The sequence below is a fragment of the Papaver somniferum genome, chromosome 2, assembly GCF_003573695.1.
Source record: "Papaver somniferum cultivar HN1 chromosome 2, ASM357369v1, whole genome shotgun sequence".
Classification (NCBI taxonomy): Eukaryota; Viridiplantae; Streptophyta; class Magnoliopsida; order Ranunculales; family Papaveraceae; genus Papaver; species Papaver somniferum.
In genome coordinates this window covers 216260348-216404526 of record NC_039359.1, presented here as the reverse complement: position 1 = coordinate 216404526, position 144179 = coordinate 216260348, and the positions used below count along the sequence as shown (strand labels likewise).

At 37.3% G+C, this 144179-nt stretch overlaps 10 protein-coding genes and 9 pseudogenes across 10 annotated transcripts; 10 read left to right on the top strand and 9 right to left on the bottom strand.

Annotated features, from left to right (window-relative positions):
- Window positions 1-5324: 5324 nt before the first annotated feature.
- Window positions 5325-6322, bottom strand: LOC113352859 (isoflavone 2'-hydroxylase-like). Its single transcript, XM_026596619.1, has 3 exons — window positions 5981-6322; window positions 5725-5898; window positions 5325-5642 (listed from the first exon to the last, which is right to left on the bottom strand). Exons 1-3 carry the CDS (start codon window positions 6320-6322, stop codon window positions 5325-5327), a joined length of 834 nt encoding a protein of 277 aa, XP_026452404.1.
- Window positions 6323-8663: 2341 nt separating this feature from the next.
- On the top strand, window positions 8664-10014 carry LOC113354544. Its single transcript, XM_026597845.1, has 3 exons — window positions 8664-8786; window positions 8938-9468; window positions 9776-10014. Exons 1-3 carry the CDS (start codon window positions 8771-8773, stop codon window positions 9790-9792), a joined length of 564 nt encoding a protein of 187 aa, XP_026453630.1. The 5' UTR covers window positions 8664-8770; the 3' UTR covers window positions 9793-10014.
- Window positions 10015-15369: 5355 nt separating this feature from the next.
- Window positions 15370-37891, top strand: LOC113354543 (annotated as a pseudogene).
- A 20264-nt stretch (window positions 37892-58155) lies between these two features.
- On the bottom strand, window positions 58156-59722 carry LOC113352857 (protein bfr2-like). Its single transcript, XM_026596618.1, has 2 exons — window positions 59568-59722; window positions 58156-58687 (listed from the first exon to the last, which is right to left on the bottom strand). Exons 1-2 carry the CDS (start codon window positions 59720-59722, stop codon window positions 58156-58158), a joined length of 687 nt encoding a protein of 228 aa, XP_026452403.1.
- A 617-nt stretch (window positions 59723-60339) lies between these two features.
- On the top strand, window positions 60340-61443 carry LOC113350520 (uncharacterized protein PB18E9.04c-like). Its single transcript, XM_026594665.1, has 2 exons — window positions 60340-60495; window positions 60577-61443. The coding sequence occupies exons 1-2, from the start codon at window positions 60384-60386 to the stop codon at window positions 61083-61085; spliced, it is 621 nt and encodes a 206-aa protein (XP_026450450.1). The 5' UTR covers window positions 60340-60383; the 3' UTR covers window positions 61086-61443.
- Window positions 61444-62141: 698 nt separating this feature from the next.
- LOC113352856 (UPF0481 protein At3g47200-like) lies at window positions 62142-63887 on the bottom strand. The gene is made up of 3 exons (XM_026596617.1): window positions 63858-63887; window positions 63199-63813; window positions 62142-63106 (listed from the first exon to the last, which is right to left on the bottom strand). Exons 1-3 carry the CDS (start codon window positions 63885-63887, stop codon window positions 62336-62338), a joined length of 1416 nt encoding a protein of 471 aa, XP_026452402.1. The 3' UTR covers window positions 62142-62335.
- A 1071-nt stretch (window positions 63888-64958) lies between these two features.
- Window positions 64959-66108, top strand: LOC113350519 (annotated as a pseudogene).
- Window positions 65970-67831, bottom strand: LOC113352855 (annotated as a pseudogene).
- Window positions 67832-81472: 13641 nt separating this feature from the next.
- On the bottom strand, window positions 81473-83270 carry LOC113350515 (UPF0481 protein At3g47200-like). Its single transcript, XM_026594664.1, has 2 exons — window positions 82517-83270; window positions 81473-82424 (listed from the first exon to the last, which is right to left on the bottom strand). The coding sequence occupies exons 1-2, from the start codon at window positions 83204-83206 to the stop codon at window positions 81654-81656; spliced, it is 1461 nt and encodes a 486-aa protein (XP_026450449.1). The 5' UTR covers window positions 83207-83270; the 3' UTR covers window positions 81473-81653.
- A 1117-nt stretch (window positions 83271-84387) lies between these two features.
- On the top strand, window positions 84388-85465 carry LOC113350517 (annotated as a pseudogene).
- A 3-nt stretch (window positions 85466-85468) lies between these two features.
- Window positions 85469-87188, bottom strand: LOC113350516 (annotated as a pseudogene).
- Window positions 87189-98970: 11782 nt separating this feature from the next.
- On the top strand, window positions 98971-100079 carry LOC113350513 (uncharacterized protein PB18E9.04c-like). The gene is made up of 2 exons (XM_026594662.1): window positions 98971-99132; window positions 99214-100079. Exons 1-2 carry the CDS (start codon window positions 99021-99023, stop codon window positions 99720-99722), a joined length of 621 nt encoding a protein of 206 aa, XP_026450447.1. The 5' UTR covers window positions 98971-99020; the 3' UTR covers window positions 99723-100079.
- Window positions 100080-100816: 737 nt separating this feature from the next.
- On the bottom strand, window positions 100817-102622 carry LOC113350508 (annotated as a pseudogene).
- Window positions 102623-103600: 978 nt separating this feature from the next.
- On the top strand, window positions 103601-104794 carry LOC113350512 (annotated as a pseudogene).
- A 13-nt stretch (window positions 104795-104807) lies between these two features.
- Window positions 104808-106518, bottom strand: LOC113350510 (annotated as a pseudogene).
- A 12898-nt stretch (window positions 106519-119416) lies between these two features.
- On the top strand, window positions 119417-120165 carry LOC113350514 (uncharacterized protein PB18E9.04c-like). The gene is made up of 2 exons (XM_026594663.1): window positions 119417-119540; window positions 119622-120165. The coding sequence occupies exons 1-2, from the start codon at window positions 119429-119431 to the stop codon at window positions 120128-120130; spliced, it is 621 nt and encodes a 206-aa protein (XP_026450448.1). The 5' UTR covers window positions 119417-119428; the 3' UTR covers window positions 120131-120165.
- A 434-nt stretch (window positions 120166-120599) lies between these two features.
- LOC113350511 (chlorophyll a-b binding protein of LHCII type 1-like) lies at window positions 120600-121785 on the top strand. The gene has a single exon (XM_026594661.1). The coding sequence runs from the start codon at window positions 120799-120801 to the stop codon at window positions 121618-121620; it is 822 nt and encodes a 273-aa protein (XP_026450446.1). The 5' UTR covers window positions 120600-120798; the 3' UTR covers window positions 121621-121785.
- On the bottom strand, window positions 121735-128382 carry LOC113350509 (annotated as a pseudogene).
- A 7677-nt stretch (window positions 128383-136059) lies between these two features.
- On the top strand, window positions 136060-137133 carry LOC113350507 (chlorophyll a-b binding protein of LHCII type 1-like). The gene has a single exon (XM_026594660.1). The coding sequence runs from the start codon at window positions 136127-136129 to the stop codon at window positions 136946-136948; it is 822 nt and encodes a 273-aa protein (XP_026450445.1). The 5' UTR covers window positions 136060-136126; the 3' UTR covers window positions 136949-137133.
- The last annotated feature ends 7046 nt before the right edge of the window (window positions 137134-144179 follow it).

Genomic DNA, 144179 nt, shown 5'->3' with positions numbered 1-144179 from the left:
ATTGTGTACATCTTCAAATGCTCAACTGCGTCTCCCATGCCGTCGAACCTTGATGGGAAGGTGGGGATCGTGCACTTAGGTGGGAAGGCCCTTAGTTCTAGCTCTTGGGTGATATGGGTCCTATCGGCCTCGCTTATGACCTCGGAGAGCTTATCTTCTTCGCCGGTTCCTGACAACTTCCGTATCTTTTCCTCTAACTCTCTTATCTTGGATTCAGTCGCATTGTCGGACCTTGTGTTTCTCTGTTGATTATTTATCTCGTGCCTTTTGTCGTCTTTCGATGAATCCTCGGGTGGACCGTATCTTCCGATAGGTGGTGTTGGGGGTGGTCCTGATCGACCGGAATTGCTTGGTCCTACTGCAGGTGGTACCTGCCCGATTCGGCCTTGGTGTCCTGATGTCCCTCGGCTAGAAGATCCTCTCGACCTCGACCTTAAGTTCCGTAGTTGATAGTTCTCGAACTCTAGAGCTAGGTTCCTATGCTGAAGATCCCTTAAAGACGCCTCTTGCCTTCTTTGGCTTTCTAGAATTGCGAGTAGTGTTGGATCTGTACTCTCATGGCTAGAGTGACCATTTGTATGGCCTAAATGGGCAGGGGGTGGTGCCGTCATCACAGGTGGTGGTACTGTGGGGGGTATCTGAGTCGATGTCGCCGGATCGATTCCGATAGTTGTTTCTCGTCCTAGTTTTACTCGCCTTAGTCGTTCTTTCTCTCGCCCGAGGGCTTCTTGATATTCCGCTTGTCGTCTAATGTTTCGTCTCTGAGCATGCAATATTAATGCTTCCTCATCATCTTTCGTGTCTGACGCGGTAAGTCCATCTATTTGATCATCCCTCCTTGGGGGCAAGGCGATTCGCTCCAGAGGCGATGGGTCATCTTCTCATCCCAAATCGATCTCCTCGTCCACAGTTGCCATACCCCTTGCAGCAGCTCGTGATTCCTCTGGTGGTGGATGCCCGTCACTCCCTCACCTCGTTCCATTTACTCCTCCTTGCATGCTGTTACTAGGAATCGTGCGGTTCCTCAGAGTTCTTCCCATCCCTGACGTGCTAGCCATCGGACACAATTTGCTGTTAGTCCGAGAGTCGTCCCTACCTCGCCAATTTGCCATGTTCAGACTCTAAGTGTCTCATTTTAGACGGGTATCATGCTACGTCGCTTCAAAGTTGCACGATGTCGCTTTCAGTACCACGACTCTGCATTAACTACAATTTTTCCTACATTTTCTAGACTCCAAATCATTAACACCTAGGTCTCTGTGGGTAAAAGATCCAAATTTGTACTTTTATGAGGTCAGAACTCCACGATAAACATGACTAAGACTTATGCACTCCCTTGGAACTCTAAAGGGATGTCTTCCCTTGATTCCTTGGATTCCTTCACCAGAGACCAATAATCTCGTCGTGGTGTTGTTTTGGCATTTTCCCCACCCAACATGGAACCTCAAGCAACTTCAACCACACATCAAAGATGTTATTTGGGAGTTTATGGGTATTCCGTTGTTTAACTCGCAAGACAAAAACTAAGATCAAAATACGAAGACAAAAGCGAAAAATACTATGAAAACGAAGATTAAGACACGAAAACAGACTCGCCTATAAGCAAAACTAGTCGACTGTTCGGGATCGACCCAACTGAAAATGTTTGTTAATGACTCGATCATAACAACAAAAACTTAACTATATCAACAAACTTCAAACCAAACGATCATATACAGACTTTCACCGAGCAGAGTTCATCCCATAGCATCAACTAACACGCAAAGTGTTTTTAGGAGCTTTTGGATCGTCTCTGTCGGCACATGCAGTCAAGGTATCCGGAGAACTTAGACGCTCCCCTTAGTCGGCGCCAGAATGTAGTGGCATAAAACCACACACCACATCCAACGAAGTAGAAGATGATTTAACACAAAGTGAAGATACACAAAAAATGTAGACACAAGGCTATACGTGGTTCGGTATGATTACCTACGTCCACGGGGTGAAAGGATGAATGTTATTATTGCTCTTCTTTGATTAGAAGTTGTTCTCTCCCTCTCAAGTGGTGAAGCTCTCACAACTCAAGTATGATGACTTGTTACTCTCTCCTTTTTTAACCTTCTTCTCTCTCTCGACCTGCCCTTAAATTTATAAGCCAAGGTCGACATACAATAGAATTACAATGTTGGTCACATTACATCAATTTAGTTGTTCCCTATCGGACCTTCGCTGCTCGCCTGACTTTCTGGTTTGACTGATAGTTCTTCACTCGAGGCTGAGTCTTAATCGTCTGGTTAACACGATGTCGCCCTTCTTTCTTCTCGTTCCTTTGTTTTACCATCTTCCTTCGTCTGACCGAGTGCTTTATGATTGTTCGCCCGACCTGTCATAGGATAAGGGTCACGTCACATCCGACAACTATTGGGCCATCACATCCGACCCACGTGATACCTTGCTCTTTGCGCCGTTTGGTTCTATCTTGTGCTTCGCCGCTCTTTGTTCTTTGGTGTATCACAGCTTAGGATCTTGCCACCTAGCCCTGTGGATTATCTACACCTACACCTAAATAGAATCTCAGGTAAATCTTTGAAATACCCAAAATCAGCCATTGTAGGATCGAGCAAGAGAGAGGAGAGCACAACGCGGAAGCACAAAACGACTACATTGATAATCAAATTCGGTGTACATTGTCTCATGGCTTACTAGCCTACTTATAGTCTCACAAACTTGAGAATCACTCAAAGTAGTTTCCTAATAAAAACAAACTCTAAATAAAGCACACTTCTAGAAACACAAAGAAACTCTAAATATAGTAAAACTCTAAAACAAGGAACCGACACAACTTGCTCTTCTAATTAACTCGAACTTCCAAATATCGCATAGTGTGTCAACTGTTCCTGTTGATCCAACTTGACTGCGTCAACTGCAGCAGTTGATCCATTCAGACTGGATCAACATCATATGTTGATCCACGAACCAAAAACACCATATCTTGGTTTAACTTCTAACAGCCATGGCTTTGAGATTAAAAGCTAGGGTTTTAGGATGATTCTTATGAAGCCATAATGCAGCAGCATAAAAACCTTCTTTATCTGATTTACCAGTACCTCTGACACCTCTCAAATTGCATATCAACTTCAAAGCTGTCAACGGATCATGTTTCCATGCTGATTCTAATCTTTGGGTTAGGCTTTCGTGTGGCGTACCAGGGACTACATGGAAGAAGAAATCGAGTAACGTATTATTACTTGAAATATATGTTGCTGATTCGTTCTCTGTGAATCCTCTGAGATGTGATAGAGAGGGTGCAGAATTTGTGCTTAGCTTGTTGAAATTCGAAACTATTAGATCTATGAAAGTTGATGCAGAAGATGAATATTGTTTTGGTGATGGAGGAGGTAAAGTTGTCGGTGGATTGATGGAGGACCAATAAGTTGAAATTCAGAAACAGAGGATGATGAAGCCATTGATTGAGTGAGAAGAATTTGAGAAAGATGGAGAATTTTCTACTAGTGTTTGGGAAAGAAAGAAAGATGGGAATTTGCTACTAGAGTTTTGTAACTCTAGTTTAGTTCCTGTGTGATGTATAACGTGGAGTACTATGGTCTTTTATGTAGGAGAGGGGTTGGACATTACTTGTTATCCAAGGAAAGGTTTATTCGTTTTTAGAATTCAGAGAGGGGTTGGACATTACTTGTTATCCAAGGAAAGGTTTAGTCGTTTCTAGAATTGGGAGAGGGTTAGACATTACTTGGGATCCAAGGAAAGGTTTGGAAGTTTTACAACTGGAGGCGGTTTCGAATTTTCTTTTTTTGGTGGCGGTTATGAGACCCAAAAAGTCCAGCCTATTGACCAGTTTATTGGTCGGGAACATTATTTAAATGTCCCTCAAAATTCGCCCTTAAAATATACCCTTATTCAATTTTTGGAAATACCCCCGCCTTCTGAAAAGTGGAAACAACTAACACAAGTTGGTTTCAGAAGTGTACGCAACTAGCACAAGTTACTTCCATAAGTGGACGCAACTTTATACAAGTTGCTTACAAAAAGTGGAAGCAACTTTCTCAAATTGACTTCAAAAAAATTATTTTTTACCCTCGGGAGTATTTATGCAAGGTCATTAAAAATGGAGGGTATTTATAACACTCCCATTTATTATGGGCCAGTACGGAATGACCCAGGGTGATCAGCTGATATTGCTATCTATCTGACGGTACATACAGAGTTGTGTACCTGGTATTTTATTTATTTAAACGGATGACGAAGACATGATGGTGGTTTCATGACACATTTACATCTTTTACCCCAACTTTTTGTAAGAAACCGTATCCTCTCAAGTTTACTATACTAATTCTATGGTTGTGCAGATAAATGAACTCAATCAAAGTTGGTATTACCCCAACATTCAGGTCAGTGGCAATATTATTTAACGGGGTAATACCAAGCATTTCTCAATTACAATGACATGTACTCTTCCTTGTTACAAAACTAGAGACTGAATAACAAAACCATGAAACGGATCTAGCTTTTTGTAAAAGACTATTAAATAGACCTACCTCAACTTCTTGCAAGAATTCCGTTTATATTTTTCTCTTCCCAACATATTTTCTTTCGTGAATTTTTCCATTCCTGTCTATAAATATATGATTTTGGCATTGGAGAACTCATTCTTTACAATACTTCTTTGAGTTTTTGAATTGACAAACACAATAATTTTATCAACACGCATGACCCTTCCAATATGCCGTAGTGTATATAATCAAGTCCCTTGCAGAAGGGAACGATTCCCCTTTGTTGAACAGCTGAGGGCTGCTCAAACCAATCTGTCGTAGTTGTATATATCATGTCCCTTGCAGAAGGGAGCAATTCGATCCCCTTTGTTGAAGCGCTGAAGGCTTCTCAGAACCTTCAAAAAAGGAAAAACTAGAAAATTAAATTTACCAGAAATCTAATTAATCAGTTAGCACCTAAGGGTTATTGCAAGTTGGTAAATGTACGGTTTCCACTATATGCGGTGCAGCAAGCTAGTGCTCATTCTGAGTCCCTTATTTGACAAACCAGAAAAAGAAATAAAAATTAATGACTACAATTTTAAGAAAAATCATCCATTCATAAGAAGATTTTCCCTATCCACTGGAAAGCTCATTCCTATCAAGACTTCCAATTTTATGATAATTCAACATACAAGGAAGGATGTCTGGTTCGATAGTTTTACTTAACCTTTGTATTTCAACATGCAACAAAAAGAATACTAAAGAAAAGTAACGTGAAATTATTCTTATCAGTACTTCCACTTCAAACAAGCACTACTACGACCATAAGCGTTTAGTATATAATTCGAGCAGTCAAATTTGAGATAGAATATCCTTCTTAACCGACCGAGGTCTACACATAGCCCTTGATGAAGGTTCATCCCCTTTTTCCTCAATAATTTTATCATAATCGTCAGCCTTTTTCCACTCCAAGCACTGAATTAGACCATCAATGGCCAGTGAAGTGACTCGAAAATCCATCCCTGAACCAGGACATCCCCTCCGACCCTCCCCAAATGGAATCCACCGAAATCCATCCATTTTCCCTCCCTTCATAACGCTTTCACGGTCAAATCTCTCTGGTTTAAATTTAGTTGGTTCATCCCACCATTTAGGATGGAATGTCATAACCTGCGATAGTACAATCCTGTGAAGATATATGTGGTGCAGGAATTGGTGCCGGTGGGTGTAGTCGAAGTGATTCTCGGATTACACACCGAAGGTACCGTAACTTTGGAAGATCTGACTCGGATATAATACGACCTACTTCTACATGGAAGTCTATCTCGTCTCGTAACTTTATTAAAGCTTCAGGGTTTTTCACTAGAAGTGATACTGCTGCAACCATTGTGGCTCTTGTTGTTTCAATTCCAGCCATAAAAACTGCCTGAAAAACAAAAACATTCCCAAAATTATTAAAATTATTATTAACTCACAATATAGAGGATAAAAATTTGATGCACAAGTACCCCAAGGATGCCTTTAACAACTTCGTGATTGTACGTTTCTGGTTCATCTTGTTGTAGGGACATGAGAACTTCGATCAATGATTTATGTTCGGTCTTTCTTTCATCAACATCATGGTCTGCTCTGCTGCTACTATTTGGATACTCCTGTATCAACTCATCCAAAAAAGCATCTTTATTTTTCCTCACTTGCTTCAACTTCTTCTCAGTACCTTGATAATCAGTCCATTGTAAAACAGGTAAAAAATCAACTGTATGAACCAACATTTTAGGAAGAAAACTCTCTCTAATCAAACTATCAAAATTCCACTTCTTATCTCCATTGTGCCTCTTTCCACTTACCATCTTCATGATTATATATATTAAATCCCAACTCGAAAAACATAGACTTGAAGTCTACCTCATGGAATATACCTAAGGAAGAGGAGGACAAACTTCTTTGGTAAAGTTGGTGCATCATATATTGAACTTCTTCCTCGCGGATATTAGATGTTGTCTGAAGACTACTAGATGAAAAAATATACATGTTCATTACTCGACGGAGGTTTATCCTGTTTGGTCCATACGGTGACCATTCGACAGATTTATAGTTGTAACCTAGATGTTTTGCAGCTACAACAGGAGGGCGGTTAGCAAAAATGATGTCGTTTTTCGTGAGACATTCTGGATGACGGAGAACTAAGAGCTAGAACAGATTGGGAACCCAGACGGAGAAGTAAAACTGGTCCGTAACGGTCAGAAAGATCTTTCAGGGATTTATGTAGGGGTTTGTTGATCAGGTGAAGGTGGCCTATTATGGGAAGAGCGGGAGGAGTTGGTGGCTTGTTTTTGGTGCTTTTGTTAGTGAAAAGAATGGAGATGAGGAGCAAGGAAATGAAGAAAAGAAAGTAGTAGTAGTAGTAATTCGAGACAAAGAATAAGTCCAAACTCATCTTCATAGCCATGAATTAACTGCTGAATGTGGTGTAGGTACAGTAAATTGTTTGTGATATCTTCAAGTACGTACGGCTATATATAGTGGTTGCAAACTTTATCTATAGTTTATCCATCCAAAAAAATCGAATAAATAAATAAGAAAAATAAAATAAAATAATCAAATCAAGTGAATGAGACAGAAATACTAGCAAATATAGGTGAAATGGGGTAAGTATTAACTACGAACGGTGCACATAGATTAGTGCAGTTAGGCATATGCACTTCAACCGAATTTGATTATTCAAACTGAACTTGCTCATGTCATGACTCTCGAGGCTAAAACTATGATAATGTATCAACTTAATTATTTGCATAAGATGATAGTCAAGTCAATACCGTGTTTTAGAAAAATAAATAAGTCTAAATAATATAATGTTTACCATAACATATACTCAAATTGATACTATCATAAAATCTCATAATAAGAAAATTCAATAGATCAGAATTACACTTGCACATCCTTTGGCAAGTAGATTGTTGTACCCGAAGAGGAACATTACTAGACAACTTTTGGTCATTTGCAATAGTGATGCCATTCTTAGCTAGAGAATCTGCAATATTGTTTTACTCCTTATTATGAATGAACAACGGTATATAACCAGCTACCAAAACACGGAGTAACACTTAAACCATCGACTACCACATTCTAAGTAGTCCACTTTATTGACTCAAAACTACTTTTGACTACTGCAACGACATTAGAGCGGTCGCCTTCCAGGTGCAAATTCTCATTTCTTTTCTTTTTACCCATAATACTGCATCCCAAGAGAGCCAAAGTCTCCGCTTGTTCTGGATCTAACACTTTGTAATGACAGGATCTAGCTCGATCCATGGTAACTTCCTGCAGAATAACGCAATGTTAGTCCAAATGCAGTGGTAGATGTTCGCACCGCTTACACACTTCAAAGTACGCAAAAACCAATCGTCAATCGAAGTATATATAATAACTTGGTCACCGACCAATCCTAAATGATCAAAGTAAACGATCGAGTCTGGAAAAACCAATTCTAATTTATCGTATCCCTGTAGAAGGTGGGTGGCTCACATCATACCTTCCTACACAGGGTTACTATTAGACGTAATACTTGGAGTGTGCGGATACAACACACAACATCAGCACATGAAGCTACATTCTTATCCACATCAAGCCAAGTCCAAGTTCTTTCCTGTATATCAGTTGTAATTTGTTGTAAAGTCCTAGTCTTGTGCTATAACTTAGTCATGTAAACTTCCTAGTCTTCTGTTGTAGTCTTACCTGTAAACTCGTACAAGTTGTTGATTACTTCTTATGTAACAAGTATAAATAGCAGATGGAATATAACTCTGTCTACACAGTTGTGAGACAATAAAAACCCATAACCTAGAATTCTTGATTGTATCATCTTGATCCATCCTAGGACCTATTTCAATCTCTTCCGCTTATTCAAAACTCTGATTTCTCACAATGGTGGAACCTGTTGATCAATATCCTCCTCCCAGCCCAAATCACATCAACACAGAAACCCAACCTAACCAATTTTCAGGAAATTTTCGTTCACTAGATCCCTATGTTATTCAACCCAGTGATAATCCATCCACAGTTTTCTTTTCTCCTCTATTGCAGGGAGATAACTATGGCTCCTGGGTTCGAGGGATTTCTAAAGCCCTAAATGCCAAAGGAAAGCTCGGGTTTGTGGACGGTTATCTCCCTCCTCCAACAGATGAATTGCAGTATCAATGCTGGAAGCGTTGCGACGATCTCGTTGGCAGCTGGTTCCTAAATTCCTGCCAACCAGAAATCAGGGCTAGCTGCTTATATGCCCCTTCTTCTCATGCGATATGGAAAGATCTCCAGGTGAGATTCTGCATATCTAATGCACCTATATTGTTTCGACTCAAATCTGCTATAGCTGCTATTAGGAAAGAATCAATGTCTGTTTCTCTGTATTACACGAAAAAAAAAACTCTGTGGGATTAATATGACTCTCTTGTGGCTTCTGCCGAAGTCTGTATTTGTGGCGCTGGAAAGTCTCTTTTTGAACGGCTTGAGCGTGATAGAGCCATGGAGTATCTCCATGGCTTACATGATCGTTTTTCTAATCTACGAAGTCAGATCCTATCGATGGATCCTTTTCCCACTGCTTTGCGCATCTTCAACACGGTGCAGCAGGAAGAAGAACAACAACACATCACCTCCAGTCCTCTTCCTTCCATTGAAGCTGCTGCTCTCAACACCAACATACATCAGTCTCAGCCTTCTCGTGCATCACCTCTAACTTATCACAAACGTCCTCGACCACATTGTGATTACTGCAATCGCCATGGACATATCCGTGATCGGTGCTACCGCCTGCATGGTTTTCCATCATCCTCTACAACAAAACCTACTGCTGCCAACACTACTGCAACTCCGGAACATCAACTTATGCAACCTGCTACCATTCCAACGTTCTCAGCTGAACAATACAGCCTCTTTCTTTCCCTCATCAACCCTTCAGGAAAAGATACACCAATTGAACCTCGCGTGAATTTTGCTGGTAAGCTTTTTAATACTTTTTTTTTTCTGAACCATGGTTTGTTGACAGTGGTGCTACTCACCACATATGCAATTCATTATCATATTTTACATCGTATACTCCTGTTAATACTCTCATTCAGATGCAATTGCCTGATGGCACTCTCTCCACAGTAAAACATATTGGTGAAGTTGTCTTCTCACCAACTCTGAAGTTGTCAAATGTTCATCACATACCCAATTTTAAATTTAATCTTCTATCTGTCAGTCAGTTGACACGTTCTTTAAATTGTGTTGTCATTCTCACACACAATTCCTTTGCTTTTCAGGACCTTCTCACGAATAAAGTGATTGGTCAAGGTGATTTAAGTGGGGGTCTTTATCAGCTCCGAGTCTCTGCATCTCCAGCAGCATCACCCAAAGTTTTGTTTTTTAATAATAAGACGTCCTTCGACATTTGACACTGTCGTCTAGGACACCCTAGTTTAGAACGTTTCAAATTTCTATGTAATTCACATGATTATATTCAATCGTTTTTTTCCAGTACTTGCGATGTATGCCCTATGGAAAAGCAGACTCGTCTATCATTTAATAAAAATAGTATTTCTTCTACTCGATGTTTTGAACTTATACATTGTGACATATGGGTCCCTTTGTCACAACATCTACTACAGGTGCAAAATAGTTTATCACTATTGTTGATGATTTCTCTAGATGCACTTGGGTATATCTTATGCATACCAAGGGAGAAACTTGCAAGTTTATCAAATTCTTTTCTCGTCATGTTATTACTCAGTATTCTCACAAACTAAATATTATCTCAACTGGTAATGCTTTACCTTTTTTACCAGTTCTACAGCGTTTTCAATCAGATAATGGATCTGAATTTTTATCCAAGGAATTCCATACTTGGATCCATGATAATGGAATTCACCATCAGAGAAGTTGTGTCCATACTCCACAGCAAAACGGTATCGTCGAACGGAAACATCGACATTTGCTGCCTGTTGCCAGAGCACTTCGTTTTCAAGCAAATCTTCCCATCACCTACTGGGGTGAATGTGTTCTAACTCCATATTATCTTATCAACAAGATGCCCACTCCAGTTCTCTCCAAACGATCCCCTCATGAAGTTCTCTTAGGTACACCACCTAATTATCGTAACCATCGTGTTTTGGTTGTTTATGTTATGCTAGAAACACTAAAATTATGCATAAATTTGATCCTTGAGCCAAACCGGGTGTATTCCTTGGATATCCATATAATCATAAAGGTTTTATCGTATTAGATCTTGATACCAAATCTATATACGTTTCTCGTGATGTTATCTTTCATGGACATATTTTTCCTTTTAAAGATGCCAAAGTTTCTACTACTGATTTTTTAAAACCTGTAGATCAAGAAGAGTATTTTTTTGATGATATTAATCCTTCTTTTTCATAGTTGTCGGCAGCTCAACCACTGCCAAATCCTAGTATGGAACATATTCCACTTCTGGAATCTCCTTCGCACGTGAGTATTTCTTCACCTTTGTCGCATTCGTCAGATGCTGTTAACTTATCATATTCCAGTACTGACGCTCATTCTCATACATCTCCTGGTACTTCTGGTAATTCTCATGTTGATTTATCGTCAGATGCTGTCGACTATTCATTAATACCTACAATATATAACCTTCGGTTCCATTGCGTAGGTCGACTAGAGAACACCATCGTCCTAACCATCTAAAGGATTACATATGTTCAGTTCAACAATGCACATCTCAGTCTGCATATACCATCACAAATTATATTTCTTTTGATCAGTTCACTACGCAACATCGTGCATTCCTTTCGTCCGTTATTTCCAATGACGAACCACGCACTTTTACGGAGGCTATGAAAAATCCAAAATGGCGTGATGACATTGTAAAAGATCATACTGCTCTTCACGACAATGATACTTTCACTATCACTACTCTTCCACCTGGCAAATCTGTCGTTGGCTTCAAATGGGTATTTAAAATTAAATATCGTCCTGATGGTACAATTAAACGCTATAAAGCACGTCTTGTTGCCAAAGGTTACACACAACAAGAATGTATTGATTATCATGACACTTTTGCTCCTGTTTCTAAACTACGTATGGTTCGTGTTTTATTATGCATTGATGCCATTAATAATTGGCCTCTTCATCAACTTGATGTTAATAACGCTTTCCTACAAGGCGATCTCGTCGAAGATATTTACATGAAACTTCCTCCATGGTTCCAGAAAAAGGGGTATAATCGTGTTTACAAACTCAATAAGTCCTTATATGGACTAAAGCAAGCTTCTCGTCAATGGTTTGCTAAGTTTTCTACAGCCCTTTTTAAAGCTGGCTTCATTCAATCTCGGGATGACTATTCTCTCTTTACTTTTCATTCTGGTGCAGTTTCTGTTTATGTTTTAGTTTATGTTGACGATATTATTATCACAGGAAATAGTGATTCTACTATTCATGACCTCAAACATAAACTTGAATCTCAATTTTCTTTAAAGAATCTTGGTCGTTTACGATTTTTCTTGGGCACTAAGGTATCTCTCTCTCCCAAAGGTATTTTTCTTTGTCAACGCAAATATATTCTTGACATTGTTAATGATTCTGGTCTTTTAGGTGCTAAGATTTCTCCATCTCCGATGGAACAACATCTTAAACTTCTTCCATCTTCTGGTAAGCCTCTACCTGATCCTAGTGTTTATCGTCGACTTATTGGTCGACTTCTTTATTTCCAAGTGACTCGTCCTGACATCACTTTTTCTGTTAACTATTTAAGTCAATTTATGCAACAACCATGTTCTGATCACTTGGATGCTGCACATTGTGTAGTCCGTTACCTTAAAGGTACCATTTTCCATGGAATTTTTCTCTCTGCTTCAAGTTATTTATCTCTATCCGGCTATACTGACTCTGATTGGGCTGGCTGCCCAAAAACTCGCCGATCAACGACATGTTATTTTACCATGCTAGGAGATAGTCTTATTTCTTGGAAATCTAAGAAACAGCTGACAGTTTCTCTTTCTTCTGCTGAGGCTGAATATCGAGCTCTTGCAAGGCTTACTTCTGAACTACAATGGTTACATTATTTATTCAGTGATCTTCGTATCTCTATACCAAAACCTATTCCAATTTATTGCAATAATCAAGCTGCTATTCACATTTCTGAGGATCCAGTTTTTCATGAAAGAACAAAACATATTGAAATCGACTGTTATTTTATACGTGAAAAACTGCTATCTGGCCTCATCAAGCCTACTCATTTGCCATCTGCATTACAACTAGCTGATTTTTTCACAAAACCACTGGGAGTGGATCACTTTCGACGACTAGCTAGCAAGTTGGGTCTTCGTCCAGATTCTCCTCGGGCTCCAAATTGAGGGGGGGTGGGGGTGGGTGGGTATTTGACGTAATACTTGGAGTGTGCGGCTACAACACACAACATCAACACATGAAGCTACATTCAAGTCCACATCAAGCCAAGTCCAAGTTCTTTCCTGTATATCAGTTGTAATTTGTTGTAAAGTCCTAGTCTTGTGCTATAACTTAGTCATGTAAACTTCCTAGTCTTCTGTTGTAGTCTTACCTGTAAACTCGTACAAGTTGTTGATTACTTCTTAGCAGATGAAATATAACTCCGTCTACACGGTTGTGAGACAATAAAAACCCATAACCTAGAATTCCTGAGTTACGGTTGACGAGTGCCTAAGTTGCCTTTAGGTATTTTTAAAGCGTCGTGATGATCGATGAGGAACATGCACCAAAATTTCCAAGTAAACGCGAAGTCCAGATTATTATTATTAATGTTTGTAATTTCTGGCATAAGAATGATTGTCTAACCTAACAACTCTTCCAGTTTTATTATGATTCAACTTGCATTATAAGATTCTGTGAACCATTTAAATATTCTTTACGCTTAAATGGTACTGATACCACAATCTTGTACAGAAGCACTAACTAAAATTTAAATAGCTATACAGCATGAAAAAATAAACTAGCTATAAGACTACCTAATGGCGAAACTTCGTGCAGTACTTAGCAGTATAATTCACAACTAGAATGAGATTTAGTCTTGGTTATTACAAACTAGAGACCAAATAACAAAACCATGTGAAGTGTTGGGAAGATCAGTCAAGCAGTAATTATTTTTTTCTAAAGACACTTACCTTACTCGAAAAACTTGCGAGAATTTAGTTTATCCTTTTCTCCTCCAAGCATCTTTTCTTTTGTTAAATCTTCGGTTCATGTCTCTGAATATGTGTTTAGGGCATTGAGATGAATGAAAGACCTCATTCTTTACAATACTGCTTTGATTCTTTCGAGTCAACAAATCCAATAATTCATTGACCTCTTTGCAGAAGAGAACAATTTTCCTTGGCTGAACAGTTGAGGGCATCTCAAAACCTTCGGAAAAGAGAAACCGACAAAGATTCAATATCCAATACAAGAGGCCTCGACTTAAGATAACGCAAAAGAAGACACACTCTACTTCACAATACATCGTGCGGCATTCTCAGAAATCGAAAAAAACAAACCAGAAGAGGAAATTAAATGGAAGTCAATTAGAGGATTTACCGTGCGGATATAAGCTTCTGAAATGATACTCATGCATGACCATTCCAATCTGTAGTGTAAGTCTACTACTCAGTAACAACCCCTTGCAGAAGGGAAAAAATCCTCTTTGTTGAACAGCTGAGGGATGCTTCAAACCTTCAGACAAGATAAACCAAAAAAGATTCAGTATCGGATATAAAAGACCTTGAGTTGAGATAACAAAAAGATGACATGCTCAATTTCACATCACATTTTACAGCAAGCACAAACTTCAACATCATTTGACCATACAAATCCACTGCATCAGCCTTGAGTGAATTCTATTCCTAAGCATATGATAATCTATGAAAATTAGCCAGCTCGATAAGGAGATAAGCAGCATAGGCGATACACCTTGTTCAGAAAACTAAGCAGTAAATAAGCACAGAAGGTATGACGTGCATCAAGTGTTTATTATGAGTCCCTTATAAGAAATGGAATTTGAAAAATCATAAGAAGAAACAGAAGTTAATGAGAGGATTTACCATATGCATATATGCGCATCATAAGATTTTGTGGATGAGCCATTGCATCAGAGCTCTCAAAAACCTCACCGCATGAAGTATAGATATCTTGTCCTCCTTCAGTTTGAAGTCTGTGCACATCCAATTCATAAAATCAAGACAAATGGTGCGCAAAAGATCACAAGATGAAGTAAGAGGCACTGAATTCTCTAACAAAACTGCAAAGCAAACACATGGAATGGACAACTTACAGTTCCGACGTTTCGATACCATAGAGTCGAGCATCGAATTGTCTGCACACTCATACATCAATCAAATAAATAAGTATATATTAATCTCCAATGACAAAGAACTTATTTTATAAATAAAAACTAACAAACTTACAGCTCCGCCATTGCGTAATCATAGTGAGTGAACTTTGAACCAAGGATAGCTTCCCAAGTTGTGCATACACGTTTCGCCCGTAACGCAACTTCAATAGGTAATCGAAAAAGTATGTTTTCTATGATATCAGTGGGGAACTTCTCCATGTTCCTGTTGCTGCTTAACCTAATTAATGAAACCCTAGTTTTATATTTGTACCCGTGAGTAACTTTAGGGGAGACAAGGCTGACCGGATCGTCCGACCCAAAAAGCGAACCTACTCAGATCGTTAAGTACAGGCCGATCCAGCCAGTGAGTGCCTACGTACGTACCTCTTTATTTAGTATATATACACGTATTTAAGGAATTATAACTTCCCTAATTCAATTCGATTTAGGTTTTTGTTTCGATGTTATAATATATATTGTACATCTAACATTGTTATTATATTGATTGGTTTTAGTTTAGGTTTTGGATAAACGGAGAAGATGTTAGAACAACTACTGATTTTCACTAGAGCCTAGAGGAGGATTGATACTATGGATATGCAAAGAATTTGGAGTTGATCTTAAAGTATCTCCTATCAATGCATTGATTACATCGTGTTTTTTAGAAGAAAGGTCTTCTGAGTCTTCGTATAATTACGAAGCTCCTGGTGCTTCTTACACATTGAAGTGGACATTCAACAATGATCTTGGATTGATTTTTGTTGCTGTGTATCAGAAGATTCTTCATCTTCTTTATGTTGATGATCTTCTTGCTATGGTGAAGGAAAAGTTTTCCAAGATTTATGATCCTGAGAAGACAAATTATAATGATTTTGATAATGTTTTTTCTCAATTGAGGAAAGAGGTTGAAGATAGGGCTGAGTTATTGAAGATATCAAAGCAGGTTGAGAGGGCTTCCCCGGTACCTTTGGGTAAGAAACAAGGGAAGGCTGCAACTGGGAGGAGGTCAGGTGGTAAGAATGGAAAGCAGAATGGGAATGGCTCTAGCAAAGATGATGGGGAGGATAGTGATTCTGCCAAAGAACGTAAAGAAAATGGAAACCCTAATGGTCATGATCAAAAAGGGGTTCAAAAAACTGATGTTGTTAATAATAATAGTAAAGAGAATAAATATACTGGGGCTATTGATGTAGATAAACTGTTGTCTAAGTGCAGACCAAAAGGTGCAAAAAATAAACCAAAAAGTGATGTACCAAAGGTTCCTCCAAAGGCGGAACCAAAGAAAATGGCAACAAAGAATAAACCAACAGAGCTGGATTGTTCAGTTTCTGTTGATGAGACAGAGATTGAGAACATAGTTGTGCCAGTGAATCACGGTGAAAGTTTGATGGAAAAAGAGGATGTTGTTAGTAGTGACCCCAAGCTCAATGAAGAAAACAAAGGATGGTTTTCGTCAATTTTCCAGAGGTCAATTTCTATGCTTTCTCGACTGTATTTTGTTTTTCTTATGTTCTTTATAGATCTATTTACATGTTACTTTAATCTCTTTCACGCTGTCTTCTTGCTCAGTTAAACTCAGTCCACTTTTTATCACGTGGTTTCCCTCGATTAACGAGGTTTTAATATTCTCTCCAAGCATTATTTTATATATATCATTCTTACTAATTAAAGCATCTTGCGATTGTGTATCTTCAGTATTGCAGGAAAAGCAAATCTAGAGAAGTCAGACCTGGAACCAGCTCTTAAAGCTCTCAAAGATAGGCTCCTGACCAGGAATGTGGTATGTTTGTCTTTCCAATTCTGTTGCTTTCACATGGTTATGAAACCTACTTATGTCACTTATTTTCTTTGTCAGGCGGAAGAAATAGCTGAGAAGATTTGTGAATCCATTGCGGCTAGTCTTGTAGGAAAAAAGCAGGCTTCATTCACTACAGTATCATCAACAGCTCAGGTATGTGTGATCTTTTCTTTTCCTGCATAAATATTCTGAATCATGGACTACTTGCTCGTTTCTTCATATTTTACATGTAACAGGCTCATAACATAAATAAACAGCCTCATAACTTAAATAAATGGTGTCTGCAGGCAGCAATGGAAGTGGCACTTGTTCGCATTTTAACTCCCAAGCGTTCTATCGATGTATTAAGGGATGTATATGCTGCCAAGGAGCAAGGGAGGCCGTATGTGATCACTTTTGTTGGTGTAAATGGAGTCGGGAAGTCTACCAATCTTGCTAAGGTTCTGCAAGCTTTCGTACCGTAAATGGTGTAAATATAGAAGAAGTGCACTCGTACAAGAGATAATTTTTCCATAACTTTCTAGACAGTATTTGGCTAAAGGATTCCCAATTTAATAGTCCTCGCTTATCATATTGCAGATAGCATACTGGCTTCAAAAGAAAAGTATCAGGGTTATGATGGCTGCTTGCGATACATTCAGGTCTGGAGCAGTTGAACAGCTTCGAACTCATGCTCGTAAGCTCCAGGTATATATGTAGTGAAACTGCCCGAGTCTTTTGGTTTTGAACATTTCGTGATTAACAATGGGTTTTTGATGACTTAGTTGCAAATTCTGATGTGTTCTTTCTTTCTTATTCAGATTCCTATATTTGAGAAAGGCTACGAAAAAGATCCTGCTATTGTGGCAAAGCAAGCAATCTAAGAAGCAAGGAGAAACGGTTCTGATGTGGTGCTTGTTGATACAGCTGGACGTATGCAGGTAAACTATTAGCTTTCATTGTATACATGTTAGTTTTTGTTAGTTTTTAGTTCAGAACTACTATTTCGTCGCTTCTTAGAGATAATGTTGAAATGGGGTTTTGAACCCTGTCGACAAATGTGTATGATAAAGTGTATATTCCGCAGTTCACTAGTCATTGTGATCTTTATGAAGAATTTTAGGCTGATTGTATCGACTTCTTTGTGGTCAAGTTAAAGAAATATACTTTTTTTGTTATATCCAGGATAACGAGCCATTGATGAGGGCCCTCTCGAAGCTTGTATCCCTCAACAGTCCGGACCTAGTTCTATTTGTTGGAGAAGCACTGTTGGGAACGATGCTGTAGATCAACTTCAAAGTTCAATCAGGTTGGTTGATGCTGAAATATAGGTTATTGATTTATTCTGTTTTTTTTTTATAATCCTTCCTAGTAAATTAATGAACCAGTGATTCAGAAATCCCGCCTTAATATTTTCATATTTTTTTTTTTTGCAGAAATTGGCAGATCTCTCAAACTCACCTAGTTCCAGTGTGATTGATGGGATTGTGCTCTCAAAGTTCGATTGTATTGATGATAAGGTAAAATGAGATCACAATATTCAGTATAACTAAGTCATACCGGGGTTTTGGATTTAGTTTATCTTTTCTCTGATGATTCTATTCATGATGAATTTAGGTTGGAGCTGCACTTTCGATGGTGTATGTGTTGGAATCATTGCTGAATTATGCCTGCACAACAAATAAAAATCAAACACGAAACAATTGTTATGGCTGAGTCGCGGATTAGATCGCTTTATTTAAGACGTTTCGCGGCTCTGCCCAAAATTGTGCAAGCAGTTTTTCAATGGCGCGTCGTCCTCAGGATAAAACAGTCGAGATCAGTATCTCTTTCACAATCACTCTTGCACGATGAGAGGATGTGAAACTTCTACACTTCATTCTTGCTCTGAACTCTTTAGAAAAATTAAGGATGATCACACGCTTTGATTTTAAACTCATGAAACAAATTAGAAAACTCACTCATTAGAAAAGTCTTCTAAAATTCTCCTAATCCTTTTTATAAAAAAAAAATTGTGACTTTTCTGCTTAAAAGCCAAGGAGATAAATGTGAGTAAATGAAAGGCATTATTAGGATGTTAATTAGCTTAATTAACTCACTCAATAAAAATGTTTTTCGTATTAAAACAAAATAAATTCACTCTTTAAGGGAAAGAATAATGGTCATATTTAAAGTCATTTAAATGAGAGAATAAAAATTTGGAAATTAATTAATGTTTTTAAAAACATATATCTCAACAATCCCCCACTTGTATTTTTTCGAAACATTGAGCAAGAACATACAGAGTTGTGCATAAGCAAAGGTGTCTCGCGACTTGAACCTTTACGTAGTGTTAATAGGCTCTCTTATAATCTGACCATAGAGTGAACATAAGTCTTGAACTCTAGGAGATTAAAGATTACTTAACACACACGACTACACTAGTGTAAAGTCTAAAGCCAGCACATTATGGCCATGTGCTTGTATCCCAGTTTAATGAATGATCTTGAGAACTGCCCATATTCTCATAGAAAGCGGCCACACTTTCACATTCACATAGGTGAGTTTATCAAGAATACTCCTGAAATTACCCCACTTTAAATAGATATATAAACATCGTTAAGAGTTTAAAATTTTAAAATTAAAATTAAACTCAACCTTTTACTCGCTTTAGGATATCATGATGTGGGATGAACTGCCCATATTCTCATAGAAAGCGGCCACACTTTGAACCTATTTCTAGGTAGGGTATCCATCATAGATGACTCAATCTCAATGGGCATCAACCTCATCCCTAAGATGTATTCGCATCTTCTTATCAATCCTTTCGTCAAAGGACTAATGAAAGCTCTTTCCAGACACTATATAATCCATTCTCATAACATCACTCTTGTAGTTGTCATTACATTCTCAATTCTTGCAATAGCCGCGGTATTATCACATTGGATTAATATATCCGTTCCTCTTTCCACTATAGAGGATCGAATCACTCCATCCCTTAGAGGATTCAACTGAAAGGATGTCCAATCAGCTTCGCAGTATCCTTAAAGGATTGCGGTAACCATTTAGATAGTGTATTTCTAGGATAAGATGTGTTTGAAACACCGCATAACCTTCTCAATATTTTACCAATTTTTCATACTAGCATTGGTAAATATGAATATAAAACCCCACTATGGAAGCAATATATTACACCCCCACTAAAAAATACTTATATATATATATATATATATATAGTCAAGAACATAGCAAAGAAGCATACTTAGCTACCATACTCATGTCTAGTGCAATCACACACAATCTCAAAAGCATTAACACTAAACCAAATGAGTGAAAACTTGTTACAGTCAGACTATATATATTTATGTCTCTTTTAAAAATTCTATTTTCATTGAAATGAAAATTGATCCAAAGAAAGAAATAAAAATCATTTCAAAAATATACACCAGCTTCGTTCAAGTCTTTCATGCCAAATAGTAAATTAAGCATGTTCTCAATTTCATTTTCATCTCATAAGTTAGAATAAAAATTCAACAAATCACCTATGCATACAAAACAAAGAGTATTGTGCATTTCACTTTCATCAATTCTGAAATCATTCAAATGAATCAAGAAAACAATTTTTATTTTATAAATTGTTTTAAAGTTGTTTTTTAGAATATAAATGATAACTTATATGCTTTTTTTTTATTGTAGAAACTACACAGCTTTCTATTCTTGGTTTACATAGATTCTCATCTTTAATTTGCATATTTCTACTATGACTATAACAGATCATACATCGTACAAAAAACATGATAAAACAAGCATGTAAGTTATTTAGTCACATCAATGCAAGAGTCAACGATTTTCTGTTTGCTTGTCTAAAAACAATAGGATCATAAAAACTTTTTGCCAAAGATTTAATAGTTTGAAGAACAAAGTTACTCTTTATAAGAAGTTATCTTTCATATTATAAGCAACAAAATATTCATGACTAAAATTTAGTCTCACAATACTACATGCTTTTCTAGTTTCACTCTTAGTGAATTACTCGTCACCTTCATTTTTCTAGTTCCTCTAATTTAAATCAAAGTTTGTAAAACATAGGGTATGGAACCCCCACTATTTTTGACTCAAACAAGAATTTCAAAACAATATCCAAAGACTCCAAAAATTGTGAAAAACTAATGAGCCAATGATCAAAACCCAAAACGTTACACAATATAGAGAATAAAAATCCAAACAATTTTTGTAAAGTCAATATCGCCTAACTCACGACTCAAATGATCATATTTAATACAAGCTACTAGAAGCATCAAGCAGTATTTATAAAATTCTCAAATATTTTATTTCATTAAAAAACATTGCAAGTTGCGTAAGATTTCAAAGTGTACATGCTTTTATGAGTTAGGTAAGATTACATACATGTTACTCAAAAAATTCACCAAGTTTATAAGAAAATACAACATGCTCATATTCATCACTAACTCATTGATTTCTTAAAAAGCGTGACAAAATCTAATATTTCAAATATTGAAAATTCAATTTATGTTATGATAAAATTGCAATATTATGCTCAAACATTTTATCCATAACATATCATTTGTGGTAGTGCTATGATCAAATTCAAAAAATTTCTAATCTCAACCAGAATTCTTTCTCATTTCGGAAGAATGAACATCTGTAGATGGGGAAAACGATTTGCTGGTTTTTAAGGAATTGAGGAGACGACCGTACGGAGGAGACTCCTCGAACCGAGCGAAATGTTAAACCTCACACAGATGCACCGCTGCAAAGGGGGTGCTTTAGATTGGAGAGATCAATCTGTAGTACTCCGGCCTAAATCAAGACAATGACCGTTCCAGAGTAAATTCGGTCACAAGAGAGGATGGGCTGATCTGTAGGAGGGAATCTTGGAAATGTGTGGAATCAATGGTAATCAAAGATTGTGGGTGTGTGAATTCTGAATATGATAAGCTCTGAGTGATTGAAATTGCTCAATTGAGAGTAGTTGCTCAATTGATGAGTTGATGATCTCGTGTTATCGATGAGACATGGGATTGATGACACTGTTGATGCCCATCTCTCAATCATGATTCAGAGACTTATTTATATTGATGGAATTTTAGACACCATGACCCCATGAAGTGTGACAGTGGATGGAATCAAGGAGTGGGGAAGTGGAGATCGTGTTTGAAACCAGTTTCTCAACGTGTGGAGACTTGGTCGATTTTCCACCCACTACCTCGTGAATTCCTTCAACTGATTGCACGACTTGCTCACATTCCATCGTGTGTTTGAACACACATGTCGTAGACCGCCAGATCAAAACCCTAAGTGATATTCCCCCAAAGTGACACGATTGACGTCTCGTGGTATGTTAATCAATTGATGACTTCATGGTTTGATGGGACGATGAGTCCATATAGTTGCTGAGTTGAATATGATGCTATGAAACTCATGAATTGAACATGTCATGAGACAGAAGTATAGTTCTTACGATGAAGTGAGCAAGTATTTCTCATTCGATGGATCGTTGAATATTGATTGTTGAACCAATATTCCTTGGTTTGAGAAAATATTTATCATCTGAGCAAGTGTTGCTCATGTGATGAATTGTTGAATATTTGATCGTCTGAGCATGTGTTGCTCATCTGATGGATTATTGGCAGTGTACCAAAAATATTAATTAGAATACTGGTCGTTGAACCGAGCATAATTAATAAAATTAATGACCATGAGGTCGTCGTAAAATTATTAAGGTTGGAATATGGAATGATGATCCTTGGATTCAGAAACCCTAATTTGATCAATTGATGATCAACTCATGGTTCGTCAGAAGTTTAACCATGGGACGAAGGAGGGAGCGACTACATGGGACTGTGGATCAACCATGTAGTGTCCATATGCTCACGTGAGCATATACAAAGAACTCCTGAAGAGTTGACGATTTGTTGGTGAAAGAATGATTAAATGTTGGTTTAATCATTTATTCTAAAATGCTCGTCTGAGCCTTAGGTGAGAAAACCTAATTAATTATGACGGAGTGATGCACTGACCATGGGGTCATGAAACCGTCCCTGGGTAGTCACGTGATCGCCTGATGATCACTTCATGAAAATCCAAAGTGTTTGGAAGGGTCTTGGACCTAATACGTGCAGTTGTGCAAATTAGGTCAAAACTGTGAAACTTAATGGGACCGGATTCTGTAATCCAAAGACCCAATCTTGGTCGGTCAAGATAGCATGCTCGTGTCCCCAAGGTGTCCGTGTTTCAGTCCTGAGAATTTTGATATTTTCTGGCGTGCAATTGAGCATCCATTCGAGAAAATATGCCCAAATTAGGGTTTCGACGAAACTGAGGAAAACACCATGAGATGATGGAAAATAATTATAAAATAAGGAATAAGGAGGCGTGGGACCGCCGAGGACAAGGCATGGTTGGCCGGTCGTGACCACGGTCCCGCGGTGCCATTTTCCTTAATTTTATAATATTTTTTATGATTTTATGAAGAATTCATGAATTTTAAGAAATTTGATGAATTTAGGGAGTTCCCATGAATTGAAGGAGTTTTCATGAGTTCAAGGAAGCAAAAAATATTAAAATAATAAAAACATGGGCGTGTGGGACCGTGGGGGCGTGGCCGGCCGGCTAGGGGCCCGGTCCCACGAGTTTTCATAATTTTTTATATTTTTTTAAGAATTTTTTATCATTTGAGGGAATTTTTCCTAATTTGAAAGAAATACCATGAAATCAAGGAATTTGATGAATTCAAGGAAAAATAAAATAAAATAATAAAACAAGGGGCGTGTGGGACCGGCTAGGGCATGGCCGGCCGGCTAGTGGCCCGGTCCCACAAGTTTTCATAATTTTATTTATTATTTGATGATTTGTGCAAAATACCATGAAATCAAGGAGTTTTTTCATGAAATTAGAGAAATAATAATAATAATAATAAAATAATGAGGAACCGTGAGGTGTGGGGCCGGCTGGGACCAAGGCATGGCTAGTTGGCCAACGGTAACGCCCCACACTTCTTTCCTTAATTTTATATTATTTTTTACGAATTTATGAAAATACCATGAAACCGAGGAGTTTCCCCGAGACGAAGGAGATTTGATAAAATGAGAGAATTTTCATCAAATCATGGAAAATAATAAAAATGCATTAAAAATATAAAACTGGCGTGGTATTGACCACGACACGGTCGGTCGGTCGTGTGTCCGTTCTCCCAGCACCCTGGTCAATATTTTTAATTATTTATTATTTTCTTCCCTATTTTGCATAGGTTCATCGTTTCGTTGTATTTTGAAATACTCGTTCGTGCGGTGACTGTTAGTGTGTCGTCGTTGAGTACACCTTCACCATTTGAATCGGGGATTACTTAGTGGTAGCTCGGACGCCCGGTTGTTGATTATTTATTACTAATTGTGGAATTCAGTGGAGAATAATTCACAAAAATGAGTAATAAAATGTTTATTATTAATTCATAGGATCAGCTGAGGATTCGACTACGAATTCAGAATAATAAAGTGAGCATTACCATTCCATGGGATCGTAGATTCGACCATAGAATCGGAGTAATTAAGATTTATCTATTACCATTTATGAGACCAGTTGTGGATTCGATCATGAAATCGGAGTAATGAGATAATATAGTTATTGCTATTCTATGAGATCAAGCTGTGGATTCGATCACAGAATCAGAACAATTGTTCATTGCCATTCCATGGGACCAGTCGTGGATTCGACCATGGAATAGGATCAATTGTTATTGCCATTCCATGGGACCAGTCGTGGATTCGACCATGGAATAGGAGCAATAATAGATTATTCTGGGAATTCAGTAGTGAATGTCACGGCAGAATTAATCTTAATTAGGAATAATTAACTTTGTGGATCTATACTAGCAGAGCAAGCTGTCTAGGAGCATTAATTATCCCGATATGAGCTTGTCGGTAAGTCATATCCTTTATATAGTCAGGGTAAACTCGTTGTTTGTTCCTGAAGACGTTATCGCTCTATACTAGCAGAGCAAGATGTCTAGGAGCCGTCCATCTCGTGATACTATATAGAAATAATCACTGAAAATGTTCAGTATTCATGAGATATGCCGTTGTCCAGTTGTGAGACTACATATCTACATGTACTCTGAGAGAAAGTACTCTCCGTTGAGAATTCGATGAGAGACCCGTGTCTCAATACTCACGTCTGATTGTTGGATCAGAGCTTCGTATAATTATGAGTTTACGATTTTATCCATTGTCGAAAATCCACCATTTACATTAAGTCCCCTGCTTACTGAGGAAAGCTATGTTCCTCAGTCAGCATTAAATGGTGATTTTCCGTCCATAAATAATAATACCAGTAATTGAACTTAGTCGTAAGTTGAGACCTTACCGGGTTTAAAGAGCATGAGCAAACCACGACTTGATGAAGGATCCAATGTCATGATTAGAGCGTCGTTTGATGAGCATAAATTGGTGTTGAACCGCTGGTTTTTGGACGACGAGTCCGTGGTCGGTTAGGATTCGCGGGCCGGGCCCAATAAGGAAATCCTTGGAAAATTAGGTTTTGGAAATTAAAAAGAAAATTGTATAAAAGGAATTAATCCCTTTTTTTTTTAATTTTTCCACCTCCAGCTCTCCATCGCCTCTCCTCCTTCACGCCAGTAGGAGAAGCTTGAAGTTGCGCCGCCAACTGATTGCCGCCGCCAGTCGCCGTTGCCGCCGGCCAACTTCCGGGCGACCAGGTGCGTGCGCTTTTTTTTTTTTTTTTTTTTTTTTTATGTATTGTGTTGTGACCTTCATGATTTGTTCATGTTAATGATGAAACCATATACATGTTTGTTTATATTTGTGTGAGTTTTATGAAAAACCCTCGTTTTTGAAAACATATGTTCGTTCGATCGTTAGTTTTGAAAACTAACTATAATCCCTGATTTAGGAGAGATTTTTTTTTAATATATGAACTTAGGTCCAGTGATAAAACTTAGTGTATGTGCTTTCATGTGTACCACGGTTTTATCATAAAAGGAGTAAATTTTCACGAAATCGAAATAATCCTTCGTTTTAAAGACAAATTACGACGACTCGAAGGAAAATTCATATGATGAACTTGTGTCCAGTGATAAAATTTTTCTTATGAGATTTCATGTAAATACAAAAATTTATCATATGTATGAGATGTGAGCTTTCAAAGTATTTTGAAATAAACCTTCGTTTTAAAGACAAATAACGACGATACGAAGGAAAAATAGTTTTTTTTTATATGCAGCCGTGACATATATTGTGTAAAATATGATGGTATATTTTATTTGCATGAATTTGTTTTCATTAGATAAAATCCTTGAGAATTTATGTATGCGAGTTGCATTAATTGCTGTTTTTTTCGAAAAATCAAAGCGTGTGTTTTGAGGAACCTTCGAAGATAGAAAATATATTTATGATGAAATATTTTATTATTATAAACTTCATAAGTCAGTTGTGTGAATGTTCACATTATGAAAATTGTGTCCGTGATTTCATGAAAAATCAGTTTCGGAAATTAAATAAAGTTTCGTTTGTTTTTGCAGTTTTCGAAGAGACGAACGATTTTGAGGTGTTAACTCTAGCATTACTATCACTGTTGTTAGTGGAAGTATAAAAGGTAAGAGTTAAGAGTTACCATTTTTGCTTGTATTTCCTTGATTTATATCTGGACAACATACTGAAGTAGAATGTAGTGTGAACCTTTTCAGCTACTCAGCAAAGATGACCAATTCCCAAGCTGACAACGCCTCGAGGGAAGAGATGTGCGTTGATCGTGGCATCTCTAGAGATGAGACATGCATGGATGAAACTTCCTTTGGGGGATACGAAGATGAAATCCCTGGGATTAAGAATGTCCCGAACGTAGATGATGCATTCTTTGAAAAAGATATTCCAGGAGCTGAGAAACATTTGAAATCCCCAGTGTATCGTCTTTTGATAAATCCCAAAACTGTTACTCGGAAGAAATTGGTGACTCCTAAGACAGTGATTCGATTTTGTCTTAAAAGAGGGATCTTCACCTCATCAATCATAGAGTTTAAGCTTTCTCGATGACCTTTGGAGAAATTTGCCGGCTGGGAGAGGCATATGTTGGGTTTTCCTCATGTGAGGACTATGCTCGACCAGGCGCAGGTGACGAGAGCTATTCAAGCTTCTGGATATTTGTTCATTTATCATGACGCAAGTGGTATTGTGTCTCTGTTTGCTCGCTGATGCATTCCCACTCACACTTTCATATGTATATGGGGAGAGTTTACCATTACCTTGGAAGACGTGGCAGCTCTGATGCATCTCCCAATCACGGGCAATCTTCTTGGGGATCTTTCAGATGAGGAGACCGCCGTTTCTCATGTCTTGACAGCTGCAATGGAGAAAGCGAATAAGGCTGGTAGTAAAGGAAGCTATGCTTCCTGGTTGACACACTGGTGGCCCAAAGACGAGGTTTCTGATAAACCCATCGACGGTATGTTACCCATTGCTGCTTTCTTATGTTTATGGTTGTCCAGAGACGTTTTTGAAGACAGTGGAAACTTGTTGAAGCCTATTGTGATTCCCTTTGCTATTAAGATGGCTCAAGGTGAGCAACTTCCGATAGGTAGTTTATTCTTAGGCTCCTTGTATTACAACCTGGACTCCAGTGTGTCGAACGGATCTATGAAGATTGAGTGTTATGCCAACACGATGTTTCTTCAAGCTTTAATGTGGGAGCACTTTAAGAATTATGCACCTATTCCACGTAATGTTCTGCAAGGACCGAATACTGATGCGCGCCATACTTTCCCTGAGAAAGATAATGCTAGGATCATGCGTTGGTCTACAAAGCAGCCTCGTTCAAAAATACACTTCATTGATGTGTTAGACGAAGAATCTGAGTTCAATTTTCGTCCGTGGGTGTCAGTCCCGGATTATGTTTCTCGGACGATGACTTTAAATACTATAGAAAGCACGAGTCTGACGTCTAGTGCGCATCTGAGTGATGGCGAAAGATCTTTCATGTTGAGTTGCACCCCTGGTCATTTGCTATCAGCCACGTTTGGAGATCTTTCAGTAGAGGAGTATAATATTGATAGAGCAGCTCGACAAATGGGTATGGATCAGTGTGTTCCAACCATACGGAGAAGGAAGCCATCAGTTGAGCAACTTAGGACTCATTTGGATCATACTCACATGGAAGGGAGTAGCTACTGGTTTCCTGGTTCCGATAGATTCGCATATGTAACCCCAGGTCAACAACTTGGGAGTTTGCGTGGATTTTTAAGATTTCCCAGACCTCCATTCAAGGATCTTCCTTCGGCTGCGATGATTTCCAGTCGACCAAGATTGAAGTATCTTTCTAGTGATAAACGAAAGTCTTCTCCAGGATGCTCTCAGGTATGTTTCTTCATATAATCTTCATGAAACTATGAGAACTGAATTCTGATTATATTACTGAATTTTACCACAGGACGGTCGTAACATACGACCTCGAATCGGTGTAGATTTCTCAGAGACTGAGGCTGTTATTCATGGCGGAGAAGGCAGGCATAAAGGTTATAAGTTGTTACCTAATACCGTAAAGTCCCCAGTTGGTGCTTTGGTGAGTTTCCAATATTTTCCTCGTTGTGACTCTTTCTCGCCCATATTATTAGGATCTTGAAACCGATATTGTTATTCCGTTGCAGAATTTTGCTCCATAAAGTATTGATGGTCTTCGGTTCTCCGCCTCTGAGCAAGAAATTCCTGACTTGAGCGATGAAGAAGAAGCTGTAAGTATCTCTTCACATGTTCGATTATGATGCTTTATTGATGAAACGCTAATTGTTTGAGAATATGTCCAGGAGGATGTCGTTATGGAAATGGAGAGTGCTGCTACTCGACCGTCTCTTGAGAATAGAGACACAGGCGATGCCAAGTATTTGGAGCCGAATGAAAGTAATGATCCTCCCATCGTTGACACGGACAATCCCAACTCCTTGAACGCTTTGGATACCTCTCAAGTAAGCATATACCCTGTACCTTCTTCATAGAAGTATAAAAGTGCTGATTTTTGAATGAATGAATGTGAATCCATGTGTGTATATGAAAACTTAGTCAAATTTCGTCGTCAGAAAATTCGGAACCCAGCTTTTTAGTAGAAATGCCGTAGAATCTTCGTCCGGAATCGTATTTTGATGATCTGCATGTGCAAATTCAAGCCCGGAAAATTTCAAAGCTTTAGCAAAGAATCTTTTTAAGTTTTGAGCAGGTTCAGAGCCAGAAAAAGGCGAAATAGTAAACTTCCAGGACTTTTTCAGATTGCACATCACTTGATATTTTGGCCACATCTACTTGCTCGTTCATCGGATTGTCATGCAAAACATGTCGTATAGGACATCCATACGAAGAGAATGATATATGTCCCATCCTAATATTCCTTATAGATTGATCCCAGTTCGTATCTTAGTACAGAGCAGAGTTCAGTTTCTTCAGACGGACTCATCGTAAAACGTGTTTTCATGACTTTTATGTTATTTGATCGTGCCTTGAATGTATTATGATGAACCTTGATGATGTTGCCTTTCTGGTATAATGTGTTTCATAATCTCCTTTGGATTCGTGACTCTAACCTCATGTAATCTTCGTATTAGGTGCTAAATACCGAAGTTGAGGATACTAGAGCCAACGATGATAACTCTAACCATTATGGAGTTATTGATGAAGAGAAAACCATCCCTGCACTTCAAGGTCATGAGAAGGTCGCTACTGATGTTACGGAAACCCAGATGGTTGTTGCCTCATTGATAGAAGAAACCGAGACAGCAACGGAGAATACCGAAGGAATTATTGCTTTGGTTGTGGAAGCCGCTCCCGTGACTGAGAACTGTATAATAGTGTATGAATATCCAACTGCAGGAGTTGCTTTCGATCCTCCATATCATGAACTGATCGGTGGATTCAACGTTCCCATTGGATATGCATGCTTGTACGAGACAATATGGAAGAAGTTTGGCCACATGATCGTTGACAGGAATCCTGGGAGTGCTTATGCTTTAACCATGCAAGTAGGCGTTATCTTGCGTGTCGTGAGTGATATGCTTGCTAGACCTAGGAATACTTTGAATCAAGATATACTCTTTGATTGGGAGTTTAACTTGGAGAATTCAGAGAGACTTGGCCTCAACATGAAATGGCTTCGCAAGCAAATAAACGTTATCAAGGATTCATGTGAGAAGAACATACCCTTTCCCAATGATGCTGTGAAGGAGAAGGAGGAAAAGATTTCCAAGCTGACCGAGGAGTTGAACAAGGAGAGGGAGGCTTTGCAAATCTTGAAGGATGCTGATGAGAGAAAGCCTTTTCTTGCTGATTTCCTTTGATTATCTCTTGAACTTCTGAACTTCTGAGAGATGTGAGGTTTATACTTGGGTTTTAATATTTAGATGGTTTTGGATTGACTGATGGTTAAGGATTTTCTTGTAGATTTGATAGAGATTTTGTTTTACGAAATATGAACTGAATTTTGATAAATTGCTGAATTCAAATACTAATTGCAAGTATTGCAAACGTTTTGGAGGAATTGAAATACAAATGAAAGAAAATCCTAAATGTTAAATCCAAACGCCATGAATGCTTTGAACGCTCAATACCTCAAATGTCCAATAATTTCAGATAAACTCCTTGAGACAATTTTTGTGAATTACTGGAAGGGTTCTGCCATCTGTGTTGATCAATTTGTAGTATCCTTCGCCCACGGACTTAGCGACCATGAATGGTCCTTCCCAATTGGAGTTCCTTGTAGAATGAAGACCGCGCTGAACTGCTTTGAGAACCAGGTCCCCTTTATGATACTTGTTAGTCTTGGTCGATCGTGCCTTGAATATCTTCCGCTGATTCGGAATTCCCTGTTTTACATAATTCCACGATTTTGGAACATATGGACACTCGCGCGGAAGAGAGTATCCAGCATAGTGTTGATCATTCTTAGCCAGGTCTTCAACAATAAACCTCTCGATGGAGTGACCGATTTGAAGAAGTTCTGAACCCAACCATTGGATGTAATATTGCTGAGGTGAAGTTACCCACTCGTAGCTTTTGATGACTGCTAAATTGTTAATGGGGAGAAGCCCCTGGACCATAGTAGCGTATCTGAACATTGGTAATATTGGAGCATGAGGAGGAATTAGACTTGCCTGAGCACGAAACCTTCTGACAAAGGTGTGCGGATTTTCTCCAAGTTCCTGCGTAAGTCCCATCATAGTTTTTAATTCTTCCAGATGCTCAAACGGTGGTGCGTCCTCTGCTTCGTCTTCCGACTCGGAATCCTTGTCGATGACAGGATGTGTTGAAGGCATTGTTATCCTTCCAGCATGAATCCAAGTTCTTCCAAGGACCATGTCGTATCCAGGGTCTTCCCGGATTATGAAAAACTTGGCCTCAGTGCAGATCAATCTTTCCGTAACTTTGAGAGTGATGAAGCCGTATGCGTCTCTGGAGATTCCTTCATGGTCCCTGATTGCTATGGGAGCGTGGGTGGCTTCCTGTCGAGTAATACCAGCAGCTCTGGGAGTTTTCAAAAGGATGAAGTTGACAGCGGTACCAACATCGACGAACGCCCTCTTGAACTCATTTCCTTTAATGTGCACTGTGGTGAGCAGTCCCCAGTCATACATTTCTTTGTCGGTGGATGAAGGTTCGGTGGTGGTCTCTTGGATCAGCAGACGTTTTCCGAACACGATGTGGTTCAGTGCAACAAACATGTCTTTCCTTTGAGCTTTCGAAAGATACAATAACTCGCAGACATGTTCGATCAGAGATTGGACCGCTTCCTTGACAGGAGGTTCAGAGATGGTAAAAGTTCTGACTGGGAGGGGTTTTTTGTGTACTCCCTCAGTCCCCAGGTTGATCTCTCCTGATTTAACATTTTCTTTGAATATGCGCTTCAAAATTTTGCAATCACTTGTGGGATGGCTGACGTATCTATGGAAGCGGAAATACCGAGGATTTTCCATGGCTTCTTCAGTTGGTTCCTTCTTGACATAAGGAAATTTGATTGCACCATCTTGGATCCAGGCCTCGAGTAGTTCATTAAATTCTTCCATTGAACAGGGAAAATCAGGTGCTTCTGGATCTTCCGTATGCTGAGGAGGGACTTTAGAATTCTCCTTATTGTGTAAAGGGGTGGAAGAAGTCTGCTTATGCTGTGGTTCTGCTTTTCGTTTCCTCCCTTCAGCGACAACATTTGTTGAAGGTTGCAGGTTGTACTGCTTGTTGATCAAACGCCTGCTTCCTCGAGTGTCTTTTGAATCCTCAGTCTTTGTAGACTTTGCTCTTTCTAAAAGAGTGGGTGCCGTGGTTGCCGACCTCTTCGCAGTTTCGTGAAGCTCTGAGAAAGTCTGGAATCGAAGGTTCTCCAGCAAGGCCCTGTAGACCGGGAGCATGCCATTGATGCACAAGTCCACCAGTTGTTGCTCCGTGACGTTTGGGTCATGAAAATCCAGGGATTAGACTCTAAACCTTTTCACATAATCATTTGGATTTTCACTGACCCTCTGAAACATTCTTCCAAGGTCGGAGAGGGTGACTTGTTGTGACACGAAGAAGTATTTCCTGTAGAATGCGTTAACCATTTCTCCCAAATTGTTGATAGTCCCTGGTGCGATGTTGTTATACCAAGTGTATGCTCTGCCTTTCAGAGACTTTGAGAATTCCTTGAGACGAACGACATGATTATGTTCATGTTCTCCCAGGGCTTCGAGAAAACGAGGGACATGTTCCCGAGCATTGCTAGTTCCATCATATAAGGTGAAGGTTGGATAAACGTAACCTTTGTGGAGTGGAATCCTCTGCGTAGCGGAAGGATAAGGAGGTTGATGACGATGGACATGCGATGTTTTATCTTTTCCACGGTTCTCCAAGAGGTGCTCCAGATCCTCGCGAGTGATGAAATTCGATGATCCCTTCGCTGATGAGTTGTCTACAGCAGTTTTGCGGACTTCACCGTCTTCTACTGTATGGATTGGAATTACTTCAGGATCGTCCTCTGAGGATTTCTCCTTCTCTTTTCCCTTCTCTTAAGTTTTCTATGACATCCTGTCAGTAAGAGTTTTGAGATAATTACCCAACTACTTCTGTGTAGCAGCCATGTCAGTCTGATTCTTTGCAAGAGTCTCCTCGGCTTTGATAAGACCAGCAATAATAGGTGGTGGATCTCCTCTGACTTTTTCAGGGTATCGTCTGGACAGTGGATGACCTTCGACGTGAGGAGGAGTAATGTTACCACCATCAGTGTTGGAGGTCGGAATTATCTCCGGGATATTATGATTGTTGTTGTTGCTAGTGCTAGCACGGTTTGTGCTAGGATTCGTAACTAAACCTGACCTCAGATCAACCATCTTGTGAAATTGTGAGATTGCAACCGAGAGAATGATCTCCCACTGTGGTCGCCAATCTGTAGATGGGGAAAAATGATTTGCTGGTTTTTGAGGAATTGAGGAGACGACCGTACGGAGGAGACTCCTCGAACCGAGCGAAATGTTAAACCTTACACAGATGCACCGCTGCAAATGGGGTGCTTTAGATTCGAGAGATCAATCTGTAGTACTCCGGCCTAAATCAAGATAATGACCGTTCCAGAGTAAATTCGGTCACAAGAGAGGATGGGCTGATTTGTAGGAGGGAAGATGGGAAATGTGTGGAATCAATGGTAATCAAAGATTGTGGGTGTGTGAATTCTGAATATGATAAGCTCTGAATGATTGAAATTGCTCAATTGAGAGTAGTTGCTCAATTGATGAGTTGATTATCTCGTGTTGTCGATGAGACGTGAGATTGATGACACTGTTGATGCCCATCTCTCAATCATGATTCAGAGACTTATTTATATTGCTGGAATTTTAGACACCATGACCCCATGAAGTGTGACAGTTGATGGAATCAAGGAGTGGGGAAGTGGAGATCGTGTTTGAAACCAGTTGCTCAACGTGTGGAGACTTGGTCGATTTTCCACCCACTACCTCGTGAATTCCTTCAACTGATTGCACGACTTGCTCACATTCCATCGTGTGTTTGAACACACGTGTCGTAGACCGCCAGACCACAACCCTAAGTGATATCCCCCCAAAGTGACACGATTGACGTCTCGTGGTATGTTAATCAATTGATTACTTCGTGGTTTGATGGGACGATGAGTCCATATAGTTGTTGAGTTGAATATGATGCTCTGAAACTCATGAATTGAACATGTCATGAGACAGAGGTATAGTTCTTACGATGAAGTGAGCAAGTATTGCTCATTCGATGGATCGTTGAATATTGATTGTTGAACCAATATTCCTTGGTTTGAGAAAATATTTATCATCTGAGCAAGTGTTGCTTATGTGATGAATTGTTGAATATTTGATCTTCTGAGCATGTGTTGCTCATCTGATGGATTATTGGCAGTGTACCAAAAATATTAATTAGAATACTGGTCGTTGAATCGAGCATAATTAATAAAATTAATGACCATGAGGTCGTCGTAAAATTATTAAGGTTGGAATCTAGAATGATGATCCTTGGATTCAGAAATCCTAATTTGATCAATTGATGATCAATTCATGGTTCGTCAGAAGTTTAACCATGGGAAGAAGGAGGGAGCGACTACATGGGACCATGGATCAACCATGTAGTTTCCAACTCCTGAAGAGTTGAAGATTTGTTGGTGAAAGAATGATTAAATGCTGGTTTAATCATTTATTCGAAAATGCTTGTCTGAGCCTTAAGTGAGAAAACCTAATTAATTATGACGGAGTGAGGGACCAACCATGGGGTCATGAAACCGGCCCTGGGTAGTCACGTGACCGCCTGATGATCACTTCATGAAAATCCAAAGTGTTTGGAAGGGTCTTGGACCTAATACGTGCAATTGTGCAAATTAGGTCAAAACTGTGAAACTTGATGGTACCGGCTTCTGTAAGCCAAAGAGCCAATCTTGGTCGGTAAGGATATCGTGCTCGTGTCCTCAAGGCGTCCGCGTCTCATTCCTGAGAATTTTGATATTTACTGGCGTGCAATTGAGCATCCATTCGAGAAAATGTGCCAAAATTAGGGTTTCGACGAAATTAAGGAAAACACCATGAGATGATGGAAAATAATTATAAAATAAGGAATAAGGAGGCGTGGGACCGCCGAAGCCTAGGCATGGTCGGCCGGTCGTGACCACGGTCCCGTGGTGCCATTTTCTTAATTTTATAATATTTTTGATGATTTTATGAAGAATTCATGAATTTTAAGAAATTTGATGAATTTAGGGAGTTTCCATGAATTGAAGGAGTTTTCATGAGTTCAAGGAAGCAAAAAATATTAAAATAATTAAAACACGGGCGTGTGGGACCGTGGGGGCGTGGCCGACCGGCTAGGTGCCCGGTCCCACGAGTTTTCATAATTTTTTATATTTTTTTAATTATTTTTCATGATTTGAGTGAATTTTTCCTAATTTCAGAGAAATACCATGAAATCAAGGAATTCGATGAATTCAAGGAAAAATAAAATAAAATAATAAAACAAGGGGCGTGTGGGACCAGCTAGGGCATGGCCGGCCGGCTAGTGGCCCGGTCGCACAAGTTTTCATAATGATTTGTGCAAAATACCATGAAATCAAGGAGTTTTTTCATGAAATTAGAGAAATAATAATAAAAATAATAATAATAATAACAAAATAATGAGGAACCGTGAGGTGTGGGCCGGCTGGGACCAAAGCATGGTCGGTTGGCCAACGGTCACGCCTCACACTTCTTTCCTTAATTTTATATTATTTTTTACGAATTTATGAAAATACCATGAAACCGAGGAGTTTCCCCGAGATGAAGGAGATTTGATAGAATGAGAGAATTTTAATCAAATCATGGAAAATAATAAAAATGCATTAAAAATATAAAACTGGCGTGGGATTGATCACGATACGGTCGGTCGGTCGTGTGTCTGTGCTCCCATCACCCTGGTCAATATTTTTAATTATTTATTATTTTCTTCCCTATTTTGCATAGGTTCATCGTTTCGTTGTATTTTGAAATACTCGTTCGTGCGGTGACTGTTAGTGTATCGTCGTTGAATACACCTTCACCATTTGAATCGGGGCTTACTTAGAGGTAGCTCAGACGCCCGGTTGTTGATTATTTATTACTAATTGTGGAATTCAGTGTAGAATAATTCACAAAAATGAGTAATAAGATGTTTATTATTAATTCATAGGATCAGCTGAGGATTCGACTACGAATTCAGAATAATAAAGTGAGCATTACCATTCCATGGGATCGTAGATTCGACCATAGAATCGGAGTAATTAAGATTTATCTATTACCATTTATGAGACCAGTTGTGGATTCGATCATGAAATCGGAGTAATGAGATAATATAGTTATTGTTATTCTATGAGATCAAGTGTTTATTATCATACACAATAATTCTCAATATCTTGTTTCCCTAAAATTTATTCTAAGATTAAACAATCAATTTATTCAATTGAGAATGCCATTATTTGATCACTACAATTACTACAAATAGTTCATCAAACATACCTCAATTTCTTTTAAAGCTCAATTGGTTATAAACCATTTTTCATTCTTTGCACATCAACAAAGAAATCAGCAACCTCATTGCTCCTCACATCGATTAATCTCCCGCAATCATTTACATGTGAGTATTTGAAGCCAAAAAATAAGTAAGGCATGCACTCACATAATTACTTAAAAATCAAATGAAACATATCACTTCAAGTGTCTCTTAAATTTCAAACAAAGATTCAAAGTTATATAGTCATAACATTATAATGTAGTTATAACTTTCTACTAAGCATATTATCAAACACCTGTGGTGCAATAGTTTGATTTCTAACAATAATCTCCTTTTACATTACAAAAACTAGACTATGAAGTATTAGAATCAAAACATGAGTTTTTAATGTAATTTCTTATATCTCTAATCTTTAATCTCAAGTGTCAAATCCCCTATTTTGGATAGACATACATAACGATTTTAAAATCACCACATTTCTCAAACCAAAAATATAAATGGGAAATTTCAAAATGGATTTTGAAAATAAAATCCTGATCTACAAGTTTCATGTTCCACAAATTCAAAATAGTTATACAAAGATTGGGACATACGAATTCTATTAGGGATAAATTTTTGCCCGTCAAAAATTTCATCAAAGTTATGCGGTTTTATAAAATATCTTAAAAATACTTTTTGGTATCCAAATATTCTGAAATTTAACTTGGATTATCCTCATGATGTCTAGTATATCTAGTAAAAATTTCTAGACCCAATTCATTTTCTTGTAGGAGATAAAAATAAAACTCTACAACATCTTAAAAACATTTGTTTATCATCAATTTTTTTTTTAAATATTAATGAAGAAAAATATTTAACCATGAAATTCCTAGTCCATTAATTTAACATCAGTCGTAAATTTACTTTAGGTACCAAGTAACCTAATTCCAAGCATCATGCTAAATCGTTAAAGAAAAAATTATACCATTCATATAATTCTATAAAACAAATTAAACAATGATACTTATCGTGTTTGAGCAATTGTTTTCCTTTGATATCCATAGCAGAATAAACGTCTTAAAATTGTTGGAATCATTGCTGAATTATGCCTGCACAAAAAAATAAAAATCAAACACGAAACAATTGTTAAGGCTGAGTCGCGGACTAGGTCGATTTCTTTAAGACGTTTCGCGGCTCTGCCCAAAATTGTGCAATCAGTTCTTCAATGGCGCGTCGTCCCCAAGATAAAACAGCCGAGATCAGTATCTCTTTCACAATCACTCTTGCACGATGAGAGGATGTGAAACTTCTATACTTCATTCTTGATCAGAACTTTTTAGAAAAACCAAGGATGATCAGACGCTTGTTTTTCTTTCTCACAAGACATTTATTTTGATTTTAAACTCATGAAACAAATAAAAAACTCACTCATTAGAAAAGTCTTCTAAAATTCTCCTAATCCTTTTTATAAAAACAATTCTGATTTTTTTCCTTAAAAGCCAAGGAGATAAAAGTGAGTAAATGAAAGACATTATTAGGATGTTAATTAGCTTAATTAACTCACTCAAAAAAAACTATTTGTGGTATTAAAATAAAATATATTCACTCCTTAAGGGAAAGAATAATGGTCACATTTAAAATCATTTAAATGAAAGAATAAAAATTTAGAAATTAATTAATGTTTTTAAAAACATATATCCCAACATTGTGTATCGGGAGCACAGTGATGTTTGTTGGTTGCGGACAGTCCTACAAAGACTTGACTTCGCTAAAAGTCGAAAACATTGTCAAGACTTTCCTCAAGTAGAAGAACAAATTTGGAGCTTAAAAGAATAAATAGAGTGTTTCCATCTTTTCAAGCTAGTATGAGAACTTATGGCTTCTGCTGCCGCAATTATGTTTTTTCGTTCTTGCTCGTTTTTCCCTACGACCTCATGGAATTGAATATATCCAACATTATATATATAATCTGATACCGCTGGTTATAATTACTTTACGCACCTCGGAAAAATTTATGTGAGGGTTTCGTCGCATGCATCTTTATTGGAATCACCCATAGAAAACGTAACTTGATTTGTCAAAAGATAATATAACGAGTGTATTTTTTTGAATAAAAGTTCCAAGAACGTTAGAAGATCAAACAACTAGACGATCCTAAGAAACATTCTTTAACTTTAACTGAAGCCTAAAAGTAATGTTACCACAATCTTTTAAAGAAGCATGTATCGAAAAAGAAACTAATAATAAGTTGCAGAAACTCATACACTTCACAGTGTAATTCCAAGGGAAATTCTCAATTACAATGAGTTGCAGCTTCCTCATTGCAAAACTAGAGACTGAAAAACAAAACCATGAGTGAAGATTTATGAAGCGGTAAAATACTTTTATAGATACTTACCCCGACATCTTGCAAGAATCTCGTTTATAACTTTCTCTTCCAAACATCTTTTCTTTTGTTAACTCTTCTGTTCCTGTCTCTAAATATATGTTTATGGCATTGAGATGAATGGGAGACCTCATACTTTACAATACTGCTTTGGGGTTTTTCAGTTGGCAAACCCTATAATTCTTCGACATGCAAGACTCTTCCATTTTGTGCAAGTTCGATTGCATCAAGCTCCTGGAAGAAGGGAACAATTCCTCTTTGTTGAACAGCCGAGGGCTTCCGAGAACCTTCAATAAAGAAAAACTAAAAAGCCTTGAGTTGAGATGCACAAATGACGCTTACGTACTCTGCATGCCTAATATATGCATGTGAGTGAATTCCATGCCTAATTATGATCCAATAAAATTAGTCATGCTGCAGCTAAGATAACAAATATACTAATTGTTAAATTTTATTAGAAATGTAAGCAGTGAGCAGCAAAGTTGATTGTAGATTGATATATGGTTTCGACCGTATGCAGTGCTACAATTGCTCATTTCAAGTCCCTTATCTGACAAACCAGAAGAACTAATAAAGCTAATGAGAGGATTTACCGTATGCATATATATTCCCCTCCAAAGATTCTCTTGCAAGCCGATTACATCAAAGCTCTCGTAAAGATCATCGTATGAATATGAAATAAAGAAATCTTGTCCTGCTTCAGCTTGAAGTCTGTGCACATCCAATTCATAAAACCAAGTAAGGTATTAAAGTCCATATATACGACAAATGGTGCTCAAAAGATCACAAATGAGGCTCTAAAGTTCCTAACCGTGCAGTATAACATAAAATACAGGGGAGAGAAAAACTGTATATCAGACGCATGGAATGGAAAACTTACATTTCGGACATTTTGGAGTCACAGTGACGAGCATCGAATTGAATTGAGCCTCCGTTAGTTTGAAGTCTGTGCACACCCCAATAGACAAAATCAAGAACGATATTATGGTCTATGTGACAAATAATGCTCAAAAGATCACAAGATGGGGCGCTAAAGTTTGTGACGAATGGAGTTAAGGAAAAAAAAACTTACGTCTTTGCCATCATGTAATCATGGCCAGTGAATTTAGAGCCAAGGATAGCTTCCCAAGTTGTGCATACACGTTTTGCCTGTAACGCTACCTCGACAGATAATCGAAAAAGTATGTCTTCCAAGACATCAACGATAAGATTCTCCATGTCGCTGTTCCTAATCAACCTATTGAGGCTAGTAAATTCAATCCCTAATTTCTGTTTTCTAGAAGAGATCTGCTAAAATTCTATAAAGAAGAGACCTAACTATTGCAAAATCAGCTAAATCCAGCAGGTTTTAGATAAGGTTCAATACGAATTGGCCGATCCATCTAAGATATCTTTGGGGGAAATATTCCGGGGGTGATCTTAAGCTTTGGGGTAAAGTGAACGGTACCGGCCGGTAAGCGCTTGCGGGCCAATAAGTGGTCCGGGTATTCCCCGGCTGGTGTTAAAACTCTTGCATTGATTTTGGATTATGGGTTTTTTTTTCGCCCTGCACTTGCGATGAAAATTTATGTTAAGTGGTCTGCAGGGATTTTGGATTAATTAACTTTACACTAGTGACCTTGACAGTATGCCACGCTCAAGTCTTCTTCTATACCAAGGCTTGTTTCGCATTTCGTGAGCACGTGAAAGCCAATACTGTGCTTCTCTATCTAAACTTTGTTTTTTGTTGATCAGAAATGATTTTCTACCAATGGTTGTATAATTTATGATTTCAGATACTAATACATTAATCACCGAATGGTATCCATATAATGTATGTATCTGCACAGTTACAAAAACGAAACAAGTTTATATTAATTAGGTAGATAGCTTGTCAATTAACCTTGAACATGAATTTCATTAAGTATATATCGATACAAATTCTACTATTACTCCTACTACCGAAACAAACTGTCCTACTACCACTGCCGATACAAATACGACTACTACTACTAGTACCACGGATACAAACAGTACTACTACAACTCCTAGAGAATTTTGGCCTTGTCTACCAATGAAAAAAATATCTTCCATTGATTGTGTCACACTTGCACAGGTATATCCTACCGATTCTGTAGCACTCCCATATCTCAATTCTGTTTCGTGTAGCCTACCTGCAGTGCTTTGTATTTCACTTGCAGATATTATGAAGCTTTCTTGTTTACCATGCACCTCAAGATTCATTAAACAGGTCATGATATCACTTAGAAATGTTCCAAACGTTTGTTCACCAAACCAACACGTTAACTACGCACCACTAGTGCATGAAGCAGCAACAACAACTACTTATGTATCTGCACAGTAACAAAAAAGGTGAAAAAGAGAGACAATTGTATCATAAATCATAAATGTGAGATTAATAATTAGCTAGATAGCTAGTCAATTTACCTGAAATATTATTGGCATTAAGTATCTTTATAGTTGTTGGATTTATTGTAAAAATGGGAAATAGAACTGATAGATTGCATAGATACGAGAATTAACTACACCAATAACAATCCCTATTACATTTTTGTGCATGTTTATTAAATTTCTAGCACATCAATCAGTAATTAGAGATTCTGGTACATGTCAACAGCTAGTAGACCCAGTAATTAAATATAGAACCATTGCAATAGCCTATATAAATAAGTGTTAAACAAGCCAAAACTCATCATCCCACGACAAATTCTGTTCATCAGTTTCTCCATCTTTTTTTTCTATCTAACCTAAAATGGGTTCTTCGCAACTATTTCTATCTGTCTTATGTCTGATCATCATAACATTTTCCTCGTCCAATGTTGCGGTAGCGCGTTCTTATTTTGGGCCAGCAGTTCAAGATTCAAACAGTACTACCAATACTACTACCGATACAAGTTGCCCTACTGTTTCTATTACTGATACTACCAATACTACTACCGATACAAATAGTACTACTGTTCATACTACAGGTTCAAGCTGTCCTGCAATTACTATTACCGATACAAACAGTACTACTACTCCTACAAACTGTCCTACAATTTCCACCACCGATACAAATAGTACTAGTGCTCCTAATACAACTCCAACTTCCGGTACCAACAGTACTACTACTCCTGAAACTAGTGCTCCTAATACAACTCCAACATCCGATACCAACACTACTACTACTACTACTACTACTCCTGAAACAATTCCAACTACCGATACAAACAGTACCACTACTATTCCAACTCCCAGCGAAACCTTTCCATGTCTGTCAAAGAAAAAGATCTCTTCCATTAATTGCTTAACAATGGCACAAGGATATTCTACCGACTGTGTAGCGCTCCCAAATGTTGATTCCGTTTCATGTAGCCTACCTGCAATGCCTTGTCTTTCACTTTCAGATATTAGGAAGCTTCCTTGTATGCCACCTCAAGATTCATCAAGCGGTTCTTGTATTTCACTTACGAATGTCCCCAACGTTTGTTCACCAAATAATATGCCAACACGTTAAGCACATATACCACTACTGCTACAGAAGCAACTCACTGAACTAATAAAAAGAAGGAATGAATAATAGTACTTGGCGGTAAGTGCGAGTTACTTATTATCAAAATAAAGAAAGTTGTTGATGAGATGATCATATCACTGCTCAGTTTGTATCAGAGGATGTGATTTCGTTTTATCTTGTTGTAATTGAAGCGTTCTACTAATGGTTTTGTTTCAGTCGGTTACAGCTCAATACGAAGTCTGTAATTGTAAATGCCTTTGGTTATCTTTCAATAATAGAAAATCCTTCTTTCTACTTAGTCTTACCATTTCTCAGTTGGATATCACTTTCAATTTTTGTGAATCGAGTCGAAGTGTCAAATAATATCTAAAACACATAAGGACTTGTACTGTTAGAGCGACGTGCATATATAGTATAGGAATGAATCAAAAATTTGGTCGAAGTAGAGGAAAGCCCGAGAGTAAACTCATGACTTGTAATGAGCTGACTGAGTTGATGATGAGATTTGCTCTAACAACATATCGTAACATTTCAAACCAAATATGAATATTAACATTTATTAACAAACAACATATATTAACATTTCAGACCAAACATATGAATGTTTATGAAGTTCTACACTTTACTGGTCAACTCATTGTAAACTGACTTAAGGCCATCACCAGACAAATTTACGGATCAAACATTGAACAAGCAGGCATTCTCATTTCCTCGTAAAAATAATCTTCAGAAATGTCAGACCAGGTTACTTCCAGAGTAGATTCCTATAGGAGTACGTACTGAAGAGCCGGACTAGTTCAATTATCGATAGTATTGACGTTATTCACAACCTAAGTAGTTAAAATCGAGGCCAATTTTTAAGCGAGTACTTGCTACTCGCTGCTTTGCTGAGGCGATCTTCAATTCTTTTCCGAATTTGGCTATTTCCAATTGTCCCCGAATATGGCTCCTTAAAGGGGAGTTTGTATGTTCTACCATATGTAGCATAACTTCCCCTGTAAATTCTAGGATAAAATGTCTTAAAGGGTCTGGGATTAATTAGACTGATGGGCTAGTTTTTTTCCTATTATGAGCGAGGCCTTCTCAAAACTTTCACTACGATTCCGGATGCTAATACCTTAATCACGGATTCACGGGATGATATCTTTCTTCTTCTTTTTTTAAATAAAAAAGGAATAAAATCATATGAGCAGATATATCTGCTTGAACAATGTTTTGAATCCAATGAGGTATATTTTGACCCCATTCGTATATTGATGCCATACTTTGCAATCGCATATCTGCAACATGATTGGCATATCAAGACCAACTATCATAATTAACTACAAGTCTTAAAATATCTTCTATCACATTAGAAGTAGTCCATTTAACAACATTTACACATCCATTTACTGCGTCAATCACATTTTGGCAGTCACCTTCGAACTGAATCATCTTAATCCCTTTATTGGTCGCCCAATGCACAGATTCCAGAAGAGCTAGTGCACAGCTTCCAGAAAAGCTAGTGCCTCCGCTTTTTCAGCATCCACATCCTTTATTCACTTTGATCTAGCTCCATTAGGTAGGTACCTGCAGAATATCTCAATTCTCAAAATTAGTCCCGCTACTGCATGTTTAGTAATTTCATGAAATGAGGCATCGAAGTTAATTTTCATAAACTGATTAGTTGGTTTTTCCAGGCACCTAATAGTATTACTACTCAATACCTGTCTATTCATAGACAATCTAGATATACTATTTAACCAATCAGTTTGATGATTTGTGAAAAATCTAACAGCAGCTTAAGCATTTATCTGCACAGTAACAAAAAAGAAGAAAAAGAAAAAAGAAAAAAATTGTATCATAAATGCGAGATTAATTAGCAGAGCTTAATTGGGGTCGTGGAAAATAATTAGGGGTCCCTAGCTACATGACAAAAAAAAAGTCATGAAATAGTAATTGGGGGTATCCCTTATCCCTTTTTTTAAAAATGGCTAAACTACCCCAAATCATTAGTGTTAATTGAGTTGATTAGTTGTTAATTAGTTTAGGTAGATTAAAATCAGATTTCAGGATAAAATTTTGATAAAAGAAAAATTGTGTTTTTGTGTTGTGGAGAAGAAGGAGGTGAGTTTTTGGGGGAAAAGTTAGGGTTATTTGAAATGAGTAATTCTAGTGGAGGAAGTGATGTTGGTGAAGGTTTAAACAAGATACATGATTGTGTTGATGGGGAGGTTGTATCAACTAATCCTATGGATTGGATGTTTGATGAAGAGATGTTAATAGAGGAAGCTTTGATAAATGATGCAAATGAAGAACCTATTGCTCAAAATCAAGGAACCAATCCTCCAAATGAAGAACCCGGAGCTCAAAACAATCAGGTAAACTTCCTATACTCTTGAAATCGCATGAATGGTGCTCCAAGTGGTCGATTCATGGTCACCATGCAACAGCTCAGTGTGTGAATCGTTAGGTCGAGAGTATAATAAACTAACGACCCTTGTGATTCGTCAGTGATTTGGCACAGAATTAAACGACTCTAATATGTAAATTTTGCAGGTTATGAAAAATCGTCAACCAAGTTTGATAAATTTGAAGACTCCAACTTTTAGGTCATCTAGAGTCGTTAACTCAATATGTTTAGAACCCAACGACTTGAAAACTTTTTACTCTCTGTAGCTGTTACTCTAAGGGTCGTCAGTTTGGCATTACTATAGAATGACGACCCTAACAATCCATTTCATATTTACATGAGAGTCGTTATTCTCTACATCTCTAAATACTAACGACTCTACCTTTTTTTTTTTTAATTTCTGATTTCATAGAATCATTTCGTTGAATCGTAAAAGGAATACATCTTGCATAACGTTGCATTGAAGGAAATGAAATACAATAGATAATAACGGTGCACTTGTACACTTAACCATAAATGGCGTAATTATACATAGTTCCTTCCAAGATAAAGTAGCAATGGTCGAACTCAAACTTTTTCCCACGAAGCACCTCATATCGCGCATACGCCCTCACTAACTGAAAACACAAAACAAAAACTTAGTTAGTATTGTTCAAATCTTTTGATAAATTTTACCTCTTGTTTAAATACTTACTCTTATAGCACCCAACATATTGGGCATGGCTTCCCTTACGGACTTCATTTCTCTTTTGAAAGCATCACATTCCAATTTTATCTCCTCGAACCGTTCCTTGACGAGTTTCAAAGACCTTGAGTTACAATTTCCGTCTAAAGCCACAAAAACAATGAATACACGGTTCCACCAAGAATCCGATGTTTTATCAATGTATTTTTCTAGATCTTCAAAGTGGTTTTTGACTATCAACCAAGCTCTCACAATGGCGCAATTCTCTTTGGAAGTGTATGGAGTAGTCATGGTGTTTCCTCTACTTTTTTCTCTTGGATGATAAATGAATGAGAATGAATGTGAAGGTTTATACTATCATGAGTTCAATTCTATTTATAGAATAAAAAGATCCAACTGCCTCAACCACATTTGGTGGAGTTCAATTCTACAATAAATGCAAATACTATCATGAGTTGTTAATATATTACGTTTACAACTAAACGACTCTAGGACTCTATATCATCCGTCGTCAGGTTTTGAAAAAGCGGGGGTACAACAACCACACCGAACAATTCGATCAGTAATCTGTATGGACAAACTCCAATATACTTTCTAGAGAATCAACTAGACAGTCAGACTCAATCTAGATAAAAAGTATATCAAAGAGTTTATATCTCAATCTCTCGATTTGATCTTTACTCAAGCAAATAGAAATATGCAAGTCTTTATCAAAGAGAGATTACTTGGATGGTACCAAAGACCAATATCCAAGTGTCAATCAATTTAAATGAACAACCAAAAGGTCGGATATTCTAATTGATTGAACAACGCACAACCTGTGATATTTCAATTATATAAACAATATAATGCGGAAAAGAAATAACACAGACACCAGAATTTTGTTAACGAGGAAACCGCAAATGCAGAAAAACTCAGGGACCTAGTCCAGATTGAACTCACATTGTATTAAGCCGCTACAGACACTAGCCTACTCCAAACTAACTTCGGTCTGGACTGTAGTTGAACCCCAATCAATCTCACACTGATCCAAGGTATAGTTATGCCCCTACGCCTCTGATCCCAGCAGGATGCTACGTACTTGAATACCTTAGCTGATCTCACCCACAACTAAGAGTTGCTACGACCCAAATTCGAAGACTTTAATAAACAAATTTTTATCGCACATAAAAGTCTACGGTAATAGATAAATCTATCTCCCATGAATATACCCACGAGTTTTTGTTCCGTCTTTTGATAAATCAAGGTAAACAGGAACCAATTGATAAACCAGACTTATATTCCCGAAGAAAAGCCTAGTATTATCAATCACCTCACAATAATCTTAATCGACGCAACGAAAAAAAATATTGTGGAATCACAAACGATGAGACGAAGTGTTTGTGATTACTTTTCTATCTTGCCTATCGGAGATATAAATCTCGAGCCAATTATTACAATCGTACTCGTAACGATAGAAACAACAAGATCAGATCACACAACTACAAGAAAAGTAGTATCGGTCTGGCTTCATAATCCCAATGAAATCTTTAAGTCGTTAACCTGGTTTAGAAGAAGAAACCAAAGGTTAAAGGAGAATCGTCTCTAGCTATGCAACTAGTATCACACATAAGATATAGGGATTAGGTTTCCCAGTTGCTAGAGTTCTCCCTTATATAGTCTTTCAAATCAGGGTTTGCAATCAATATTAGCTTGGTAACAAAGCATTCACTATTCACCGTTAGATGAAAACCTGATTATATTCAAGCTAATATTTCTCAACCGGTTGATCGAAAACTTAGCTTGTTACACACAAATGAAATCTTGATAGGATCCGGAGATATCTATTTATATAAACCGCAATTGCACGGTGTCTAACTAGTAGAACAATGGCTAGTACAGGTCGTTCCCACGAGGAGCGGTGGAAATACGTAATCAATATCTCTAATGGACTAACAAATAAAGATGTTTTTGGATTTTTGAAAAAATAAAGACAATCAGAAGAATAAACTCAAGTAACATAACGAATCAAATGGGAGATTTGGTAACCAGGGTTTAATGTATCCACCACTATTTCTATTCAAATACTGAAATTAAACATAATTCATGAATTATTTATTGTTCGTTCTATTGACATAACCTATTATATATATTAGAGTCGCAAATATCACTGGGACGCCTTAAGCATGGCACATCAAAAGACTAAAGCAAAGCATGCACCATCAAATTTCATTAGCGAGAAATTTATATGAAACTAAATACAGGTTCTCAAATAATACCTGGCTATTCTAAGCATACCCCATCAAAGGATTTAACCCAAGCATGAAATATCAAATAAGTAGACAAATATATTTTCGATCCTAACAATTATGCACAAAGGTTATACGAAACCGGTGAAGCAACAACTCAAATTATCATTAAATCAATATATAAAATCATGGAATTATTTATTCAATTCAAAATGGTTTATTGTTATATAATCCAATCAATCAAAAATGGCCTAATACCCATGTAGTTTCGACCAAGAAAACCCTAGTTACAAAGTAATTAGCAAGCCATCGCTTTCTCAAAAGCCATAAATAAATATATTAGATATTCACTAGCTAATCGAAATGGAATTGGAAATACGAAAGAACGCAAACCCTTCTTCGTCTCTCCTTCACGGCTCTGTATCCTCCTCCCTTCTATTTGTCTCCCAAAACCGGCCTCAGAACCCCCCCTTGTGTATCATCCCTTCTCTATCTGGCTTTGGTGTCTCGAGTAACCTTGCTGTTTTTTTGTGGCAAGCACTGTTTTAGCTTCACATTTCGTCATTTATTCTTGGATGATTGGATTTACTTCTACTTTCTACAAAAGCATTAAAATAGTATTATTAGCAACAATATCGAGTCCTAGGTAATATAAATATGGGTACAAAATGTAGCACATACGTGCTTATCAACACCCCCACACTTATATATTGCTAGTCCTCGAGCAAAACAAAGAATTGACCCGCTACACAGCTGGTCATATCATAAGAGAGTGTTAGACCCGCTACACAGCTGGTCATAACCCCTAAAATCATAATGATAATATTTTTTTTTATTTTTTTAAGACCCGCTACACAGCTGATCATTTTTTTTTTAGACTCGCTACACAGCTGGTCCTAAATATGCAATTTTTCTTTTTTCTTTATTTTTTAAAGCCTAACGAAAATGCCACTTCCCCACACTTAACGTTACATTTTCCTCAATGTAATTGAGTCAACCAACGTAGAAATTAAGATGGGAAATTCAAGCAAACAAATAAAAGATAGAGGAAAGAAAACAAATCTGATGGATTGACCCCCATGAAGCGAAATTGTATGGGTTGACTCCCATAAAGCATAATCTTCGTATCCATGTTTGCGCACATAAATAACCCCAAATAAGGTGAGCTTGCACCAATGTAAGCAGCAAAGCATATATATAAAGTCTGAAATTTGGGGATCAGTCCAAAAAATCAGGTCAGCTGCGAATATGAACCTGCAAACACTATAAACCTCCAAAAATATATGTAAATCCATTTCCAATTGAAAACATTCCTTGGTCGAGATAAATAAATCATTTACATAGAATGTATATTAGTTTCTATTTGGGAAGCACGCTGTAAATCGGGTTCTAAATCAGCTGAAATACATTCGGTCGACACATTATCTTAACTAGAAATCATAGGAAGCAATGTATTGACAATGTGAAAGGGAGAAGAATTATCAAACTCAGCACAATAGTTTAAACTTGTATCTAATGGTTCAAGTTTATGAAAATCAGTAACTCCTAAATCTGGTTCTAAGTCCGCGGAAATAACTTCCGTTTTTGAGTTACCTTGATTAACCATTGGAGGGCACAATGCATTGACAATGTCAATAAGCATAGGATCATCAGAATCTGCAAAGTGCGCTAAACAAACTGAGATTGGTTCAAAATCAGTAGTTACCTGACTAGTACCAATCGTCTCCACATTCACATCATCAATCAGGAAATCACAAGATGAGTCAGCAAAGCAGGAGCTCAATGGAGCAATAATATCATGAATAATCGCTTCATCGACTAAGTGATTTATAGAAATCTCACTATTCAAATGACTAGAAGGTACCTTAGTATGAATGGCTACTGTCTCTAAGTCGTTAGACTCAACAATAGTATCTTTTGTACAAACATGTTCCTCTAAATCATCATCTGCATATAACTCTTGGCATGATACAACTCTCAACCTTTGCTCCAAACTAGGCGGTGTATGTTTATAATACTTCTCATATATTGTCAAAGGTGATTCGTCACTTACCATAGGTGGGGCAAAAACTCCATATTTTTGCCTCTGCATATATTCCCCAAGCGTCATATCAGAAGACGTCTCATGAAAATGTGAACTTCTACGCATATATTATGCAAGTGTCACCTTAGATGACATCTCGTGCAAATAATTCATCATCCTCAAAAAGGTACCTGAAACAAAATTCTAAAACACAAAAAGAGTCAAAAGGAAAAAGAAATCCTAAAACAAAATAAAAAATACTGTACAAAAATAAAATAAAAACCTAACTATTTACAAAATCAAAAATACTAATTACAATATTCCACATCCTCCCGGCAGCGGCGCCAAAAATTGATAGGATCCGGAGATACCTATTTATATAAACCGCAATGGCACGGTATCTAACTAGTAGAACAATGGCAAGTACAGGTCGTTCCCACGAGGAGCGGTGGAGATACGTAATCAATATCTCTAATGGACTAACAAATAAAGATGTTTTTGGATTTTTGAAAGAATAAATACAATGAGAAGAATAAACTCAAGTAACAAAACGAATCAAATGGGAGAGTTGGTAACCATGGTTTAATGTATCCACCACTATTTCTATTCAAATACTGAAATGAAACATAATTCATGAATTATTTATTGTTCGTTCTATTGACATCACCTATTATATATATTAGAGTCGCAAATATTACTGGGACGCCTTAAGCATGGCACATCAAAAGACTAAACCAAAGCATGCACCATCAAATTGTATTAGCGAGAAATTTATACGAAACTGAATACAGGTCCTCAAATAATACCTGGCTATTCTAAGCATACCCCATCAAAGAATTTAACCCAAGCATGAAATATCAAATAAGTAGACAAATATATTTTCGATACTAACAATTATGCACAAAGGTTATACGAAACCGGTGAAGCAACAACTCAAATTATCATTAAATCAATATATAAAATCATGGAATTATTTATTCAATTCAAAATGGTCTATTGTTATATAATCCAATCAATCAAAAATGGCCTAATACCCATGTAGTTTCGACCATAAAAATCCTAGTTACAAAGTAATTAGCAAGCCATTGCTTTCTCAAAATCCATAAATAAATATATTAGATATTCACTAGATAATCGAAATGGAATTGGAAAAACGAAAGAACGCAAACCCTTCTCCGTCTCTCCTTCACGGCTCTGTATCCTCCTCCCTTCTATTCGTCTCCCAAAACCAGCCTCAGAACCCCCCCTATGTATCATCGCTTCTCTGTCTGGATTTGGTGTCTCGAGTAACCTTGCTGTTTTGTTTTGTGGAAAGCACTGTTTTAGCTTCACATTTCGTCATTTATTCTTGGATGATTGGATTTACTTCTACTTTCTACAAAAGCATTAAAATAGTATTATTAGCAACAATATCGAGTCCTAGGTAATATAAATATGAGTACAAAATGTAGCACATACGTGCTTATCAAATGTCCAATTTTGGGTTTATGTAGTCGTTCCCAAACATTAATATTTTTTGGTTCAACAAAAGTTAAGCAAATGGTTATCCATATGATCACTTTCATATCCACCATATTCATATTCACCATAACTAGTCCAAATGACTCAAATGAACTAGTTAGAGAGTTGTTCAATTGCTTAGATCTTATGTAACTACACAAGACACAATCGAAGCAAAAACGGTTTGATTCACTTGAATCGGTCCATGAAATTTATAGCCATGGTTTGAAAAAGCATTCCTTAGTTTATATAAACATGAGTTCAAGAACAACCGATTTTAGATATAACCTGCTCAAGTCCGCGGACTGGGTTCACGGACTTAATCTCACGGAAGGAGTTCACAAACGCCAGCAGAAATTCTCGGGTCTAGAACTTCCGCCAGTTCGCGGACTTGGCTCACGCCACATTCCATTTCTCTTGATCAACAAAGTTCGCAAACTTTGGTTCAAGGAATAAGGACTTATACATATATGTGTTTCCACAACAATGCTTATATCCTACCAATGGTTATGTAATCTAAACTATCATTTCAATCATTGAAACATTCTCAGAGGACGTTATATTGCCGTTATTCACAGATCATTTTTCGTCAGAGCAATATCCAAAGTGATTGAAACATAACATGAATTTATTCACTAGGTAAAAATGAATTTGGCTAAAGCGAAAGCTTACCAACACATATTTCGAGAAATAGATAGGCGAGTTATACTTGGCTCGAGATAGCAAATGTGTATAATTAAAGTTTATATATCAGTACGACTTTTGTCTCAAGAGTAGGAGATAGATTAGATAGACTTTTGAGTGACAGATAAGTTCAAGTCTCCACATACTTTTTAGTCGATGAAGATCCACCAGTTCGTTGAGTAGTCATTCGTCTTTTATGGTGATTGCCATGGAGTCTTTATCTCAACTAAACTTTATATCCTAGTCCGAGACCTTTAGCTATATAGGCTAGAAATCAAGACTTATAGTTTTGATCACTAACATTGATAAACATGCTTGAGATAGAAATGCATGCGAGTTCGACCAGCAATGCTCTAACAATCTCCCCCTTTGTCAATTTTAGTGGCAAAACTATTAATACATACGAAATACAAAAAATAAATAAATAAACTTTTGTAGATCATATTCCACATGTCTAATCTTCAACATTACTCGAAATCTTCGTCCCTTCCAAGTACTCCAATGATCCCAAAGGTTGTAAGTTTAGCATCATCGTTGTTGAAAATCCATAGCTATAACAACAAGAAAATAATAGTTCTCAATCATTTTTATACAGTGTCATAGTATCATTACACAGTGTCAAAGTCCAATTGTATCACAAATTCAACAACAATACTATGGTGATATGTATCACTCCCCCTTAGTCAATACTCCATCTCACATGGAAACCACCCCCCTTACATAATGATCCGAAAATCACATGTATTTGTAATGTGAACTACATATTAATTCTCCCCCTTTTTGTCAATAAAATTGGCAAAGGTACAAGAACGGGATCCTAATGAAATTTCCGAAAGAGACATTTCTTGACCAAAAAAACGCAATAATATCAACTTGTTCTTTGGATGCAATCATAAAGCTGAAGCTAAATGCATTCATCAAGGATTTTAAAGATACAAGATAACCCCTATAATATTCCACAGCCGCACTCCCCACAAGGATTTGGAAATTAAGCGCAAGTCCAAAAGAACTCTCCCTCATTAAATGTCATTCCCGAAAGAACAACAAGAGCGACCTTAATTTTGAAAGAAAAGAAGGATTTCTTTGGACATAAAAAATCACATACAAGTATGAATTTGAATCCAAAATACTCAATTAAATTAACTACAAGAGAACCCATGATTAATTTAATCGAAAATGCTCAAACATAAGTGAACTTGTGGAGACTCAAAAATATACAATTAGATTAATCGCAAGAAAACCCATAATTAATCTAATCGAAATACACAACCAAACTAATCACAAAAGTAATCAATTTAATTGGTCATGCTCGACATAAGAAAACTTACGGAGCAACAACTAAATAACCAAACAAGATGATTAATTTAGTTGAAAATGCTCGACATAAAGTACCTCACGGAACAACAACATAGCTAATCATAAGAATAATCAACTTGGTTGTATATTGCTCAACATAATACACTTTACGGATCCTCACAATAATACATAAAATATGGATCAGGGAAGATCAATTACTGCGGAATACACAAGGATTCATTTTATTTTCCATCACTATTCGCATAACAACATTCAATAGACATAATCCTTGCAAACAAAAGATTTTAACCTATCTTCCATCAATAATTGACAATATAGGCATAACTTTTGTATTTGTCAAAAGTCCATTCATTCTTTTCTCAATACATGAATATCGACGTACGAAAGACTTTAGTTTTGACAATATATGGGACAGTCAAGTTCACGGACGTAAACACACAAATCCTATAACAATATTGCAATCTATAAAACCATAAAGATTAATACTTCAAAAATCATCTTCCAAACAAATTTAGAATTTAAACCAATAAATCTAAAACATGAAGATGAAAACGTTGGAATAGCTATGTGTAATCACAATAATGGCTATTCCAAACACTAGTTATTCTTCTAATAAAAAACAAATAAAATATAAGATTTACTAGGCAATAAGACCTTTAAAGAATTCTTTATCGTCCCTGAACTCCTTGTCGTCAACAACCATTGGGATATAAGGTTCATTAAGGTAGGAGTTTATATCAATAAACCTTCTCGGCTGATGTTGTCAAACCTGGGCCTTATGAATCTCATGAGTCTTATATACAAAAGCCTTTATTTGTTGAATCTCCTTTCGCATCTCCTTCAACTCTTCAAGAACACCAAAAAATTTCTGAGAGTTTGAAGGAACGGCTCTTGGATTCCTCACATTCCTTCTTTTTCTTTTCAAGGTAGGAGCTAACGGAGATTTTTTTTTCCTTCATGATTGATGGATTAACAATCATATTAACAACTTTTCTATCAGAAGACATCATGCTTGTAGTATCCATACGTATGGGTTTCTGAGAGGAAATCACAAATTGTACTCCACAAGTAGTCTTGAGATAAAAAGAGGTTTTGAGAAAGGAAAAAGGAATGTAGGGTTTCGGAACCTTTAAACAGGTTCGTACTCGTCCAACTCATAACCCTATAAATATTCTAATTGTCGATAATAACCCTCCTTTGTTGATAGACAGGGAAGAACAAAAAAACTAAGAAAAAGAAAGAAAACTTTTCCTAACGCCTGAGAGGTACAAAATCATTGTCTCTTTTGATCAGGCACATGAGACAAGATTTTCATGAATCAACACAATTAAATTGCGTTATGGTGAACATCAATTTGTCCACCGTTTTCCTCATGAGAGGAATCCTCAGACTTTTGTCTATCAAACTGACTCGACCATACTTTCTTCTCTAATGGTCTTGGTTTATCCTTGGAAACTAACTTATCAGACAAAGATAAGATCCTACATACCTTATCGGTCTTCTGAGCAAGCTTAAGCTTCCTTGGTAAATGATTTGATCTTCGTTGAAGTTTGTTGACGTGCCTCAATTGGTGTTTGTACTTGTAACACCTTGAAAGTTCATGACCCTTCAGAGAACACTACGAGCACGTCAAACTAGGATAAAAGTCATGATTCTGAGATGTGCACGTAGCTAAACACATGGTGGAACCTGAAACATTACAAACAGAGTTTCCAAGAACTGGGTCAATTTTTTCTTCCAGATTAGTTGGGTTCTCTTCTGAAAGAATATTGAGATTGATGTATGTATTGCTATAGTTATCAAAATCAATATTTTCACAAAGTAGTGCAACACTTGATTTCTCGTCTTCATTAGAATCATAGTTATCAGACATTTCATCAAGAGTTGCAGCAAGACTTTTGTTCCCAGTGTATTTTCTACGATTTGGGCACTCATTTGCAAAATGACCGAATCCTTTACACTTAAAGCACTGAGGCATATCCTCATCATCAGTTTCATATGTTTCCCTGTTTTTAGGAGGAATACATTTATGAGGTTTAACTGATGCTTTAGGCTTATCTCTGGAGAACCGTTTACTTCTCTTCAACAGAAGATCCCTAAACTGTCTTGTGATCATGGAGACTGACTTGTCAAGATCTTCATCTGATGAATCTGTCTCAGATTGATCATCTTCAGAGATATACACTTTTGTACTCTTATCAAGTAATTTAGTGTCCTTTTGTGCTTTGAATGCAACATCCTTGGTTTTGGATGAATGTTCGTGATCAAAGATCTTAAGCTTCCCAACCAGCGTATTTCTGGATAGATTATCAATGTTATTTCCCTCAACGATGCCATGCTTCCTAGAATCGTATCTGGATGGCAGCGATCTGAGAATTTTCATCACAATGTCCTTTTCAGGAATAGTCTTACCCAATGCAAAAGATACATTAACAATTTCAGACACTTAAAATGTTTCTTCATATGCTATACGAAGCTTTTCCCAATCGGAATTAAGGTTTTGAAGCCTAACTTCCTTTTCACTGGCATACCTTCAAAAACGGTTTCTAAGATATCCCAAGCTTCTTGCGACTTAGTGCAATTTGACACATAGTGCTGAAGATTTGGGGTAATGTCATGTATAATTACATTCAGACCGTCGGAGTTTTGATTTGCAGCATTTATCTCGGCAGGGGTGTATTCACCAATAGGTTTGGGAACGTTTACATCTCCAACTGCCACAACGGGAGGATTACAGCCATTAACAACATATACCCATGATTGAAAATCACGCGCTTGAAGAAAAGCTCGCATAGAAATTTTCCACCATAAGTAATTAGATCCATAGAAGACTATTGGTACGTTAATAGAGATAGCACCTCTGTCCATAGAGTCAAATCGCTATAAACACAAACTTATAAGATCTTAAACGTGTTTTCCTACTCTAATACCAATTGAAAAAGCAAGGGTACAACAGACACACACAACAATTCGATTATCAATCTGTATGGACAAACTCGATTAGAAATTTGTATGGACAAACTCCAATATACTTTCTAGAGAATCAACTAGACAATCAGACTCAATCTAGATAAAAAGTATATCAAAGAGTTTATATCTCAATCTCTCGATTTGATCTTTACTCAAGCAAATAGAAGTCTGCAAGTCTTTATCAAAGAGAGATAACTTGGATGGTACCAAAGACCAATATCCAAGTGTCAATCAATTTAAATGAACAACCAAAAGGTCGGATATTCTAATTGATTGAACAACGCACAACCTGTGATATTTCAATTACATAAACAAATATAATTCGGAAAAGAAATAATACAGACACCAGAATTTTGTTAACGAGGAAACCGCAAATGCAGAAAAATCCCGGGACCTAGTCCAGCAGGATGCTACGTACTTGATTCCCTTAGCTGATCTCACCCACAACTAAGAGTTGCTACGACCCAAAGTCGAAGACTTAATAAAAAAATCTGTATCACACAGAAAAGTCTACGGTAATAGATAAATCCTTCTCCCACAGATATACCTACGAGTTTTTGTTCCGTATTTTGATAAATCAAGGTGAACAGGAACCAATTGATAAACCGGACTTATATTCCCGAAGAACAACCTAGTATTATCAATAACCTCACAATAATCTTAATCGACGCAGCGAAAAAAGATATTGTGGAATGACAAACGATGAGATGAAGTGTTTGTGATTACTTTTCTATCTTGCCTATTAGAGATATAAATCTCGAGCCAATTATTACAATCATACTCGTAACGATAAAAACAGCAAGATCATATCACACAACTACAAGAAAAGTAGTATCGGTCTGGCTTTACAATCCCAATGAAGTCTTTAAGTCGTTAACCTGGTTTAGAAGAAGAAACCAAAGGTTAAAGGAGAATCGACTCTAGCTATGCAACTAGTATCACACGTAAGGTGTGGGGATTAGGTTTCCCAGTTGCTAAAGTTCTCCCTTATATAGTCTTTTAAATTAGGATTTGCAATCAATGTTAGATTGATAACAAAGCATTCAATATTCACCGTTAGATGAAAACCTGATTAGATTCAAGCTAATATTTCTCAATCGTTGGATTGAAAACTTAGCTTGTTATACACAAATGAAATGTCCAATTTTGGGTTTATGTCGCCGTTCCCAAACATTAACATATGTTGGTTCAACAATAGTTAACCAAATGGTTAGCCATATGATCACTTTCGTATCCACCATATTCTTCTTCACCATAACTAGTCCAACTGACTCAAATGAACTAGTTAGAGAGTTGTTCAATTGCTTAGATCTTATGTGACTACACAAGAAACAATCGAAGCAAAAATGGTTTGATTCACTCAAATCGGTTCATGAACTTTATAGCCACGGTTTGCAAAAGCATTCCTTAGTTTATGTAAAGATGAGTTCAAGAACAACCGATTTTAGATATAACCTGGTCAAGTTCGCGGACTGGGTTCAAGGAATAAGGACTTATACATATATGTATTTCCACAACAATGCTTATACCCTACAGATGGTTATGTAATCTAAACTCTCATTTCAATCATTGAAACATTCTCAGAGGACGTTATATAGCAGTTATTCACAGACCATTTTACGTCAGAGCAATTTCCAAAGTGATTGAAACATAACATGACATTCGTCACTAGGTAAAGATGAATTTGGCTAAAGCGAAAGATTACTAACACATATTTCTAGAAATAGATATGCGAGTTATACTCGGCTCGAAATAGAAAATGTGTATAATGAAAGTTTATATATCAATACGATTTTTGTCTCAAGAGTAGGAGATAGAGTAGATAGACTTTTGAGTGACAGATAAGTTCAAGTCTCCACATACCTTTTAGTCGATGAAGATCCACCAGTTCCTTGTGTAGTCCTTCGTCTTGCATGATGATTTCCATGATGATCAAGACTTATAGTTTTGATCACTAACATTGCCAAACATGCTTGAGATAGCAACACATGCGAGTTCGACCGAGCAACGCTCTAACAAGTTTGCCATATATAATCGATCGACTCTAGAAGGAAACCGAGCAGAATGGTGTATATATATTTTTCAAGAGTCGTTAGTTTACATGGAGAGTCGTCAACTTTTCTTAAAGTGTCGGTATTGTTAAATTTTACATGTTGACGACCCTTGTTTTACATTTTTTGTTAGGAAAGAGTCGTCAACTGTCATTTTAGCAGATTGATGACTCTATTAAAAGATGAATCCCCATAATTTCACTCTTGCACATTCACCTTTTAGGGGCCATTTTTCCATCTTTGCATAAGAAGATTGGTGTCTAAAAAGACGCGTGGCATTCTTATGATCCTACGAAAGACAAACAAATAGAATTAAAATATAAGAAATTAAATATCAACAAATTATATGAAAAACAAAGTTGAGAATGTTACAATTGTCTCGTTGATGGTACGGGCCCACGAGCTATCATATCCAAATAGAACTTTGCCGCCGTCTTTAGGTTCACCTCCGTCTTTTCCATTGCTAAGACGAGTAAGCTGCAAACGCGTGGGTGGAATGTGTCGCGCGCAGGGTGCATTTGGAACTTTCTTCTTAGGTTGTGGTTGTGGATGTGGTTGCGCCGCAACCTCCTCATCCTCCTGAATCTCCTCCTCCTCCTCATCATCATCACCACTACTACCATCAGTTCTTTCCTTACCATTTCCATCATTACCATCATCCTCATCCCTCTCTTCATCACCGCTAGCACCACCATTTCCATCCTCATCCTCATCATCATCATCATTACCTTCATCCTCCTCTTCCTCAATATCTGCCTCCTCATTTCCACGATTACCACCATTCCCATCATCACCGCCATTACCATCATCATCATCCTCATAAGCAACATATTCACCTCCTAAAGGAATTTCGCATGTTTTGAGACTTCTTCTTCTTCGCTTCCAGTTGCAGATAAAACATGAGAGGATGAACATGAAAATTCTGACGAATCATCACATGGGTCTCTGGGTTCGCGGATAAGTAAGACTACCTCACTCGGTGTTTTTCCTCAAAATAGACCGACATTTAGGTATTTTCTGTTGCGGGGAGGTCTGGATGGAGGAGTTACCATGGAAAGCTTCTCTTTTTTATTCTTGCTACTATAGGCCAAAGACAACAAAATATCAAACGGTCGTCAGAAAAAAGTATCAAAAGAAACGACCCTTAGAAATACAAACGACTACATGTACTTTGTTAACGATTCTCAATTTATGCTTGACGATTGAAGCGTGATTCCTTAACGAGCCTTCCAATTTTTTGACAGAGGAGCTACATATGTTTGTTACTGACTCGTTAACTTCCTAATTTAATCATCAAACGAGAATCGTTAACCAGTATAATTTATGTGCACGACTCTTCATTATTTGGGACAGAGATATGGTTTGGCATATCATAGAGTCGTTGATGAATAAAAATGGTCGTCCAAAGAATCTAGCACACAACCACACTAGAGTCGTTTTCACATATTACTAATGGTTAACGATTTTTGATGAACTTCACGTGCAGATCAAAAATCGTTAAGAAATAAAAAATGGTTAACGATTCTAACCTAGAAAATTTTAACTACACCAGAGATCGTTTTCTCCGCCACCCTAATGGTTGACGATTTCTCAAAATTCTAACATGCAAAGGAAAAATCGTGAACCAAACAACCCTCGTCATTAACGACTCGAGTTCTGAGAATCTAATTTTTCCGATTCAAACCCTAATTTTTCAGTAGAACATGAAATTAAACTCAAACCCAAGTTAGAGTTGGGGGGTTTAGTGGACATACCTTCTGATTGGAACCATTTTCTTCTCCGGATGATTTGATTTTTCCGGCTGATTTGATTTATTGCTCAGTCGCGAATGCGCCTTCGCTGCATTAACAGAATCGACGAGATTAGATATTTGATTTGCCTTTCTAGCGGTCTGCTTTGTACGAACCATGTTTGTAGAAGAAGTTAATCGTCGATTAAAATTAATCGACGATTACGCGATGAGTCGTTTGAAGAAAAAAAAATTCTCCTCCACTCATTAATGGAGAAAATGGACGACCAGGGAGAGGGGGAGAGGAGGACAAAAAGAAGAATTTTGTTTGAAAAAAAATTGGGGCCTCGCTCAATTAGTAATAGGATTTTAGGATTAGATATTAGACAAGGATAAAATAGTTATTTCACCATCATTTTAGAAGCCCCATATATTTGGTGTGGGTATAAATTGTGACCTGGTCCCCAATTATTTTTCATGACCCCCAATTAAACAGTGTTCATTAGCTAGATAGATAGTCAATTTACCTTGAATATTATTGGCATTAAGTATCTTCTTGGATGTATGTTAGAAATGAGAAATAGAACTGACAGATTGCATAGATATGAATATTAGTTAACTACACCAGTAACAATCCCTATTACATTTTTGTGCATATTTATTAAATTGCTCGCACATCAATCAGTAATTAGAGATGGTCCCTTAACATTTACATGTCAACAGCTAGGTCCAATAGTTAAATCCTAAACCATTGCAATTGCCTATATAAATAAGTGTTAAAGAAGCCAAAACTCATCATCCCACAAATCCCTTTTTTCTATCTAACCTAAACGAAATAACCATGGGTTCTTCGCAACTATTTCCATCTGTCTTGTGTCTGATCATCATAACATTTTCCTCCACCAACATTGCGGTAGCGCGTTCTCATTTTGGGAAAGCAGTTCAAGATTCAGGTAATACTGCCACTACTACTATCGATGCAAGTTGCCCTACTACTGAAACAAACAGTACTACTGATACTATTCCTACTACAGGTACAAGCTGTCCTATCACGGATACAAACAGTACTACTACTACAGGTACGAGCTGTCCTATAATTCCCACAACCGATACAAACAGTACTAGTGCTCCTAATACAACTCCAACTTCCGATACCAATAGTAGTACTACTACTCCTAATACAACTCCAACTTCCGATACCAACAGTACCACTACTACTACTACTACTCCTGAAACAATTCCACCTACCGAAACAAACAGTACCGCTACTATTCCAACTCCTACCGAAACTTTCCCATGTCTGTCGAAGAAAAAGATTTCTTCCATTAATTGCTTAACGATGGCACAAGGATATTCTACCGACTGTGTAGCGCTCCCAAATGTTGATTCCGTTTCATGTAGCCTACCTGCAATGCCTTGTCTTTCACTTTCAGATATTAGGAAGCTTCCTTGTATGCCACCTCAAGATTCATCAAGCGGTTCTTGTATTTCACTTACAAATGTCCCCAACGTTTGTTCACCAAATAATATGCCAACACGTTAAGCACGTATACCACCACTACTGCTGCAGCAGCAACATGTGCTACTGCTCTTATATATATATATATATATATATTTATAAGTACAATCACTAAATAAAAGGTATGGATAATACTTGGAGGGGTCTCTTGATATCTGCGAGTTACTTATTATCTACAATTTCAAAATAAAGCAAGGAGTTGATGAGATCATATCACTGCTCATATGATTTCTTTTTTATCTTGTTGTAATCGAAAGCATTCTAATGATGGCTTTGTGATCAGTTGGTTACGTTACAGTTATAGCTTAATATGAAGTCTGTAATTCTAATTGCTTTTGATTATCTTTCAATAATAGAACCCTTCTTTCAACTTAATTAATCTTACCATATCTCAGTTTGATATCACTTTCAATGTTTGTGAATCTGAGTCGAAGTGTAAAATCGTGAAATTTGGTTAGAGCGACGTGCATATATAGTGTATGAATGAATCTAAAACTTTGGTCAAAGTAGAAGCACGCCCGAGAGAGGTGAACTCATGACTTGTAATGAACTGACCGAGTTGATGATGATTCTGTTAGTTCAGAGGTACACCTCGTAGTATTTTTTTCTCATCTGAATCGTGAATCAGACGATTGTACATTTTAACCAGGGCTACACCATCACTTATGTATATAAACTTACTAAATCTTGGCAACCCATGTTATTCGAATTGTGTCTATGTTATTCCAATTGTGTGCCAGAATTTGTTTTGATAACCTGAATGCAGCAAAAATAATAATTCGTATCTCAACTATCTTTTTCATCGGTATGCTATTCCAAGGAGGAGTTGAAAGTTCACGTGAAATGGTGCCTACTATTTTCAATGTTGTTACCATGGTTCATCAACCATGAAGGAGCTTATAGAAGCTCGTCACTTGGATTTTGATGGCGCTGGTATGTTTTTACCTTGGGCAAATGAGTCCATAGAAATGTGTTTTTTCTTCCATAAATCGTCTTTCCCAAAAAAAACCAAGCACATATGTGCAGTTATGCTTAGGCATGGAATTCACAAGTTGGTGTTAGATCTCTGGACCAAGTATATCTTTCATCGGAATTTTAAAAAACAAGAAGAATACAATTCAATTCATTCAATATATCTCAAGCAAATCACAAATCACCAACTAAAACTGATAACTTTAAATGAAACATCGATCAAGAAGCTCATTATAACTGGGTAATTCACACACAAAAACACACAAAAATATGGTTTAAGAAATTAAAAAAGAATAAGGTTACTAACCAAGTCTGGATGGAGGAGGAGGTGGTGCATCACGAGGGTGATAATAAGGATATAAGGTGTATATTGTCTGAGCAAAGGTGAGTGCCATTAGGACAATAGCCGCGACAAGAGAAATAATAGTCCACGGGCTCCTAAAGTAGGTTTGAATAAGGTTAGCACGCCATTTATTCCTCCTCCTCTCACAATAATCATTCACCTCCTGGTGCAGCTTGCCTAGCCTACTATCAGGATCAGGTGCCACATACATGGACAGCTCGTCGAACAGCTTCGCAGCTGCCTTGTCACTCCCAAGCGCATTCTGTAGTATCCCTTTAGAGTGGAGGAGAGTAACATCTTTGGCCGAATCGATGATGTTGGCCATGAAAAAGATGCAAGCAGTAACATCATTTCCTTCTCCATCATGGAACCTTTCGTAGGCCATTAGGTTCAAAAAAGTGGATTCAGTTGTGTCATCCACCACAATCATCGGTAGTCGGAGAACTCCACCAGAAAAGGAGATGTCTTTGAGACTCAAGGTCTTACTAGTCTGGAGATGTATGCCAGCCTCGTAAAGCTCCCTTGCTGAACGGATGATATCAAAACTGTATTCACTGTGACCATTTTTACCGTGAAGTCCGTGACCATGTGGTTTATGAGGTTTATTGTGTGGCTCTTGAAGAAGGTTTTTCCTATATACGTCTAGTACATGTCGACATCTGCCAACGATATGGGTAGGTCTGTTTGGGGTAAAGAACCTAATTATGATACTGTTTAGGTACTCCTCGTTCTGTTTATCAAGGAGTAGTAAAATCAATTAGAAGTTACAAATGAATACCAGAAAATTGGAGGAATATATACTGTAGTGACGCTATTACGTACCTTCGGTTCGTGGTCTCCATTAGTATTTCCGGCTCCACTATCTTCAACATTGAGTAAGGTGTCCAGAAGAAGCATTGGGAGTTGGTTTTGGAGCAGAAGCATATCTCTCCTAATATAAGGCATTAAGTTTAGTTTACAATGATAACTAAAGATTGGGTCATTAGAAGCATAATCATCAATAATTCGTGTGGCTGTTCGTAAAATTTCGAGCATGAATGAGCCATCCAGCATCATGAGCTCCAAGAACTTGTCAGTGTAGTTGCCGTGTTGATCTCGGTAATCATTATTTGTTGCTTCATCAAGCCAATCATAAGAGTCTATGAGGTTCTTACCAACCCGATGAAGTGCGTCCATGTATGACTCAATGGGTTTATTTGATCTTTTAACGAATTGGAGGAGTGCTCTATGCTTGTGTTCCTCCATCGGAATCAAGTGATCATCCCCATGGTGGAAGGGGCCGAAAGACACCGCTTGAGCCTTGAAAGCTTTCTTGTTCAGATCTTTGACACATGCCGGTATCTCGTAAATGCATTTCTTCATCCAGTGATCCAGTTTCCTCCATTCTTCCAGCTTATCTAGGTTTTCTTTCACATCGATTATCCATTTACTATGCGGCTACTGCTTTCGTGATGATGCTCATCAGCTTCGTGACCACTAACTTGATCATAGGCTGATACCGAGGACGACATGGTCGAATGATGATAACAAGAAAATGATATCGACGAGGACGACAAAGACCGGCAGCACGTAATTTAATAATATCTAAAACTGATGAGTGAGGTAAAAGAGACAAAAGACTAGGTATTATCTATATATGTCGAATCGGGTTCCATTTCGCGGGGAGACGCTTCTTTAGTATGTTCACATGCCAATTGAGAGAGTCTTAAATCATTCCAAGTGCTTTTTGTTTCTTTTTTTTTTTTAAAACGTGAAAACGGAACTAGGAAGCAATAGTAATGCTTTCCCTTCCAAAGAGGCTTTGGAAAAAGAAAAAGCAACATTAAGGTACAGCAAAATCCTATATATATGGACAATAAATAAAGAGCTTTTGCGTTTCTGTAGATGCCTAAAGCAAGTACATGCATGGCGAATATTAGGAAATCAAGGTAATATCTTGTAATGGATAATGGTTAGTTCAATGTGTGGACAGTCAACAAACTTTTACAGGCACTTAACTCGACTGGCCTCTTGTGAGAATTTCGTTTAGGATTTTCTCTTCCCAAGTTATGCATGTATAACGCTTCCCCGATAGAAGATGGGTTTCTCCGTAGTTTACACTTTCTAAAATATCTATGGGAAGAGTCTCCATGCTGCGGTTGGTTAACCTTTTAAAAACTTCAGTAAATTGAAAAACCCTAAATATTGGCTATTTATATCTGTCTGGTGAGTCATGGTTGGCCTCATCAGCCCGAATATCTTTTAACTGGCCGATCTAGCACGGATATACATCACTAATGAACACATTTTTGACAAATGGTCTGGGGTTCGATCCTCAGAGACTACAACAAACACAATTTGAAAGATTTATCTAAACAAAATCTCAGACAACCAACAACTGGGGGTATTATTCCCTGGCTGATGTTAAAACTTATAGATTTCTATAAGCTAGTGGATGAGAGAGTGCAAACTCTTCAGCAATTGAGCATAGCCATGGAACTTTATTAGCCAATCACAATATGGATACAGATATCTCTAGATAAGCTAACGGTTGATTTTCCCTTGCTGGTGTTAAAATTATTTGATTTTCACAAACTTGTGGATGGAAGGGTTGCTACTGTTCAACCGTTGAGCAGAGCCATGGAAGTTCATTAGCCAATTACAATGTGGATACAGATATCCGTAGATAAAGTTGCCGTTTGATGCATGCTCCCTTTTAATACAACCAAGCATCAACAGTCTGAAAACACAAACTCATCCTTCATTTCCTTTCACTGCTTCTTTCTAGATCTTATTTCAGTCACATCCTTCAATGGCTGCTTCAACAATGGCTCTCTCTTCTCCCTCTCTTGCCGGAAAGGCAGTGAAAGTAACACCATCCGTTCCAAAGGGTGAAGGAAGAATCACCATGCTCTTCCAGAAAAAGACAGTGGCAAAGCCTGCTAAATCATCCAAACCCGCAGTTTCATCTGACAGCCCATGGTACGGTCCCGACAGAGTTAAGTACTTGGGTCCCTTCTCAGGCGAGGCTCCATCGTATCTCAACGGTGAATTCCCTGGTGATTATGGTTGGGACACTGCCGGACTTTCTGCTGATCCTGAAACTTTCGCCAAAACCGTGAGCTTGAAGTGATTCACTGTAGATGGGCTATGCTCGGAGCTCTAGGATGCATCTTCCCTGAATTGCTCTCACGTAATGGCGTTAAATTCGGTGAAGCCGTTTGGTTCAAAGCCGGAGCACAAATCTTCAGTGAGGGAGGATTGGACTACTTGGGTAACTCAAGCTTAGTACATGCTCAAAGCATTTTGGCCATTTGGGCTACACAAGTTATCTTGATGGGTGCAGTTGAAGGTTACCGTGTTGCCGGTGGACCTCTTGGTGAGATTGTCGACCCACTTTACCCCGGTGGAAGTTTCGACCCTCTTGGACTTGCTGACGACCCAGAGGCTTTTGCTGAGTTGAAAGTGAAAGAAATCAAGAACGGAAGATTAGCAATGTTTTCCATGTTTGGATACTTTGTTCAGGCGATTGTTACTGGTAAAGGACCTCTAGAAAACTTGGCTGACCATCTTGCTGATCCTGTTAGCAACAACGCTTGGGCTTTCGCCACAAATTTTGCCCCCGGAAACTAAGTGTACATTCTATGAAAAATGTCGATTCATTAATTACCTGGTTATTCAAATACATTGTTGTTACTTATGTAATTGAGATAACTTCTGACACCTCTAAATTTTATGCCATTTTTTTTGTAATTTGAGTTCATTTCATCATAATAAATCTCTTCATCTGGGTTTCACAAATTGATCTGCATTGCACAATCATAATTGACCCTGTGATGAGTTCTTTACAAGCTACTGCAATGTAATAATTGTTGCACCCTGCTAAGAATCTGGTTGGTAAATTAAATAAAATAAGAAAATATTTATTTAGTTCAATACAACGAATGATAGCTAGTATGATACTACTAGCTAGATTACTAGCTATATTTCTTTGCGAGCCTTGAGCCATCCAAAAGCATTCGACAGTAATTAAATATACGAGTTAGCAATGGCTCTTTCATAATGCCATCGTTTGCAATGAATTCAAGAGCCGTCGACATCTTAGGAAGAGAAGGAATTGCTCCTTTCTATGTTGTTGACAATGCTCCGTATGAACTAGCTAACGTAAGCGTCTTCCTTAGTTTATCTTCGTCCTAATCAAAATACGCAAGTAACCCATATTAAAAGAATTGTTTGGGAAATTATTCGAGCTAGTTTTTTCGTTAAAATGGAAATGTATGAACAAAGGATTGCCTCAATGAGAGAAGGGTCTTGGGCAATTGAGTGAAGAAGTGCCCCCATGAATGCATCACCAGCTCCTGTGTATCAACTTTCTTAAGTGAATAGCCTTTCACTTTGCCTCCTTTGAATTTCTACACATAAAATGCCAATCGATCAACACAAACTTATTAACTACGTACAACTTCCAAAAATTGAAAGATTGGTAACGCGTCAAGCAAGGGAGGCCGATAGGTCCAACATCCAGGCGGTTCAGGATAATAGGGTAAATGAGAAGTGTAAAACCTTGGTGTAGTATGTAACACCGTCCTTTCCTTAGGTGACAACCAGCAATTTCAAGCCGTCAAACCAGAATGTTTTGAGAATATCATCTTCGTTTAATGGATCTCCGTTTTCCATAAGAAACTAGACTTCGTTGTCGCTAACCTACAGGTGAAACATTCATGCATAAGTCTATATATGTTAAGCTAGCTTAACGAGTCCATTTATGATATGATAATAAGTAATTAATATGGTGATCACTTCATAAACCTTGATAATATCAGCTTCTTTCCAAATGCTCATAATGGCTTCTTTAGCACTCTCGGCTGACGGCCATAGTGGCAACCGAAGATTCGGATCGTATGAGAGTAGTGCACCGGCTTGTTTAGCTATTTTCATGGCAGCCAAATGAGTGGAACGACATGGCTCTGATATCTAACTTATGGAACCATAATGAAAGATCTTTGCTTGCTTTATCTGTCTGGTGTTTAGTTCAGATTCTCTGAACATCATATCTGCACTAGGATTCCTGTAAAACATAACCCCCTTTCACCACCCTTTGTTAATGTTACAAACGCCAAACCCGTTCTGGCATCATCGTCAAAACACACTCCGTCACTATTTACGCCGTTCTGTTTCAATATATCGACAAGCATCTTCCCGAACTCATCGTTTCCTACCTGTTCATTTACATATTAAAGCTAAGGAGAATAGAGAAAAGTGAGAGTGAGAGTGAAAGATGAAATTAACCTTGCCCATGAAAGCGGAGGTACCATCAAGTCTGGCAATGGCACAAGCAACATTAGCAGGAGCACCACCAGCAGCCTTGACGAAAGTCCTTGTATCTGCGAGAAACACCGGCAATCTCAGGAACAAAATCTATAAGCATTTCGCCGAATGACACAACTAGTCGAGAATTAGTCGATGAAATAGTCATTTTATTCTCTTAAACTATCGAACTAATTGCACAATCCTAAAATCAGAACTAGTGATATTAATAGCAATGTTCACATTGAGAGACAAGGGGTCTTAAATAGGTTGTCTAACGGACAAAACATTGCCGTACAATTTACGTAAAAAATATGCATCAACGGACAGCTATTTTGATATCATACTCAAACTATACCTAAGCTCTCCTCAGTGATATAAGTATATACCGCAAAAAAGCCAAAAACGAATGGTGCATATATATAATAAAGTGTTTGCTTTTTTATATAAAATTAAGTTATCTGCAGAAAAGAATGGTGCATATACAGATAGACACTCTTCAATATTTTATGATCAACCAAAAGAAATGAATGGAACAATTTTACTTTGGAAACTTAACATTCTTACAAGTATAACTTGATACAAAAGGAAAGAACACTAACATTTGGCATTTTTCACGCGCCTTATAACCTTATTCAAGACATAGAGATTATAGGAGGAGGCAAACCAAAATCCTATATAGCCTATATTCTCCCTGTAGACAGAAACCAAAATCCTCCCAATATTTACATTACGTCTTGCACTATTATTATTAGTTCATTCTTGAGTTCAGCATTATTACACTGTGGAGTTGAGCTTGTAGCACAAGGCTGTTTGGATGAGTGTAGTCTAAGAGTCTAAAGACTCTAAACACATTCTAGTGAAACGTTGCTTCAAATTTCCACACAAGGAAGGCATGTTTAAAGATAGAGACGAATCGGGACGAAAATGAATTGGATTTCAGATGAAGGCATATTTTTTTTGATCCTCGATCTTGTGACTATGTAGTTACCATGTTCTTCTGTTTTACTGGATGATTCCTGAAGTTGCCGACGTTACAAATAAACACAGAGGCCAGCTGTTTGGATGAGTATGGTTTAACCTTATCTTTTCACATGGTCCAGGAAAAATCTAAGAAAACAACAAGTGGGGTATTTCCTGGTTGGTGTTGAAACTCTTAGATTTTTACCAGCTGGTGGATGAAAGAGAATATCATGAAACCGTGGAGTTTCATCAAATCATGGAAAATAATAAAAATGCATTAAAAATATAAAACTGACGTGTGATTGACCACGACACGATCGATCGGTCGTGTGTCTGTGCTCCCAGCACCCTGGTCAATATTTTTAATTATTTATTATTTTCTTCCCTATTTTGCATAGGTTCATCGTTTCGTTGTATTTTGAAATACTCGTTCGTGCGGTGACTGTTAGTGTATCGTCGTTGAATACACCTTCACCGTTTGAATCGGGGCTTACTTATAGGTAGCTCAGACGCCCGTGTTGATTATTTATTACTAATTGTGGAATTCAGTGGAGAATAATTCACAAAAATGAGTAATAAGATGTTTATTATTAATTCATAGGATCAGCTGAGGATTCAACTACGAATTCAGAATAATAAAGTGAGCATTACCATTCCATGGGATCGTAGATTCGACCATAGAATCGGAGTAATTAAGATTTATCTATTACCGTTTATGAGACCAGTTGTGTATTCGATCATGAAATCGGAGTAATGAGATAATATAGTTATTGTTATTCTATGATATCAAGCCGTGGATTCGATCATAGAATCAGAACAATTGTTCATTGCCATTCCATGGGACCAGTCGTGGATTCGACCATGGAATAGGAGCAATTGTTATTTCCATTCCATGGGACCAGTCGTGGTTTCGACCATGGAATATGAGCAATAATAGATTATTCTGGGAATTCAGTAGTGAATGTCACGGCAGAATTAATCTTAATTAGGAATAATTAACTTTGTGGCTCTATACTAGCAGAGCAAGCTGTCTAGGAGCATTAATTATCCCGATATGTGCTTGTCGGTAAGTCATATCCTTTATATAGTCAGGGTAAACTCGTTGTTTGTTCCTGAAGACGTTTTCGCTCTGTACTCGCACAGCAAGCTGTCTAGGAGCCGTCCATCTCGTGATACTATATAGAAATAATCACTAAAAGTGTTCAGTATTCATGATATATGCCGTTGTCCAGTCGTGAGACTACATATCTACATGTACTCTGAGAGAAAGTACTCTCCGTTGAGAATTCGATGAGTGACCCGTGTCTCAATACTCACGTCTGATTGCTGGATTAGAACTTCGTATAATTATGAGTTTACGATTTTAGCCTTGTCGAAAATCCACCATCTACAACATCTTTAACAAGATTGTTCTTCCCAAAGTAAACTTTGAGATCATACCAATACCGAAAATCCTAGTGATGTGAGTATATCTCAACACCAATTTCTTTCAAAACGATTAGGTTCCACTTTTGAACCATAACCTATCAAAACAAACATGGTGTAAAACACCAATATATACCAACCTTTCACCGTATCCACAATTCGCATTAACTAAGCTTGAAAAGCATTGCTAATAACATTTGATATCCTTGCAATGCCATGCAAGAATTGCAAATAATCTCATAATCAATATTATCTTCATTTCTTGGTGAGAGTTGATATTCACATTTGTTTTGACTAGGTCTCTAATTATTTCGATTTTGGGTTCGTATAAAATTACATATCATAAGTTCCAAACTTATATGAGTCACATGTTTATTGTCATACACAATAATTCTCAATATCTTGTTTCCCTAAAATTTATTCTAAGATTGAACAATCAATTTAGAATAAATTGAGAATGCCATTATTTGATCACTACAATTACTACAAATAGTTCATCAAACATACCTCAATTGCTTTTAAAGCTCAATTGGTTATAAACCATTTTTCATTCTTTGCGCATCAACAAAGAAATCAACAACCTCATTGCTCCACACATCGATTAATCTCCCGCAAATTTTATTTCATTGGAAAATAAAAACTTTCTCAAGTAAGTGAATTTTCACCTGCCACAATCATTTACATGTGAGCATTTGAAGCCAAAAAATAAGTAAGGTATGCACTCACATAATTACTTAAAAATCAAATGAAACATATCACTTCAAGTGTCTCTTAAATTTCAAACAAAGATTCAAAGTTATATAGTCATAACATTATACATGTAGTTATAACTCTCTACTAAGCATATTATCAAATACCTGTGGTGGAATAGTTTGATTTCTAACAATGATCTCCTTTTACATTACAAAAACTAGACTATGAAGTACTAGAATCAAAACATGATTTTTTAATGTAATTTCTTATATCTCTAATCTCTAATCTCAAGTGTCAAATCCCCTATTTTGGATAGATATACATAACGATTTTAAAATCATCACATTTCTCAAACCAAAAATATAAATGGGAAATTTCAAAATGATTTTGAAAAAAAAAAATGATCTACAAGTTTCATGTTCCGCAAATTTAAAATAGGTATACAAAGATTGGGACATAAGAATTCTATTAGGGATAAATTTCTGCCCGTTAAAAATTTCAGCAAAGTTATGCGGTTTTATAAAATATCTTAAAAATACTTTTTGGTATCCAAATATTTTGAAATTTAACTTGCATTATCCTCATGATGTCTAGTATATCTAATAAAAATTTCTAGACCCAATTCATTTTCTTGTAGGAGATAAAAATAAAACTCTACAACATCTTAAAGTCATTTGTTTATCATCAATTTTTTTTTAAATATTAATGAAGAAAAATATTTAACCATGAAATTCCTAGTCCATTAACATCAGTCATAAATTTACTTTAGGTACCAAGTAACCTAATTCCAAGCATTATGCTAAATCGTTAAAGAAAAAATTATACCGTTCATATAATTCTATAAAACAAATTAAACAATGATACTTATCGTGTTTGAGCAATTGTTTTCCTTTGATATCCATAGCAGAACAAACGTCTTAAAATTGTTGGAATCATTGTTGAATTATGCCTGCATAACAAATAAAAATCAAACACGAAACAATTGTTAAGGCTGAGTCGCGGACTAGGTCGCTTTCTTTATGATGTTTCGCGGCTCTGCCAAAAATTGTGCAAGCAGTTCTTCAATGGCGCGTCGTTCCCAGGATAAAACAGCCGAGATCAGTATCTCTTTCACAATTAGTCTTGCACGATGAGAGGATGTGAAACTTCTACACTTTATTCTTGATCAGAACTCTTTAGAAAAACCAAGGATGATCACACGCTTGTTTTTCTTTCTCACAAGACATTCATTTTGATTTTAAACTCATGAAACAAATTAGAAAACTTACTCATTAGAAAAGTCTTCTAAAATTCTCCTAATCCTTTTTATAAAAAAATTCTGATTTTTTTGCTTAAAAGCCAAGGAGATAAATGTGAGTAAATGAAAGACATTATTAGATGTTAATTAGCTTAATTAACTCACTCAATAAAAAGCTGGTTTTGGTATTAAAACAAAATACATTCATTCTTTAAAGGAAAGAATAATGGTCACACTTAAAATCATTTAAATGAGAGAATAAAAATTTGGAAATTAATTAATTTTTAAAAACATATATCCCAACGATATGTATGGGGAGCACCGGTGATGTTTGTTGGTTGCGGACAGTCCTACAAAGACTTGACTTCGCTAAAAGTCGAAAACATTGTCAGGACTTTCCTCGAGTAGAAGAACAAATTTGGAGCTTAAAAGAATAAATAGAGTGTTTCCATCTTTTCAAGCTAGTATGAGAACTTATGGCTTCTGCTGCCGCAATTATGTTTTTTCGTTCTTGCTCATTTTTCCCTACGACCTCATGGAATTGAATATATCCAACATTATATATATAATCTGGTACCGCTGGTTATAATTACTTTACGCACCTCGGAAAAATTTATGTGAGGGTTTCGTCGCATGCATCTTTATTGAAATCACCCATAGAAAACGTAACTTGATTTGTCAAAAGATAATATAATGAGTGTATTTTTTTGAATAAAAGTTCCAAGAACGTTAGAAGATCAAACAACTAGACGAACCTAAGAAACATTCTTTAACTTTAACTGAAGCCTAAAAGTAATGTTACCACAATCTTTTAAAGAAGCATGTATCGAAAAAGAAACTAGTAATAAGTTGCAGAAACTCATACACTTCACAGTGTAATTCCAAGGGAAATTCTCAATTACAATGAGTTGCAGCTTCCTTATTGCAAAACTAGAGACTGAAAAACAAAACCATGAGTGAAGATTTATGAAGCGGTAAAATACTTTTATAGATACTTACCCCGATATCTTGCAAGAATCTCGTTTATAACTTTCTCTTCCAAACATCTTTTCTTTTGTTAACTCTTCTGTTCCTGTCTCTAAATATATGTTTATGGCATTGAGATGAATGGGAGACCTCATACTTTACAATACTGCTTTGGGTTTTTTCAGTTGGCAAACCCAATAATTCTTCGACATGCAAGACTCTTCCATTTTGTGCAAGTTCGATTGCATCAAGCCCCTGGAAGAAGGGAACAATTCCCCTTTGTTGAACAGCCGAGGGCTTCCGAGAACCTTCAATAAAGAAAAACTAATAAGCCTTGAGTTGAGATGCACAAATGACGCTTACGTACTCTGCATGCCTAATATATGCATGCGAGTGAATTCCATGCCTAATTATGATCCAATAAAATTAGTCATGCTGCAGCTAGGATAACATATATACTAATTGTTAAATTTTACTAGAAATGTAAGCAGTGAGCAGCAAAGTTTATTGTAGATTGATATATGGTTTCGACCGTATGCAGTGCTACAATTGCTCATTTCAAGTCCCTTATCTGACAAACCCAGGGGCGGATCCAAGGGTTGACTAACCCCGGTTCTAGCCCCCTAAAATCAAGAAAGTCAATAAAAAAATCCTTGCATTTATCTTATTTTTTATTTAGTCTTCCTGAAATTTTGAATTTAGTCCACATATTTGTACAAAAATATTTTTAGCACCCCTTACACAACAAAACAAGTAGCTTATAGGGACGGCTGTTTTGAAAAAACCGTCCCTAAAGAAGGATATTTGGGACGTTGATGACCTGACCGTCCCTAATAGTCATAAAATATTTAAATCAAGGCTAAAATATGTCCGTCCCAAAAAGAAAACATGGCCAAATAGTATTAGTGACGATGGAACAGGGGACGGTACATAAACCGTCCCTAATACCTCTTGGGACGGTTTTTTGTCCTCTTGGAACGTTTTATGGCCGTCCCAAAAGGCCTTCTGTTTTGCAGTGTTAAACATTTTTCTTGCTCCGCCACTGGACAAACCAGAAGAACTAATAAAGCTAATGAGAAGATTTACCGTATGCATATATGCCCCTCCAAAGATTCTCTTGCAAGCCCATTACATCAAAGCTCTCGTAAAGATCATCGTATGAATATGAAATAAAGAAATCTTATAATTTCTGATTTCATAGAATCATTTCATTGAATCGTAAAAGGCATACATCTTGCATAGCGTTGCATTGAAGGAAATGAAATACAATAGATAATAACGGTGCACTTATACACTTAACCATAAATGGCGTAATTATACATAGTGCCTTCCAAGATAAAGTAGCAATGGTCGAACTCAAAATTTTTCCCACGAAGCACCTCATATCGCGCATACGCCTTCACCAACTGAAAACACAAAACAAAAACTTAGTTAGTATTGTTCAAAGCTTTTGATAAATTTTACCTCTTGTTTAAATACTTACTCTTATATCACCCAAATATTGGGAATGGCTTCCCTTACGGACTTCATTTCTCTTTTGAAAGCATCACATTCCAATTTTATCTCCTCGAACCGTTCCTTGACGAGTTTCAAAGACCTTGAGTTACAATTTCCGTCTAATGCCACAAAACGATGAATACACGGTTCCACCAATAATCCGATATTTGATCAATGTCTTTTTCTAGATCTTCAAATTGGTTTTTGACTGTCAGCCAAGATCTCAGAATGGCGCAATTCTCTTTGGAAGTGTTTGGAGTAGTCATGGTGTTTCCTCTACTTTTTGCTCTTGGACGATAAATGAATGAGAATGAATGTGAAGGTTTATAATTATGGTTTTGGTAAGGAAGAGGTGAGGTATAGGTCTCTATTTATAGAATTGAAAGACCTAACTACCTCAACCACATTTGGTGGAGTTCAATTCTCCAATAAATGCAAATACTATCATGAGTTGTTAATATATTAAGTTTACAACTAAACGACTCTAGGACTCTATATCATCCGTCGTCAGGTTTTGAAAAAGCGGGGGTACAACAACCATACCCAACAATTCGATTAGCAATCTGTATGGACAAACTTAAATATACTTTCTAGAGAATCAACTAGACAGTAGACTCAATCTAGATAAAAAGTATATCAAAGAGTTTATATCTCAATCTCTCGATTTGATCTTTACTCAAGCAAATAGAAGTCTGCAAGTCTTTATCAAAGAGAGATAACTTGGATGGTACCAAAGACCAATATCCAAGTGTCAATCAATTTAAATGAACAACCAAAAGGTCGGATATTCTAATTGATTGAACAACGCACAACTGTGATATTTCAATTACATAAACAAATATAATTCGGAAAAGAAATAATACAGACACCAGAATTTTGTTAACGAGGAAACCCAAATGCAGAAAAATCCCGGGACCTAGTCCAGCAGGATGCTACGTACTTGATTCCCTTAGCTGATCTCACCCACAACTAAGAGTTGCTACGACCCAAAGTCGAAGACTTAATAAAAAAATTTGTATCACACAGAAAAGTCTACGGTAATAGATAAATCCTTCTCCCACAGATATACCTACGAGTTTTTGTTCCGTATTTTGATAAATCAAGGTGAACAGGAACCAATTGATAAACCGGACTTATATTCCCGAAGAACAACCTAGTATTATCAATAACCTCACAATAATCTTAATCGACGCAGCGAAAAAAGATATTGTGGAATGACAAACGATGAGATGAAGTGTTTGTGATTACTTTTCTATCTTGCCTATTAGAGATATAAATCTCGAGCCAATTATTACAATCATACTCGTAACGATAAAAACAGCAAGATCATATCACACAACTACAAGAAAAGTAGTATCGGTCTGGCTTTACAATCCCAATGAAGTCTTTAAGTCGTTAACCTGGTTTAGAAGAAGAAACCAAAGGTTAAAGGAGAATCGACTCTAGCTATGCAACTAGTATCACACGTAAGGTGTGGGGATTAGGTTTCCCACTTGCTAAAGTTCTCCCTTATATAGTCTTTTAAATTAGGATTTGCAATCAATGTTAGATTGATAACAAAGCATTCAATATTCACCGTTAGATGAAAACCTGATTAGATTCAAGCTAATATTTCTCAATCGTTGGATTGAAAACTTAGCTTGTTATACACAAATGAAATGTCCAATTTTGGGTTTATGTCGCCGTTCCCAAACATTAACATATGTTGGTTCAACAATAGTTAACCAAATGGTTAGCCATATGATCACTTTCATATCCACCATATTCTTCTTCACCATAACTAGTCCAACTGACTCAAATGAACAAGTTAGAGAGTTGTTCAATTGCTTAGATCTTATGTGACTACACAAGAAACAATCGAAGCAAAAATGGTTTGATTCACTCAAATCGGTTCATGAACTTTATAGCCACGGTTTGCAAAAGCATTCCTTAGTTTATGTAAAGATGAGTTCAAGAACAACCGATTTTAGATATAACCTGGTCAAGTTCGCGGACTGGGTTCGCGGACTTAAGTTCACAAACTCCAACAGAAATTCTCGGATCGAGAACTTCCGGCAGTTCGCGGACTTGGCTCACGCCACATTCCGTTTCTCTTGATCAACAAAGTTCGCAAACTTTGGTTCAAGGAATAAGGACTTATACATATATGTATTTCCACAACAATGCTTATACCCTACAGATGGTTATGTAATCTAAACTCTCATTTCAATCATTGAAACATTCTCAGAGGACGTTATATAGCAGTTATTCACAGACCATTTTACGTCAGAGCAATTTCCAAAGTGATTGAAACATAACATGACATTCGTCACTAGGTAAAGATGAATTTGGCTAAAGCGAAAGCTTACTAACACATATTTCTAGAAATAGATATGCGAGTTATACTCGGCTCGAAATAGAAAATGTGTATAATGAAAGTTTATATATCAATACGATTTTTGTCTCAAGAGTAGGAGATAGAGTAGATAGACTTTTGAGTGACAGATAAGTTCAAGTCTCCACATACCTTTTAGTCGATGAAGATCCACCAGTTCCTTGAGTAGTCCTTCGTCTTGCATGATGATTTCCATGATGATCAAGACTTATAGTTTTGATCACTAACATTGCCAAACATGCTTGAGATAGCAACACATGCGAGTTCGACCGAGCAACGCTCTAACAAGTTTGCCATATATAATCGATCGACTCTAGAAGGAAACCGAGCAGAATGGTGTATATATATTTTTCAAGAGTCGTTAGTTTACATGGAGAGTCGTCAACTTTTCTTAAAGTGTCGGTATTGTTAAATTTTACATGTTGACGACCCTTGTTTTACATTTTTTGTTAGGAAAGAGTCGTCAATTGTCATTTTAGCAGATTGATGACTCTATTAAAAGATGAATCCCCATAATTTCACTCTTGCACATTCACCTTTTAGGGGCCATTTTTCCATCTTTGCATAAGAAGATTGGTGTCTAAAAAGACGCGTGGCATTCTTATGATCCTACGAAAGACAAACAAATAAAATTAAAATATAAGAAATTAAATATCAACAAATTATATGAAAAACAAAGTTGAGAATGTTACAATTGTCTCGTTGATGGTACGGGCCCACGAGCTATCATATCCAAATAGAACTTTGCCGCCGTCTTTAGGTTCACCTCCGTCTTTTCCATTGCTAAGACGAGTAAGCTGCAAACGCGTGGGTGGAATGTGTCGCGCGCTGGGTGCATTTGGAACTTTCTTCTTAGGTTGTGGTTGTGGATGTGGTTGCGCCTCAACCTCCTCATCCTCCTGAATCTCCTCCTCCTCCTCATCATCATCACCACTACTACCATCAGTTCTTTCCTTACCATTTCCATCATTACCATCATCCTCATCCCTCTCTTCATCACCGCTAGCACCACCATTTCCATCCTCATCCTCATCATCATCATCATCACCTTCATCCTCCTCTTCCTCAATATCTGCCTCCTCATTTCCACGATTACCACCATTCCCATCATCACCGCCATTACCATCATCATCATCCTCATAAGCAACATATTCACCTCCTAAAGGAATTTCGCATGTTTTGAGACTTCTTCTTCTTCGCTTCCAGTTGCAGATAAAACATGAGAGGATGAACATGAAAATTCTGACGAATCATCACATGGGTCTCTGGGTTCGCGGATAAGTAAGACTACCTCACTCGGTGTTTTTCCTCAAAATAGACCGACATTTAGGTATTTTCTGTTGCGGGGAGGTCTGGATGGAGGAGTTACCATGGAAAGCTTCTCTTTTTTATTCTTGCTACTATAGGCCAAAGACAACAAAATATCAAACGGTCGTCAGAAAAAAGTATCAAAAGAAACGACCCTTAGAAATACAAACGACTACATGTACTTTGTTAACGATTCTCAATTTATGCTTGACGATTGAAGCGTGATTCCTTAACGAGCCTTCCAATTTTTTGACAGAGGAGCTACATATGTTTGTTACTGACTCGTTAACTTCCTAATTTAATCATCAAACGAGAATCGTTAACCAGTATAATTTATGTGCACGACTCTTCATTATTTGGGACAGAGATATGGTTTGGCATATCATAGAGTCGTTGATGAATAAAAATGGTCGTCTAAAGAATCTAGCACACAACCACACTAGAGTCGTTTTCACATATTACTAATGGTTAACGATTTTTGATGAACTTCACGTGCAGATCAAAAATCGTTAAGAAATAAAAAATGGTTAACGATTCTAACCTAGAAAATTTTAACTACACCAGAGATCGTTTTCTCCGCCACCCTAATGGTTGACGATTTCTCAAAATTCTAACATGCAAAGGAAAAATCGTGAACCAAACAACCCTCGTCATTAACGACTCGAGTTCTGAGAATCTAATTTTTCCGATTCAAACCCTAATTTTTCAGTAGAACATCAAATTAAACTCAAACCCAAGTTAGAGTTGGGGGGTTTAGTGGACATACCTTCTGATTGGAGCCATTTTCTTCTCCGGATGATTTGATTTTTCCGGCTGATTTGATTTATTGCTCAGTCGCGAATGCGCCTTCGCTGCATTAACAGAATCGACGAGATTAGATATTTGATTTGCCTTTCTAGCGGTCTGCTTTGTACGAACCATGTTTGTAGAAGAAGTTAATCGTCGATTAAAATTAATCGACGATTACGCGATGAGTCGTTTGAAGAAAAAAAAATTCTCCTCCACTCATTAATGGAGAAAATGGACGACCAGGGAGAAGGGGAGAGGAGGACAAAAAGAAGAATTTTGTTTGAAAAAAAATTGGGGCCTCACTCAATTAGTAATAGGATTTTAGGATTAGATATTGGACAAGGATAAAATAGTTATTTCACCATCATTTTAGAAGCCCCATATATTTGGTGTGGGTATAAATTGTGACCTGGTCCCCAATTATTTTTCATGACCCCCAATTAAACAGTGTTCATTAGCTAGATAGATAGTCAATTTACCTTGAATATTATTGGCATTAAGTATCTTCTTGGATGTATGTTAGAAATGAGAAATAGAACTGACAGATTGCATAGATATGATATTAGTTAACTACACCAGTAACAATCCCTATTACATTTTTGTGCATATTTATTAAATTGCTCGCACATCAATCAGTAATTAGAGATGGTCCCTTAACATTTACATGTCAACAGCTAGGTCCAATAGTTAAATCCTAAACCATTGCAATTGCCTATATAAATAAGTGTTAAAGAAGCCAAAACTCATCATCCCACAAATCCCTTTTTTCTATCTAACCTAAACGAAATAACCATGGGTTCTTCGCAACTATTTCCATCTGTCTTGTGTCTGATCATCAACATTTTCCTCCACCAACATTGCGGTAGCGCGTTCTCATTTTGGGAAAGCAGTTCAAGATTCAGGTAATACTGCCACTACTACTATCGATGCAAGTTGCCCTACTACTGAAACAAACAGTACTACTGATACTATTCCTACTACAGGTACAAGCTGTCCTATCACGGATACAAACAGTACTACTACTACAGGTACGAGCTGTCCTATAATTCCCACAACCGATACAAACAGTACTAGTGCTCCTAATACAACTCCAACTTCCGATACCAATAGTAGTACTACTACTCCTAATACAACTCCAACTTCCGATACCAACAGTACCACTACTACTACTACTACTCCTGAAACAATTCCACCTACCGAAACAAACAGTACCGCTACTATTCCAACTCCTACCGAAACTTTCCCATGTCTGTCGAAGAAAAAGATTTCTTCCATTAATTGCTTAACGATGGCACAAGGATATTCTACCGACTGTGTAGCTCTCCCAAATGTTGATTCCGTTTCATGTAGCCTACCTGCAATGCCTTGTCTTTCACTTTCAGATATTAGGAAGCTTCCTTGTATGCCACCTCAAGATTCATCAAGCGGTTCTTGTATTTCACTTACAAATGTCCCCAACGTTTGTTCACCAAATAATATGCCAACACGTTAAGCACGTATACCACCACTACTGCTGCAGCAGCAACATGTGCTACTGCTCTTATATATATATATATATATATTTATAAGTACAATCACTAAATAAAAGGTATGGATAATACTTGGAGGGGTCTCTTGATATCTGCGAGTTACTTATTATCTACAATTTCAAAATAAAGCAAGGAGTTGATGAGATCATATCACTGCTCATATGATTTCTTTTTTATCTTGTTGTAATCGAAAGCATTCTAATGATGGCTTTGTGATCAGTTGGTTACGTTACAGTTATAGCTTAATATGAAGTCTGTAATTCTAATTGCTTTTGATTATCTTTCAATAATAGAACCCTTCTTTCAACTTAATTAATCTTACCATATCTCAGTTTGATATCACTTTCAATGTTTGTGAATCTGAGTCGAAGTGTAAAATCGTGAAATTTGGTTAGAGCGACGTGCATATATAGTGTATGAATGAATCTAAAACTTTGGTCAAAGTAGAAGCACGCCCGAGAGAGGTGAACTCATGACTTGTAATGAACTGACCGAGTTGATGATGATTCTGTTAGTTCAGAGGTACACCTCGTAGTATTTTTTTCTCATCTGAATCGTGAATCAGACGATTGTACATTTTAACCAGGGCTACACCATCACTTATGTATATAACTTACTAAATCTTGGCAACCCATGTTATTCGAATTGTGTCTATGTTATTCCAATTGTGTGCCAGAATTTGTTTTGATAACCTGAATGCAGCAAAAATAATAATTCGTATCTCAACTATCTTTTTCATCGGTATGCTATTCCAAGGAGGAGTTGAAAGTTCACGTGAAATGGTGCCTACTATTTTCAATGTTGTTACCATGGTTCATCAACCATGAAGGAGCTTATAGAAGCTCGTCACTTGGATTTTGATGGCGCTGGTATGTTTTTACCTTGGGCAAATGAGTCCATAGAAATGTGTTTTTTCTTCCATAAATCGTCTTTCCCAAAAAAAACCAAGCACATATGTGCAGTTATGCTTAGGCATGGAATTCACAAGTTGGTGTTAGATCTCTGGACCAAGTATATCTTTCATCGGAATTTTAAAAAACAAGAAGAATACAATTCAATTCATTCAATATATCTCAAGCAAATCACAAATCACCAACTAAAACTGATAACTTTAAATGAAACATCGATCAAGAAGCTCATTATAACTGGGTAATTCACACACAAAAACACACAAAAATATGGTTTAAGAAATTAAAAAAGAATAAGGTTACTAACCAAGTCTGGATGGAGGAGGAGGTGGTGCATCACGAGGGTGATAATAAGGATATAAGGTGTATATTGTCTGAGCAAAGGTGAGTGCCATTAGGACAATAGCCGCGACAAGAGAAATAATAGTCCACGGGCTCCTAAAGTAGGTTTGAATAAGGTTAGCACGCCATTTATTCCTCCTCCTCTCACAATAATCATTCACCTCCTGGTGCAGCTTGCCTAGCCTACTATCAGGATCAGGTGCCACATACATGGACAGCTCGTCGAACAGCTTCGCAGCTGCCTTGTCACTCCCAAGCGCATTCTGTAGTATCCCTTTAGAGTGGAGGAGAGTAACATCTTTGGCCGAATCGATGATGTTGGCCATGAAAAAGATGCAAGCAGTAACATCATTTCCTTCTCCATCATGGAACCTTTCGTAGGCCATTAGGTTCAAAAAAGTGGATTCAGTTGTGTCATCCACCACAATCATCGGTAGTCGGAGAACTCCACCAGAAAAGGAGATGTCTTTGAGACTCAAGGTCTTACTAGTCTGGAGATGTATGCCAGCCTCGTAAAGCTCCCTTGCTGAACGGATGATATCAAAACTGTATTCACTGTGACCATTTTTACCGTGAAGTCCGTGACCATGTGGTTTATGAGGTTTATTGTGTGGCTCTTGAAGAAGGTTTTTCCTATATACGTCTAGTACATGTCGACATCTGCCAACGATATGGGTAGGTCTGTTTGGGGTAAAGAACCTAATTATGATACTGTTTAGGTACTCCTCGTTCTGTTTATCAAGGAGTAGTAAAATCAATTAGAAGTTACAAATGAATACCAGAAAATTGGAGGAATATATACTGTAGTGACGCTATTACGTACCTTCGGTTCGTGGTCTCCATTAGTATTTCCGGCTCCACTATCTTCAACATTGAGTAAGGTGTCCAGAAGAAGCATTGGGAGTTGGTTTTGGAGCAGAAGCATATCTCTCCTAATATAAGGCATTAAGTTTAGTTTACAATGATAACTAAAGATTGGGTCATTAGAAGCATAATCATCAATAATTCGTGTGGCTGTTCGTAAAATTTCGAGCATGAATGAGCCATCCAGCATCATGAGCTCCAAGAACTTGTCAGTGTAGTTGCCGTGTTGATCTCGGTAATCATTATTTGTTGCTTCATCAAGCCAATCATAAGAGTCTATGAGGTTCTTACCAACCCGATGAAGTGCGTCCATGTATGACTCAATGGGTTTATTTGATCTTTTAACGAATTGGAGGAGTGCTCTATGCTTGTGTTCCTCCATCGGAATCAAGTGATCATCCCCATGGTGGAAGGGGCCGAAAGACACCGCTTGAGCCTTGAAAGCTTTCTTGTTCAGATCTTTGACACATGCCGGTATCTCGTAAATGCATTTCTTCATCCAGTGATCCAGTTTCCTCCATTCTTCCAGCTTATCTAGGTTTTCTTTCACATCGATTATCCATTTACTACTGCGGCTACTGCTTTCGTGATGATGCTCATCAGCTTCATGACCACTAACTTGATCATAGGCTGATACCGAGGACGACATGGTCGAATGATGATAACAAGAAAATGATATCGACGAGGACGACAAAGACCGGCAGCACGTAATTTAATAATATCTAAAACTGATGAGTGAGGTAAAAGGACAAAAGACTAGGTATTATCTATATGTCGAATCGGGTTCCATTTCGCGGGGAGACGCTTCTTTAGTATGTTCACATGCCAATTGAGAGAGTCTTAAATCATTCCAAGTGCTTTTTGTTTCTTTTTTTTTTTTAAAACGTGAAAACGGAACTAGGAAGCAATAGTAATGCTTTCCCTTCCAAAGAGGCTTTGGAAAAAGAAAAAGCAACATTAAGGTACAGCAAAATCCTATATATATGGACAATAAATAAAGAGCTTTTGCGTTTCTGTAGATGCCTAAAGCAAGTACATGCATGGCGAATATTAGGAAATCAAGGTAATATCTTGTAATGGATAATGGTTAGTTCAATGTGTGGACAGTCAACAAACTTTTACAGGCACTTAACTCGACTGGCCTCTTGTGAGAATTTCGTTTAGGATTTTCTCTTCCCAAGTTATGCATGTATAACGCTTCCCCGATAGAAGATGGGTTTCTCCGTAGTTTACACTTTCTAAATATCTATGGGAAGAGTCTCCATGCTGCGGTTGGTTAACCTTTTAAAAACTTCAGTAAATTGAAAAACCCTAAATATTGCTATTATATCTGTCTGGTGAGTCATGGTTGGCCTCATCAGCCCGAATATCTTTTAACTGGCCGATCTAGCACGGATATACATCACTAATGAACACATTTTTGACAAATGGTCTGGGGTTCGATCCTCAGAGACTACAACAAACACAATTTGAAAGATTTATCTAAACAAAATCTCAGACAACCAACAACTGGGGGTATTATTCCCTGGCTGATGTTAAAACTTATAGATTTCTATAAGCTAGTGGATGAGAGAGTGCAAACTCTTCAGCAATTGAGCATAGCCATGGAACTTTATTAGCCAATCACAATATGGATACAGATATCTCTAGATAAGCTAACGGTTGATTTTCCCTTGCTGGTGTTAAAATTATTTGATTTTCACAAACTTGTGGATGGAAGGGTTGCTACTGTTCAACCGTTGAGCAGAGCCATGGAAGTTCATTAGCCAATTACAATGTGGATACAGATATCCGTAGATAAAGTTGCCGTTTGATGCATGCTCCCTTTAATACAACCAAGCATCAACAGTCTGAAAACACAAACTCATCCTTCATTTCCTTTCACTGCTTCTTTCTAGATCTTATTTCAGTCACATCCTTCAATGGCTGCTTCAACAATGGCTCTCTCTTCTCCCTCTCTTGCCGGAAAGGCAGTGAAAGTAACACCATCCGTTCCAAAGGGTGAAGGAAGAATCACCATGCTCTTCCAGAAAAAGACAGTGGCAAAGCCTGCTAAATCATCCAAACCCGCAGTTTCATCTGACAGCCCATGGTACGGTCCCGACAGAGTTAAGTACTTGGGTCCCTTCTCAGGCGAGGCTCCATCGTATCTCAACGGTGAATTCCCTGGTGATTATGGTTGGGACACTGCCGGACTTTCTGCTGATCCTGAAACTTTCGCCAAAACCGTGAGCTTGAAGTGATTCACTGTAGATGGGCTATGCTCGGAGCTCTAGGATGCATCTTCCCTGAATTGCTCTCACGTAATGGCGTTAAATTCGGTGAAGCCGTTTGGTTCAAAGCCGGAGCACAAATCTTCAGTGAGGGAGGATTGGACTACTTGGGTAACTCAAGCTTAGTACATGCTCAAAGCATTTTGGCCATTTGGGCTACACAAGTTATCTTGATGGGTGCAGTTGAAGGTTACCGTGTTGCCGGTGGACCTCTTGGTGAGATTGTCGACCCACTTTACCCCGGTGGAAGTTTCGACCCTCTTGGACTTGCTGACGACCCAGAGGCTTTTGCTGAGTTGAAAGTGAAAGAAATCAAGAACGGAAGATTAGCAATGTTTTCCATGTTTGGATACTTTGTTCAGGCGATTGTTACTGGTAAAGGACCTCTAGAAAACTTGGCTGACCATCTTGCTGATCCTGTTAGCAACAACGCTTGGGCTTTCGCCACAAATTTTGCCCCCGGAAACTAAGTGTACATTCTATGAAAAATGTCGATTCATTAATTACCTGGTTATTCAAATACATTGTTGTTACTTATGTAATTGAGATAACTTCTGACACCTCTAAATTTTATGCCATTTTTTTTTGTAATTTGAGTTCATTTCATCATAATAAATCTCTTCATCTGGGTTTCACAAATTGATCTGCATTGCACAATCATAATTGACCCTGTGATGAGTTCTTTACAAGCTACTGCAATGTAATAATTGTTGCACCCTGCTAAGAATCTGGTTGGTAAATTAAATAAAATAAGAAAATATTTATTTAGTTCAATACAACGAATGATAGCTAGTATGATACTACTAGCTAGATTACTAGCTATATTTCTTTGCGAGCCTTGAGCCATCCAAAAGCATTCGACAGTAATTAAATATACGAGTTAGCAATGGCTCTTTCATAATGCCATCGTTTGCAATGAATTCAAGAGCCGTCGACATCTTAGGAAGAGAAGGAATTGCTCCTTTCTATGTTGTTGACAATGCTCCGTATGAACTAGCTAACGTAAGCGTCTTCCTTGGTTTATCTTCGTCCTAATCAAAATACGCAAGTAACCCATATTAAAAGAATTGTTTGGGAAATTATTCGAGCTAGTTTTTTCGTTAAAATGGAAATGTATGAACAAAGGATTGCCTCAATGAGAGAAGGGTCTTGGGCAATTGAGTGAAGAAGTGCCCCCATGAATGCATCACCAGCTCCTGTGTATCAACTTTCTTAAGTGAATAGCCTTTCACTTTGCCTCCTTTGAATTTCTACACATAAAATGCCAATCGATCAACACAAACTTATTAACTACGTACAACTTCCAAAAATTGAAAGATTGGTAACGCGTCAAGCAAGGGAGGCCGATAGGTCCAACATCCAGGCGGTTCAGGATAATAGGGTAAATGAGAAGTGTAAAACCTTGGTGTAGTATGTAACACCGTCCTTTCCTTAGGTGACAACCAGCAATTTCAAGCCGTCAAACCAGAATGTTTTGAGAATATCATCTTCGTTTAATGGATCTCCGTTTTCCATAAGAAACTAGACTTCGTTGTCGCTAACCTACAGGTGAAACATTCATGCATAAGTCTATATATGTTAAGCTAGCTTAACGAGTCCATTTATGATATGATAATAAGTAATTAATATGGTGATCACTTCATAAACCTTGATAATATCAGCTTCTTTCCAAATGCTCATAATGGCTTCTTTAGCACTCTCGGCTGACGGCCATAGTGGCAACCGAAGATTCGGATCGTATGAGAGTAGTGCACCGGCTTGTTTAGCTATTTTCATGGCAGCCAAATGAGTGGAACGACATGGCTCTGATATCTAACTTATGGAACCATAATGAAAGATCTTTGCTTGCTTTATCTGTCTGGTGTTTAGTTCAGATTCTCTGAACATCATATCTGCACTAGGATTCCTGTAAAACATAACCCCCTTTCACCACCCTTTGTTAATGTTACAAACGCCAAACCCGTTCTGGCATCATCGTCAAAACACACTCCGTCACTATTTACGCCGTTCTGTTTCAATATATCGACAAGCATCTTCCCGAACTCATCGTTTCCTACCTGTTCATTTACATATTAAAGCTAAGGAGAATAGAGAAAAGTGAGAGTGAGAGTGAAAGATGAAATTAACCTTGCCCATGAAAGCGGAGGTACCATCAAGTCTGGCAATGGCACAAGCAACATTAGCAGGAGCACCACCAGCAGCCTTGACGAAAGTCCTTGTATCTGCTAGAGAAACACCGGCAATCTCAGGAACAAAATCTATAAGCATTTCGCCGAATGACACAACTAGTCGAGAATTAGTCGATGAAATAGTCATTTTATTCTCTTAAACTATCGAACTAATTGCACAATCCTAAAATCAGAACTAGTGATATTAATAGCAATGTTCACATTGAGAGACAAGGGGTCTTAAATAGGTTGTCTAACGGACAAAACATTGCCGTACAATTTACGTAAAAAATATGCATCAACGGACAGCTATTTTGATATCATACTCAAACTATACCTAAGCTCTCCTCAGTGATATAAGTATATACCGCAAAAAAGCCAAAAACGAATGGTGCATATATATAAAAAGTGTTTGCTTTTTTATATAAAATTAAGTTATCTGCAGAAAAGAATGGTGCATATACAGATAGACACTCTTCAATATTTTATGATCAACCAAAAGAAATGAATGGAACAATTTTACTTTGGAAACTTAACATTCTTACAAGTATAACTTGATACAAAAGGAAAGAACACTAACATTTGGCATTTTTCACGCGCCTTATAACCTTATTCAAGACATAGAGATTATAGGAGGAGGCAAACCAAAATCCTATATAGCCTATATTCTCCCTGTAGACAGAAACCAAAATCCTCCCAATATTTACATTACGTCTTGCACTATTATTATTAGTTCATTCTTGAGTTCAGCATTATTACACTGTGGAGTTGAGCTTGTAGCACAAGGCTGTTTGGATGAGTGTAGTCTAAGAGTCTAAAGACTCTAAACACATTCTAGTGAAACGTTGCTTCAAATTTCCACACAAGGAAGGCATGTTTAAAGATAGAGACGAATCGGGACGAAAATGAATTGGATTTCAGATGAAGGCATATTTTTTTGATCCTCGATCTTGTGACTATGTAGTTACCATGTTCTTCTGTTTTACTGGATGATTCCTGAAGTTGCCGACGTTACAAATAAACACAGAGGCCAGCTGTTTGGATGAGTATGGTTTAACCTTATCTTTTCACATGGTCCAGGAAAAATCTAAGAAAACAACAAGTGGGGTATTTCCTGGTTGGTGTTGAAACTCTTAGATTTTTACCAGCTGGTGGATGAAAGAGAATATCATGAAACCGTGGAGTTTCATAAATCATGGAAAATAATAAAAATGCATTAAAAATATAAAACTGACGTGTGATTGACCACGACACGATCGATCGGTCGTGTGTCTGTGCTCCCAGCACCCTGGTCAATATTTTTAATTATTTATTATTTTCTTCCCTATTTTGCATAGGTTCATCGTTTCGTTGTATTTTGAAATACTCGTTCGTGCGGTGACTGTTAGTGTATCGTCGTTGAATACACCTTCACCGTTTGAATCGGGGCTTACTTATAGGTAGCTCAGACGCCCGGTTGTTGATTATTTATTACTAATTGTGGAATTCAGTGGAGAATAATTCACAAAAATGAGTAATAAGATGTTTATTATTAATTCATAGGATCAGCTGAGGATTCAACTACGAATTCAGAATAATAAAGTGAGCATTACCATTCCATGGGATCGTAGATTCGACCATAGAATCGGAGTAATTAAGATTTATCTATTACCGTTTATGAGACCAGTTGTGTATTCGATCATGAAATCGGAGTAATGAGATAATATAGTTATTGTTATTCTATGATATCAAGCCGTGGATTCGATCATAGAATCAGAACAATTGTTCATTGCCATTCCATGGGACCAGTCGTGGATTCGACCATGGAATAGGAGCAATTGTTATTTCCATTCCATGGGACCAGTCGTGGTTTCGACCATGGAATATGAGCAATAATAGATTATTCTGGGAATTCAGTAGTGAATGTCAGCAGAATTAATCTTAATTAGGAATAATTAACTTTGTGGCTCTATACTAGCAGAGCAAGCTGTCTAGGAGCATTAATTATCCCGATATGTGCTTGTCGGTAAGTCATATCCTTTATATAGTCAGGGTAAACTCGTTGTTTGTTCCTGAAGACGTTTTCGCTCTGTACTCGCACAGCAAGCTGTCTAGGAGCCGTCCATCTCGTGATACTATATAGAAATAATCACTAAAAGTGTTCAGTATTCATGATATATGCCGTTGTCCAGTCGTGAGACTACATATCTACATGTACTCTGAGAGAAAGTACTCTCCGTTGAGAATTCGATGAGTGACCCGTGTCTCAATACTCACGTCTGATTGCTGGATTAGAACTTCGTATAATTATGAGTTTACGATTTTAGCCCTTGTCGAAAATCCACCATCTACAACATCTTTAACAAGATTTCTTCCCAAAGTAAACTTTGAGATCATACCAATACCGAAAATCCTAGTGATGTGAGTATATCTCAACACCAATTTCTTTCAAAACGATTAGGTTCCACTTTTGAACCATAACCTATCAAAACAAACATGGTGTAAAACACCAATATATACCAACCTTTCACCGTATCCACAATTCGCATTAACTAAGCTTGAAAAGCATTGCTAATAACATTTGATATCCTTGCAATGCCATGCAAGAATTGCAAAATCTCATAATCAATATTATCTTCATTTCTTGGTGAGAGTTGATATTCACATTTGTTTTGACTAGGTCTCTAATTATTTCGATTTTGGGTTCGTATAAAATTACATATCATAAGTTCCAAACTTATATGAGTCACATGTTTATTGTCATACACAATAATTCTCAATATCTTGTTTCCCTAAAATTTATTCTAAGATTGAACAATCAATTTAGAATAAATTGAGAATGCCATTATTTGATCACTACAATTACTACAAATAGTTCATCAAACATACCTCAATTGCTTTTAAAGCTCAATTGGTTATAAACCATTTTTCATTCTTTGCGCATCAACAAAGAAATCAACAACCTCATTGCTCCACACATCGATTAATCTCCCGCAAATTTTATTTCATTGGAAAATAAAAACTTTCTCAAGTAAGTGAATTTTCACCTGCCACAATCATTTACATGTGAGCATTTGAAGCCAAAAAATAAGTAAGGTATGCACTCACATAATTACTTAAAAATCAAATGAAACATATCACTTCAAGTGTCTCTTAAATTTCAAACAAAGATTCAAAGTTATATAGTCATAACATTATACATGTAGTTATAACTCTCTACTAAGCATATTATCAAACACCTGTGGTGGAATAGTTTGATTTCTAACAATGATCTCCTTTTACATTACAAAAACTAGACTATGAAGTACTAGAATCAAAACATGATTTTTTAATGTAATTTCTTATATCTCTAATCTCTAATCTCAAGTGTCAAATCCCCTATTTTGGATAGATATACATAACGATTTTAAAATCATCACATTTCTCAAACCAAAAATATAAATGGGAAATTTCAAAATGGATTTTGAAAAAAAAAAATGATCTACAAGTTTCATGTTCCGCAAATTTAAAATAGGTATACAAAGATTGGGACATAAGAATTCTATTAGGGATAAATTTCTGCCCGTTAAAAATTTCAGCAAAGTTATGCGGTTTTATAAAATATCTTAAAAATACTTTTTGGTATCCAAATATTTTGAAATTTAACTTGCATTATCCTCATGATGTCTAGTATATCTAATAAAAATTTCTAGACCCAATTCATTTTCTTGTAGGAGATAAAAATAAAACTCTACAACATCTTAAAGTCATTTGTTTATCATCAATTTTTTTTTAAATATTAATGAAGAAAAATATTTAACCATGAAATTCCTAGTCCATTAACATCAGTCATAAATTTACTTTAGGTACCAAGTAACCTAATTCCAAGCATTATGCTAAATCGTTAAAGAAAAAATTATACCGTTCATATAATTCTATAAAACAAATTAAACAATGATACTTATCGTGTTTGAGCAATTGTTTTCCTTTGATATCCATAGCAGAACAAACGTCTTAAAATTGTTGGAATCATTGTTGAATTATGCCTGCATAACAAATAAAAATCAAACACGAAACAATTGTTAAGGCTGAGTCGCGGACTAGGTCGCTTTCTTTATGATGTTTCGCGGCTCTGCCAAAAATTGTGCAAGCAGTTCTTCAATGGCGCGTCGTTCCCAGGATAAAACAGCCGAGATCAGTATCTCTTTCACAATTAGTCTTGCACGATGAGAGGATGTGAAACTTCTACACTTTATTCTTGATCAGAACTCTTTAGAAAAACCAAGGATGATCACACGCTTGTTTTTCTTTCTCACAAGACATTCATTTTGATTTTAAACTCATGAAACAAATTAGAAAACTTACTCATTAGAAAAGTCTTCTAAAATTCTCCTAATCCTTTTTATAAAAAAAATTCTGATTTTTTTGCTTAAAAGCCAAGGAGATAAATGTGAGTAAATGAAAGACATTATTAGAATGTTAATTAGCTTAATTAACTCACTCAATAAAAAGCTGGTTTTGGTATTAAAACAAAATACATTCATTCTTTAAAGGAAAGAATAATGGTCACACTTAAAATCATTTAAATGAGAGAATAAAAATTTGGAAATTAATTAATGTTTTTAAAAACATATATCCCAACGATATGTATGGGGAGCACCGGTGATGTTTGTTGGTTGCGGACAGTCCTACAAAGACTTGACTTCGCTAAAAGTCGAAAACATTGTCAGGACTTTCCTCGAGTAGAAGAACAAATTTGGAGCTTAAAAGAATAAATAGAGTGTTTCCATCTTTTCAAGCTAGTATGAGAACTTATGGCTTCTGCTGCCGCAATTATGTTTTTTCGTTCTTGCTCATTTTTCCCTACGACCTCATGGAATTGAATATATCCAACATTATATATATAATCTGGTACCGCTGGTTATAATTACTTTACGCACCTCGGAAAAATTTATGTGAGGGTTTCGTCGCATGCATCTTTATTGAAATCACCCATAGAAAACGTAACTTGATTTGTCAAAAGATAATATAATGAGTGTATTTTTTTGAATAAAAGTTCCAAGAACGTTAGAAGATCAAACAACTAGACGAACCTAAGAAACATTCTTTAACTTTAACTGAAGCCTAAAAGTAATGTTACCACAATCTTTTAAAGAAGCATGTATCGAAAAAGAAACTAGTAATAAGTTGCAGAAACTCATACACTTCACAGTGTAATTCCAAGGGAAATTCTCAATTACAATGAGTTGCAGCTTCCTTATTGCAAAACTAGAGACTGAAAAACAAAACCATGAGTGAAGATTTATGAAGCGGTAAAATACTTTTATAGATACTTACCCCGATATCTTGCAAGAATCTCGTTTATAACTTTCTCTTCCAAACATCTTTTCTTTTGTTAACTCTTCTGTTCCTGTCTCTAAATATATGTTTATGGCATTGAGATGAATGGGAGACCTCATACTTTACAATACTGCTTTGGGTTTTTTCAGTTGGCAAACCCAATAATTCTTCGACATGCAAGACTCTTCCATTTTGTGCAAGTTCGATTGCATCAAGCCCCTGGAAGAAGGGAACAATTCCCCTTTGTTGAACAGCCGAGGGCTTCCGAGAACCTTCAATAAAGAAAAACTAATAAGCCTTGAGTTGAGATGCACAAATGACGCTTACGTACTCTGCATGCCTAATATATGCATGCGAGTGAATTCCATGCCTAATTATGATCCAATAAAATTAGTCATGCTGCAGCTAGGATAACATATATACTAATTGTTAAATTTTACTAGAAATGTAAGCAGTGAGCAGCAAAGTTTATTGTAGATTGATATATGGTTTCGACCGTATGCAGTGCTACAATTGCTCATTTCAAGTCCCTTATCTGACAAACCCAGGGGCGGATCCAAGGGTTGACTAACCCCGGTTCTAGCCCCCTAAAATCAAGAAAGTCAATAAAAAAATCCTTGCATTTATCTTATATTTTTTATTTAGTCTTCCTGAAATTTTGAATTTAGTCCACATATTTGTACAAAAATATTTTTAGCACCCCTTACACAACAAAACAAGTAGCTTATAGGGACGGCTGTTTTGAAAAAACCGTCCCTAAAGAAGGATATTTGGGACGTTGATGACCTGACCGTCCCTAATAGTCATAAAATATTTAAATCAAGGCTAAAATATGTCCGTCCCAAAAAGAAAACATGGCCAAATAGTATTAGTGACGATGGAACAGGGGACGGTACATAAACCGTCCCTAATACCTCTTGGGACGGTTTTTTGTCCTCTTGGAACGTTTTATGGCCGTCCCAAAAGGCCTTCTGTTTTGCAGTGTTAAACATTTTTCTTGCTCCGCCACTGGACAAACCAGAAGAACTAATAAAGCTAATGAGAAGATTTACCGTATGCATATATGCCCCTCCAAAGATTCTCTTGCAAGCCCATTACATCAAAGCTCTCGTAAAGATCATCGTATGAATATGAAATAAAGAAATCTTATAATTTCTGATTTCATAGAATCATTTCATTGAATCGTAAAAGGCATACATCTTGCATAGCGTTGCATTGAAGGAAATGAAATACAATAGATAATAACGGTGCACTTATACACTTAACCATAAATGGCGTAATTATACATAGTGCCTTCCAAGATAAAGTAGCAATGGTCGAACTCAAAATTTTTCCCACGAAGCACCTCATATCGCGCATACGCCTTCACCAACTGAAAACACAAAACAAAAACTTAGTTAGTATTGTTCAAAGCTTTTGATAAATTTTACCTCTTGTTTAAATACTTACTCTTATATCACCCAACATATTGGGAATGGCTTCCCTTACGGACTTCATTTCTCTTTTGAAAGCATCACATTCCAATTTTATCTCCTCGAACCGTTCCTTGACGAGTTTCAAAGACCTTGAGTTACAATTTCCGTCTAATGCCACAAAACGATGAATACACGGTTCCACCAATAATCCGATATTTGATCAATGTCTTTTTCTAGATCTTCAAATTGGTTTTTGACTGTCAGCCAAGATCTCAGAATGGCGCAATTCTCTTTGGAAGTGTTTGGAGTAGTCATGGTGTTTCCTCTACTTTTTGCTCTTGGACGATAAATGAATGAGAATGAATGTGAAGGTTTATAATTATGGTTTTGGTAAGGAAGAGGTGAGGTATAGGTCTCTATTTATAGAATTGAAAGACCTAACTACCTCAACCACATTTGGTGGAGTTCAATTCTCCAATAAATGCAAATACTATCATGAGTTGTTAATATATTAAGTTTACAACTAAACGACTCTAGGACTCTATATCATCCGTCGTCAGGTTTTGAAAAAGCGGGGGTACAACAACCATACCCAACAATTCGATTAGCAATCTGTATGGACAAACTTAAATATACTTTCTAGAGAATCAACTAGACAGTCAGACTCAATCTAGATAAAAAGTATATCAAAGAGTTTATATCTCAATCTCTCGATTTGATCTTTACTCAAGCAAATAGAAGTCTGCAAGTCTTTATCAAAGAGAGATAACTTGGATGGTACCAAAGACCAATATCCAAGTGTCAATCAATTTAAATGAACAACCAAAAGGTCGGATATTCTAATTGATTGAACAACGCACAACCTGTGATATTTCAATTACATAAACAAATATAATTCGGAAAAGAAATAATACAGACACCAGAATTTTGTTAACGAGGAAACCGCAAATGCAGAAAAATCCCGGGACCTAGTCCAGCAGGATGCTACGTACTTGATTCCCTTAGCTGATCTCACCCACAACTAAGAGTTGCTACGACCCAAAGTCGAAGACTTAATAAAAAAATTTGTATCACACAGAAAAGTCTACGGTAATAGATAAATCCTTCTCCCACAGATATACCTACGAGTTTTTGTTCCGTATTTTGATAAATCAAGGTGAACAGGAACCAATTGATAAACCGGACTTATATTCCCGAAGAACAACCTAGTATTATCAATAACCTCACAATAATCTTAATCGACGCAGCGAAAAAAGATATTGTGGAATGACAAACGATGAGATGAAGTGTTTGTGATTACTTTTCTATCTTGCCTATTAGAGATATAAATCTCGAGCCAATTATTACAATCATACTCGTAACGATAAAAACAGCAAGATCATATCACACAACTACAAGAAAAGTAGTATCGGTCTGGCTTTACAATCCCAATGAAGTCTTTAAGTCGTTAACCTGGTTTAGAAGAAGAAACCAAAGGTTAAAGGAGAATCGACTCTAGCTATGCAACTAGTATCACACGTAAGGTGTGGGGATTAGGTTTCCCACTTGCTAAAGTTCTCCCTTATATAGTCTTTTAAATTAGGATTTGCAATCAATGTTAGATTGATAACAAAGCATTCAATATTCACCGTTAGATGAAAACCTGATTAGATTCAAGCTAATATTTCTCAATCGTTGGATTGAAAACTTAGCTTGTTATACACAAATGAAATGTCCAATTTTGGGTTTATGTCGCCGTTCCCAAACATTAACATATGTTGGTTCAACAATAGTTAACCAAATGGTTAGCCATATGATCACTTTCATATCCACCATATTCTTCTTCACCATAACTAGTCCAACTGACTCAAATGAACAAGTTAGAGAGTTGTTCAATTGCTTAGATCTTATGTGACTACACAAGAAACAATCGAAGCAAAAATGGTTTGATTCACTCAAATCGGTTCATGAACTTTATAGCCACGGTTTGCAAAAGCATTCCTTAGTTTATGTAAAGATGAGTTCAAGAACAACCGATTTTAGATATAACCTGGTCAAGTTCGCGGACTGGGTTCGCGGACTTAAGTTCACAAACTCCAACAGAAATTCTCGGATCGAGAACTTCCGGCAGTTCGCGGACTTGGCTCACGCCACATTCCGTTTCTCTTGATCAACAAAGTTCGCAAACTTTGGTTCAAGGAATAAGGACTTATACATATATGTATTTCCACAACAATGCTTATACCCTACAGATGGTTATGTAATCTAAACTCTCATTTCAATCATTGAAACATTCTCAGAGGACGTTATATAGCAGTTATTCACAGACCATTTTACGTCAGAGCAATTTCCAAAGTGATTGAAACATAACATGACATTCGTCACTAGGTAAAGATGAATTTGGCTAAAGCGAAAGCTTACTAACACATATTTCTAGAAATAGATATGCGAGTTATACTCGGCTCGAAATAGAAAATGTGTATAATGAAAGTTTATATATCAATACGATTTTTGTCTCAAGAGTAGGAGATAGAGTAGATAGACTTTTGAGTGACAGATAAGTTCAAGTCTCCACATACCTTTTAGTCGATGAAGATCCACCAGTTCCTTGAGTAGTCCTTCGTCTTGCATGATGATTTCCATGATGATCAAGACTTATAGTTTTGATCACTAACATTGCCAAACATGCTTGAGATAGCAACACATGCGAGTTCGACCGAGCAACGCTCTAACAAGTTTGCCATATATAATCGATCGACTCTAGAAGGAAACCGAGCAGAATGGTGTATATATTTTTCAAGAGTCGTTAGTTTACATGGAGAGTCGTCAACTTTTCTTAAAGTGTCGGTATTGTTAAATTTTACATGTTGACGACCCTTGTTTTACATTTTTTGTTAGGAAAGAGTCGTCAATTGTCATTTTAGCAGATTGATGACTCTATTAAAAGATGAATCCCCATAATTTCACTCTTGCACATTCACCTTTTAGGGGCCATTTTTCCATCTTTGCATAAGAAGATTGGTGTCTAAAAAGACGCGTGGCATTCTTATGATCCTACGAAAGACAAACAAATAAAATTAAAATATAAGAAATTAAATATCAACAAATTATATGAAAAACAAAGTTGAGAATGTTACAATTGTCTCGTTGATGGTACGGGCCCACGAGCTATCATATCCAAATAGAACTTTGCCGCCGTCTTTAGGTTCACCTCCGTCTTTTCCATTGCTAAGACGAGTAAGCTGCAAACGCGTGGGTGGAATGTGTCGCGCGCTGGGTGCATTTGGAACTTTCTTCTTAGGTTGTGGTTGTGGATGTGGTTGCGCCTCAACCTCCTCATCCTCCTGAATCTCCTCCTCCTCCTCATCATCATCACCACACTACCATCAGTTCTTTCCTTACCATTTCCATCATTACCATCATCCTCATCCCTCTCTTCATCACCGCTAGCACCACCATTTCCATCCTCATCCTCATCCATCATCATCACCTTCATCCTCCTCTTCCTCAATATCTGCCTCCTCATTTCCACGATTACCACCATTCCCATCATCACCGCCATTACCATCATCATCATCCTCATAAGCAACATATTCACCTCCTAAAGGAATTTCGCATGTTTTGAGACTTCTTCTTCTTCGCTTCCAGTTGCAGATAAAACATGAGAGGATGAACATGAAAATTCTGACGAATCATCACATGGGTCTCTGGGTTCGCGGATAAGTAAGACTACCTCACTCGGTGTTTTTCCTCAAAATAGACCGACATTTAGGTATTTTCTGTTGCGGGGAGGTCTGGATGGAGGAGTTACCATGGAAAGCTTCTCTTTTTTATTCTTGCTACTATAGGCCAAAGACAACAAAATATCAAACGGTCGTCAGAAAAAAGTATCAAAAGAAACGACCCTTAGAAATACAAACGACTACATGTACTTTGTTAACGATTCTCAATTTATGCTTGACGATTGAAGCGTGATTCCTTAACGAGCCTTCCAATTTTTTGACAGAGGAGCTACATATGTTTGTTACTGACTCGTTAACTTCCTAATTTAATCATCAAACGAGAATCGTTAACCAGTATAATTTATGTGCACGACTCTTCATTATTTGGGACAGAGATATGGTTTGGCATATCATAGAGTCGTTGATGAATAAAAATGGTCGTCTAAAGAATCTAGCACACAACCACACTAGAGTCGTTTTCACATATTACTAATGGTTAACGATTTTTGATGAACTTCACGTGCAGATCAAAAATCGTTAAGAAAAAAAAATGGTTAACGATTCTAACCTAGAAAATTTTAACTACACCAGAGATCGTTTCTCCGCCACCCTAATGGTTGACGATTTCTCAAAATTCTAACATGCAAAGGAAAAATCGTGAACCAAACAACCCTCGTCATTAACGACTCGAGTTCTGAGAATCTAATTTTTCCGATTCAAACCCTAATTTTTCAGTAGAACATCAAATTAAACTCAAACCCAAGTTAGAGTTGGGGGGTTTAGTGGACATACCTTCTGATTGGAGCCATTTTCTTTCCGGATGATTTGATTTTTCCGGCTGATTTGATTTATTGCTCAGTCGCGAATGCGCCTTCGCTGCATTAACAGAATCGACGAGATTAGATATTTGATTTGCCTTTCTAGCGGTCTGCTTTGTACGAACCATGTTTGTAGAAGAAGTTAATCGTCGATTAAAATTAATCGACGATTACGCGATGAGTCGTTTGAAGAAAAAAAAATTCTCCTCCACTCATTAATGGAGAAAATGGACGACCAGGGAGAGAGGGGAGAGGAGGACAAAAAGAAGAATTTTGTTTGAAAAAAAATTGGGGCCTCACTCAATTAGTAATAGGATTTTAGGATTAGATATTGGACAAGGATAAAATAGTTATTTCACCATCATTTTAGAAGCCCCATATATTTGGTGTGGGTATAAATTGTGACCTGGTCCCCAATTATTTTTCATGACCCCCAATTAAACAGTGTTCATTAGCTAGATAGATAGTCAATTTACCTTGAATATTATTGGCATTAAGTATCTTCTTGGATGTATGTTAGAAATGAGAAATAGAACTGACAGATTGCATAGATATGAATATTAGTTAACTACACCAGTAACAATCCCTATTACATTTTTGTGCATATTTATTAAATTGCTCGCACATCAATCAGTAATTAGAGATGGTCCCTTAACATTTACATGTCAACAGCTAGGTCCAATAGTTAAATCCTAAACCATTGCAATTGCCTATATAAATAAGTGTTAAAGAAGCCAAAACTCATCATCCCACAAATCCCTTTTTTCTATCTAACCTAAACGAAATAACCATGGGTTCTTCGCAACTATTTCCATCTGTCTTGTGTCTGATCATCATAACATTTTCCTCCACCAACATTGCGGTAGCGCGTTCTCATTTTGGGAAAGCAGTTCAAGATTCAGGTAATACTGCCACTACTACTATCGATGCAAGTTGCCCTACTACTGAAACAAACAGTACTACTGATACTATTCCTACTACAGGTACAAGCTGTCCTATCACGGATACAAACAGTACTACTACTACAGGTACGAGCTGTCCTATAATTCCCACAACCGATACAAACAGTACTAGTGCTCCTAATACAACTCCAACTTCCGATACCAATAGTAGTACTGCTACTCCTAATACAACTCCAACTTCCGATACCAACAGTACCACTACTACTACTACTACTCCTGAAACAATTCCACCTACCGAAACAAACAGTACCGCTACTATTCCAACTCCTACCGAAACTTTCCCATGTCTGTCGAAGAAAAAGATTTCTTCCATTAATTGCTTAACGATGGCACAAGGATATTCTACCGACTGTGTAGCTCTCCCAAATGTTGATTCCGTTTCATGTAGCCTACCTGCAATGCCTTGTCTTTCACTTTCAGATATTAGGAAGCTTCCTTGTATGCCACCTCAAGATTCATCAAGCGGTTCTTGTATTTCACTTACAAATGTCCCCAACGTTTGTTCACCAAATAATATGCCAACACGTTAAGCACGTATACCACCACTACTGCTGCAGCAGCAACATGTGCTACTGCTCTTATATATATATATATATATATATATTTATAAGTACAATCACTAAATAAAAGGTATGGATAATACTTGGAGGGGTCTCTTGATATCTGCGAGTTACTTATTATCTACAATTTCAAAATAAAGCAAGGAGTTGATGAGATCATATCACTGCTCATATGATTTCTTTTTTATCTTGTTGTAATCGAAAGCATTCTAATAATGGCTTTGTGATCAGTTGGTTACGTTACAGTTATAGCTTAATATGAAGTCTGTAATTCTAATTGCTTTTGATTATCTTTCAATAATAGAACCCTTCTTTCAACTTAATTAATCTTACCATATCTCAGTTTGATATCACTTTCAATGTTTGTGAATCTGAGTCGAAGTGTAAAATCGTGAAATTTGGTTAGAGCGACGTGCATATATAGTGTATGAATGAATCTAAAACTTTGGTCAAAGTAGAAGCACGCCCGAGAGAGGTGAACTCATGACTTGTAATGAACTGACCGAGTTGATGATGATTCTGTTAGTTCAGAGGTACACCTCGTAGTATTTTTTTCTCATCTGAATCGTGAATCAGACGATTGTACATTTTAACCAGGGCTACACCATCACTTATGTATATAAACTTACTAAATCTTGGCAACCCATGTTATTCGAATTGTGTCTATGTTATTCCAATTGTGTGCCAGAATTTGTTTTGATAACCTGAATGCAGCAAAAATAATAATTCGTATCTCAACTATCTTTTTCATCGGTATGCTATTCCAAGGAGGAGTTGAAAGTTCACGTGAAATGGTGCCTACTATTTTCAATGTTGTTACCATGGTTCATCAACCATGAAGGAGCTTATAGAAGCTCGTCACTTGGATTTTGATGGCGCTGGTATGTTTTTACCTTGGGCAAATGAGTCCATAGAAATGTGTTTTTTCTTCCATAAATCGTCTTTCCCAAAAAAAACCAAGCACATATGTGCAGTTATGCTTAGGCATGGAATTCACAAGTTGGTGTTAGATCTCTGGACCAAGTATATCTTTCATCGGAATTTTAAAAAACAAGAAGAATACAATTCAATTCATTCAATATATCTCAAGCAAATCACAAATCACCAACTAAAACTGATAACTTTAAATGAAACATCGATCAAGAAGCTCATTATAACTGGGTAATTCACACACAAAAACACACAAAAATATGGTTTAAGAAATTAAAAAAGAATAAGGTTACTAACCAAGTCTGGATGGAGGAGGAGGTGGTGCATCACGAGGGTGATAATAAGGATATAGGTGTATATTGTCTGAGCAAAGGTGAGTGCCATTAGGACAATAGCCGCGACAAGAGAAATAATAGTCCACGGGCTCCTAAAGTAGGTTTGAATAAGGTTAGCACGCCATTTATTCCTCCTCCTCTCACAATAATCATTCACCTCCTGGTGCAGCTTGCCTAGCCTACTATCAGGATCAGGTGCCACATACATGGACAGCTCGTCGAACAGCTTCGCAGCTGCCTTGTCACTCCCAAGCGCATTCTGTAGTATCCCTTTAGAGTGGAGGAGAGTAACATCTTTGGCCGAATCGATGATGTTGGCCATGAAAAAGATGCAAGCAGTAACATCATTTCCTTCTCCATCATGGAACCTTTCGTAGGCCATTAGGTTCAAAAAAGTGGATTCAGTTGTGTCATCCACCACAATCATCGGTAGTCGGAGAACTCCACCAGAAAAGGAGATGTCTTTGAGACTCAAGGTCTTACTAGTCTGGAGATGTATGCCAGCCTCGTAAAGCTCCCTTGCTGAACGGATGATATCAAAACTGTATTCACTGTGACCATTTTTACCGTGAAGTCCGTGACCATGTGGTTTATGAGGTTTATTGTGTGGCTCTTGAAGAAGGTTTTTCCTATATACGTCTAGTACATGTCGACATCTGCCAACGATATGGGTAGGTCTGTTTGGGGTAAAGAACCTAATTATGATACTGTTTAGGTACTCCTCGTTCTGTTTATCAAGGAGTAGTAAAATCAATTAGAAGTTACAAATGAATACCAGAAAATTGGAGGAATATATACTGTAGTGACGCTATTACGTACCTTCGGTTCGTGGTCTCCATTAGTATTTCCGGCTCCACTATCTTCAACATTGAGTAAGGTGTCCAGAAGAAGCATTGGGAGTTGGTTTTGGAGCAGAAGCATATCTCTCCTAATATAAGGCATTAAGTTTAGTTTACAATGATAACTAAAGATTGGGTCATTAGAAGCATAATCATCAATAATTCGTGTGGCTGTTCGTAAAATTTCGAGCATGAATGAGCCATCCAGCATCATGAGCTCCAAGAACTTGTCAGTGTAGTTGCCGTGTTGATCTCGGTAATCATTATTTGTTGCTTCATCAAGCCAATCATAAGAGTCTATGAGGTTCTTACCAACCCGATGAAGTGCGTCCATGTATGACTCAATGGGTTTATTTGATCTTTTAACGAATTGGAGGAGTGCTCTATGCTTGTGTTCCTCCATCGGAATCAAGTGATCATCCCCATGGTGGAAGGGGCCGAAAGACACCGCTTGAGCCTTGAAAGCTTTCTTGTTCAGATCTTTGACACATGCCGGTATCTCGTAAATGCATTTCTTCATCCAGTGATCCAGTTTCCTCCATTCTTCCAGCTTATCTAGGTTTTCTTTCACATCGATTATCCATTTACTATTGCGGCTACTGCTTTCGTGATGATGCTCATCAGCTTCATGACCACTAACTTGATCATAGGCTGATACCGAGGACGACATGGTCGAATGATGATAACAAGAAAATGATATCGACGAGGACGACAAAGACCGGCAGCACGTAATTTAATAATATCTAAAACTGATGAGTGAGGTAAAAGAGACAAAAGACTAGGTATTATCTATATATGTCGAATCGGGTTCCATTTCGCGGGGAGACGCTTCTTTAGTATGTTCACATGCCAATTGAGAGAGTCTTAAATCATTCCAAGTGCTTTTTGTTTCTTTTATTTTTTTTTAAAACGTGAAAACGGAACTAGGAAGCAATAGTAATGCTTTCCCTTCCAAAGAGGCTTTGGAAAAAGAAAAAGCAACATTAAGGTACAGCAAAATCCTATATATATGGACAATAAATAAAGAGCTTTTGCGTTTCTGTAGATGCCTAAAGCAAGTACATGCATGGCGAATATTAGGAAATCAAGGTAATATCTTGTAATGGATAATGGTTAGTTCAATGTGTGGACAGTCAACAAACTTTTACAGGCACTTAACTCGACTGGCCTCTTGTGAGAATTTCGTTTAGGATTTTCTCTTCCCAAGTTATGCATGTATAACGCTTCCCCGATAGAAGATGGGTTTCTCCGTAGTTTACACTTTCTAAAATATCTATGGGAAGAGTCTCCATGCTGCGGTTGGTTAACCTTTTAAAAACTTCAGTAAATTGAAAAACCCTAAATATTGGCTATTTATATCTGTCTGGTGAGTCATGGTTGGCCTCATCAGCCCGAATATCTTTTAACTGGCCGATCTAGCACGGATATACATCACTAATGAACACATTTTTGACAAATGGTCTGGGGTTCGATCCTCAGAGACTACAACAAACACAATTTGAAAGATTTATCTAAACAAAATCTCAGACAACCAACAACTGGGGGTATTATTCCCTGGCTGATGTTAAAACTTATAGATTTCTATAAGCTAGTGGATGAGAGAGTGCAAACTCTTCAGCAATTGAGCATAGCCATGGAACTTTATTAGCCAATCACAATATGGATACAGATATCTCTAGATAAGCTAACGGTTGATTTTCCCTTGCTGGTGTTAAAATTATTTGATTTTCACAAACTTGTGGATGGAAGGGTTGCTACTGTTCAACCGTTGAGCAGAGCCATGGAAGTTCATTAGCCAATTACAATGTGGATACAGATATCCGTAGATAAAGTTGCCGTTTGATGCATGCTCCCTTTTAATACAACCAAGCATCAACAGTCTGAAAACACAAACTCATCCTTCATTTCCTTTCACTGCTTCTTTCTAGATCTTATTTCAGTCACATCCTTCAATGGCTGCTTCAACAATGGCTCTCTCTTCTCCCTCTCTTGCCGGAAAGGCAGTGAAAGTAACACCATCCGTTCCAAAGGGTGAAGGAAGAATCACCATGCTCTTCCAGAAAAAGACAGTGGCAAAGCCTGCTAAATCATCCAAACCCGCAGTTTCATCTGACAGCCCATGGTACGGTCCCGACAGAGTTAAGTACTTGGGTCCCTTCTCAGGCGAGGCTCCATCGTATCTCAACGGTGAATTCCCTGGTGATTATGGTTGGGACACTGCCGGACTTTCTGCTGATCCTGAAACTTTCGCCAAAACCGTGAGCTTGAAGTGATTCACTGTAGATGGGCTATGCTCGGAGCTCTAGGATGCATCTTCCCTGAATTGCTCTCACGTAATGGCGTTAAATTCGGTGAAGCCGTTTGGTTCAAAGCCGGAGCACAAATCTTCAGTGAGGGAGGATTGGACTACTTGGGTAACTCAAGCTTAGTACATGCTCAAAGCATTTTGGCCATTTGGGCTACACAAGTTATCTTGATGGGTGCAGTTGAAGGTTACCGTGTTGCCGGTGGACCTCTTGGTGAGATTGTCGACCCACTTTACCCCGGTGGAAGTTTCGACCCTCTTGGACTTGCTGACGACCCAGAGGCTTTTGCTGAGTTGAAAGTGAAAGAAATCAAGAACGGAAGATTAGCAATGTTTTCCATGTTTGGATACTTTGTTCAGGCGATTGTTACTGGTAAAGGACCTCTAGAAAACTTGGCTGACCATCTTGCTGATCCTGTTAGCAACAACGCTTGGGCTTTCGCCACAAATTTTGCCCCCGGAAACTAAGTGTACATTCTATGAAAAATGTCGATTCATTAATTACCTGGTTATTCAAATACATTGTTGTTACTTATGTAATTGAGATAACTTCTGACACCTCTAAATTTTATGCCATTTTTTTTTGTAATTTGAGTTCATTTCATCATAATAAATCTCTTCATCTGGGTTTCACAAATTGATCTGCATTGCACAATCATAATTGACCCTGTGATGAGTTCTTTACAAGCTACTGCAATGTAATAATTGTTGCACCCTGCTAAGAATCTGGTTGGTAAATTAAATAAAATAAGAAAATATTTATTTAGTTCAATACAACGAATGATAGCTAGTATGATACTACTAGCTAGATTACTAGCTATATTTCTTTGCGAGCCTTGAGCCATCCAAAAGCATTCGACAGTAATTAAATATACGAGTTAGCAATGGCTCTTTCATAATGCCATCGTTTGCAATGAATTCAAGAGCCGTCGACATCTTAGGAAGAGAAGGAATTGCTCCTTTCTATGTTGTTGACAATGCTCCGTATGAACTAGCTAACGTAAGCGTCTTCCTTGGTTTATCTTCGTCCTAATCAAAATACGCAAGTAACCCATATTAAAAGAATTGTTTGGGAAATTATTCGAGCTAGTTTTTTCGTTAAAATGGAAATGTATGAACAAAGGATTGCCTCAATGAGAGAAGGGTCTTGGGCAATTGAGTGAAGAAGTGCCCCCATGAATGCATCACCAGCTCCTGTGTATCAACTTTCTTAAGTGAATAGCCTTTCACTTTGCCTCCTTTGAATTTCTACACATAAAATGCCAATCGATCAACACAAACTTATTAACTACGTACAACTTCCAAAAATTGAAAGATTGGTAACGCGTCAAGCAAGGGAGGCCGATAGGTCCAACATCCAGGCGGTTCAGGATAATAGGGTAAATGAGAAGTGTAAAACCTTGGTGTAGTATGTAACACCGTCCTTTCCTTAGGTGACAACCAGCAATTTCAAGCCGTCAAACCAGAATGTTTTGAGAATATCATCTTCGTTTAATGGATCTCCGTTTTCCATAAGAAACTAGACTTCGTTGTCGCTAACCTACAGGTGAAACATTCATGCATAAGTCTATATATGTTAAGCTAGCTTAACGAGTCCATTTATGATATGATAATAAGTAATTAATATGGTGATCACTTCATAAACCTTGATAATATCAGCTTCTTTCCAAATGCTCATAATGGCTTCTTTAGCACTCTCGGCTGACGGCCATAGTGGCAACCGAAGATTCGGATCGTATGAGAGTAGTGCACCGGCTTGTTTAGCTATTTTCATGGCAGCCAAATGAGTGGAACGACATGGCTCTGATATCTAACTTATGGAACCATAATGAAAGATCTTTGCTTGCTTTATCTGTCTGGTGTTTAGTTCAGATTCTCTGAACATCATATCTGCACTAGGATTCCTGTAAAACATTAACCCCCTTTCACCACCCTTTGTTAATGTTACAAACGCCAAACCCGTTCTGGCATCATCGTCAAAACACACTCCGTCACTATTTACGCCGTTCTGTTTCAATATATCGACAAGCATCTTCCCGAACTCATCGTTTCCTACCTGTTCATTTACATATTAAAGCTAAGGAGAATAGAGAAAAGTGAGAGTGAGAGTGAAAGATGAAATTAACCTTGCCCATGAAAGCGGAGGTACCATCAAGTCTGGCAATGGCACAAGCAACATTAGCAGGAGCACCACCAGCAGCCTTGACGAAAGTCCTTGTATCTGCTAGAGAAACACCGGCAATCTCAGGAACAAAATCTATAAGCATTTCGCCGAATGACACAACTAGTCGAGAATTAGTCGATGAAATAGTCATTTTATTCTCTTAAACTATCGAACTAATTGCACAATCCTAAAATCAGAACTAGTGATATTAATAGCAATGTTCACATTGAGAGACAAGGGGTCTTAAATAGGTTGTCTAACGGACAAAACATTGCCGTACAATTTACGTAAAAAATATGCATCAACGGACAGCTATTTTGATATCATACTCAAACTATACCTAAGCTCTCCTCAGTGATATAAGTATATACCGCAAAAAAGCCAAAAACGAATGGTGCATATATATAATAAAGTGTTTGCTTTTTTATATAAAATTAAGTTATCTGCAGAAAAGAATGGTGCATATACAGATAGACACTCTTCAATATTTTATGATCAACCAAAAGAAATGAATGGAACAATTTTACTTTGGAAACTTAACATTCTTACAAGTATAACTTGATACAAAAGGAAAGAACACTAACATTTGGCATTTTTCACGCGCCTTATAACCTTATTCAAGACATAGAGATTATAGGAGGAGGCAAACCAAAATCCTATATAGCCTATATTCTCCCTGTAGACAGAAACCAAAATCCTCCCAATATTTACATTACGTCTTGCACTATTATTATTAGTTCATTCTTGAGTTCAGCATTATTACACTGTGGAGTTGAGCTTGTAGCACAAGGCTGTTTGGATGAGTGTAGTCTAAGAGTCTAAAGACTCTAAACACATTCTAGTGAAACGTTGCTTCAAATTTCCACACAAGGAAGGCATGTTTAAAGATAGAGACGAATCGGGACGAAAATGAATTGGATTTCAGATGAAGGCATATTTTTTTTGATCCTCGATCTTGTGACTATGTAGTTACCATGTTCTTCTGTTTTACTGGATGATTCCTGAAGTTGCCGACGTTACAAATAAACACAGAGGCCAGCTGTTTGGATGAGTATGGTTTAACCTTATCTTTTCACATGGTCCAGGAAAAATCTAAGAAAACAACAAGTGGGGTATTTCCTGGTTGGTGTTGAAACTCTTAGATTTTTACCAGCTGGTGGATGAAAGAGAATATCATGAAACCGTGGAGTTTCATCAAATCATGGAAAATAATAAAAATGCATTAAAAATATAAAACTGACGTGTGATTGACCACGACACGATCGATCGGTCGTGTGTCTGTGCTCCCAGCACCCTGGTCAATATTTTTAATTATTTATTATTTTCTTCCCTATTTTGCATAGGTTCATCGTTTCGTTGTATTTTGAAATACTCGTTCGTGCGGTGACTGTTAGTGTATCGTCGTTGAATACACCTTCACCGTTTGAATCGGGGCTTACTTATAGGTAGCTCAGACGCCCGGTTGTTGATTATTTATTACTAATTGTGGAATTCAGTGGAGAATAATTCACAAAAATGAGTAATAAGATGTTTATTATTAATTCATAGGATCAGCTGAGGATTCAACTACGAATTCAGAATAATAAAGTGAGCATTACCATTCCATGGGATCGTAGATTCGACCATAGAATCGGAGTAATTAAGATTTATCTATTACCGTTTATGAGACCAGTTGTGTATTCGATCATGAAATCGGAGTAATGAGATAATATAGTTATTGTTATTCTATGATATCAAGCCGTGGATTCGATCATAGAATCAGAACAATTGTTCATTGCCATTCCATGGGACCAGTCGTGGATTCGACCATGGAATAGGAGCAATTGTTATTTCCATTCCATGGGACCAGTCGTGGTTTCGACCATGGAATATGAGCAATAATAGATTATTCTGGGAATTCAGTAGTGAATGTCACGGCAGAATTAATCTTAATTAGGAATAATTAACTTTGTGGCTCTATACTAGCAGAGCAAGCTGTCTAGGAGCATTAATTATCCCGATATGTGCTTGTCGGTAAGTCATATCCTTTATATAGTCAGGGTAAACTCGTTGTTTGTTCCTGAAGACGTTTTCGCTCTGTACTCGCACAGCAAGCTGTCTAGGAGCCGTCCATCTCGTGATACTATATAGAAATAATCACTAAAAGTGTTCAGTATTCATGATATATGCCGTTGTCCAGTCGTGAGACTACATATCTACATGTACTCTGAGAGAAAGTACTCTCCGTTGAGAATTCGATGAGTGACCCGTGTCTCAATACTCACGTCTGATTGCTGGATTAGAACTTCGTATAATTATGAGTTTACGATTTTAGCCTTGTCGAAAATCCACCATCTACAACATCTTTAACAAGATTGTTCTTCCCAAAGTAAACTTTGAGATCATACCAATACCGAAAATCCTAGTGATGTGAGTATATCTCAACACCAATTTCTTTCAAAACGATTAGGTTCCACTTTTGAACCATAACCTATCAAAACAAACATGGTGTAAAACACCAATATATACCAACCTTTCACCGTATCCACAATTCGCATTAACTAAGCTTGAAAAGCATTGCTAATAACATTTGATATCCTTGCAATGCCATGCAAGAATTGCAAATAATCTCATAATCAATATTATCTTCATTTCTTGGTGAGAGTTGATATTCACATTTGTTTTGACTAGGTCTCTAATTATTTCGATTTTGGGTTCGTATAAAATTACATATCATAAGTTCCAAACTTATATGAGTCACATGTTTATTGTCATACACAATAATTCTCAATATCTTGTTTCCCTAAAATTTATTCTAAGATTGAACAATCAATTTAGAATAAATTGAGAATGCCATTATTTGATCACTACAATTACTACAAATAGTTCATCAAACATACCTCAATTGCTTTTAAAGCTCAATTGGTTATAAACCATTTTTCATTCTTTGCGCATCAACAAAGAAATCAACAACCTCATTGCTCCACACATCGATTAATCTCCCGCAAATTTTATTTCATTGGAAAATAAAAACTTTCTCAAGTAAGTGAATTTTCACCTGCCACAATCATTTACATGTGAGCATTTGAAGCCAAAAAATAAGTAAGGTATGCACTCACATAATTACTTAAAAATCAAATGAAACATATCACTTCAAGTGTCTCTTAAATTTCAAACAAAGATTCAAAGTTATATAGTCATAACATTATACATGTAGTTATAACTCTCTACTAAGCATATTATCAAACACCTGTGGTGGAATAGTTTGATTTCTAACTATGATCTCCTTTTACATTACAAAAACTAGACTATGAAGTACTAGAATCAAAACATGATTTTTTAATGTAATTTCTTATATCTCTAATCTCTAATCTCAAGTGTCAAATCCCCTATTTTGGATAGATATACATAACGATTTTAAAATCATCACATTTCTCAAACCAAAAATATAAATGGGAAATTTCAAAATGAATTTTGAAAAAAAAAAAATGATCTACAAGTTTCATGTTCCGCAAATTTAAAATAGGTATACAAAGATTGGGACATAAGAATTCTATTAGGGATAAATTTCTGCCCGTTAAAAATTTCAGCAAAGTTATGCGGTTTTATAAAATATCTTAAAAATACTTTTTGGTATCCAAATATTTTGAAATTTAACTTGCATTATCCTCATGATGTCTAGTATATCTAATAAAAATTTCTAGACCCAATTCATTTTCTTGTAGGAGATAAAAATAAAACTCTACAACATCTTAAAGTCATTTGTTTATCATCAATTTTTTTTTTAAATATTAATGAAGAAAAATATTTAACCATGAAATTCCTAGTCCATTAACATCAGTCATAAATTTACTTTAGGTACCAAGTAACCTAATTCCAAGCATTATGCTAAATCGTTAAAGAAAAAATTATACCATTCATATAATTCTATAAAACAAATTAAACAATGATACTTATCGTGTTTGAGCAATTGTTTTCCTTTGATATCCATAGCAGAACAAACGTCTTAAAATTGTTGGAATCATTGTTGAATTATGCCTGCATAACAAATAAAAATCAAACACGAAACAATTGTTAAGGCTGAGTCGCGGACTAGGTCGCTTTCTTTATAATGTTTCGCGGCTCTGCCAAAAATTGTGCAAGCAGTTCTTCAATGGCGCGTCGTTCCCAGGATAAAACAGCCGAGATCAGTATCTCTTTCACAATTAGTCTTGCACGATGAGAGGATGTGAAACTTCTACACTTTATTCTTGATCAGAACTCTTTAGAAAAACCAAGGATGATCACACGCTTGTTTTTCTTTCTCACAAGACATTCATTTTGATTTTAAACTCATGAAACAAATTAGAAAACTTACTCATTAGAAAAGTCTTCTAAAATTCTCCTAATCCTTTTTATAAAAAAATTTCTGATTTTTTTGCTTAAAAGCCAAGGAGATAAATGTGAGTAAATGAAAGACATTATTAGGATGTTAATTAGCTTAATTAACTCACTCAATAAAAAGCTGGTTTTGGTATTAAAACAAAATACATTCATTCTTTAAAGGAAAGAATAATGGTCACACTTAAAATCATTTAAATGAGAGAATAAAAATTTGGAAATTAATTAATGTTTTTAAAAACATATATCCCAAAGATATGTATGGGGAGCACCGGTGATGTTTGTTGGTTGCGGACAGTCCTACAAAGACTTGACTTCGCTAAAAGTCGAAAACATTGTCAGGACTTTCCTCGAGTAGAAGAACAAATTTGGAGCTTAAAAGAATAAATAGAGTGTTTCCATCTTTTCAAGCTAGTATGAGAACTTATGGCTTCTGCTGCCGCAATTATGTTTTTTCGTTCTTGCTCATTTTTCCCTACGACCTCATGGAATTGATTGAATATATCCAACATTATATATATAATCTGGTACCGCTGGTTATAATTACTTTACGCACCTCGGAAAAATTTATGTGAGGGTTTCGTCGCATGCATCTTTATTGAAATCACCCATAGAAAACGTAACTTGATTTGTCAAAAGATAATATAATGAGTGTATTTTTTTGAATAAAAGTTCCAAGAACGTTAGAAGATCAAACAACTAGACGAACCTAAGAAACATTCTTTAACTTTAACTGAAGCCTAAAAGTAATGTTACCACAATCTTTTAAAGAAGCATGTATCGAAAAAGAAACTAGTAATAAGTTGCAGAAACTCATACACTTCACAGTGTAATTCCAAGGGAAATTCTCAATTACAATGAGTTGCAGCTTCCTTATTGCAAAACTAGAGACTGAAAAACAAAACCATGAGTGAAGATTTATGAAGCGGTAAAATACTTTTATAGATACTTACCCCGATATCTTGCAAGAATCTCGTTTATAACTTTCTCTTCCAAACATCTTTTCTTTTGTTAACTCTTCTGTTCCTGTCTCTAAATATATGTTTATGGCATTGAGATGAATGGGAGACCTCATACTTTACAATACTGCTTTGGGTTTTTTCAGTTGGCAAACCCAATAATTCTTCGACATGCAAGACTCTTCCATTTTGTGCAAGTTCGATTGCATCAAGCCCCTGGAAGAAGGGAACAATTCCCCTTTGTTGAACAGCCGAGGGCTTCCGAGAACCTTCAATAAAGAAAAACTAATAAGCCTTGAGTTGAGATGCACAAATGACGCTTACGTACTCTGCATGCCTAATATATGCATGCGAGTGAATTCCATGCCTAATTATGATCCAATAAAATTAGTCATGCTGCAGCTAGGATAACATATATACTAATTGTTAAATTTTACTAGAAATGTAAGCAGTGAGCAGCAAAGTTTATTGTAGATTGATATATGGTTTCGACCGTATGCAGTGCTACAATTGCTCATTTCAAGTCCCTTATCTGACAAACCCAGGGGCGGATCCAAGGGTTGACTAACCCCGGTTCTAGCCCCCTAAAATCAAGAAAGTCAATAAAAAAATCCTTGCATTTATCTTATATTTTTTATTTAGTCTTCCTGAAATTTTGAATTTAGTCCACATATTTGTACAAAAATATTTTTAGCACCCCTTACACAACAAAACAAGTAGCTTATAGGGACGGCTGTTTTGAAAAAACCGTCCCTAAAGAAGGATATTTGGGACGTTGATGACCTGACCGTCCCTAATAGTCATAAAATATTTAAATCAAGGCTAAAATATGTCCGTCCCAAAAAGAAAACATGGCCAAATAGTATTAGTGACGATGGAACAGGGGACGGTACATAAACCGTCCCTAATACCTCTTGGGACGGTTTTTTGTCCTCTTGGAACGTTTTATGGCCGTCCCAAAAGGCCTTCTGTTTTGCAGTGTTAAACATTTTTCTTGCTCCGCCACTGGACAAACCAGAAGAACTAATAAAGCTAATGAGAAGATTTACCGTATGCATATATGCCCCTCCAAAGATTCTCTTGCAAGCCCATTACATCAAAGCTCTCGTAAAGATCATCGTATGAATATGAAATAAAGAAATCTTATAATTTCTGATTTCATAGAATCATTTCATTGAATCGTAAAAGGCATACATCTTGCATAGCGTTGCATTGAAGGAAATGAAATACAATAGATAATAACGGTGCACTTATACACTTAACCATAAATGGCGTAATTATACATAGTGCCTTCCAAGATAAAGTAGCAATGGTCGAACTCAAAATTTTTCCCACGAAGCACCTCATATCGCGCATACGCCTTCACCAACTGAAAACACAAAACAAAAACTTAGTTAGTATTGTTCAAAGCTTTTGATAAATTTTACCTCTTGTTTAAATACTTACTCTTATATCACCCAAAATATTGGGAATGGCTTCCCTTACGGACTTCATTTCTCTTTTGAAAGCATCACATTCCAATTTTATCTCCTCGAACCGTTCCTTGACGAGTTTCAAAGACCTTGAGTTACAATTTCCGTCTAATGCCACAAAACGATGAATACACGGTTCCACCAAGAATCCGATGTTTGATCAATGTCTTTTTCTAGATCTTCAAATTGGTTTTTGACTGTCAGCCAAGATCTCACAATGGCGCAATTCTCTTTGGAAGTGTTTGGAGTAGTCATGGTGTTTCCTCTACTTTTTGCTCTTGGACGATAAATGAATGAGAATGAATGTGAAGGTTTATAATTATGGTTTTGGTAAGGAAGAGGTGAGGTATAGGTCTCTATTTATAGAATTGAAAGACCTAACTACCTCAACCACATTTGGTGGAGTTCAATTCTCCAATAAATGCAAATACTATCATGAGTTGTTAATATATTAAGTTTACAACTAAACGACTCTAGGACTCTATATCATCCGTCGTCAGGTTTTGAAAAAGCGGGGGTACAACAACCACACCCAACAATTCGATTAGCAATCTGTATGGACAAACTTAAATATACTTTCTAGAGAATCAACTAGACTGTTAGACTCAATCTAGATAAAAAGTATATCAAAGAGTTTATATCTCAATCTCTCGATTTGATATTTACTCAAGCAAATATAAATCTGCAAGTCTTTATCAAAGAGAGATAACTTGGATGGTACCAAAGACCAATATCCAAGTGTCAATCAATTTAAATCAACAACCAAAAGGTCGGATATTCTAATTGATTGAACAACGCACAACTTGTGATATTTCAATTATATAAACAAATATAATGCGGAAAAGAAATAACACAGACACCAGAATTTTGTTAACGAGGAAACCGGAAATGCAGAAAAACCCCGGGACCTAGTCCAGATTGAACACACACTGTATTAAGCCGCTACAGACACCAGAATTTTGTTAACGAGGAAACCGCAAATGCAGAAAAACCCCGGGACCTAGTCCAGATTGAACACACGTTGTATTAAGCCGCTAAAGACACTAGCCTACTCCAAACTAACTTCGGTCTGGACTGTAGTTGAACCCCAATCAATCTCACACTGATCCAAGGTACAGTTATGCTCCTACGCCTCTGATCCTAGGAGGATGCTACGTACTTGATTCCCTTAGTTGATCTCACCCACAACTAAGAGTTTCTACGACCCAAAGTCGAAGACTTTAATAAACAAATTTGTATCGCACAGAAAAGTCTACGGTAATAGATACATCTGTCTCTCACGAATATACCTACGAGTTTTTGTTCCGTTTTTGATAAATCAATGTGAACAGGAACCAATTGATAAACCGTACTTATATTCCCGAAGAACAACCTAGTATTATCAATCACCTCACAATAATGTTAATCGACGCAGCGAAAAAAGATATTGTGGAATCACAAACGATGAGACGAAGTGTTTGTGATTACTTTTCTATCTTGCCTATCGGAGATATAAATCTCGAGCTAAATATTACAATCGTACTCGTAACGATGGAAACAGCAAGATCAGATCACACAACTACAAGAAAAGTAGTAGCGGTCTGGCTTTACAATCCCAATGAAGTCTTTAAGTCGTTAACCTGATTTAGAAGAAGAAACCAAAGGTTAAAGTATAATCGGCTCTAGCTATGCAACTAGTATCACACGTAAGGTGTGGGGAGTCTTTCAAATAAGGGTTTGCAATCAATGTTAGCTTGGTAATAAAGCATTCACTATTCACCGTTAGATGAAAACCTGATTAGATTCAAGCTAATATTTCTCAACCGCTTGATAGAAAACTTAGCTTGTTACACACAAATGAAATGTCCAATTTTGGGTTTATGTAGCCGTTATTTTTTGGTTCAACAATAGTTAACCAAATGGTTAGCCATATGATCACTTTCATATCCACCATATTCTTCTTCACCATAACTAGTCCAAATGACTCAAATGAACTAGTTAGAGAGTTTTTCAATTGTTTAGATCTTATGTAACTACACAAGACACAATCGAAGCAAAAACGGTTTGATTCACTTTAATCGGTCCATGAAATTTATAGCCATAGTTTGCAAAAGCATTCCTTAGTTTATATAAACATGAGTTCAAGAACAACCGATTTTAGATATAACATACTCAAGTTCACGGACTGGGTTCGCGGACTTAAGCTCACGGAATGAGTTCACAAACTCTAGCAAAAATTCTCGGGTCGAGAACTTCCACCAGTTCGCGGACTTGGCTCACACCACATTCCGTTTCTCTTGATTAACAAAGTTCGCAAACTTTGGTTCAAGGAATAAGGACTTATACATATATGTATTTCCACAACAATGCTTATACCCTACAGATGGTTATGTAATCTAAACTCTCATTTCAATCATTGAAACATTCTCAGAGGACGTTATATTGCCGTTATTCATAGACCATTTTTCGCCAGAGCAATTTCCAAAGTGATTGAAACATAACATGACTTTCGTCACTAGGTAAAGATGAATTTGGCTAAAGCGAAAGCTTACCAACACATATTTCGAGAAATAGATAGGCGAGTTATACTTGGCTCGAAAAAGAAAATGTGTATAATGAAAGTTTATATATCAATACGACTTTTGTTTCAAGAGTAGGAGATAGAGTAGATAGAATTTTGAGTGACAGATAAGTTCAAGTCTCCACATACCTTTTAGTCGATGAAGATCCACCATTTCGTTGAATAGTCCTTCGTCTTGTATGATGATTTCCATGAAGTATTGAGCTCAACTACACTTTCTATCCTAGTCCGAAACCTTTAGCTATATAGGCTAGAAATCAAGACTTATAGTTTTGATCACTAACATTGATAAACATGCTTGAGATAGCAATGCATGCGAGTTCGACCTGCAATGCTCTAATAATCTCCCCCTTTTTAAATTTTAGTGGTAAAACTATTAATACATACGGAACACAAAAAATAAATAAATTAACTTTTGTAGCTCCTATTCCACATGTCTAATCTTCAACATTACTCGAAATCTTCGTCACTTCCAAGTACTCCAATGATCCCAAAGGTTGTAAGTTTAGCATCGTCGTTGTTGAAAATTCGTAGCTATAACAACAAGAAAACAATGGTTCTCAATCATTGTTATACAGTGTCATAGTATCATTACACAACGTCAAAGTCCAATTGTATCACAACTTCAACAACAATACTATGGTGATATGTATCACTCCCCCTTAGTAAATATTCCATCTCACGTGGAAACCACTCCCCCTTACATAATGATCCGAAAACCACATGTATTTGTAGTGTGAACTACATATTAATTCTCCCCCTTTTTGTCAATAAAATTGGCAAAGGTACAAGAACGAGATCCTAATGAAATTTCCGAAAGAGACATTTCTTGACCAAAAGAACGCAAAAATATCAACTTGTTCTTTGGATGCAATCATAAAGCTGAAGCTAAATGCATTCATCAAGGAGTTTAAAGATACAAGATAACCCCTATAATATTCCACATCCGCACTCCCCACAAGGATTTGGCAATTAAGCGCAAGTCCAAAAGAACTCTCCCCCATTAAATGTCATTCCCGAAAGAACAACAAGAGAGACCTTAATTTCGAAAGAAAAGAAGGATTTCTTTGGACATAACAAATCACATACAAGTATGAATTTGAATCCAAAATACTCAATTAAATTAACCACAAGAGAACTCATGATTAAATTAATCGAAAATGCTCAACCATAAGTGAACTTATGGAGACTCAAAAATATACAATTAGATTAATCACAAGAAAACCCATAATTAATCTAATCGAAATACACAACCAAACTAATCACAAAAGTAATCAATTTAATTGGTCATGCTCGACATAAGAAAACTTACGGAGCAACAACTAAATAACCAAACAAGATGATTAATTTAGTTGAAAATGCTCGACATAAAGTACCTCAGGGAACTACAACATAGCTAATCATAAGAATAATCAACTTGGTTGTATATTGCTCAACATAATACACTTTACGGAGCCTCACAGTAATACATAAAATATGGATCAGGGAAGATCAATTACTGCGGAATACACAAGGATTCATTCTATTTTCCATCACTATTCGCATAACAACATTCAATAGACATAATCCTTGCAAACAAAAGATTTTAACCTATCTTCCATCAATAATTGACAATATAGGCTTAACTTTTGTATTTGTCAAAAGTCCATTCATTCTTTTATCAATACATGAATATCGACGTACGAAAGACTTTACTTTTGACAATATATGGGACAGTCAAGTTCACAGACGTAAACACACAAATCCCATAATAATATTGCAATATATAAAACCATAAAGATTAATACTGCAAAAATCATCTTCCAAACAAATTTAGAATTTAAACCAAGAAATCTAAAACATGAAGATGAAAACGTTGGACATAGCTATGTGTAATCACAATAATGGCTATTCCAAACACTAGTTATTCTTCTAATCAAAAACAAATAAAATAGAAGATTTACTAGGCAATAAGACCTTTAAAGAATTCTTTATCGTCCCTGAACTCCTTGTCGTCAACAACCATTGGGATATAAGGTTCATTAAGGTAGGAGTTTATATCAATAAACCTTCTCGGCTGATGTTGTCGAACCATGGCCTTCTGAATCTCATGAGTCTTATATACAAAAGCCTTTATTTGTTGAATCCCGTTTCGCATCTCCTTCAACTCTTCAAAACACCAGAAAATTTCTGAGAGTTTGAAGGAACGACTCTTGGCTTCCTCACATTCCTTCTTTTTCTTTTCAAGGTAGGAGATGAGGGAGATTTTTCTTTTTCCTTCATGATTGATAGCTTAACAATCATATTAACATCTTTTCTATCAGAAGACATCATGCTTGTAGTATCCATACGTATGGGTTTGTGAGAAGAATTCACAAATTGTACTCAACAAGTAGTCTTGAGATAAAAAGAGGTTTTGAGAAAGGAAAAAGGAATGTAGGGTTTCGGAACCTTTAAACAGGTTCGTACACGTCCAACTCATAACCCTATAAAGAGTCGAATCGTCGATAATAACCCTCCTTTGTTGATAGACAGGGAAGAACAAAAAAACTAAGAACAAGAAAGAAAACTTTTCCTAAAGCCTGAGAGGTACAAAATCATTGTCTCTTTTGATCAGGCACATGAGACAAGATTTTCATCAATCAACACAATTAAATTTCATTGTGGTGAACATCAATTTTTCCACCATTTTCCTCATGAGACGAATCCTCAGACTTCTGTCTATCAAACTGACTCGACCATACTTTCTTCTCTAATGGTCTTGGTTTATCTTTGGAAACTAACTTCTTAGACGAAGATAAGATCCTACATACCTTATCGGTCTTCTGAGCAAGTTTAAGCTTCCTTGCTAAATGATTTGCTCTTCGTTGAAGTTTGTTGACGTGCCTCAATTGGTGTTTGTACTTGTAACACCTTGAAAGTTCATGACCCTTCAGAGAACAATACGAGCACGTCAAATTAGGATAAAAGTCAGGCTTCTGAGATGTGCACGTAGCTAGACACATGGTGGAACCTGGAACATTACAAACAGAGTTTCCAAGAACTGGGTCAATTTTTTCTTCCAGATTAGTTGTGTTCTCTTCTGAAAGAATATTGAGACTGATGTATGTATTGCTATAGTTATCAAAATCAATATTTTCGCAAAGTAATGCAACACTTGATTTCTCATCTTCATTAGAATCATAGTTATCAGACATTTCATCAAGAGATCGTGGACCCGATTAAAATTAATCGACGGTTACGCGATGAATCGGTTGAAGAAAAAAAAATCTCCTTCATTCGTTAATGGAGAAAATGGACGACCAAAGAGAGGGGGAGAGGAGGAGAAAAAGAAGAATTTTGTTTGAAAAGAAATTGGGGCCTCGCTCAATTAGTAATAGGATTTTAGGGTTAGATATTAGACAAGGATAAAATAATTATTTCACCATCATTTTGGAAGCTCCGTATACTTTTTGGTGTGGGTATAAATTGCGACCTGGTCTCCAATTATTTTCCATGGCCCCAATTAAGCAGTGTTAATTAGCTAGACTGATAGTCAATTTACCTTGAATATTATTGGCATTAAGTATCTTCTTGGATGTATTTTAGAAATGAGAAATAGAACTGACAGATTGCATAGATATGAATATTAGTTAACTACACCAGTAACAATCCCTATTACATTTTTGTGCATATTTATTAAATTGCTCGCACATCAATCAGTAATTAGAGATGGTCCCTTAACATTTACATGTCAACAGCTAGGTCCAATAATTAAACCTAAACGAAATAACCATGGGTTCTTCGCAACTATTTCCATCTGTCTTGTGTCTGATCATCATAACATTTTCCTCCACCAACATTGCGGTAGCGCGTTCTCATTTTGGGAAAGCAGTTCAAGATTCAGATAATACTGCCACTACTACTATCGATGCAAGTTGCCCTACTACTGAAACAAACAGTACTACTGATACTATTCCTACTACAGGTACAAGCTGTCCTATCACGGATACAAACAGTACTACTACTACAGGTACGAACTGTCCTATAATTCCCACAACCGATACAAACAGTACTAGTGCTCCTAATACAACTCCAACTTCCGATACCAATAGTAGTACTACTACTCCTAATACAACTCCAACTTCCGATACCAACAGTACCACTACTACTACTACTACTCCTGAAACAATTCCACCTACCGAAACAAACAGTACCGCTACTATTCCAACTCCTACCGAAACTTTCCCATGTCTGTCGAAGAAAAAGATTTCTTCCATTAATTGCTTAACGATGGCACAAGGATATTCTACCGACTGTGTAGCGCTCCCAAATGTTGATTCCGTTTCATGTAGCCTACCTGCAATGCCTTGTCTTTCACTTTCAGATATTAGGAAGCTTCCTTGTATGCCACCTCAAGATTCATCAAGCGGTTCTTGTATTTCACTTACGAATGTCCCCAACGTTTGTTCACCAAATAATATGCCAACACGTTAAGCACGTATACCACCACTACTGCTGCAGCAGCAACATGTGCGAGTTACTTATTATCTAAATATTGGCTATTTATATCTATCTGGTGAGTCATGGTTGGCCTCATCAGCCCGAATATCTTTTAACTGGCCGATCTAGCACGGATATACATCACTAATGAACACATTTTTGACAAATGGTCTGGGCTTTGATCCTCAGAGACTACAACAAACACAATTTGAAAGATTTATCTAAACAAAATCTCAGACAACCAACAACTGGGGGTATTATTCCCTGGCTGATGTTAAAACTTATAGATTTCTATAAGCTAGTGGATGAGAGAGTGCCAACTCTTCAGCAATTGAGCATAGCCATGGAACTTTATTAGCCAATCACAATATGGATACAGATATCTCTAGATAAGCTAACGGTTGATTTTCCCTTGCTGGTGTTAAAATTATTTGATTTTCACAAACTTGTGGATGGAAGGGTTGCTACTGTTCAACCGTTGAGCAGAGCCATGGAAGTTCATTAGCCAATTACAATGTGGATACAGATATCCGTAGATAAAGTTACCGTTTGATGCATGCTCCCTATTAATACAACCAAGCATCAACAGTCTGAAACCACAAACTCATCCTTCATTTCCTTTCACTGCTTCTTTCTAGATCTTATTTCAGTCACATCCTTCAATGGCTGCTTCAACAATGGCTCTCTCTTCTCCCTCTCTTGCCGGAAAGGCAGTGAAAGTAACACCATCCGTTCCAAAGGGTGAAGGAAGAATCACCATGCTCTTCCAGAAAAAGACAGTGGCAAAGCCTGCTAAATCATCCAAACCCGCAGTTTCATCTGACAGCCCATGGTACGGTCCCGACAGAGTTAAGTACTTGGGTCCCTTCTCAGGCGAGTCTCCATCGTATCTCAACGGTGAATTCCCTGGTGATTATGGTTGGGACACTGCCGGACTTTCTGCTGATCCTGAAACTTTCGCCAAGAACCGTGAGCTTGAAGTGATTCACTGTAGATGGGCTATGCTCGGAGCTCTAGGATGCATCTTCCCTGAATTGCTCTCACGTAATGGCGTTAAATTCGGTGAAGCCGTTTGGTTCAAAGCCGGAGCACAAATCTTCAGTGAGGGAGGATTGGACTACTTGGGTAACTCAAGCTTAGTACATGCTCAAAGCATTTTGGCCATTTGGGCTACACAAGTTATCTTGATGGGTGCAGTTGAAGGTTACCGTGTTGCCGGTGGACCTCTTGGTGAGATTGTCGACCCACTTTACCCCGGTGGAAGTTTCGACCCTCTTGGACTTGCTGACGACCCAGAGGCTTTTGCTGAGTTGAAAGTGAAAGAAATCAAGAACGGAAGATTAGCAATGTTTTCCATGTTTGGATACTTTGTTCAGGCGATTGTTACTGGTAAAGGACCTCTAGAAAACTTGGCTGACCATCTTGCTGATCCTGTTAGCAACAACGCTTGGGCTTTCGCCACAAATTTTGCCCCCGGAAACTAAGTGTACATTCTATGAAAAATGTCGATTCATTAATTACCTGGTTATTCAAATACATTGTTGTTACTTATGTAATTGAGATAACTTCTGACACCTCTAAATTTTATGCCATTTTTTTTTGTAATTTGAGTTCATTTCATCATAATAAATCTCTTCATCTGGGTTTCACAAATTGATCTGCATTGCACAATCATAATTGACCCTGTGATGAGTTCTTTACAAGCTACTGCAATGTAATAATTGTTGCACCCTGCTAAGAATCTGGTTGGTAAATTAAATAAAATAAGAAAATATTTATTTAGTTCAATACAACGAATGATAGCTAGTATGATACTACTAGCTAGATTACTAGCTATATTTCTTTGCGAGCCTTGAGCCATCCAAAAGCATTCGACAGTAATTAAATATACGAGTTAGCAATGGCTCTTTCATAATGCCATCGTTTGCAATGAATTCAAGAGCCGTCGACATCTTAGGAAGAGAAGGAATTGCTCCTTTCTATGTTGTTGACAATGCTCCGTATGAACTAGCTAACGTAAGCGTCTTCCTTAGTTTATCTTCGTCCTAATCAAAATACGCAAGTAACCCATATTAAAAGAATTGTTTGGGAAATTATTCGAGCTAGTTTTTTCGTTAAAATGGAAATGTATGAACAAAGGATTGCCTCAATGAGAGAAGGGTCTTGGGCAATTGAGTGAAGAAGTGCCCCCATGAATGCATCACCAGCTCCTGTTGTATCAACTTTCTTAAGTGAATAGCCTTTCACTTTGCCTCCTTTGAATTTCTACACATAAAATGCCAATCGATCAACACAAACTTATTAACTACGTACAACTTCCAAAAATTGAAAGATTGGTAACGCGTCAAGCAAGGGAGGCCGATAGGTCCAACATCCAGGCGGTTCAGGATAATAGGGTAAATGAGAAGTGTAAAACCTTGGTGTAGTATGTAACACCGTCCTTTCCTTAGGTGACAACCAGCAATTTCAAGCCGTCAAACCAGAATGTTTTGAGAATATCATCTTCGTTTAATGGATCTCCGTTTTCCATAAGAAACTCGACTTCGTTGTCGCTAACCTACAGGTGAAACATTCATGCATAAGTCTATATATGTTAAGCTAGCTTAACGAGTCCATTTATGATATGATAATAAGTAATTAATATAGTGATCACTTCATAAACCTTGATAATATCAGCTTCTTTCCAAATGCTCATAATGGCTTCTTTAGCACTCTCGGCTGACGGCCATAGTGGCAACCGAAGATTCGGATCGTATGAGAGTAGTGCACCGGCTTGTTTAGCTATTTTCATGGCAGCCAAATGAGTGGAACGACATGGCTCTGATATCAAACTTATGGAACCATAATGAAAGATCTTTGCTTGCTTTATCAGTCTGGTGTTTAGTTCAGATTCTCTGAACATCATATCTGCACTAGGATTCCTGTAAAACATGAACCCCCTTTCACCACCCTATTAGGAAATATACTCTATATATTATGCATATATTCTGTTATAATCATTCTTAGGGAGTATATACGTATCTTAGGCAAGAAAGATATTAGATGTATACAGTATGATATCTTTTGGGTTGTTTTTATATGCTATGTACAGCATCTATATATTCTCTGCAATCGTAAGAGTTTAACCAAGATTGAATATATCAATTCTATTCTTCATACTCATTGTTTCATGGTATCAGAGCCAAAAACAAAATAATCAAATCTTTTATTCCGAGTTGTTCTTTCTTTTGTTTGTGTTTGTGCCGAAGCATTGCATCATGACTGGGAAAGAAGCTGAGAAAGAATCTGAAAAGAAAACGACATCCAATGGTGAAAAAAAAATTGATTCATCTTCACCGTATTACCTGCATCCTTCAGATCACACGGGTATGGTTATTTCTCCGGTGAAACTGAATGATGATAACTATGAGGAATGGTTTCGATCTATGCGTAATGCATTTCGAGCCAGAAGAAAATATTCTTTTTTGGAAGGGAAAATCACGCAACCTAAAGAAGATGATCCTGATATTGAAGACTGGTGGAGTGTTAATTCGATGCTTGTTGGGTGGATTGCTACATCCATTGAGCCGAATCTGCGATCAAAAATTACCTATTATGAGACAGCCAAGGAACTTTGGGATGATTTGAAGAATCGTTTTTCGATTGGGAATGGACCAAGGATGCTCCAATTGCGTTCAGATTTAGCCAAATGCAGGCAAGATGGACAGGCGATTGCTGCTTATTTTGGACGACTGAAAGTTCTTTGGGAAGAACTTAGTAATCATGTTAGACCTCCCATGTGCAGCTGTAATAAGTGTACATGTTCTCTTGCTTCCCAATGGGATAAACAGCGAGAAGAAGAACGTGTTCATCAGTTCTTGATGGGTCTTGATGATGCTATATATGGGACTGTTCGTTCTCATATAATTGCTCAAGATCCTCTTCCATCACTCAGTCGTGTATATGCATTGGTTGTGCAGGAGGAAAGACACCATACTATTGCTAGGACACGCGATGTACGTGTGGAAGCTGTGGGATTTGCAGTACAAGCTCCAAAGGCGACAAAAGGACCTACTTCTAGGATGTCCATAACATCTGTAGATAAACCAACTTGTAAGAACTGTGGTAAATCTGGTCATGAAACGGTAAATTGTTTCAAACTCGTTGGTTATCCAGATTGGTGGCTAGAAAAACATGGTAAAGGAAATGGAGGGCGTGCGTATCAAGGATCAAATAACAGCCAAGGAAAGACACGTTCTGCTGTTGCTAATGCCACTATTTTTCCAACCAGTGGTGGTGAAAATTTTAGTGGCATCTCCCTATCAACACAAGATCGGGCAGCACTTATGAATACTCTTACAGATTCTCAATTGACAGCCATAGCGAATGTGCTTAATTCATCGAACAAGGAGAGTTCGAAAGGAAATATTACTGGTAAGTGGATACTTGATACAGGGGCATCGAGACATATGACCGGACGTAAAGAATTATTACTTCACTTGCAGCAGATAGGCTTGTCTCCTATTGGACTTCCAAACGGCACATACTTGCACGCTCAATGCGAGGGAACTGTCGTGTTTGGGCCTAATTTAAAACTGAATCATGTTTTATTTGTTCCTGCACTCAATTGCAATTTAGTCTCCTTGGCATGTTTGATTAACGACATGAAATGCATGGTGACGCTAACTGATAAGCTATGTTTGATACAGGACCGCACTACGAGGACCTTGATTGGAGTGGGTGAGCAAGAGGATGGGGTCTATATATTTCGGAGTGCAACACCAACGATTGCAAATCGAGTAACTATAGGAAATACTTATCATTTATGGCATAAACGGTTAGGTCATGCGTCCAATAAAATTGTTTCATTGCTTCCTAATGTCAGTAAAGATAATTGTGAAAATTTTCGTGGTGAACCATGTGATGTTTGTTTGAAAGCAAAACAAACTCGTGATGCTTTTCCAATTAGTACTAATAAAGCTAATGACCTATTTGATTTAGTTCATTGTGATGTGTGGGGTGCTTATAGTACTCCTTCTTCTTGTGGTACACATTATTTTCTTTCCATAGTCGATGATCATTCTAGAGGTGTTTGGGTTTATTTGATGGCACATAAATCTGAAGTGACTCAAATCTTCAAAAAATTTTGTGCTATGGCTAAGACTCAATTTAATAAGCAGGTTAAAGTGGTACGAAGTGATAATGGTACAGAATTTCGACCACTGGTTCCTTATTTTTCTGAATACGGTATAGAGTTCCAGACCTCATGTGTAGATACGCCTCAGCAAAATGGGCGTGTTGAACGCAAACATCGTCATTTACTTAATGTCGGGCGAGCTCTACGGTTCCAAGCTAATTTGCCCTTAAAATTTTGGGGTGAATGCATTTTGAGTGCTGCATATATTATCAATCGTACACCTACTCCGTTGCTTAATGGAAAAACTCCATATGATTTATTACATGGAAAGCCTCCTCCGTATGCTCATTTGCGAATTTTCGGATGTTTGTGTTATGCTCATATAGTGCCTCGCGACAAGAATAAATTTAATCCAAGAAGTCGTCGATGTATCTTTGTTGGATATCCTCATGGAAAGAAAGGTTGGCGGGTTTTTGATTTGGAAAACCATGAATTTTTTGTGTCGCGCGATGTGGTATTTTTTGAAGATAAGTTCCCTTACCAGGAAATGACACTGGATACTCCACCAGCTGACTTTATGCAACCTCATGTATCTCCACTAATCGAGGATTGTCAAGATATGGGAAATGGGTCTAATTTTCCAACGGCAGTACATTCCCCCACTAATGGACATGATTTTTCTCCGTCCAATGATATGGATGTAAGAAAATCACCTACTTGTGTTGCTCATTTTCCAGAAGAAACAAGTTCGCTACATGACAGGGGGAGTATTAATTCTCAGTGTTCTCCACCCGTTGTGGATACTGAAAGTCATGAAGTTTCTGTCCGTCGCAGTGACAGATCCAAAATTCCTAATACTCGTTTACGTGATTACGTCTGCAACACAACTCGAATTATAGACCCCGCATCAACCTCATCACTCCCAAAAATGTCCTCAGGTACGCCTTATCCAATAGCTAATTATATTTCTTGTGCTAATTTTTCGGCGAAGCATGCGCATTTTTTGGCAGCCATTACTGCTTGCATTGAACCTACTAGGTATGTCGAGGCAGTGCGTGACCCACGTTGGATCGAGGCAATGATCAAAGAGATTGATGCGCTTATTAAAAATGGCACATGGGATATTGTTGATCTTCCTCCCGGCAAAAAGGAAATTGGTTGCAAATGGGTATATAAGATCAAGTATAATTCAGATGGTACTATTGAGCGGTTCAAAGCTCGTTTAGTTATTCTTGGTAATAATCAAGTGGAAGGTGTTGATTATCATGAGACCTTTGCACCTGTTGCTAAAATGGTTTCTGTTCGGACATTTTTAGCGGTTGCTGTTGCTCGTGATTGGGAGCTACATCAGATGGATGTAAATAATGCTTTTCTTCATGGTGATCTTGATGAGGAAGTGTATATGCAACTTCCACCTGGTTTTTCTAGTAATTCTCCCTGTAAAGTGTGTCGTCTACGTAAGTCTTTATATGGTCTTCGTCAGGCTCCTCGCAATTGGTTTGCTAAGCTTGCAGGTGCTCTAAAAAATTTTGGGTTTGTGCAATCATATGCCGATTACTCACTATTCACATTAAAACGTCATGACAGTGAGCTTCACGTTTTAATTTATGTTGATGATTTGATTATTTCTGGGAACAATTCCGCTGCTATTGCTTCTTTTAAAGCCTATTTAAGTCAATGCTTCCATATGAAGGATTTGGGAATCCTCAAGTATTTTCTGGGAATTGAAATATCCCGAGGACCTGATGGCTTGTTCTTGTCACAGAGAAAATATGCACTAGATATATTATCTGAAACGGGGCTTCTTGGAGCGAAGCCAGCTAACTCTCCCATAGATGAACATCATCGTCTAGCTCTTGACGACGGGCCTATGTATTCGAACCCATCTCAGTATCGTAGACTCATTGGGCAGTTGATTTACTTGACTATTACTCGTCCGGAACTTTGCTATTCAGTTCATATTTTGGCTCAATTTTTGCAATCTCCTCGTATGTCTCACTGGGAGGCGGCTATTCGGGTTCTTCGTTACATCAAGGGTCATCCTGGCCAAGGTATTTTATTACGTAGGGATAGTGCTCTACATCTTATTGCATATTGCGATTCTGATTGGGCTTCATGTCCACTTAGTCGTCGTTCTCTTACAGGCTATTTTATATTTTTGGGAGGATCTCCTATATCTTGGAAAACTAAGAAGCAACATACTGTTTCACGATCCTCTGCCGAAGCAGAATATCGTTCTATGGCGTTCACTTGCAGTGAGCTCACCTGGCTCAAGTCTCTATTAAAGTCTCTTGGTGTTTTCCACTCACAACCCATGCAACTTTATTGTGACAGCCAAGCCGCACTTCATATCGCTGCCAATCCTGTTTTTCATGAGCGCACCAAACACATAGAGATTGATTGTCATTACATTCGTGATCATATTCAGGCTGGTACCATTGTCACTTCTCATGTTCGTACAACTGCGCAACTAGCTGACATTTTCACCAAGGCGCTTGGACGTCCACAGTTCGAGTTTCTTCTTCGCAAGTTGGGCATTCGCGACCTTCACGCTCCAACTTGAGGGGGAGTATTAGGAAATATACTCTATATATTATGCATATATTCTGTTATAATCATTCTTAGGGAGTATATACGTATCTTAGGCAAGATATTAGATGTATACAGTATGATATCTTTTGGGTTGTTTTTATATGCTATGTACAGCATCTATATATTCTCTGCAATCGTAAGAGTTTAACCAAGATTGAATATATCAATTCTATTCTTCATACTCATTGTTTCACACCCTTTGTTAATGTTACAAACGCCAAATCCGTTCTGGCATCATCGTCAAAACACACTCCGTCACTATTTACGCCGTTCTGTTTCAATATATCGACAAGCATCTTCCCGAATCATCGTTTCCTACCTGTTCATTTACATATTAAAGCTAAGGAGAATAGAGAAAAGTGAGAGTGAGAGTGAAAGATGAAATTAACCTTGCCCATGAAAGCGGAGGTACCATCAAGTCTGGCAATGGCACAAGCAACATTAGCAGGAGCACCACCAGCAGCCTTGACGAAAGTCCTTGTATAAGCATTTCTCCGAATGACACAACTAGTCGAGAATTAGTCGATGAAATAGTCATTTTATTCTCTTAAACTATCGAACTAATTGTACAATCCTAAAATCAGAACTAGTGATATTAATAGCAATGTTCACATTGAGAGACAAAGGGTCTTAAATAGGTTGTCTAACGGACAAAACATTGCCGTACAATTTACGTAAAAAATATGCATCAACGGACAGCTATTTTGATATCATACTCAAACTATACCTAAGCTCTCCTCAGTGATATAAGTATATACCGCAAAAAAGCCAAAAACGAATGGTGCATATATAAAATAAAGTGTTTGCTTTGTTATATAAAATTAAGTTATCTGCAGAAAAGAATGGTGCATATACAGATAAACACTCTTCAATATTTTATGATCAACCAAAAGAAATGAATGGAACAATTTTACTTTGGAAACTTAACATTCTTACAAGTATAACTTGATACAAAAGGAAAGAACACTAACATTTGGCATTTTTCACGCGCCTTATAACCTTATTCAAGACGTAGAGATTATAGGAGGAGGCAAACCAAAATCCTATATAGCCTATATTCTCCCTGTAGACAGAAACCAAAATCCTCCCAATATTTACATTACGTCTTGCACTATTATTATTAGTTCATTCTTGAGTTCAGGGTGATAAAAACATGTCAGTAATAGGAAAAAAATGAGAGCTTCTCTCTCTTCAACCTTTCTCCTTTCTCCACATTACTTCAACCCTGTTAGGATTTAGATCTCTTAGAAACCTAATTAGTCCCAACCTTTTCTTTCCATCATCCTCTCACCCATCATCCTCTCTTCCATCATCCTTTCCTTTCCATTCTTTGTTCCAATCATGAATAATCATTATGTCCAGATCGAGAAAAAATTCTTTAGGTTCTCGCGTAGCAAATCAATTCCCTCAGTCCCCATCACCTTGACAGAATTTCATACCCATAGCTCCATAAATGCAACTTTCACCATCTCCTTAGTAACTGATCTCCAGCACATGATGTTTGAAGCTGCAAAAAATGGTGATAGTGGAAGAAATGTATGGAAGTTTCATGATAACAGAAATTGGTTTTGTGCTACCAAGCTAACAAATGCTCATGGTTTTTACATAAACATCCTGTTGGCAAAACCTAGTCCTAAATATGATCCAATCTCTATTTTCTTTCCAGCTGGTAAAAACTTTGAAGGTTGGTTCGAAATCTCTTCAGCATTGGAAACCATCATATCACCTACAAACCCCTCTACAAACCCTAAAAATCCCATTCCAAACAATCCATCTTCCACAATAGTTCACTCTAAAACCTATGCTCAATCAGTTAGCCAAGCTCAGTCCATACCGAATGCAAAACCACTCCTGAAACCTAAACTTTGCAATGTCAATAACAAGTCTCATTACCACTGTAATGGATTTGCTGCTCCTGTATCTTTTGAATCCAAAAATTCAAAATATTGCAAGTATCTAAACATTAAAGATAACGGTAATAGGATAAGTAGGTGGAAAGATGTTTTCGTTATCTCTGCTCCGATTCCAATACATTCATGGAATAGAATTGGCGTTGATCTAAGTGATCTGTTAAAGATTTAGTCAAAATTTGTAATTTATCCAATAAATTCATCCCAAGCTATCTTTCATGTTGATGCTGCACTGTCTAGTGCTAACCCTGAATTCAAATTTACCTCAAACAATATGGTTTGTTCAGTCTTTAGATGGCATGATCAAATCTGGAGGACTACCACCTATCACCAGTATGATTTCCATATTGAAATTTATGTGGTACCTTATCAATTATGGTCCTTAGAAGTCAACCATTCTCTAGGGAATGCATGTGGTGATGTTTTGCTGGTTGACCCAGCAACACTAAATCTTCAAAATCTAAAAGCTATTCGATTGAAAGTCAGAAATCAGAGGGGTGTCAATTCCATCCCAAGGGTCATCAAAATATTTTCTGGAAAACGGATGTTTATTGCTCACGTTGCAGTTATGGGAATGCATTCTTCACGGGAACAGAATATAGTCATCTTACCTTCTGCAAGTTTGAATCAATCAGATTCAAAAGAGAAAACTTCTTCAGTGGCGGATATTATGGAGATTAGTCGACGGAAAAAAAGGAAATATTTACCAAGTTATAGGGAAATAACGGATACGAATATTATTGCAACTAAACAAGCGCCTATTACCGAATCTTCATCGATGGTAAATAATATTCCCATATCTGGTAAGTCTTTAATGACTGATTCTACAAGATATCATCAAGTCTCAAGAAAACCCGATCATCATGGGAGTAGAGTAACGCGCAAGGAAAAACGCACTAAATAAAAACAAATTTGGAGGAAAGTTTCTGATGTACCTTCTGATGTGGCGTCGTCTTTTGATGTGGATGTTGACATGGACATTGATGTATCATCACAATTGCCACCAATACCTTCTTTCAAAGTATCCATAGAAACTGCCGCAGATCCAGTCTATGATATACCCACATCCATGGAAAAAATGGATTCGTCTGTTGCTATCATAACTTCACAACCTCTAGTACCAAACCCTAGCTCTACTTTTATTCCCAGTCCTACACCCACAATCCAAACAGCCCACAATCCCGAAATCTACAACTCTTACCCACAAATCCATGTGAGAAGACCAACAACAGTCATCAAATTCTTGAATAATTCGATAGAGTTCATGCACCCTTACAGATTTGTTGTCCCTAACTGGATAACTAGAGAAGTACAACGTCTGTTTCATCTTGGAGTACATATGGGAATAGGTTTTAATTCTATGCCAAATCATTATAACAAATTCTTATTCAATATGATTTCAACCTCTGGTCCAATTATGAAACCTATTCCTATCTTACCGACAAAGTCTTTACTTGAAGAAGACTTTGCTGTCCAAACAACAATCCAGATTACAGGAGTAAAGGATGTTTCTACGCATGAGCTTAAGCTAAGAAGTCCTCCAATGTTGTTATTAGAAGACTCTTTTATGGCCTCCATATGAAGAGGATTCATCTGAAAAATTCATCAACAAACACACCCTCATTCCCTCCAGGTTTTGAGCCGATATCAGGTGAGACATCAGATGATTGCTCTTCTATAGACCAAGATACTACAGAATCACAACAATTGGTACCAAAGAAGTTAAAAACAGAGTGTAAAAGACTAGGAGTCACGGTGGTTGACATTATCTCACCTGTTACTAAGAGAGTTGTTAAAAAAAGGGGTCAATTCAGTTCTTTATGAATCTCTCAATCCTAAGATGGAACGTGAGAGGCCTTAACTCTCCCATTAGAAGAACTATCATCCACAAGATGATACAGCTTTTCAAATATCCGATCATCATGTTACAAGAAACCAAGATGATGCAGTATACTAAATTCGATATAAAGCAAATCTGTGGTTATTCTAATGTGGGATGGACCTTTCAACAATCTGTTGGCAGTTCAGGAGGTATGTTAATCACATGGGATAAAGATTTTGTCGAGATAAATGATTCACTTGTGGGAGATTTTTACCCTGTCTATCTCCTGCACAAACAAAGCGGATAACTTCAAGTGGATGTTGACAAACGTTTACGGTCCAAATAATCCAGTGGAGAGGACTGAATTCTGGGAGGAATTAGACAATGCTTGTAGATTATGGGATTTACCTTGGTGCATTGGGGGGTATTTCAACACTATCAAAAAGTGTGATGAAAAAAGAATTGCACCAGGATTACAACAAGCATGACTCAGTTCAATATTTTCATTGATCAACATGATATAATTGACCTCCCTCTTAAGGGTGCAAGATACACTTGGTCAAATGGACAAGCAAACCCTGTGATGTGCAGACTTGATAGATTTCTCATCTCCCCTTCATTTGAAACCCATTTCCCTTTCATCTCTCAACTAGCCAAAGCCAGACCTACTTCTGATCATATTCCTATTCTTCTTGATATTTCTGATCCTAGTTGGGTCCCTAGTCCTTTCAGATTTGAAGTAATGTGGTTTTTGGAGATAGGTTTCTTACAATTGCTAGAAAATTGGTGGTTGTCTTTTGATTTTGCAGGTTCTCCAAGTTATGCACTCTGGATGAAACTTAGAGCTTTAAAAGTGGAGATAAGACGATGGAACAAGGAAGTTTTCAAGCACACAAACACCAGACTTAGTGATATCTTGTCGGAAATACAATCTCTTGATAGTATTGCTGAAGAAAACATTCTATCTGAGGAGGAAATCAACAATTTTCTATCCTGGAAGACTGAATTCGAAAAAACAATACACATGGATGAGGTCTCTTGGAAGATTAAATCAAAAACTCAGTGGCTGCAAGAAGGTGATATAAACACTCATTTTTTTATGAGGAAGGCTTCAGCAAGAAGGAGACACAATAGAATCAAACAGCTTTACATCAATGGTATGTTGGTGGATGACAAGCAGATTCTCCAGGAACATATTGTGGAGTACTACAGCACTTTATTCACTGAAGAAGAGGTAATTAGACCTGATCTTGAAAATATTACTTTTGATAAAATAAATTCCCAGGAAAGTGATATTTTAGAAGCTGACCTCACTGAAGAAGAAGTAATGAATGCTATCCAAGAATTGGGAAATAACAAAGCTCCAGGTCCAGATGGTTTCCCAATCATCTTTTTTAGTAAAGGTTGGAGTTTTCTGAAAGATGATATAATGAATATTGTAAATGAGTTTTGTTCTACATACAAAATTTACAACAAGCACAACTCCACATTTATCACTTTGGTTCCAAAGAAAGACTACATCGAGAAAATCCAGGATTGCAGGCCTATTTGTCTCTTAACTAGTGTTTACAAAATTATCGCAAAGACTCAAGCTGGTAATGGATAAACTTATCTCCCCGGTTCAATGTGCTTATATAGAAGGAAGACAAATCATAGATGGTACTTTGATCGCCAATGAGCTTGTGGATTCTAGACTACGTCCTGGCAAAGCAGGGATAATTTGTAAAATTGATCTAGAAAAAGCTTTTGACAGGATAAATTGGAAATATCTGGAGTTCATCCTTCATCAAATGGGTTTTGGTAGAAAACTGTGTAAATGGCTGAAGTTTTGTTATTCTACATCAACTTTTTCATTGCTAATCAATGGTTCTTCTTTTGGCTACTTCACTAGTTCGAGGGGTGTAAGACAAGGTTGTCCAGTTTCTCCTCTCCTCTTCAATATTTCCATGGAAGGTTTCCCAAGATACATGGACAGATCCTCACAACTGAGCCTCTTCAGTGGCTTCTCAGTGACTTCTTCAAGTATTATCGTAAATCATTTGCATTTTGCTGATGACACTATCTTCTTCGTAGATAATAGCAAACAGGAACTTCATAATCTTTTTTCGGCTCTCAAGTGTTTTGAATATATTGGAGGTCTCAAGGTTAATACTTCAAAAACTAGACTCATTGCAATTGGTGATGTGCCTGAGTTATCTGTTTGGGCTTCGGAATTTGGCTGCGCTACTGATAACCTTCCTTTCTTATATCTTGGAATGTCTCTTGGAGATAAGGCAACTTCCAAACATATATGGGACCCCATAATTGAAAAATTTGAGGAGAGACTATCAACTTGGAGGCAGATTTCAATTTCTAAAGGAGGTAAGCTAGCCCTTCTTAAATGCATCCTTAGTTCTCTGCCTATTTACTATTTTTCTCTTTTCAAAGCTTATGTTTCTGTTATTAAAATTTTAGAGCATAAAATGAGAAATTTTTTATGGGATCATGGTGCTCATTCAAAAGTTTCACATCTAATAAATTGGAACTTAGTATGTGTTGTTAAAGAGAAAGGGGGTCTGGGTGTCTGTAATTTGAGATTGATGAATTTGGCAATGCTTGCTAAATGGTGTTGGAGGTTTGGTAAAGAGAAAAACAGGTTATGGTATAAGACTATCCGTGACAAGTATGGTGATACGTTCTCCTGCTGGGTACCTAAAAAGGTTAATTCTTCTCATGGAGTTTTTTGTTGGAAAACAATCGCGGAGACTCCTAATCTGGTAAGCCTTAACTCAGTGCTTAGTATTCACTCAGGAAAGGATATTTCATTCTGGAATGATGTTTGGTGTGGCGACATATCGTTGGCTGCTATGTTCCCGTCTCTTTTTAAGATTTCTGACAACAAGAACATTAAGCTCGCAGAGGTGATCTCCTCGGAAAGGAACTAGTGTTTTAATTTTAAACGCAATTTAACAGAATCAGAGGTAAATCTCTTTGCCGACCTGATGCTTAGGATTGGTGATGAACCGCCAGTCTTAGATGCCTTACAAGATAATAGGAGATGGATCCTTGATAACTCAGGTTTATTTAGCGTCAAAACCCTTTATGCTAAATTGATGGAAGACTCTGGTATCGCAGATTTTCCTTATCAGTTTATTTGGAAGGAGTCAATCCCACCTAAGATTAACTTTCTAGTTTGGTGTATTGTGCATGAGAAGCTGAACACAATTGATATACTACAAGCTAAAGGGGTAGACTTTAATAACTCGTGTATCCTATGTGGTGATGATACGGAGTCGCATGATCATATTTTTCTCCACTGTAAAATTGCGCATAAACTTTGGTCTGCAACAATTCCAAGTAGCTTATGGTCCTGGGTACTTCCAAGAAGTTTTAGTATGTTAGCAATTGGTTGGCATCATACAATTTTTTCAAATACAGGAAATTACGTTTGGAGCCTAATACCATCTGCAGTTGTTTTTACTCTCTGGACGGAAAGAAATAGACGTACTTTTGAGCAAAATCATGTTTGCAAAACGGATTTAGACTTGGAGGTGGAAGTTAAATCTTTAATACTCTCTTGGGAAAATGCAGCTGGTAGAAGACTTCATATCAATTATGCTTTCTCTGTGATGGCTAATTGGGAAACCTTGTTTGTGTAATCTTGCTGCTTTCTTTTTCCTTTTCCGTTATCTACTTCTTGTAGAACCTTGTACATTCTTTTTCTTGAATAAATTTTCTCTTCTGATAAAAAAAAAAAGAAAAAATTCTTGAGTTCAGCATTATTACACTGTGGAGTTGAGCTTGTAGCACAAGGCTGTTTGGATGAGTGTAGTCTAAGAGTCTAAAGACTCTAAACACATTCTAGTGAACGTTGCTTCAAATTTCCACACAAGGAAGGCATGTTTAAAGATAGAGACGAATCGGGACGAAAATGAATTGGATTTCAGATGAAGGCATATTTTTTTTGATCCTCGATCTTGTGACTATGTAGTTACCATGTTCTTCTGTTTTACTGGATGATTCCTGAAGTTGCCGATATTACAAATAAACACAAAGGCCAGCTGTTTGGATGAGTATGGTTTAACCTTATCTTTTCACATGGTCCAGGAAAAATCTAAAAAAAAACAACAAGTCGGGTATTCCCTGGTTGGTGTTGAAACTCTTAGATTTTTACCAGCTGGTGGATGAAAGAGAGCCATGACTTTGTTAGCCTATTACAATATGGATACAGATATCCCAAGATAAGTTACCGTTTGATTTTCCCTGGGCTGGTGTTAAATTCTTTTGATTTTTATAAACTTGTGGATGGATAAGTTACCGTTTGATTTTACCTGGCTGGTGTTAAATTCTTTTGATTTTCATAAACTTGTGGATGGAAGGGTATCTACTGTTCAACTGTTGACCAGAGCCATGGAAGTATCTTAGCCAATCACGGTATGGATACAGATATCCCAAGATAAGTTACCGTTTGATGTTAACTCTATTAATACAACCCAACATCAACAGCCTCAACACACAAACTCATCAAACTTTCATTCATCTCATTTCACTTCTTTCCATCAAATCATTTAATGGCTGCTTCAACGATGGCTCTCTCTTCTCCTTCTCTTGCTGGAAAGGCAGTGAAGCTAACTCCATCCATTCCAGAAGGTGAAGGAAGAATTACCATGCTCTTCCAGAAAAAGACACCGGCAAAAGCAGCTAAATCATCCAAACCCGCAGTTTCATCTAACAGTCCATGGTATGGTCCTGACAGAGTTAAGTACTTGGGACCTTTTTCCGGTGAGTCTCCATCATATCTCAACGGTGAATTCCCTGGTGATTACGGTTGGGACACTGCTGGGCTTTCTGCCGATCCGGAAACTTTTGCTAAGAACCGTGAGCTTGAAGTGATTCACTGTAGATGGGCAATGCTTGGAGCTCTAGGATGCATCTTTCCTGAATTGCTCTCACGCAATGGTGTTAAATTCGGTGAAGCCGTTTGGTTCAAAGCCGGAGCACAAATTTTCAGTGAGGGAGGATTGGACTACTTGGGTAACTCAAGCTTAGTACATGCTCAAAGCATTTTAGCTATTTGGGCTACACAAGTTATCTTGATGGGTGCAGTGGAGGGTTACCGTGTTGCTGGCGGACCACTTGGGGAGATTGTCGACCCACTTTACCCCGGTGGAAGTTTCGACCCTCTTGGACTTGCTGATGACCCAGAGGCTTTCGCTGAGTTGAAGGTGAAGGAGATAAAGAATGGAAGATTGGCAATGTTTTCCATGTTCGGATACTTCGTCCAAGCCATTGTGACCGGTAAAGGTCCTCTAGAAAACTTGGCTGATCATCTTGCTGATCCTGTTAGCAACAACGCATGGGCTTTCGCCACAAACTTTGCCCCCGGAAAATGAGTTTCAAGGCTATTGTCGATTCATTAATGAGGTGGTAAAATTTCTACCAGGCAGTTTTTTATGTTTTAGTGATGTAAATAAACATTCTTGAGAGTACACCTTTTAAATTATGCGGTTATTTCCGTAATTTGATTTCATTTTTAACCAATGAATTTAATATCGAGCAATAAGGTTTCATGATTCAATTTGCATTTAGAATTTAACTACAATTTATAACTCGATACTGCGATGAGTTGCTAAAATATTTGAACCCTGAATTTCATTTTTTTTCGATGTGTTAAGAGAGAATGAACACAAGCTCAGAAGAAAAGAAGAGAATTGATTTTTCGTGCCCTGAACTAATCTTTGTTTGACTTCTAGTGTCTTGTAGTTTCATTTTTGTGAGGTTCCGACTCTAATCCTTTGGCGACCAATATTTGGATACCAAATCGAATGTCAAATCACACCATGAAGCTGTTGGCGACATGTAACTAACAATCAAACTTCATTAAGGTCTTAAAAACCTTGTAAATGGTAACAGTGACCTGAATTCGAAATTTTGTATGATTGTTGACGAAATAAAATTTAAACTTAGTGACTATAATGAGAAAACTAAAATGGGAGACACAAGCCAGTGCAACAAGGTTTTTTCTCTCTCTTTGACTCTGACCGTTGTTGTTGTTGACCAACTTAGGGTTAGGACTTCTTCTCTTGTGAACCCCTCTTTTGGATCTTCAATCCAGTGGCGGAACCAGCCATTCATGTAGAGGGGGTTAAAAAAAATCTATAAATATAATGAAGTTTAGTGGGCTGAATACTAAATAATGGTGAGCTAAATCCTAAATATATGATAAAACTAAGGGTGAAAATGTGATTATTTTAATTTTAGGGGGATTGGAGCCAGGGTTAGTCAATCCTTGGCTCCGCTTCTGATTTCATCTTCTTTGCCGCCTCCTAACTGTTTCTTCTTCAACCTTATCTTCTCTTATTCATCTGATTATTCTCAACTTTTTCTTCACTTATTTTTCTTGTCTTCTAGCTTCTTCCTCTGATATTTCTCCTGAATGTTTTGTCCTCACTAATTATTGATTTTGGTTGGTGAACATTTATCTGTTTATTCCTTTTGCATTTAGTTCTTTCTTTTATGTTAGATATTTTTATTTGTCTCCTCATGAACTAACTCCTTTGTATCTGAGCGTTAAGATATAGGGTCACTATGGGAAAAACAGTGATCAACTACTCCCGAAAAGAGTTGTCGTACGTCTACGACGACGTTTATCGATAAGTTGCATGGGGGGTTGTAGAAAGTCCTCAAATCTTTACAATACTTCAGTTAGAGTCGTAATCACCTCAAATTTTGTACGATGTTTGCTTCAGTTGTGAATGTATTTCGAAATTTCCTCTTAATGCCTAACACAACTCATACATGGGTTGTAAAAATAACTCCTACACTACACTTGTTGGGGTTGTAGAAAATTTGTTGACAACTATGGTCAGAGTTGTATGTTAATTCTTTGGCAACTTTGTTTGTGTTGTAAGTCAATTTGTTGACAACTATGGTTTGGGTTGTTTGTCATTTCTTTGATGACTTTTTCTAGCAGTTGTGGTTATTTTTCATTTGTGAAAAAAAAAATTTAATTGGTCACAGCATTCAAAATATACCAGCATTCATTCAAATGTAAACCATCAAAATGTGATAGCATTCAAACACTTCGACCAGTCTAAGATCTCAACAGTCATCGAATCTTAAGATTTTATATAAACAAGAGTAAACTCTGATAGTAACACCATTCTTGGTTCTGCTACATCTATTAAAATTGCTTTTGGAAATTCCGTAAACTTCTATACAAAGACCTAAGTTTGTTTATTATCTAAAGTTAATTGAGTCTCAACATACAGAATATGTGGTATCCCTTCTCGCTTTTTCAGCCTCTTTCTCACTCTCTTTCCAGCTCTCATACGCTTGATTATCTGTAGGAAGTTCATGTCTGCAAACTGGGCATGAGTTATGTTTTTCCTGTTGCCATTACATAAAAGTAGATTTTAGATTCTGGTAAACCACCTAAGTACAAAATTTACAAGAGGATCAATTAAAGTTTATAATGTGATTTAAGGGGACTAATAACCAGCCATGGCATCAAACAGAGAGGGTGAAACAAGTGCTTGCAAGGCAATTCCTGCATTTTGTCATTTATAACCAAGTTCTCGCTGCAAACAGCACATTCTATACCAAAGCCCAACCTCGTTAAGGTTTCCTCTGTTACGGTGATTGTTGGAAGGTTTGCGACCACTTACTTGCTGGAGGCGCTCTCAGAGGACGAGAACCAAGACTCTACATCATAAAACAAAATAACAATTTTACATAAGAAGCCTCCTAATAATTCAGCACAACTTAGCCTCCCAAGGGACTTAGATCATTGACAGTTTCTCTTTTGCACACTTCGTATCCATATCTATGAAACACAAAATGAAGAAACAATGCAACAAGAGAGAAACAATACCTGCAGTGAAGCTTCTACAGCTTGACAAAGTTCTTGCAAGCGAGGGAATCCTTCTGCGGTACAAAGGAACTTATCCATTAACTGAGGAGAACATATACCTTATTTATAACAAGCTTCGTTTCCTAGATACTAAAAATAATAACAAGCTACCACTGTGAGCAAAATAACACACAAAGCAACATCACCATGTCTTATTCAGTTTCTTGGTTCAACCGCAGAAACAATTACCGGCTCTCTTTACCTGCAGCAACAACCAACATCACAGTTACCAGTTCAGGTCCACCCGTCTATGTGCCTTCCATCATTACAAATTTGAAAGAAATCTAAAGAGGTCAAACTTAAACTAAATAGAGTAGAGACATACAAAAAGAGACAAGCGAACAAGCAAAATCTTAATCTAGTGACTCGATACACTAGGAAAACTTTAGTAAATTATTATGTGGTGGACTAAAACAATAACCAAGCCTATACACTCTGAGAATGAAGGCAATATGTACCCCTCCTAATTGCTAAAAAAGAATAGTTACAGAACGAAATAATCTTAACCATAGTTGACTAATGGAAAATGCAAGCAAGGCTTTATGTTGTTAATTCATGACATTTTTAAACAAAAACTAAAGCTAGACTAATTAAATATAACATTTCACCAAGAGAATATCGATCTACCATACTTGATTACCACGTAAAGCTAAGCATTCTTGCTCCTGCATAGAAGAGAATTAAGCAAACACATTCACATAGACATGTGAACATGATATTCTTTAACCACAACCTCATCAAATGAAGGTTTTCAGTAGCAGTGTACTTCACAAACACAAAAGAAACAAATGAAGACATTCCAGTACCACTAACACCAACTTGAACTGCTTGTATCTGCTCAGCCATCACCAACAGCTACAATCTTTGATTCAGTCCATACAAGTTTCAGAGCATACACCATTGCAGACTCAAACACCACCAGGACCATCATAATATTCTAATTCAAACCCTAGTTCTTCAGAGTTTCCACAGCACCATCTGTCACCTTCACCAGAACAATCAAACCCATTTTATCTTCAATCCCACACGGATGAGTTGAACGCATCTTATATTCAATCAAACTGAAATGGATCTTCTCGAATTTCACTTTTTTCATGTTAGAACTTCTATCTGCAAGACACACAAATCACAATATTTAAAACCCTAAAATCTAATTGATCAAAAAATAAGTAAAAAAAAAACATTGATTATAAACAAATTGAACTTCTAATAACTCTTACATCATCATCATCATCATCAGAAAACCTCTAAATCACAAAAAAAAAAAAAAAAAATCAAATCAGAATCAAACCTAAAAATACCAAAATCAAATCAGAATCGAACCATTTAAATTAAAACTAGATGTAAAGAGATGGAAATAATGATAAAATAAACCATCAATTTTACCTCGTTGCTGGTGAATCACAACTTCTGACTGTGAAGAAGAAGAAGGTGGTGGTGGTTTCTCGAGGTGATGAAGGTTGGGATGATGTGGTGGTGGTGTTTAGGTTTTAGATGAACTTTTGAGGTCTGGGTTCATCTTTATTTCTCCGGTTCATGATGATGAAGATTGACCTGAAGAGATTTGATGGGGAAAATAAAAAATACGAAACCATATATCTACAAAATCAACGGCTGCTTTGAGATTCAGAAACATCATTTAAAGTTTTTGTACAGAGAGATCAATTAATCTGCGACATCAATAAGTTTTTTGTAGTGATATACACTACAAATTAGTACAGAGATAACTCAAATCTCTAAGGATAGAGATTTAGAATGGGTAGAGAAGAAGTTTGAAAGAGAAAACCAATTTTAGATTAATAATTCTGCATAGGACAAGAAGAGACCAATCCACAAGGTTTATACCCACTCCCTCACAAGTACAGAACGTGTGAGTAGCACGAGGGTAGTTAGCTAAGCTGAAATACAAAACGAGAATAAAAGAACAAGTAGCGGCTTAAACTGGGGTGCCCTTAACAGCTGGGTGCCCCTTAAAAAAGGTAGCCTATAATCTTCCCATCCTAGGATTGTCATTTTATGACAAAGGCTCTCCCTTTTTTAGATTCTTGTCCTTAAGAATCACCTTTGGAAACTGCCCCTCTATAGATTGCTTGTCCTCCCAAGTAGCTTCAGAATTTTCAATTCCTTCCCACTGAATCAATGCTTGCTTGACTGAGCAGTTATTCTTCTTGATAAATCTTGAATCCAGTACTTGTAAGGGTCTTACCTTTATCTCTCCTCCTTTAGATAGCTGAGGTAGATTTGTTTGTGGCAATGTTCCCTTCCCTAGCTTGGGTTTCAGCTGTGATACATGGAAGGTTGGGTGGATTTTGGAATCAGCTGGTAACTTCAGTTTGTAGGCCACTTGCCCCACTTTTACTTCAATCTGCCCAAAGAATTTAGCTGATGGCTTCAAATTCCTTCTCAGTTGGACTGAAGTCTGTCTATATGGTTGTAACCTTAAGTATACCTAGTCTCCCACTTCAAATGACCTCTCTGTCCTTTTCTTATCAGCTTGCCTTTTGATTATATGTTGAGATTGTTCTAAAGCTCCCTTCAGTAGCTGTTTCATGGATTGTCTCTGCTCTATGTAGTCATCTACATCAGGATGAACCCCTTGTGTTGTTGAACATATCCCAAACTGTGGTGGTGCATGTCCATACAAGGCTTCAAATGGTGTGAGCTTTAAGATTGTATGAAAACTGGTGTTGTACCATGGTGTTTGAATGCAGTGTCAATAAATACCTTTTTCACTGAAGCTGTAGTATAGGGGTGGCTCAAGGGAATGAAATGGATGAACTTGGTGGTCTGTCCACCACTACCAATATAACCTCCCTGCCTTCAGATTTTGGGATACCAGAGATGAAGTCAATACTTATATGCTCCCATGCTTGCTCAGGTATGGGCAGTGGCTGAAGTAGGCATGCTGGGATGGTGTTAAAACCTTTATGATGTTGGCACACATCACAAGCTTCGACAAAAGTCTTGATATCATTGTGCATTCCTACCCAGAAAAAGTACAACTTGTCCCTTTGATATGTGGCTTGTGCTCCTGAATGCCCTCCAATGGGTAAAGAATGAGTGGAGAGAATGGCTTTCTGCCTTAATCCTCCATGTTCTCCAATATAGATTCTTCATTTGTACCTCAACACCCCTTGCTGATAAGCATAACCTTCCAGTGCTCCTTCTTGTACATTTAACTTGGGAATTAACTCTTCTGCAAGAGTATCTTCTTTATAGCTTTCATAAATTTCAGTGAACCACTCAGGTTGTAGTTGAATTAAACTCCGGCATGAAGGTTGCTCTCCAAGGTGGACTCTAGATAAGGCATCTTCTACTTGGTTCTCAGACCCCTTCTTGTACTTCAATTAATAATCATACCCCAATAGTTTGGATAACCATTTTTGTTGTAGTAGTGAATGAATCCTCTGCTCCATGAAGTATTTGATACTCTGGTGGTCTGTGAAGATTGTGAATTTGTTACCAAGCAGGTAATATCTCCATTTAGTTACAACCATCATCACTGCCATCAGTTCCTTTTCATAGGTGGACATGGCCAAGAATCTTGGTACCATTCCATTGCTGAAGTATGCTATGGGTATTCCCTCTTGCATCAATACTGCTCCAACTCCAGTTTCACAAGCATCATTTGAGATCTCAAAAGGTTTGTTGAAGTCTGGTAACACTAGGACTGGTATGGAGGAGACAGCCTTCTTCAATTTTTCAAAGGCAACTTGAGCTGATTTGTCCCAATGGAAGCTATTTTTTTAAAAAGATCTGTTAATGGATTTGCAATGAGGCCATAATTCTTGACAAACCTTTTATAATACCCTGTTAGACCCAGGAATCCTCTCAAGTCTTTGATGGTTGTAGGAGTGGGCCATCTTGTCATGCAGTCTACCTTGAGGGAGTCAGCAGCTACTCCCTCACCAGAGATTATATGCCCTAAATATTCCAGCTTATCTTGGCCAAATGAACACTTGCTGAGCTTTGCAAATAGCTGGTTCCTTTGGAGTGTCTCTAGAGTAAGCTGGAGATGCTTCATATGTGACTCCATATCTGGGTTGTAGACTAGTACATCATCAAAGAACACTAGTATGAATTTCCTCAGATAAGGCTTAAACACCCCATTCATTAATGCTTGGAAGCTAGCTTGGGAATTAGTCAATCCAAAAGGCATAACTAAAAATTCATAATGTCTTTGATGTGTCTTGAAGGCAGTCTTTTGAGTATCTTCAGGAGATACCCTGATCTGGTGGTACCCTGCTCTCAAATTAATCTTTGAAAAAATAAAGGACCCTTTGAGTTCATCCGATAACTCCTCAATTACTGGAATTGGGTACTTATCTTTAACAGTAATCTCATTGACCTTCCTGTACTCAACACAAAACCTCCAACTTCCATGTTTCTTTTTAACCAATAGAATGGGGGAGGAGAATGGATTATGACTAGGCTTTATTATCCCTGACTTGAGCATATCCTCCATTAATTTCTCTACTACTTCCTTCTGCACATATGGAATCCTATAGGGTCTTTGGTTAGGTGGAGTTGTATTTGGTTGTAAGGGTATATGATGGTCATGAGATCTTTTAGGTGGAAATGAAGTGGGATCATTGAATAGGGAAGAACACTTGGTGAGGATTGGTTATAGAACTTTTGGCATTTGAGGGTGAGGCTCTATGGCTGTGATGGAAAACAAATGTCCTGCCATTCTATTTTTATTCTTCTTGAGG

Bases quoted from the DNA above. Each gene is read 5' to 3' on its own strand.
- LOC113352859 (XM_026596619.1), bottom strand. From the start codon at position 6,322: ATGGTAAGTGGAAAGAGGCACAATGGAGATAAGAAGTGGAATTTTGAT. The intron at 5,899-5,980 runs GTACTTGTGCAT...TTTGTTTTTCAG, and splicing joins TTGTTAAAGGCATCCTTGGG to GCAGTTTTTATGGCTGGAAT. The intron at 5,643-5,724 runs GTAATCCGAGAA...GTACTATCGCAG, and splicing joins AGTTACGGTACCTTCGGTGT to GTTATGACATTCCATCCTAA.
- LOC113350514 (XM_026594663.1), top strand. From the start codon at position 119,429: ATGGGTTCTTCGCAACTATTTCCATCTGTCTTGTGTCTGATCATCATA. The intron at 119,541-119,621 runs ATAATACTGCCA...TTCCTACTACAG, and splicing joins GAAAGCAGTTCAAGATTCAG to GTACAAGCTGTCCTATCACG.
- LOC113350515 (XM_026594664.1), bottom strand. From the start codon at position 83,206: ATGTCGTCCTCGGTATCAGCCTATGATCAAGTTAGTGGTCATGAAGCT. The intron at 82,425-82,516 runs GTACGTAATAGC...CTTGATAAACAG, and splicing joins ATGGAGACCACGAACCGAAG to AACGAGGAGTACCTAAACAG.
- LOC113352856 (XM_026596617.1), bottom strand. From the start codon at position 63,887: ATGTCGTCCTCGGTATCAGCCTATGATCAA. The intron at 63,814-63,857 runs GTTAGTGGTCAC...CGAAAGCAGTAG, and splicing joins CGGTATCAGCCTATGATCAA to CCGCATAGTAAATGGATAAT. The intron at 63,107-63,198 runs GTACGTAATAGC...CTTGATAAACAG, and splicing joins ATGGAGACCACGAACCGAAG to AACGAGGAGTACCTAAACAG.
- LOC113350520 (XM_026594665.1), top strand. From the start codon at position 60,384: ATGGGTTCTTCGCAACTATTTCCATCTGTCTTGTGTCTGATCATCATA. The intron at 60,496-60,576 runs GTAATACTGCCA...TTCCTACTACAG, and splicing joins GAAAGCAGTTCAAGATTCAG to GTACAAGCTGTCCTATCACG.
- LOC113350507 (XM_026594660.1), top strand. From the start codon at position 136,127: ATGGCTGCTTCAACGATGGCTCTCTCTTCTCCTTCTCTTGCTGGAAAG.
- LOC113350513 (XM_026594662.1), top strand. From the start codon at position 99,021: ATGGGTTCTTCGCAACTATTTCCATCTGTCTTGTGTCTGATCATCATA. The intron at 99,133-99,213 runs GTAATACTGCCA...TTCCTACTACAG, and splicing joins GAAAGCAGTTCAAGATTCAG to GTACAAGCTGTCCTATCACG.
- LOC113352857 (XM_026596618.1), bottom strand. From the start codon at position 59,722: ATGGTTCGTACAAAGCAGACCGCTAGAAAGGCAAATCAAATATCTAAT. The intron at 58,688-59,567 runs GTATGTCCACTA...CTGGAAGCGAAG, and splicing joins AAAATGGTTCCAATCAGAAG to AAGAAGAAGTCTCAAAACAT.
- LOC113350511 (XM_026594661.1), top strand. From the start codon at position 120,799: ATGGCTGCTTCAACAATGGCTCTCTCTTCTCCCTCTCTTGCCGGAAAG.